This window comes from Scomber scombrus, chromosome 5 (assembly GCF_963691925.1).
Source record: "Scomber scombrus chromosome 5, fScoSco1.1, whole genome shotgun sequence".
Lineage (NCBI taxonomy): Eukaryota > Metazoa > Chordata > Actinopteri > Scombriformes > Scombridae > Scomber > Scomber scombrus.
In genome coordinates, this window is record NC_084974.1 from 22,258,113 (window position 1) to 22,402,291 (window position 144,179).

Here is a 144,179-nt window from a genome sequence, read left to right on the forward strand (position 1 = left end):
GCAGAAAAGTACTACTAGTAACACCAAACTGGTTTTCTCTCTTGCTAAGTATATAAAACCTACTGGAGTTATATATGCATCCACTGTCACACAAGCCATCTATTATATACATGTTGCCATTTATATGTGAAAAAGTAGAGCAAAGGCAATGACCTCTACAAGAGGAGTCACTTCTCAGCCTCCAGAGGTTCAACAGCCCAATCTCTCAGCAGCATAACAGGATGTAAAACATGCATGAGTAGCTTGTAGCATCATGGGGAGTGTTAGCTAAGCCAGCCTTGACATCTCTTATATAATGCTAATGGGGAATACAACGCTGGCATGTAACTGGCCTTTGCCTGTCTAGTGATGGCTCCACCACAGCTTTTTCAACAAAAGAAATTATTCCATTTCACCTCACCTGTAATTCTTTTATTATTCCCTTTTTCATATAAATAAAATGAATGATCTGTGTGCCTCAAATTGACTTAAATGCACTCCCGTGCTCACACCAGATGCACATAGTGCTCATTGCTCAGTCAGTCATTTCAAATGTAGGAAATCCATTACACATGCGTCATTGATTTTAAGCAGCATTTGCATTGTGTGGTGCCTTAGGTGTTGAATGTGCTGAAAAAATAACTGTTTTTTACTGACAAACAAAACTCCAACTAAAGCAGACACTAAGCACTTTGTTTTCTAGACTTCTTTGGGGGTTTCATTTATTGTATCTTTTATCATTTAAATAAAGGCAGGAGCAGATGAAAAATGACATTTCACACTATATAAGCTTTGATTTTCTGAGACCAGCACGCTAAAGATGGTTTGGTTCCGTTCCAGAGCTGGAGTTGATGATTATAACTTCTAAAACTTTTAAGAAAATAACAGCAGTTTATCGAATCAGGTCTAATTCAAGTCTGTCTTTAAAGCATTTGTGTTTGGGTGCATCAACTGTTGAATCAACACTGTGATCATAGTGTCAGTCTTTGGGCTGTACTGCATTCATTTAGAAGTCAAATGTGGCACAGCTGCAGTTCTCAACCTGTCTGGCTTGAATCCTCCATAATCAAAGCGACTGCCAGCACACTTTGCTATAGAATAAATTAATTTTATCCAACCAAGCTGCTTTTTTTGAAGAAAACAAAAGAAAAAAAAGAGCCTGTGGTTTATGTAGTAAAAAAGGACTTCTTATCACAAAGAGATGAGACACAGTTACAATTATGGATTGTAAATGTGTAACCTGTGGTGCTGCTGGATAGATAGGGGGTCTCTCTAACCATGGCCCTGTTTGAAACATCACATCAACCGATCAACTGCTGGAATCAACATGAAACAAGGCCAAGGTTTAAATTGTGGTAGCTAGATGATGTGTTATTATTTTACAGATAAGCCATCATTTATGCCTTTCATACCAACGAGATTTTCATTTCCTGATAGCAACCCCATAAGATTTATTTGCATTTTATCAACAGTATGCATTGATGAGCTGATATCAGTGTCCATGGCACTTACTGATTTTACTACGGTAGTAAAAAATTGTTTGTGCGTGTGACAGCAAGCATGCAAACTACTGAAGTGGCCTTGAGCAAGACACTGCATCAGCTCCTGGCTTGTTGTTCAACTGGAACAACACTCTGACCTCTGTTTGGAAACTGGAAAGAGAAAAGATAATTTCTCATTCAGGTCTCTGCAGCATTTCACACAATGAAACTTGAACAGCTTTCTTCTTCGATTACATGAATGAAATTCAAAATATATACTAAGGTCTGTAACTGAGCTCACTTAATGGATAAGAGGCTTTCAGATAAGTAAAGGTTTAAGTAAAAATGTGGAAATTGCCCCCAACTGCAACGATTAGTCTAAGAGCTAATCAGTGTCAGACATAATTACTCAATGTTGCAATGTCTGTGGCTTCGTGGCTTGATAAACTGTTTTTCTATCTTTCCCCACACCCATCACATTTTATTGTATCTGTTGCTTGGGAGGATATAAAAAACAGGGCTGTTCCCTACCATAGGGAGAGAACAGTCTCCGGGGAAAGTTGGCGACAGACGTGATTATCATCCATCTGTTCAATTAACTGTCAGCTTTCTCAGAAATGAATGAAAAGGGTGCAAAAATAAAGTACATTGATAAAGTCAGGAGACAAATTGAAACAGTGGCTTCATGCATTTGAAAGTGTGAAATATGAAAATGGACACATAAAATGCAAACTGGAAAAAAAGAAGGATTTAGCTCATTTCTGACAAGAGCCTCACAAAATATGCATAATATCGATATCTTGCCTCTCTGACAACTGATAAGGATAATGAGCTTTTCTTCTTCCTCCATTGGATTCAAGGAAATCACATTCTTTATGTTACAGATGTAAGTCTCATTATCTGACCTCAGTTTCTTCACTTCAGTTCCCTCAGTCTTTGCTCACTAAGCGCATCAGCCTGATTAAAGAACTTTTTCTAGGAGACTAAGCCTATTTTATGCGTGGGTCCCCTGTTATCACACCGCAAGCACAGGCCTGTGCTCTGGCGGCCAAACAGATAGTGTAGCCTACGCATCCCAAAGCTGGCTTTAACCCAGACAGAAGCTCATCACCTTCCTCGAGTCATCAGGTTCCCCCTTCATCGAACAGCACCACACAGACACACACACACACACACACACACACACACACACACACACACACACACACACACACATACACACACACACACAACACACACACACACACACACACACACACACACACACACACACACACACACACACACACACACACACACACACACACATATTCCCATCAAAGCATCCATGCAGTAAAGTGTAGCACTTTTGCAAAGCTACACCCAGGCAGAATCAAATCTTTGAGAATGTTTTGTTCACTCATGTTTCATTTCACACATTAAGATACTGGAAGGGTTTCGGAGGAATGTCGGAGCAAAAAATAAAATGTCTACTAAAAGAATCAGTTTTCAGGATTGTCTTCTCTTGTCTATTGTGAAATGAATATCTTTTTAAGCTGTTGATGAAACAAGAAATTATTATTTCATAGATCAAAGAGTTCATTGTAAAATAATCCATAGAGCTTTGAGAATGCAAACTGTTGTTACTGGCTGTAACTCACTTTGTCTTCGAAATGAATCAGTTTACTAGCTTGGAAAGCTTTTACTTTAGAGATCTCCCTGCTTGAAAAACATGCCATGGTTTGCACATTGAAGTGGAGCCTGACATTGCTGTTACATTAACAGGAGTTCTATATAGATTGCTTGTTAAATTATGAAAATTAAATAAATAACACTGATGTCTTTTAGTGTAAAACATCAAAGTAGGGTTAATATTTTTAGAATTCACTGTAGTTATCCAAAAAAAAGCCACAGTATATTATTAATCTTAAGCAACACATGCATTCTTTTACACTTGTACTGTGACTGGATAGGTCATTATGCAAATGTTGTTTTTCCTGTGTGAGGCTGACTTCCAAATACGACACTGTTATTGGGTGAAATGATGTTTGAGATTCTCCTTGATAGAGTCAGTGTGATGGCTTCTTCCTGCTTCCATGAGGAGAGTAAACATTGTCCAGTCGGCTTATCATCAAAAAGACCCTCAGACCATCAGCATCTGGCAGCCATTTGGGACTTTTCTATTTGACCATGTTTCCATGACAACTATACATTATACTACACATACAGTACACAGTATGTATGTATACATATATCAATCTATATATGTGTGTGTGAATATCTTTGTGGTCTTTGCTTGTAAAATCTCTCAGTTACATAAATACTACTGCATTGTAATGCATGTAATTATAATAATATTATACATATTGATCAAGGTAATTAGCTTGTCAGCAAATGTCAATGTTCCACAAAGATTAAATTGACTTTTGGGAGATCATCCAAATTAAATCAGCTGATTCAGAATTTAAAAAGCTATTTTAAAAGTCTCCTATGCATTAGGACAGTATTTACAGCTTAGCTCAGAGTATTTACAGCAAAAGGACCCAGTTTCTCTTTGCTAACTTGATACTAGCCCTTCAAAGTCCTATCTTTAACCAGTTGGAAACACAGCATGATGCTTAGCAAATTATTGAATCAATATTTGCTGTAACAATGGAAGGATGTCAGTATTGATCATACAGGCCCAAAATTTTTGTTTTGCCTCTGCCAGCTGCAGACTGTATGTAAGTTTTACCCTCTTTAATAATGTATTCTGTTGGTTTCTAAGTCACTTATATTTGCATTTGTTTACATTAAAATTTGCATATGCTCTGTTTAGCAAGATAATCAACACACAGATTGTATCTTTGCTGGTTAAGTGGACCTCCTGTAACTCCTGTATCTGAATGGTTAATGAGCAATAGTAAGATTTTTTAATCAGTCACCTTAGATAGCATAAACTAACATTTCAGTTTCAGGGATTTTTTCTGCTGTAGATGAGTGGGCTTTTAGGAAAAAGGAAAACAAACATGTCTCCTCTTCCTTGTTACTGAAGGTGAAGTTTCCTATCATCCAGTTTGCTCCAACAGGGACAACATAGGTGGGCAAGGTTTCATCAAAGGTGGGATGTCGTCATGTTGTGATGTAGTATTTAGGTCATTCTGTCCAGATATGCAGGCCATAACCTGTAGAGGCCCAATACATTCCCATCAACTGCCAGCATCCATTGTCACCAGTTTGTACATGTATGCTATGAGAGAGCAGCAGTGGAACATGCCTCAGTTTTCCTCACTACACTTGTCAAACACATACAAGGAGAGAGAGATAGAGAGTATGATTAGTCAGCGAAAACACAATCCAAATAAAATCGGAAATGAATTTGGTCACACAGGGGTGAAAATAGCACAAATTGGTAACAGTACACAAAATCTGTAAAAAAAAATCTGGTAAAACAATAAGGACAATCCATTCAAACACATGTGCACACACACACACACACACACACACACACACACACACACACACACACACACACACACACACACACACACACACACACACACACACAAGCAATGTGTGACCCCAGTGTATACAGATACTGTAAAACACCATTCTAAGCTTATGTAATTGATTCAAGTAAATCGTTTGCTGCAGCGTTGTTGCTGCAGCACAGTCAGTACATTTTAGATTGGTGTCAGCTTCAATTCTTAGGTATCAAAAGGTTGAGACTTCTTCAACTAAACCTTCATTCCCAGGCAAGGTTTCATCAGACTTTTTATGTTCAACATGTCCCTGGCTTTTGACCAGAAGATAGTTATCCTCACACCATCTTTCTCAAATTAGATTTTAGACTTGATATTTGATTCTTTAAAACGTACCAATGCTGTGCTATCTGTGTATTTAAGAAACTGGCTCACTGGCATTCATTTATGTGATTAGGAATATATAACAGGTGAATGCAGCATCCTTAATATAGGCAACAATACAGAATTATTATCCTAAGTAAAGTCTTGGTCATTAAAAACATAAGTAAAAAGATTCATCAGCAAAACTACCATCATACATGTTCTTCTTTGTGTCCAGTAATTGTGTGTGATCCCTTCCAGTCCTTTAGTAAAAATACAAAGTATACTTTTTTAAAATACCTATATGTTTTTACATTGGTTAATGTTTTCCTTGATTTTCCTCTGCAACGCTCTGCTCTCCTGTTTGCCTGCCCAGGTAAGTAATTTCCTCTGTTTAAGTAGTAACTTCAGCTCCAGGAGCACCCAGGGTTTATTATTATACTGTAGATAAACTTTCAGGTGATGCAGGTGATAGCTTAATCATTCGGTGGTCAGAACTACGCAAACTAGGTCGGGCTTCCAAGTAGTACAAGCACTTTTAATGTTTCCATAACAGAGATCCAAGCGTTATTTCAAGTATAACAGGTGACATACTAGCCTGGGAGCTGTTCCTCAAGTATAAAAGATTACAATCACTGTGTATGAAATGTGCTGCTTCAGGGGCCTCGGTCTCAGCCTGTGGTAGGAGTTCATAAATGGTATTAGCTGCTACCTGTGTGTCTGCTGAGGGGTAATGTAACCTACAAATAACTTAATCTGCTGAATCCCCTTGGTAAATAATATGGCCTGAGATCCACTTCCAACAGCTCAATGTCTTTAGTGTCGGTTTTATGGTGATGTGGCCAGTGTTACAACATCTCTCACTAACAAATATTCCATCACTCTGTTGGTCCTGCTCCAAGCCTTTTAGAGCCCTTAGGTGGGCTCCACATGATCACAGAACTCAAATTTCAACATATAAATACTTTTACTGCATAGATAAACATTTACAGCACGCTTCGAAAGGCTCTCAGTGATAATACCTTAGTTTTGTCAACTGCCCCTCAGCCCCCCATCATGTCCCAGAAGTGGCCCTTGAACTAAGATATTTTACTATCAGAGATACATGATGTTGCAAGTCAAAATCCATTTCTCTCTACTGTATTGTTTGGTAGATTTTGTTAGGATCAGCAAAATCCACATGCGGAAGAAAACAGGCTGTAATCAATTTTGCCTTCCTGTAGTCTTATCAGCTCTTGCAGATCCTCCTTTTTATTTATTTATTTATTTCAGCTATCTCCGTATTATCAAATGTTGCTACCTCGGCTGAAATAAAAAAACACTTTTTTTTTCTCCACAACAACTTTATGACAGGTTGTTACCAGGAGGTGAAAGCTGATAACCTCCTGGCATGCTCAGAGAGTATTATTCAAACTCATGCAGGCAGAAAAGCATCAGAGATAGGCTAGTTGACTGTTGGGGTTTCAAACAGGAACATGAGACCAACATGACAGGATCACGTTTTTTCTGATTGAGGGCCTGGATTTATTAATCTGTGACTGTTGACTGGGTTTTATTTTCTGTTAGACGACTTATATTCCTGCAGCATGCTTGATCTCTTTGAATCAGATTGCACCTTATCAGAAGTAACAGACTGCACAGAGCTATCTTGAGGTACTGCAGCAGGCTGAGCTCTCGATCCATGTGTAGTTCGATAGGCACATTAGCCACATGATTATTGCAGGCCAAGTGACACTACCGCTACTTTGAGGTAACCCCCTGTTGTCGGGCTTGCTAAATATCTAATTGAAAACCAGATGTTTCTCTCACATAAGCATTAAAGGGGATTGATCTCAGGCTGATTCCATTCCCCCGCTGTGATAATACCAAAATAAACAAGATGCACTAAAGTACTCCAGACACAAACAGCTTCCCATCTCTATATCAAACAGAATGTTATTTTCACAACCTTTTACAAAAAGAAAAAATGTGACACCTGAATCTGTTATATCATAGTTTATCTGAGGCTTTGCCGCAGATGAAAAATGATAATTTTTCTGATGTTTGAGCCATAATAAAATATATGATGATACTGGCTGTTGCCCAAAGCTAGAATTTATTCAGACAGAGTCATTTTGTCTTGTCTGCACCTCCAGAACGGTCCCTGTGATGAGCCCTGTGTCACTGCCCACCCATTTGCTGATAGCCCCACTGGTCACTCACCAACTCTCTCATTTTCTCTCTGCAGGCCTTTGAAGCCCAAGACTGAAATTAAAGATCACCAGATAGAATCCTTTCCTTGCAGCGTTTGGGTCTTCTTTTTCTATCTTGCTCAGCAGTTTAAGTCCACAGACTTTGCTACACACAGAAACATGTATTTTTGTGCAGTACAGAAAATTGTACTTTATTGTATTTTTAATCAAAACAATGCATAGAAATGCTTAATCTATGAATCTGTGAGGATCACTTTGTGACAATAACATTTTAATATGTATTCCCCAGTTAAACTTGGGTTTTGCCTTTTAACATGTAGCTAAATAGACTTAAGTTCATTAAAGTGATGCTAAACTGATCCCAAATGATGCCATTGCAATCATAGCCTTGCAATTTTAATTTTAGTGCATATAATAATGAATTATACATTAAATATATTGGTTAAGCTTTACAGAATATCTAAAAAGTGTATGGTGATGTATGTATTTCATGTTTTGTCCAGTATGAGTTCTTTTTCTTATGTTTTTTGGGGTTTAATATTTTTGGTCAGTTAAGAAAAAAGTTACTTTTTAATACTGTTGCAAAAACAAGTTATTGTATTGACCATGCGACAATTGCATGCAGATAATAATCCTGCTCAAATTACAGAATAATATATATCTCCTGCCTGCAGTGCATTTCCTGAAAGCTTAACATAAAAGCCATTGATTGAATTTGGATGCACATCTGATGGCTTTTATAATTGTTAATATTGATGGCAGTGCAGATTATTACGTTGGAATTTGCAAGAACAGAAGCAGTGAAATTACTTTCTGTCTGTTGCCATGCTGTTAAAAGCATTAAAGTGTATTTATGGAGTGCAGACATTGTCTGTCTTTCTTATTATGTGTATGAATCAGCAGACAGTCTCTCTAAAAAGTCAAATCATGTCTTTCCCTTACTGATTGATTAAAGTACACATACCATCCCCTACTTCGATTATCTTATTGTTGTAAAATGACTGATTACTGATGAGATCATGAAGTCATAGGAAATGCATGACACGCATCCTTTTTAAGTGGACATGGAGGGATGTAACTTGATGACAGCAAAGCACATTGAAATTTTAAATGGGACTGTACACAAAACCAATAATGATCCAGGTATAAGTGAGCAAAAAAGTATATGATTCATTGTCTTGTAAATGATATGTACAAAACATAAAGTATACTGTATGTGTTACTAAAGTAGAATATGGAACAATACACATTTATTTGCACAGTTAATAACTTAAAGTACATACATTTTTGTGAAGCAAGAATCTAGACTACATTAAAAGCTCCAGCTGTTGAGTACAAAGGAAATCTGCGTGACATCTTTAGGCGTCCTGCTCCAAAAGGCACAAAGCCGAGAACTCTTTTGTCCAATCTGCCACTGGACTTTCTAATACACTTTCTTTTTTTTATGAAGTTATATTTTTGGGAGAGAGGGGTATGGCATGCAACAAAGGTCACCAGCCAGAGTCAAACAGTGATGTTGTAGTTATGTGGCGTGTGCTGTAACCATTCAGCTATCGGTACGCTCTTAACACACTTTCTATCACGTTCTTAATCAGAATCAAAATCTGTTTTGTTAGCCAAGTATGCAGCATACAAAGATTGTGTCGCACAAATGCAACATAGAAAAATAAAAATAGAACAAGAGTGAGGGCAAAATACCATGGCTGTCATCCGTGGCGTTATCTTGATCGATGGATAACACACAAGCTCTAGTTGCCATGCACCAACTTCAGTTTGCACACGGTATTCTTACTACTCTCATAAGCTGATACTTTGTACTTTTGTGTAATATTTATTGTTCTTTCTTCTGCAGATATGCTAACTTTGGTTTTTCTATCATTTTCATGTATAAGCAGATACGTTCTTTCTTGCTGTCTGCATGTTATGGTATCACAAAGACTGTTGATATGTTTTGGTGTTTCATAAGTCACTGGTTATTGTGCATGTTATTTTTATGACTGGCAGGGTGCATCAGTTTTTCTTTTGGAATAATAAAGTTAATTCATCTAAAGTTCAAATGAGTCAGCACTGTGGCACAGGCAATGATCCCTACTAAATTTTGGATCCTGATACTAGAACTTTATTTTCATTCACTGCTCCTATTTTTAACCATCAGCTTATTTAAGAGGGTTTTTTTTCAGTGCAAAACCAAGAGTGGCCTTTTGTGTCACTCCTTCCTGATAAATTTAAGCTAATAAGCTTCTGGTAAATAAATCATGAAATATAAATAGAAGTTAATAGGCACCAACAGAAAGCATGTGTGTCTGTGCAAACACTTTTAATGATGTATTCCTTTGAAATAAAGAAATGAAATCACCCGCCTCAGGCAATAGTCTGGAATAGCCTGAGCATGATGCAGTCAGCATTTCAAAATGTCCAATCTAGGTTTTTGTATATTTACTTTGCATTCATTTACATAGTCAAAGGAAAACAACATTTTCTATAAATCCATTTCTCTGTCATCACCCAATTTTTGTTTGATTGTTGGTTTATCTGTAAGTCTGTTTGCATGTTTGTTTATGTGATTACTTGCAGTCAAAAGCACAGACACAATCTGTCATAAATATATCAGTAAACAAACTCTTTTATTTAAATAACTGATATTTGTTGTTGTTTGCAAGCTGCATCTTTGAGGCACACTGTTCTACAAACATGTACTCAACAAGAGGTTGGATTTAATGATCATGTTGTAGGTGACACAGCAGATGATAATTACATAAATAAATAATTTGGTTAACTTATTGCTGAATCCTCAAACAACCCAACTGGGAGATTTAAACTCTAATAGGAACATGGTGGCAGAGCAGCTGTGTCACCTTTGGATGTCCTTCTTGGAGTCTGACAGAGGGAGATATTCTTTTTTTCCCCATTTATTGCTTTAACTGATGTAGTCTATATGTTGACATACATTTCTTTTCGACCTTGTACACATTTGCATCAACTCTTTGCTCCCTGCAATCTAGAGTCTAGAGGTGTGGTTTCTGGGCGTAGCTGATTTTAAATTAGATTTAAGTATTCCTGGTGTGTCTTAAAGGTAAAGTATCAGATTTATTTTCTACTAGGGGTCTTCCAGCACTATGCATTGTTGTTTTTCAACGTGGTAAATATTAGTTTTATAGTAACAGGCAGGATGTCAACTACATTAGGATTTGTATCAGAATGGACAGGCCTGTAGTGTTTTCTGCACATTGTGAGGCATATGTGCTAAACCTTGAATACTGGCATAAAAGCGGGATTCAGTACATCCTCTATTCAGCAATCAATTCAGCAAAGTGGATATTCTTCAAAATTCAAAACACTGAAAAGCCTTTGGCATGAAAAGGTTGTCATAACGAACCAGGAGATATCAGAATGAACCAGGAGATAACAGACTGAATACTCGATAATTAGCAAATGATGCAGTTTCTTTTTACAATATGAATTGACTCGATTGAAAGCAAATCAACCTCAGCTGGCACACATGGACATCAGTGACAGTAACCTGCTTTCCACAGCTTTAAAAGGAACTCATGCCAAACCTTGTCTATTTTTAGCAGTGATGAGTTAAATAAATGTGGCTTATTGCCATCAGGAAGGTACTGTGATTATGAAACCATGAGTGGTTTAGGAACTGCTGATAGCACGCTCAGAATGATAATTTATTTTTCGTGTGGGGAGAGTCTGGTTGCCTCTCTACGAGAGCAGAGACATCTATATTTGAACAAGGCAGCCAGTCAAAGTGGGGACAGCCTAGCTGGGCTATAGGAGGTTGAAGTGGCTTGAAAAGGAGCCCATTGATAGTTAAAACCATGTAACTTAGCTAGGGCTGCCATGCATGCGATCCATCTCATTATCGTCAGAGCAGAGATGTTATCCTGCTGCCACTGCAAAAGCGCCTCCGTGCTGAGATGTAGCTGTTGGATCCACAGTTTGCAAAGATAATGCAATCGCAACACTTCGGCACAGTTTCCACTAGAGCTGAGAGACACCGAAATCAAGGGTGAAAAGGATAAGGATAGCTCTGACTTTGGAAAAATACAAATAATAGGAAATTTTGGGGTTGCATTTGTTCCTGAGAAGTTGACAGGGCTGAGAACATCAGTTACTTTTCCATTTAGGTCAGTATGAATAAGGTTTTAGATACTTGAGATGAAAAAATATCACCTTAAATACTCATACATCAAAAACACTTTATTTTGTCTATGTGATAGTTTATCATGATATGTTCAAATTGAGCCAATAACAAACCTATTTTCTGTCAACTCAGCTTTCTGACACACAGGCTCTTTATTTGCTAATGCTCACTCATTAGTGGCATCAAACCATCAGACAGAGGTCAATTGTATCTCCACCATTGCAGTACACTGTGTTGTTATTTACTCACTCACCACCTACCTGTTTACTCGTCTACTGTAGCAGGGAAATAACAAGATCTGACTTTGGATAATTCTGCCCTTCGGGGAACGTTTAGGAAAATGCCACAGTTTCCAACTTAAAGGGAAAATCAACCTGTAATAAAGTAGCCAAAGTCTTTCTCACACATTTGCACACAATGGCTACACACATTATATACAAGCATGCATAAATATATCATCTTTCCTTGTCTTGTAACTGAAACACATCAGGACTCATGAATAAAAGACTGAAAACCTGCTCAGTACACACAATTTGTAATGCTGTAGGCTACAGTACGTCATCTGTATTTCTTTGGTTAGCCATCATTTTTTGAATTTGAGCTTGGTTTTGAAAAACACACACACAACACACACACACACACACACACACACACACACACACACACACACACACACACACACACACACACACACACACACACACACACACACACACACATATATATATATAACAAAACAAAAGCCCTGAACTAAGGAAGCATATTGCATTTGGCCTGACAAGGAAAAATCACCAGGTTTTTCTCGCAGTAATAAGGTCTTTTGTTATGATTAGGAGATGTTTTCTTTTTATTACAAAATCTGCTTCCATTCTTATGAAAAAAACAGATCTAGTAATATCACTTTTTTCCCCTTCATTATTATGCACCTATTGTATTTGGATCCTTAAACTCCTGTCTCAACCTAGAAAACATGTTGTATCAGTACACACTTTCTTTATTTTTGTGTTTACAGCTTTCTCATTGAAGATGCATCTTTACATAAATGTACTAAATATCAATTATGACATGCTTAAAGCACTTACTATAGCAAAAACCAAAATGAAATAATAAATTTAGCTAATTTCCTGCAACATTATTTATACCATATAGGACTTCTCAAAAGATGCCATTAAATGTGCAAGCATCATTAAACATAATGCAAAGAATACACTGTAAATTTAAATCATGTTGCATAGCATTTGCATATTGTCCTATTGAAGTGCAGAACATAGGCAGAGGTCAGGAGCCAAATGAAATATTAAAATACCTCACCATTGTCCAGTGATAGAGACCTCAAAAACCTTCTTAGTTAATTTTTTATCATTGGCCGCAGAGGTATTTTCCCATCAATTTGTCCAACACTGGATGACCAGAGGTGAGAGGACTGCAAATGATTTCTCATATAATGTTCTGGGCTCAGAACCTACTGAGAGTTAACCTCTCCAAGACTCTCTCTTCCTACAGTGAATATGGAGCACATGCCGGCATTGCCAGAGAGAGACTATTTCTTTCCTTCTGATTGAGATTTGAAGAAAGAGATAATGCAGTGTCAATAAAACACTGCCAAATGTTTATAAGATTTTTCCAGGCAACCTGAAGGAGAGCATCTGCCTCATGCAGTGTGGTGCTGGCATATCTATGTGTTATTGGCAAACAAAGATGTTATAGTATGTCCAGAATCTATTACTTTAAGGTCATACACTGTGATGCATTTAACAGTTTTAACACTTCTTTTGTATTTCTGGCTTTATGCCGCTCAGTTGGTTCCAACCACTTAGTCTTGTAATAGTACTCATGTCTCAGAATGATCTATAATCATCTGTGCCCCTGTCTATCAGCTGTTGAGAGGTTGTTCAACACTTTGTCATCAGAATATTTAATCATCAGTCAATCATTCAGCGATTCAGATTGATTCACATCTCTATCTGGAGAATGTTGACCTGAAGACATTTCCAGCATACTCTGTTTGCTTAATTACTATCCACTGTACAGTCATTAAGTTAAAATAGTCACCAGTGTGTTGGCTATAATATAATGTCACTGTATTAAATGCTGAGGGGAATCAGTGAACAGCAGCCTGGAAGGAGTGCTTGTTGTTTCCAGGATCATGTTTGGTTAGCATAGAGTATAATGTAATGTAATGTTGTCCACGCTAAATATGTTAAACATTTATTTGTGCAGAAAAACAACTGGAGGCTCTCTCTATTGGACATATATTTTGCTGTCAAATGTTTTTCAGGCCAGAGAACCTACAGTTTTGGATCAAAAGAATTGTCTCCTCTCCAGGGAGAAAGACTTGGGTTGAGCCCAATGCAGATTTCATGCTATTCTGGACTGCTGGAAACCTGGATTCTGTTTTGCTCATCATCACTTTGCCAAAGTTCTGCCATAATTCTTGTGCTTGCAATTGCAAGTTCATGACAGCTTATATTAGGTCACCAAAATGACAGATGTTCAAAATCTATATTTGCATCGCTGGCCGAGGTGATGACAGAATTTGGGACTGAGAGAAGATTTGAATCACCCTATGTCACAGTTATTGATACAAGACATAATTTAAGTGAGTGATGCATTGTGTTAGTTCAGGCTGAGCCCTGAAGTCACACTGTTTCTATTATGCTTCACATCATTGGCTTATTCACAGCGGTATTGCAACAAACATCAAATCATATTCATGCAGGAGGACAATATAACCTGACAATTATCACTGTTATTCTGCTGATTATGCTCATGCCAACACTGACACAGCTCCTCCCACCACACCTCCTGCTTGTGTGGTAGTTATGTTCATGTATGGTATTAGGAGGGATTATCTTACTGCTCAGGTTCTTTTATGATTGGTAGATAGACGGATAGATAAATCATTTCCTGGGTCTACTGTATAATTTAGCCATGGTATCACCCCTTTTTATTATGCATCTTCAAATATTCAGTATGCAGCTCACTTCCTAAATCTTTACATTGGCTCGGGCCTCGCCTTGAGCTCTGGCACAAACAGTTCAGAATGGGTGCATCAAATTTCATCAGCTCACCTGTAGATCAATCACAACATTGGTCGCTCGATGAAGGGGGCATCAAAGTTAATGCACCAAAGCCAAGGGGCAAACCCCAAGTTCTTCAGCCATTACCTGTTATGGGAAGTTTGGCTGAGCATGCAAGCTTCTTGTCAGGATGCCGAGACTCAATAGCTACACACACTCAAGCTGGCCAGTACATCCGCTGCTGACCAGTGAGCACCTGCCACTGGAGCAGTTACTTGTTAAGTAGTTTGCTCAAGGGCAAATTGAGAGTAGTCGTCCTTGAAGGAAATGATTTTATGGTACCTTCCCCCTGTCCAAATTTTCCAAATCTATCAGATTTAGACTACTACCCATCTCAAAATACCTTAAGGCTGCTGCTGCTGCTCTGACCTTTCAAGGTTTATGAAGTAAAGTGATTATCTTCCAAATAGTAAAATGTAGTGTAACATTGACATAGTTAATTCATCCTGTATATTTTATTCATAGTTCTGGAAATACTCTTGCTATCTTGCGTGATACCCATGAATTTCCAGTTGCCATGTGTGCCTTGTCAATAGACAGTAATACATTTCTGCTGCACACTACATAGCGCTCAGCTGACATGATTCCATTTCGCTAAAACCATTACTTTGGGATAAGCGTGCAGAATTTCAAGTAGCAGCACTTTCATTTTTTCTTAACAGCTTTGTATTTGACAAAACAAAATGTCAAGTCTTGAGTTTATCTGTATGCTCCAAGAACAGAAGTACTCATCTGGGTTCATTGCATTTAATAGAGTGTAGGTATGTTTATTACCTGCTGCTTAGAATGGATGGTGTATGTTGCAAGTGGGTTTTCCACTTTATATAATATGATTTATGTTGCTGTGCCCCAAACACTACACTACCCCTAATAACCAATTGGCCCAGTGCTCTTTTGTCATGCCAAGTCATTTCTCTTGCTGTTCAGCAGATAATTCTCTGGTGTTTCTCAGGACAAGGAACAGGAGTTTGGCTCCAAACTAAAAACAACACAAAATTCTGATTTGAATAAAAGCAGTATAAAAAGCATGTTGGTCCTTTTGTAATTATCCGAAGAACTACTGTCCACAAGAGGGAAGTGTTATATCACATTCATCTTCCCATTCATTCACAGCCCTCAACCTGGTTGGTTGCTGGAGAGGATGAACTGCCTGAAGAGTGAGGAGGAAGGAAGGAAGGAAGGAAAGAGGGAAGTGTGTGTGTGCGAGTGTTGGGTGTGTGTGTGTGTTTGTGAGTCAACAACTGCCTGAGGTAAAACAGACCCCCTTGCAAACACAGACATAGCTGTCAAGTTAATTTGTTTTTCCTTTTCAACTAAGATATATAATTTTTAAGAAAACTGTTACTCTGAAGTCATTTTTCAATTAATTACAAAACACTACCTCAGTGAGAGAGTATGTAGAGATGACATTTTGGATCAAACCTCCACCGTAATTACATTATTGCTTGTATTGTATTTCATACTGTATTGTGTCCATTCCAAATTGTGGGGGAGGTGAAATGTGAAATATGACCTTTTTAAGTTATGACAGTATTTTTTATAGATAGATTAGCTGCTGCTGGACCAATGACTATAGTTGGGGGTCCAAGAAGCTTTTTCAGCATGAGGTGCTTTTTACCATTTGTTTAAGTCATCAGTGATGTTTGTGTTGTGGTTATGAATCTCACTTCTGAAAAGTTTCCATGTCTCCGTGGGCCTTTGCAGGGGGGTTTCAACATATCCACAGTATTTCACCACAGTTTTCCACTTCAGCATGACTGAGCTTTTATTGTCCTCTTCCCACATCCCCACCCAGTACCTTCGAATCGACACTATCCTCCTAAAATATTTTTTTCCTTTGCGCACTATGTATCGCCTTCTGCTCCAAACGTGTCATATTTAAAGACCCTTCACTTACAAGAAAAGTTTGAGAGTCCCTACCGGGGGGCTATCAGGCTGCTGTAGTTCTTTTTTTTCTTCCCTGGCGATGCATTTTCTTTTTGCAGGACAATCCAGGCTCCTCCCTTGCTCAACGTCACCCGATCCCGATCTCTCCCAAAGCGTAGCGATAGTCAGCAGCATACTGTGGCGGCTGAACAGCGGGGCGGTGCGCAAAGCGGGTTAGAGCTACACTGTATTTCATCAAAAAAAAAAAAATCGGAGGGGAACAGGGGGGAGCATCCCACCATTTCCAGAGTTCGAACAACTTCACCGGCCTGGTGTGCTGATCCCTCCGGCTGGCCCTAGCTGCAGAGAAGGAGAACGGGGAGCTTAAGGAACTAAAACACGGACGGTGCCTGCAGATTATCTCTTAACTTAGGTGCTGTGCAAAAAAAGGCGACGTTTCCCCGGAGGAAGTCTCCAAGTGTTGGAAACTTCCCAGCGCAACATCGATCGAGGACCTCCCGCCCACAGTACCTCTGATCCACACTACTGGAAGAGGGGAGAGAGAGAGTTCTGCACCCGCTGCAGTGGATGGAGCAACAAAGGCTATGGTTCAACTAGAAGAGCTCCTTTGATTCAAAAACACAACTCTCCTTTCTCTCCTTGCCTGCTGTTTTCCTAAAAAGACTCCATCATCTTAACGGCAAACCTGCAGCCTCTTGGATCTCATTTTTTGGGAACTCGGCCAGGTTCTACTTAGTGCAAGAGGGAATCACCACAGACGTGAAATTGATGCTTTGGTACGCAGAGGCGCACGACCGATCCTCTAGTTTTGCCAAAGTCTCCTACTGCTCAGTGAGGGAGGTAGACTAGTTCAGGACGAAGTGGGATTTGCAGAAGTTGCATGCTTGGTCTTTGTCATTTCGAGTGAGTCCTATCCATCCACTCTCCAGAGAAGATCCGGATAGTTGAGGCCATGGCGATGTGTGTGGGGATATGGATACTCCTGTTAGCGCTGCATATTCAAGGTAAGACGCAGAAATAGACTTCAGCAGGGAGACAGCTATATGCCTTATTTTATCGTCACCTCCCTGATCCAATGTGTGTGTGTGCTGCGTGGTGTTTTGGAATGACACAGACTTGATTAATGTATGAATGGGTGGATCGATTTGATTGCCTGGTTTGTGCTTGTGCAATAAGATGTGCAAATGAGTGTGATACAAATTGGTAAATGTTTCAAGTGTTAGAATCCAGCCCCTGACAAAACGGCTGCAGAATACTTATTTGACTGCAAAATATGAATTTACCCAGGCAGCAGGCAGATGGCGATGTGTGCGAACCCTGTAGGCCAGCACTGTCCAAGTTTTCCAATATCTCATTTAATGGCAACTCGGAGCCACAGAGTGCTCTTGAATAATAATTGAAACCTGTGGCCTGTTATCCTCAGCTCTCCTGTCTGGTAGTAGAGTATGGTAAATAATTTAAATTGAATGACTCATGATGTCCAAATCTTTTATTATACACTGTGAATTAAATTGACATGTCTTTGCTGCTTTAATATTTAATAATAAAGAGTGACTCAGGGTATACAGTGACATTTGTCTGTTAAAGAATTGGCTGCAGTCACACTTAGAAAAAAAAAATATAGTGAGAAATTCTTCTGAATATATAATAGATTTTTGTTTTTGTGTGTGTGTGTTTTGGGCGGAGAATGAGGTGTAGAGGGATGCACTGGTGGTTGATAAATGGAGTGATAATTTGACATTGATCATGCTGACATTAAAGCTTCCCAAAGTGAGCCTAATTATTTAAGCACATACTTAATAAGTGTATTTGACTTGTATTGGGAGGAGGATCATTATTCTGGTTATATTGACAAGCTTGTAATTGCAATACAAAACAAGCCAACAAACAAAGCACCATGTATCTACACTCCTCTGTGTGTGTGTGTGTGTGTGTGTGTGTGTGTGTGTGTGTGTGTGTGTGTGTGTGTGTGTGTGTGTTTGTGGTCCATTATGCACAGGGGTTTTAAGGCTTAACTGTTACTGGTGTGTTTACATCTAAGACTGGTAAAGTTGGTCGGGTGGCCCTGTTTTAACAAAGGAATGGAGGAGGGTCAAGTGTGGTCAAGAAATGTCATATCATGTTTCAAATGGCATCGATGTCCTCATTTTCTCTGACATGTTTATTTGATGTAATGTTAACAGTCATTGTCCCAGTTTTGTTTTTAAAGTGATATTCATTAGTGTGTCTAATAGGTCTAAACAAGTATTTTCTTGTCAAATTTGGCACATCCAGTCTGTTTTTTTTCTCACCTCCTTCAAGCTCCAGAACAACTAAGATGTTGACCTTGTTCACAGCGAGGCTCCTTATGGCATCATGTGTTTAAGACTGATTGAATACTTTGATCAAAAGCCCTGTCTGATTTACATTGAGATGATCCCTTTGCTTGTGGAGAAGATCAGGATTAACTGGTTCCCTTGGGATTCACGTAGGAAATCTTTTGAAGCTGTTCAATCAAGGGAGCAAAAAATGTCTCAACACTTGCACTAACATCTTATTTAAGTAAAACAGGAGGTTTTTTCTAAGCCTAATTAGACACCATACCAGTACACTCTGTTGTTACTGCTTTTTTTATTATTGTGAAGAAGTTTATTTAAAACCAAAGTGACTGCATAATTCATTCTTTCAGACATCTTTATGGAAGGAAAAGCTTTGAATTTTTTTTAAATTTCAGCTGTTGTTTGGATCCATTTCTTTTGACATGCAAAAACAAGAATTTGGTTCTTCACCCTGAGGTTAAAGGGCGATGCCATAAATGCCCGCTGTCTTTGATGGCCTAATTGATATACAACATGTTCCAGACTCTACCCTCATTACCCAGGCACAAACAAGTGGGAATGGCTCTAACAAATGCAAGTAGCAGCAAATCCTGTTGCAGTTATTCATCAGGGAAAGCCATTTGTGCTTGTCATGGTAATAAACATTTGTTAAAAACACAAGAGTGCCAAAATTATAAACGGAAAATATTCTGAGTGGCTCAAATAATTATCAAATAAAAGGAACACAGAGAATAATGGATATGTGAATAATAACAGCAGCTCTGTTCCTGCTTTCTTAAATTGAGGCTTGGTCTCTTCAGTATTCCAGACTGATATTTAATTGAGTGTGAATTCAGTTAGCAACCAGGTGGTTGTTTATAGCTTGGCTCCATCCTCTGGTCCTGGTGCTGTACAAGCCCATATAGATATCACTCTCTGTGGTGGGATAAGGAGATTTTCCAGCTCTAATACTTCATCTTAGTTGGATTAAACATTTGGGAAAAGAAAACAGAACGGTGGACGGGAATCAACTTTGAATGTACCATTATTATTCAGGGTAGGAATATGTGAAGCTGTGAATTAAAGTCTTTGTTATAGCTTGGCAGCATGCAAGCTAAAACTGTTTTGTTGGAAACCCATATTATTCAGTTGTGTCACAGTCGTATATATTCATTTATCTTAAATGTTTAGTAGTAAGCTTCTTCACTAATAAGACATGGGACGAAATGAAAATTTAATGTCACGATTATTCTGACCAAAATAATTGCGATTAATGAGGTTATCCTGATAATCATCAAAATAGGCTTTAAACTTTTAAATTGGCACTAAAACATATTTATTCGTTCATAAGACACTTCTTCTTTTGTGAATATCCTTTTTAATGAAAATACAAACAAGGACAGATTGACTCACTTTCGCCAAAACCCAGCAGGTAATAACAATGAGAGAGAAAATACAATCCATTAATAAAAATAGTCTATCTGTCAGCCAGATATCTGAGCATTCACATACTGAGCCTTCAGCCATGGTGATGAATGACTGGAAAGATGTTCAGTGACAATTTAAAATAAATCAGGAAATCTATAGGATTGTACGTTAGTGAGCTAGACAACTTTTCAAGTCACTCGTGAGTATATGTATGATTATCCCGATAATGAAAAATTCAGTGTTTTTATCCTGATAAAAAGATCAAATCTTTTATCCTGCTATTCTTACTACTGCTATCACAAAACAGATGTGTGGCCCTAACCATTAACACCCACTTTATTTGCCCAGTGTTTCCCCTAAGTGAGGAGGTTCCTTCCTAGACACTGGCACTAAAATGAAAATAGTCAGTCTACTTGAAACAAACCTGGTCAGGTTAGGGTATTGTCGCTAACTTTGGGGCAAACCCCTTTCACTGTTTCAGCAGTTGGGGAAACAACTGGTCTTGAGAAGCTGCAGCATTTATTAACTGACACACTGCCGGACTGACAACTTACTGCTAACATTTTCCTCTGATCTGCTGGCATTCACGTCACTTTACTGCCACTCACTCGCTCACAACCTCGCTCAACCACACACTCGATATGCCGACACATTACACACTGCCCTATTCATTAAAGAAGCTATGCTACTCTTGTAATAGTAACTTTCATGTAGACTTCGTTTGAATAATGAGGAGTGGGAGGAGGAGTGAAAATCATTAGTAGCCCATTGACTTTCATGATTGTGTGCCACTGCAGAAAGAATATGGAGGGAAACACTGATTTGCCAGTTGATTCTCACGCAACGTCTCCTGAGCGATATGAACCGTGGGTGATGTTTCCTGTTTTGTTTTGATTGACAGCTTTATTGTCTAAACTCTTTAGGGTTAATTGCACAGCTAACTGCCAAATCGCCATGCATAGGCTTGTCACTGACGCCTGAAACACAGTGGTTCATTTTGACTCATGACAAATGGTCACATGCTGAGCTGCTGCAGTGCGTATTTGTTTTTTTCAGACTCATTTGATGCACGTTGAAGTCTGTCTCTGTGTATGAAATTTCACATACTTCAGTTGGATGGGTGGATTGATTGATGGAGAGCGGGGTCAGAGCACAGTTGTAGGCATGTTCAGACAGAGTGTTAAAATGGATGTTTGATGTTGAGCACTTAAACAGGCAGGAAAATGTTTCCTCAAATGGATCGTAGCCCCTTTCGGAACATTGTAATTAGCATTTTGCCTTTGCTATTTTTTTTTCTCCTTTTAAAGAAGACTATAATTGCTTGTTTGAGGCATTATGCATTTCATTGGGATGACAGCTGTGATATGGTGAAACTGAGAGGGTCACTACGGGATTGTTGGGTCTTGATGGTTTGAGTGTGAATGCAAATTGGTCTGATCCTCATTCCTTTGGGGAGTCTCCTTTTGGTCCCTGCTGAGGTGATGGATGGGAGAGAGAGCTCAGTCCTGCGAGACTAGCTTGAGGGGAGCTGACAGGAGATTAAGCTTTACTTTTGCCATAGGAACTAATGGAGGCACTTGGCCACTGAACTTCATCTCTTTGAGCATTTAGCTCATTGTGGTTCCGCTGTCAGTCTTTAGCAAATCCATCTCAAAACACTGCGTGAAATGTCTCTGTAAAGTGTGGATTTTTTTTTGTGTCTGCTATGGTTCTGGATATGGAGTGGCTCTTCATTAATTTCAGAAACTACTCTCAAACAAGTGATTTTTTTTCCTACTCTTTGGCAACATATTTGAAATAGCTAAGTTTTATTCCATACACCACCACCGTTGATCCAAGAAGCCCACTTTCAGCTTTCTTTGTAATTTCACAATGCACATTTGCAGGCCCTGTGGTCTCTGCATAAAGGCTGCATATCATAAAATAGTTGAATAAAACATGACGATAAGCACTGAACCTAAATAATGGAAAGGTTATGACAAAATAGAGTGTCCTCTGTGTGCGGAAGACTGCACAAATAGTATTCAAGAGTGAAGAAATGTTGAATTATATTCACCTCTCAATGCTTAGAATCTGTAGTTTTGTATGCATGATTTTAGTCATGATAAGAAATAAATGAATGTCTCAAGGCCTCAAGTCAGGAGCTTACATCTTCCCTGCATTACTCTGTGAGGAATCTATTTTAGGGCATGGGGAAGTTTATCCAAATATCACAAGTAATGTTTGTCCCAGACACCGGCTTTCTAAGGTTACAAGATAGCTTGTTTTGTCAGAACATGCAGTTCAGTATCATATGCAGGCAGTGTTTTCACTCTGGTGCTGCTATAAGGTTGTTATTTTGGTGTATAGTGGCAGCAAGGAGTCCTCTCTGCTCCTTTGCCTTCTTCACACCAGACAGTCACCATGTTGGATCAGGATGGAAAACACGTTTATCAGCAAGCTGCAGCTGCAATTTTATGCTTTAAATCCTTGAAATTCGTGTCTGTTTCAACTCGAATCGCAGAATCAGCAAAGTAAGGAAAAAGGAAATCAATGAAAGGGATCAAATCTCGCCCTGAGCTTTTCTGATTTGGCATTAATCTGTCGAGTCTTTTTCTTTCTATTTAGCAGATCCTTGTCAAGGGATTAAATGGTAAAATTCCTGTTCTGCTCTTGAGAATGAGTATGGCACTGACTGACTACACTTGTTCCATGTTTTCTTTGCCATTTGTCAGATAGCTGTTCCAGCATCCGAGGGAAGGCTTATTATGGTTCCTGAGTTGATGTAAATCTTCACTGAAGAAAGTAAATAATCTCACATGTTGGACGGATTTTGACAGTCTGTTTTTATGTGGCACTGTCTTGGCTTGCCAACACCTTGTTGAGTTTTTTTGCGTTATTTCTCCCTTTGCGCTCAGTTACTATAGTTACTGCCTGTAAAGTCACTTCAGTGAAAAGGAAATTGCATTAATTTTTTTCACTGAATGTGCATCTATTTCCATGTTATTTCTAAGCGGCTGTGTTAAGGGAATACTTTTAATGCATAATTTTAATGTTTTTTTTTATGCAGTCATCAAGTGTTTGTTCAGTTTAAAGAAAGAAACCATATAGGAATACCATTCTTTGCTAATAGTATCTGGGTGTACAACTTGGGCATTTAGTCACGGGCTGATCTGGGACTGAGAGAGTGGATAATTCCTCCTCTTCCCACTAAGGCTGTATGCCTTTAAAAATGAAGCAGATCTGATCAGTGCCGCTCCCACCCCCCTGTGTGACTGCCTGAACAAGTCAATTTACGACAGACAGCTGGGCTGATGTGCCTCCATTAAAGAGCAAAGAAATTCTGATAACAGGACAGAGAACAACCTGCTGAGTCTGAGGGCTTAAGGGGGAAATGATATCATAAGTGATACCAGTGCAAAAACCATCAAGCAGCATGACCGAAAACAAAACAACAAAACAGTGCAATTTCTGTCATATGACTGCTGATGTGATCATCTTTGAGGTTTTCTTATGTTGTCTGTGAGCTCATTGTTGGCCGAAACATTCCTGTATTTCACTCTTGGCTTTACTTTGTGAACTAGTTTAAGTGGACTATGATTCATTTTGGAACTTGGTGGACTAGTTAATGCTGTTGCCATGTTTTCTGCAGTTTGACTCAGTTGAAATTTGTGCTGACTTGTGCAATCTACTGATAGGAGCCCAGTCTGCAGCTCGGCCTGTTACTGGCCTGGGTCAGACCGATATATCAGTCGGCTGAGGTATATTGGGCCAGTATGGGCCTTAAATTAAATATTTTATAGAGATTTTTCACTGAAAACTTTCATTCATTTTACAATTATGTCTTATGGAGTTTTGAAAAAATAGCATTGGGTATTTGAAAGAGCTACTTATAGTCTTGGTTTTATTAGACTTTCAGTTTTTTGTGTAACTGCTGCATTTATGGCTTTTCCATCATGTTAAGAGCACTTCCTCATGTAAACACACATGACACATGACATTTGTGACCTAAACAGGTCAACTTCTAAGAAACTGCATATTTGCAAAAAGTGACCATATCTGTCAGTCATATCTGTCCTATCCGTCACCCACTGCATATGACATCCACTGATAAACACCCTCCAGGGGTGAAGCTGAAATGTAATATTAGCCCGCAGAACACATTTCATGAAAGTATTGGAACATTTTTTACATTTTGCAGCAGTTTGAATTTCTCGTTCGGAGATCTTTGGAATCAAAGCACCATCAAAATTTCCATCATTGTGACACAGTGCTGGGGCTTTCACTAGGCTCAGGGATGATCTCCTGCCAGAACTTTACATTTTTTTCTTGTACTTTCCGCAAACTTCGGCATCCCCCCACCTCCCCCATCCCACACACATGCACACACACCCCCCTCTATGTCTCTTCTCCCTTTTCCTCTCTCCTGTCTGTTCACTCTGCCTTTGAGGATGGTGCGCACTGAGAGTCGGCTTGGTTAGCATTTGATACAAAAGGGGGTTTGTTTCATGAAATGTTTCCCTTTTTAATGAGTGATGGTGTTCGCTCATTTAATATTCCGCACTGATATCTCTCCGGGAGCTGACTGCTTCAAAGCAACAGTGTGGTTGTAAATGGGAGTGGGTGAATAGGGGGCGGCAGCAACGGTGGCGGTGATGGTAAGATGGAGGGATGGGGAGGAGGGAGGGGGATGGGGAGGAGGGAGGGGTGGTGCTGCTTAGAAAACACAAACACAGGTTTATTTATTCTCCCTGACATATAGCTAAGCTCCCAGTGTGCTGAAGCTCGGTGCAAAGCTCCTTAGTGCCCTCGTCCTGTGCAAACAGACTAGCAAAATATGACTGATAACAGGTCAGCTCTGTGTCTGTCACATTTCTCTCAGTGTGCGTCTCTCATTTATGTTTGCACCACTCCCTGCTGTGATCGACTTTGAAGATAATTGCTCAATTCAGAAGGATTTTCAATTGCTTATGTGTGAACATTTCCGAGAATATTTCAGCTATTATTTCTTTACTCCACCTAACATGATGGCTTCCCGGTGCTTGTCATTATAGTGAGATTGGGGTCAACCTACATGAGTGGTAGAAGTTCTTCACTGAGCCCATTTTTAGAGCACGTGGTTCAGCTTGATTATGATAGAAATGAGGATAAACACAGAGGTGGCCTGCAGTTTGGCATTGATCATTCCATTTTGTTAGTAGGGTCTATGCCAAAGCAACTAATGTAGTCTGCTATTGATTCTCCAGTTTCAAGCCTCGCTGAATTTCACTCCAATGTTGCATTTTTTCAGAAGGTCAGGTGCTGAATGACCCCTACCTCCTTCTAGTATGGCCTCTCTTTTTTAACTGGTATTGTGTTGTATCTGGCTATCAGAAGATTTTGTATTTAAATGTGTGTGAAGCGTGTGTGAAGCGTGTGTTTGTAGTGAGTAATCTAACTACTAGTCCCACCTCCGAGAGGAGAAAGGGGCTTTGTTTATCCCTTTATCTCAAGCTGCAACATACAGAAGCCCCTTTCACACATGCACTGCAACACTGAAATTTTGGGGGCATCACCTGGAGGAGCTGTATGTGTGAACGACCAAACATTAAATGGCATTAACCTGCCAGCTCCCGAGTACAAAGTCTGTGAAATGTCCAGTTTAGCCAATACAGCAGTGAATTTTCCACAGAATTCACAGCAAGGCATCTGTCGTAAAGACAACACAATCTGGCAGTCAGGGAGACAGAACGAGCAATTTATTAAACAACTGCTGAACCAGCAGAACATAAACTTAAATAAGACGTCTCTGGCCTCCAGCAGTCAATTTCTCTCTCATCTACAGCTGCTATTTTACAGATGTGGCTGGCACTGGATTGTTTTGACTGGACCTGAACACTCAACAGTGAAGCTAGCACTAATGGGATTTCTTGCACTATATAAGTTGTTTTATTTCTGATGAAAATCTTAAAAATGCCAAATTACAACAGCAGCATGCTTTTTGCATAGCATCCCTCGCCAAAACCAAATGGTGAAATTCCAGTCGGTGAGACTGCATCTGACATGGACAGTTTCCTCCTGTGTGCTGCATGTGTGAAAGGGCAATTGTGAACAATGTCTAGAGTCTGCATCAGCACTGTACGCGTTTAAACTAGTAACTTTTATGCATAAAAGCAAAGCTTATAGCTGTACTGTTGCAACGCTATATTCATTCCTCTAAATGCAAAAGTACATTTGAAATACAGTACATAAGGGAAGAAAACAAGGGGAACATGCATTAAATTCAGTTCTTTTCATACCTGACATTTATTAGGACCAGCTTATATGAGTATGGGCCATGGGGACTCATACTCATAAATAGAAGATGTGCACATACGCACACCCTCTGCATTGTGGGTCTCCATCACAGAGAGTGCACATAGAGTTACTGCAGTATCCCTAAAGCATTATTTTTGGGACTGACTGGATGGGAGGCTGGGAAGCATGTGTATCTCCAGAGAGCTCCTGCACCTTTCTGTCCTATACATCTTTTGTATTTTGCAGGAGTTGTAAGTGATAAATCAGACATTCTTTTTAACATGAACAAATGCCATTTCTATTTAGCTGTGATGAAGTTATGTCTTAATGAGGATATTTTATAGTTGAACAAGAAGCTTTATTATATAAGATAATAGCAAATGCAAGATAATTACTCATTTTTGAACTGTAAACCTCACTGGCAATCAAAATATAAAAATAATCTATGAAAAAACTCACACCTACTCATAGTTAAGAACCATGATGGAAGTCCATCAAAGCCAATACAGTTTCAGTTTCTGCCATCTTCTACAGAAAATGAATGCCTTGATGAACATTGTTCTTAAACGTATCAGACAACAGTACCATATTTGTGACTGACACTGTGTTTTAGTTAATATTCCTGTAGTAGCAATTTGTCATATGTCAAAGCTTGTAGGCACTTAAAATCGGAAATTGGACTCACAATGGAAAAGACTGCCATGGTAACTAAAGTAAGGTTAAGTTTTGGTTTTGTTTAGAAGACACAAATCCCTTGGTTAAGGTTACCGTGCATTAAAAAATGCCTGCTATACCCCCCACCCAGCTCTCTTCTCGTCCTCGCATCTTCTTGCTTCTTCTAGCCGAATAACTTTGCCAGGGAGTTTCCACATGGGAGCTTCCAGTCTGGCAGCACACCACTTACTTGGCTACAGGTTTGCAAGTGGAATGAACCGGTCAGGAATCTGGAAAGGGGCTTTGATACTAGTGAAGGAATCACACAGGGCAGTTTTGTAGCATACAGCAATTCAAGTCAGTTGAGCCATGAAGATGCCAAATGTCACGTCGCGCCAGAGAAACAGAAGGTTGAGGGGTCATAGGTCCCCCCCCTTACCGCCCACTTGTCCAATATATGGGTTACAGCATTTATATGATGATGAAGTTATGCAGATATAAGTGGCTACAAGAACACCCACTCACTGACCCTGCACCCACATAGTTCATAGCCTCACAGATGAAGAGTTAGAGAGAATAGTACATTTCCCTGGCTTTATTGATGAGTTGAATTTCTTCACCCACTTTAAACATATGTTCTGTTCATATACAGTATGAGCACCATAAATATGTATTTTAGATGGATGCAGGGTCTGGCAATTGTTCCCGGTGCTGCATACTTTCTCTGTCAGCGTTATGAAACTGAAAATAGAAGCTAAAGAGGAACAAATGTTGGAATGAGAAACTTGATATAGAGGCTGTTTAATACCACAGCAAAACCCTTAAAATACCTTCCCTCTTACGGGCCTGCAGACTCATACCCTTCAGGTTGCCAAGTTTGAAATTGTTCTGCAGAAAGGGTTTACGGATTGTACCTTCCTTTCCTAAGTCATGGAAAGAAATTTGCAAGGGAAAGTAACAGCCTAAATATAAAGAGGAAAAGGGGAAATGGAGATTTACATGTAGACGCTGCGGGGGATGGGAGTTTACAGAGGGTCATGCTGTTCCTGATTGTGGCTATGTTCCAAGGGTGATTCTAGTTTGCCTTGGAATAGTGTTCTTGGCTGCAGCTTTATTTAGGCACATTGGGGCTGCTCGCTGGAAGAAAAGTGCAAATAAAAGTTCATTCAATTTTTTCCAGCTCATTAGGCCCTTTTTCCGTTTCAATGCGGGAAGCCAGCGGACCCCCCCAAAACCAACTCATATTCTTCATTAAAGTTATCTTCAAACAAATGTTCCATAATGGTGAGAATATAATGACATATAAAACAGTAAATTAAATGAAAAGCTCCACCATGTGCTAAAGATCATATTGTCTGCCAAATGAGTTTAATTAAATCCTCTCTTAATTTGAGTAATGACTGATTCAGAAGCTCAATCAGATCTGTTGTAACAAATGGGACCAAGTCAAGATGAAATGTTTCAATGGAGTGCACAATATGCAGTGAAAGTAGTCAGAGGATGAAACTGATTGGATTTGCCCGACATCGCCAAGGGTGTGTTTCATCCCTACTGTTTGTGAAATTTTTGTTAAAGCTGAGGGGGGGGCGGGGGGGTGCAATTCCTGCCAGAGTGAGCTGTGCTCCAGTGGAAGTAATCCAAATAACGGGGGTTGATTCTGTGTGTCGTTATACAGGATTTAAAGGGTTAATCCCATTGATTGGGTGGTGGGATTTGCCCGTGTAATTCTGGTGGAAGTTCTTCTGACCGCCCGCTGTCGGGTAGATTAGGTGTGTAAGATTCGGGGGCAGTTTGTTGTGCGCCGCACTTCCTCAGTCTCTTTTTTGCATACTCACACTGCTGACGCTTTGAGACTGGCCTGGGGTGGGTATTTGTTTTTGCTGGGAAGACCGAGGAAGGAGTGCACTGAGGCATGATCGTTGTGTGTGTGCGTGTGCGTAGCTGAGTACACAAATACATAGGTCCGTGCGCAGGCTCGAGGCAGAGGCAGCTTCACGTTGCCGGCCCTGCTCCCCCTGATCCTGACCCACTTTCTTTTCCCCGCTCGTCGCTCCCTCTTTAATTGCCGCGCGGCACACTGAGGCCATCTGCTCAACTGAGGCCCGTCGCCATGGAGATGCTGGGAGGCTTTTCGGATTTGCTGTGGACTGACCAACAGGGAAATAGAGGTCAGGGAATGGGGGTAGGGTGTTGGACAGTCATAGGAGCATGAGAACTGTGTCATGAGATACTCATCTGACAGTGCAATGCAACACCTGTACGATACATCTAAAACAGATGCAGTCAGAACCTCTCAGCACTTTTATACATATATTTGTGCTTTTCAGGATGTGTAATCTGTTCTTTTTTCAACAGGCCCATAGACATTCTCCTAAACCTGAGGGCCGCAGAACATGTTAATCCCTCAATTTAGGCTAAAACATGAAAATAATGAAATTTGGAATTAGGAGGATTTTATTTTACACCAGCTGTAAAATGGAATATCACTCTTCAAAAAGGTTTTTATCACCTGAGGTTTTTCTGGAACTTTTTCGCATACATTGTTATTCATTGTGAGTCCTGATTATTACAAATTACACATTTTGCTACATGCACATTTTTACACAAAGGGCTATTTGTCTGTGTTAAGATTGCTGCCTTGCCTCAGTCAGATGTGTACTTAGTGTCAGGCTCATCTGCCTGCTCCTATCATATTGAGCTGTGTTCTTTTATCCTCATGAGCGTCTTTGTATATTTTGCTGCTTCTGCTTATTTCCTTTCCAATGACATGCCTCAGTGAGGAACAGTTGCGCCGTGTTTCCAATTAACACTCAGGCGTATTTCAAGAGTTGTGGTCTGCACGGCTAGGTTGCCTCTTTCCTCCTCAGTCTGCCAGCTGCACTTGCGTCAAGGCTAGCCTGCACATTGTTTGAAAATTCAAATATTCCTTTCCAGTTCCACAGGATAATTTGACCAAATAGCTAAAATGTGCCATTTTATACCAGAATGTTTTACTTAAATTGCTTTAATGGAGTCCTGGTATTGACCTCTGGCACATGCACGGGCTGAGCTCTGGGAAACACTCTTTATATTTGCTGCTCTTTAAAAGGTCAATATTGGTAGCTGTCATTTCTGAAGTTCCATTTATAGGTCAATACCTCATTAGTAATCTGGGGGAGTTTTGATCAAATGCAGCTGCTGTCTTGTCTGTGTCTGAGCTGCAGCCATTCTCACTTTCAAGTTCAGAACAAAGCCTCAGGATGCTAATACACTGATGCAAAACCTGACATCTGTGATATAATTTAGATACAAAAATCAGGACCAAGTTTACTTAAGGGATGTAATTAACAATTTGTTTTATTATCAGTTAATGTCTTGACATTTTTTCCAAATTGTTTGATGCGTACAATTCCAGTAAGTAGTGAAAAAAGCTGATCATACTTTCTCAGAGCCCATGGTGACGTCTTCAAGGACAATATTTTTTGTCCATTCAAAAGGTTAAGATATTACATTTTTAATATAAAAAAGAGGCATTTGAGAGGCTGCAGCTAAAGAATGACTTAAATGATTAAACTATTATAAAAATGGTTATGAATTAATTTTTAGTTTATCAACTTTGATGAATAGACTTCATATTCCAAGACTATTTCTGCTATTAAGCTACATCTGGTTACCAATAGTGTTGCTGTAAACCACCACAGTTTTAGTTGACCTTTTTATATGAACAGTAATTTGTGTTTGTTTACAGTCAACATACCCTTGCAGATTTAACTATGGAGGCAGTTGTACCCCTTTTCCATGGAATTCTACTACAACCTGGCATCAGAATTACAGTATGTGTCTGCCAGATTGCTTAACAAGACTTAGACCTAGACCTCCTTCGAAGGCTGTCAGCACCCACTGACTTTGATGCTGTCACTATCTGCATAGATGCCTTAGACAGCTTATTTTGCTCCTCCATCACCCGCTAGTGACAGAGTAACACAGGAGGCTGTGACAGTGGAAAAGGTAGCTCTGTCAATTTAAACTCCAGTGAGTGCTTGATCTCTGAGCTGCCCAAATGTACAGTCAGAGCTGAAGTTAACAAGACAATGTACCCAGTGTCTGTAATTGGACCGGGCCCTTTTCAGCAGTGTGAAAAGATAGAAAGGCTGTCTGTCAGTCTGCTCTCCAGTCAAGGTCACGATGTCGAGCGCTGGATGTGTTGTATTTGCTACCATGCCCTTCGTCCTATCACAGCTTATCCAGCTGCTGCTGTGCAGAGGTGGGGTGAGAACCGCTGTGCTCTGTGGGAAGCATACTAGATTATGTGTTTGGAGAGATTAATCAAATTGTATGATGTTAAGCTATGAAAAAAAAAGACCAAGTAAAGTTTCATTCGGCCACTCTTGCCAACATATGCCCCCTTAGGCTGGGTTGAATGCTGGTTTGTATGTCCTTCCTGTCATTGCCAAAGGAACAGTGCATTTATAGCTTGACATGAACTGGTGCAGCAATGAGAAATAAACTATCTTTCCATAGGATTATGTCATGGTGGAGCACTGTGGATGGACCTAGTTAGCTGAAGTGATTTTCATAGTCCTTGTTGTGCCAAACTCCTGATTGCAGTTTGAATGGAGGCCACGATTAAGGAGGACTCTAATTACCCCCTCCTCAAGTGCACATGCTGACTCGACAGTGGTGCCTTTTGATTTGTTTAACAAGGGACGCCTGCCTCTTGTCTTCTCATTTGAACTGAGCTTCATCGCTACTTTTATCTTCCAACTCTGGATTCTCCTCTGCAACTGTGTCCATGGCTGTTTATGCTCAGGAGCCTACGCTAAAAATAATTTCAATCCTTTTTATATGGACAGCGGGGGGGAAGAAAGGTTGTTCGCAATTCAACAGAATGCAATCCACTCCCCCACTCAACAGAATATTTATTTATTTACCCTCCCAATGCCATTTTGGTCTGTAGAATCCCTCGAGAGGAAAATGCATTAAGCCACTCACTGTATTTACTTGTGTTGGATTGATGCTGATGTGTGAGGGCAGGCCAGAGGACGGAGGATGGGAAATTGATCATCGGTGAATGGGTGTCAGGGGAATCTTGACATCCACAACTGCTTTTCACGCTTTGAGCCTGGAGAATCCATCAAGCAGAAACTCAGTGCCATCTGAGAATACAAGTACTTACCACATAGATTAAGACATTGCTGTTTGTTCAGGCATGTACACTTCAGTGTTGTGTTTTATTTGATTGTACTGGATAATTGTCTCCCACTGAGTGTTTGTACCTGCATGGTTATTATCACATGGTTATTATAACTTATAACAAACATACACACATCGGGGTACGAACCCTGGTGCATTTGCTGATGTCTTTACTTGCACATCTGAATAGTGACAACATGCTCATGCAGTGTGAAAATCAGGCCATTCTCCAAGTTACACTTGCTCTAAAAATATGTATTTGTAAAATAATTGGATGGATCACAGAAATACAAGACCCTCTAAGAGTTTGTAGCATTAATTTTGAAACAAAAAGAAAAGCAAAAACAAAAAATCCCACTGAAAAAATCAGCAATATTTTCAACAGTCCTGTACACATTCTAATGATTTGGAGCAGTAGTAATAGCCACACAGCAAGCATAGAAGCTGCCATTTTCATGTTTTTAGCACTACATCAAATTATAAAGACGCTGCCATTTGACGTGCAATCATTGTCGGATGCTACTCTTTTGCCAAAGATAAATGCAGAAAATGAAAAGATTTCTTGATACCCTATGTTCCATGAAAGCCTGCAGGCATCTTCAATCACAATCACTGCAAGCTCAAAATAAATAATCATAACAATCACAGCATGAGCAACTGGTTAAGTACAGCTGGCTGTGAAGTTGGACAGAGTGGTGTAATATTCAAAGGAAAAGAGGCAATTAGAAAACTGAAGGTGAGTGGTATTATATAAAATTTAATGGAGGAAATAAAAACAGAAAAGTGATGGATTAACAGTTTTTGCACACATTCTCAAAGAGCAAGGTACAAAATATTCTGTCATTTATATGATAGCATAATAATACAAACCTATTGTGGAGAATCTCTCTATTGAGTATGGGAATGATAGTTATGCATTTGCAAGGTAATCCCTGGAGCAAAGGTCTGGTTTATTTAACATTTACACAAAGAGCGTCTTCAAACCTAAGCACAACTAAGAGTCTGTTTTCTGCAAATACAGTTTGAATAATGAATGCTATCCTTTTAAAATTCCCTGCGAGATAAACAAAAGCCAGGAATGAAAGGCTTATCCATGTGCCTTTGAGGTTTGCCTTCCCACACACCTTGAACAGAGTTCTCATCTGACTAATCTTTTTTGCTTTTTTTTATTTGAAAAGCTTACAGAAATTTTAGAATGGAACCAATAAAAACTACCATTAAAGGCTGTGTTATATTTTGAATTAAAGGCATTTCGTAGCAGGATCTCCCAGGCATGAATAAGCCCTTTGTGCTGCATGTGTAGACTCATTTGTTTGTCTTGATGTCGACAGGTTTTCATGCGGTAGATGTGAAAGTCAACTTCATGAGTAACGAGAGGATTACAGGCATTACCTTTTCATGATAATGCCGGTTTATTCGACACCACATAATTGTCGATTAAAGAGTCTAGAAGTTGCTCCCACACGTTTGATTCTTGAATATGCAGGCTGCGTTTGACTTTTCATAAGTCATTATTTTAAGTCAAATTTTGCTCTCAGCTGACTTCCTTGCTTAAACAAAGGTTTAATTAGAGGCTCCATGCTGAAAAATGAAATGCAGTATGCAGGCAGCAGAATAAATGTACATATTTTGATGCTCCTACATTCACACAGCTAGGTCTGAATCGTCATTATGTGCCTTACGTCTGTTGTTGTCTTAGTCAGGTCATGTAGCCACAGGCGGTTGAGACGACTTCCCGTACAAGTTTATTCAGAGGGTTAATTGAATTTAATTAATTAATATTCTCAACTTGTTATGTCTTTCAGATTATTCACCGCCATGACTTGAACCATAGATTTATGATTAATATTTATAGGAGACTTTCAGGCGCTGTCAGCCTCCGATGAATCAACAAGGCTTCAAAAATCAAGAGCTAGTTGATGTGCTATAAATCAAAGGGTTAGCAGGGAAAAAATCCCACCAAGATGAATAAAAAGGATCCAATTAGAAATGTGTAACCTTTCTGCAGGAAGACTTACTCTCTGATTTATTAGTACAAAGTTGTTTGCGCCTCTCTCTATATGTTTTGAGTTTTGGAGGAAATTAATATGTCCAAGAGACTGAATGAGCTCAGGTACCACAGCTGCAAATCATGCGTCACAATGGAGGATTTCTTTTCATGCAAAGTTACCTCACACACACACACACACACACACACCGGTAAGGTACTACTATACCATCCCATCCTCCAGAGCGTGCCTGCATGTGTTGAAGTATTTTTAGTAACACACACACACACAGGGCAGTCTGTTTCCAACGCAATGTGTCAAGACGGCATCATGTTAAGCATTCAGTCAGATGGTCTTATATACTCTGCCCAGAGCCCTGCAGAAGGGATGTGTTTGTACCCAGCACTGGAGGGGGGTCACGTGCTGACCTCATTGTGTGCACGAGTAAGTGCACTCTGCAGCATCAGTGCTCAGCCCCCCTCTGCATAATGAGAAAGCGACTTATCTCAGCGCTTATAGCTAATTGATTGATTTCCCTGGCACAAATATCCAAGACAGAAATTTTTTTTTTATCCTCGCAAATCGGTTCGAGAGGGAGAGGAAGCAGTGAAAAATGAAAATGGACCCCTTTTCTGAAAAACTGAAAGATTTAATATTTTTATCCCTAGAAAGGAACTGACACGCTTTATTACTCTTTGCCTCACCACCCCCACCCATCTTTCAGAGGGAGCTGTGAACTACAGTAGCTCTGCAAAGCTATGGAAAAGCACTTTGCAATGACACAACCACATTGCTCCTTCGTAAACACAGAGGTTAATGTCTTATTTACAAGCTGCAGCCCCCATGGTTGACATGTTGCCACAGATGTCTTGCTGTCTTTTTGAGACAGTCCAAAGGTGATCCAAGACAGATAGATCCATCTTCTGGTGTCCTCCTCATAGTGTCTTAGCTTTGCAGAAGTCCCATCTCCCCCCTCTTGGACCTTCAAAGATTGCAGCTGGCTCGCTCTCTTCACCGGTACATTAACTCGTGCTGCCTGTGCTGCTTCATTGGAGCAGATGCCGCTAGAAGAAAACAAAGCTAGCAGGCCAGGGGGTTAATCACACTCATCTAGAGGTCTGTTGAGCTGTTGCCAGGTGTGTCACACTCAAAGTACACTTGGCTTCCTTTTGTTGCTGCTCTTTGACATTTGCCTTTCACACCAAATGCAGTATGTGTTTGTGAGCACGTAAAAAAAAAAAAAAAAGCAGGATCTATTCAAGATCCTGAAGCATGATGGATTTGGTTACAGCCTTATATGTCAACTTTACTTGCAACGGAATGAGCAGCAAGTGAGTCATGCTAGGATGGTGGAAATGTCTTTGAAAATACATGTTTATTGATGGAAAGCAAAATAAAACAGTGGTCACGAAACCCTTCAAACGTTTCTTTGATATGGACAGATGCTCATCAAATGACCCATGGATTCTGCCACTGTAGCCGAACAAAGAATTATTCTGTTAGTACTTTGTGTCAAAAGTTTTGGCACTGATTACATTTTCTGTTACAACTTTGTGACATTTGATTTCACATACTGTACCAGCATTGTTCAATGTATCCCTCGTAGATTGTAACACAATACACCAAGGCCACCTACATACATATCTGTAAGCAGAAACTAGTCCCTCTCCTTCACTGAATTGTGACACTCACATTATAACTTTGATGGTATTGCTTATGACTGTATTTGAATGAGGCCAGAGCTGCACATCAGTATGCCAGTGAGATGTTCTATTATATTGGCTCTTGTCAGCATATGGACTTGGTCTGCATTTGTAACCAGCAGAGAAAATAACTTCTTTCTTCTTTTTTTTAAAGGAATCATAAACTACCAGTTCTGGCATACTTCTCATTTGAGAATGATATATATCTAGAAAAGAACATCATGGGTGTCTCTTGGCCTTGTATTGTCACAAAACACACATTGTGGAATTTTCAAAGCTTGTGTTGTGTCAGTTAGATTCTTGTTAAGTCTGTTAAAGGCGTATTGTTTCTCTCAGTTCCCAGTGATGTATTTGTGTGGAAAAAAATGGCACTTTCCTCCTAAAACCAGGCCATCCTCAAAAGAAAAAATGACAGCATAGGTCTAAAATTTAGCTTATGGTTACATTTGTGCCATTTAGCGGTCATAGTAATTATGACCCAGGGAAGTGACACAGTTCTGCTGACGTCAATATAAGGTGACAATTAGCCTTATTAGAAGGAGGGGGTGGGGTGGATGAGTAGATAAGGTGGCTATCACTTGGCAAAAAGTGGATTTAGCTGTGGGAGATTGCTGTTTCCATCCACGAGTTGGGACATGTTTTTTTTTTAAACCGTAATAATTGTTGTGGTGTTTACTGTTGCCATGATGACAAAGGTTGTGTAACTTTAAGGAAGTAGTACCTTTAACCCATACCACATTTCATGTTACCCCTAACCGTAACTCTGAGGGGTCGTTCTGGCATGCAGGTACAATGGACCTATGTGGTTGTTTAATTTTGAGGATGTGTTGCCTAAAACACAGCTGCCTACTTAGATATCTAATGGCTGTGTTTTGCACTGCAGCACTATGAGTCGAGTGTGGCGTGATGGCATTTGCTCTGTCTGCCCAAGGCCTGGTCTGTCATAGTGTATCAGGCCAGCCAGTAGCTATGACTCACACATGAACCCTCTATGTGCTAGAGCTCACAGAGAAGACACGGCAGTTTAACGTTCAGCACCCTGAAATATATATGTCAGTGTGAGGGAGAGAGAATGGCGTGGACAGTGCTAATGAGAAGGTGTTAGTGAATATTCTTACATCACAACAGCTGGGGCTGCAAAACTATTTTCAAAGTGGTAAACGTGCGTTTTTTCCCTCAGCATCTTTGGTGCTAAGCAGTCATTACTGTGATCATTTTGCACTGCGTTTGCTGGGGTTCCCTCTGCAAGCAAACAGCGCGTCCAGCTCTGTGGCATCTGCTTCCTTGGATTTTCTGTTGATTTAGTTGATCTGTTTAGGCATTGGCCTTTTCTTTTCTGCTAAGTCACAGTGCTGCTCATTTTACCTCTCTAGCACTTCTCTCTGTTTTCAACAAACTATTGTTTTCAGCTTTTGCAAACTTTAACTGCATCACCGTCTCCCCCAGATTTTTTATTTTTTTTCCCCCCAGGAGTGATGCAGTGTTTAGAACAACAAATGTTGTAAATATAAAAGCTTTGTGACCCAAGCTGGATTGCTTTTGTATTTTATGAATTAATGATAAAGAACAGAAAAAAACAAACACTTACATAAATGAAAATGTCATAATAATATAATAATTACTTGAACCTGGGCTCTTGAGACATTTCCTGATATCTGCAGTTTCCTGTTTTCATACTCATATTTGCCTTTTGCTTCCTTTTGTCTTTTGCCTTCCTCTGATAGCTTCATTTCGTGCACTGACGTATTTTCAAAATCATATCCATCAATAGGTGTCAGGCAGAGCCCCCCCCCCCCCACTTTACTGACAAAAACAGTGGCTGTTGTATAACATCATCTATCATCCTGGGGCCTTTGTTCAGCATCCTGTCTCATATGGGGGCTTGCAGCCAGTGCGAGGGTGGCATTCTATTTGACAGGCCAGTGCAGATGCTAAATGACAGTGACACAAAGAGGGGGCCCACCACGCAGGTCCTGACAGGGCTGTTTTCCATAGAGAAGAGGCTTGACTTGACTTAAAGGCCCAACCCAAAATCAGATTACAGCACCGCTCTTGACACCTCTTTGGCCTGGTTTTGATGTTTGTAATTTCCCTCGATAGGAAACACTTTTTTCCTGAACCGATGCGACTGCTGAATGTCAGATTGAAATGTACTTTGAAGTTCTCACTCGTTTCTTTGCCTTTGTGTTGCTTGCAAGTTATATTCGTGAAGTGTCTTTCTGTACACTTATGATTTAAAAAGCTTAAAAATGACATTTCAGCTTTGAAGGATTTAACTTTTTGGTTAGTTTTGAAGTTTGGTATAAAACCATTAACTTGACACGATTTCACTTGAATTTATCTAACATGTAACATCAACCGTGTGTCCTGTTGAAGTGTCCTGGAGCTACAAACTGAACCATTGTGTGTTATTGTAAGTCATCCTGGATTAGAGTTTGCCAAACGCCTCAAGTGTAAGTGTAATAATAATATTCTTTATTGCGTTTCAGTTTACCTTGCATCCATTCTCCTTGGTGCCCAGGAGAACTGCTGCTCTGAGTCCTTTTGTCAAAATGCTGAATATAAAATACATCCATATCTACAGTAATATCTTTTGCTGGGATATGGATACATAGACACATCTCCACACTGTAGTCAGATTACAGTCTTTCCATTTGCAAAGTTGTCTTTCTTGCTTAGGTGTGTCTAGGCTGGTTTTGAATTTACATCAATTCTGTTTGTGCTTGTGCAGTTACTGTTACAGCTGTAGGCTGTAATCTTACAGGATTAGTGTCTTGTAAAACCTGTATTGTCTCCAATTTCACTATACCATACATATGACACTGACTCCCATTTCAAAGTTTACTTTTTGTACATGAAAGGTATCTGTATTTTTGAAGATACACATTGTGATACATTTACTGTCACAATGTGTTGCAAATACAGCGTGTCCAGCGCCACAAAGAGAAAAATTATATTAATTGCCTCATTTCAAAGCTTTTTCTATGCAACTTTGATGTCCAGTCAGTCTCAATGTGTGGGCTCCATTAGAGAGAAGAAAAGCTTGCCATGATTTTGCCTGTAGTGAAATGAATGAAATATAAATGTAAGGTATTTATAGATCTGAGGAGGCTCTGTGAGGATGTGCCTCTTTGAACCCAACAGAGATGAGACTAGAGATAAAAGCAATGACATGTAGTGTTACTCACTCACAGGTGACTGATTATCCACCTGGAAACAACAAGCTGAAGTCACATTGTTTGTCAGCAAGATGGCTAAAAACTTCAGTTTGGTTAAATGTAAGAGGTTGGGCTAAGAACAACTAGTGTATGTGTGAATCCGGCAATGGACAAGATGGTACATTTAAACAATGTATGCTATTTTCTCAAGGATGCCTGCACTTGTTAGAATGAAAATATTGCCTTTGTGGAGGCGGGTGCTCTGTGACTCTTGACGAGATGAAGGTGCATTAGATTTGTTTCCTTTATTTACTGTAATCATGTTGTTAAGACATAAATCACAACTTCATCACAAGACCTTGTGTTTTCTAAATGTCGCTGGGACTTCCCAATCTCACTCTCACATCTCCTTTGTAATGATGTGCAACTGAAACTTACATTTTTTAAATTAAGGAACTCTTAACAGAACATATCTTGAAGAATCATGATTAAACTAAAACACTGTTTCTGTTCTGCTGTGCCCCTGAAACCATGTGGCCTTGATTGCAAATAAGCAAATTGTTCTCCTGGGTGACTGAGAATGGACCTTTATCTTTATGAAAAGGTTTACAATGATTAAAATGCAATACTCAGCGGTTAACTGCTAGAGTGTATTAGTGGCCACTTTTATGATGCACAGTGCCAAAAGCCATTTGTAAAGTGTGCTCATCAAGGCATTGATGGCTGATAAAACTGTTATTATGTACCGGGTTAAAGGGACATCGTAAGATCAGGTGGTCTGCATTCACAAGCAGGTTGTTTACCTCAGCATAGATCAAAGTACTTATTTTATTTACTTGGAATGGGTTTACGTATGTCTTGAAAGACAGACTCCCTTTTGTGTTGGTGGAGTATCTGACTACTATCAGATCTGTCTTTTTTATTTTTTCTCCTTTTTGAAACCCTGCTATCTGCCCTTTTTAATGGATACATTTCAGGGGCAGGTTAGGGTATAACACAGCTACATGTTGTTCAAGAGGGTGCTTCACTCTTGCCATTGGAAAAGATATGGATTTAGTGTTCAGCCTAGCAATTCACTATCTATGAAAAAAGTATCTCAGTATCTCCAGAGAAGGGCAGGAATTGTAATGAGACAATTGTAACTGTTAGTAGCCTAAATGCCTGACATTTGCTTCAGCATTAGCCACTTTGGTATAACTTTGTGGATAATGAACTGGAGAATTGAATGCTACAGGACCTTTCATGATGTGAACCAGCAGTAGAAATGTTAAGAGACCAAACTAAAGGCTGTACATTTCCTGCTCACAACAGGGAAGGTCGACTCATCAAAAGAGGTCTCAGCTTTCTCCTTAGGGTTAAAGTTAACAATTTTATTCACCTGGCCTTCTGTCTTTTATTTATAGTGATATCCTGGGGACACTTTGAGGTTCAGCTTTTTGTCAGTCTGTATCACCTGATCCATAAGCTGTAACAGCATCCCTCCCTCCACCTTGCCATTCTTTGCAGCAGAGCTGAAATTTCACACTGCTCTCTCTGAGAGCTCACTGCTGCGATCACTTTTTCATATGCCACTTTACACTTCATTTACATAAAAAAGGCACTGAGCAAGCAGTACATTTTATTTTAGGAACACAATTATATGTGATTACACAGACATCCTCAGATAAAATGCTAACAGGCTAGTTTTTATTTTATTTGTTTCAGGAAATGATGATTTTGTAAGTCCCTGTCATAGCGCTGTAATAGGCGACAGGTGAGAAGCGTCTGAAAAGCTTGCTGCTGAACGCAAGCTGTTTCCTGTGACAGCTTCATCTGTGAAACCATATTCTCAAAGGGCTCAAAGCCTGCCCAGGGATCACTGAGACCGTTTAAGATTACATGTCTGCTGGCCGGGAGCAGTGGATAGGTGAAAATAATTGGCTTCGTCGCCAGCTGCCCCTCTACCTCCCCTCCCTTTTACTCCTGGTGGTGATGACAAACAGGGTGACACAGCGAGGTAAGGGGAGCCCAACTCCCAAACACCCACCTGAGCTGCTCGTCTAATCTGCGCTGATGCCGTTACCCGGCTCCTGTGGCATATAATCAAGAGAGGGAACCCTTGTGCCCCCCGCTGATTGGGTGTAAAAGAGGTTGCAGACCTAGTTTCATGTAATTAGTGGAGGAATGCCAGACGCTAATGGAACACAGAAGTGTTGGCAACGCATTATGATGGGATTGTTGGGGCCATGGGAAGTAAAAAAAAAAAAAGAGGACTTTTGCCCAGAGGGAAAGTAGCTCAGTACAGTGTAGGAAACAATAAACTGTAATGGACGTGAGGGAAATTACCCGCACACAGCATGCTTTTGGGTACACGGCTTATTAAGGCGGCATATTGTCGGAAAGTGAGATTGCTCAGTGTAACATGATAAATATTATTGAAGTAATGCAGATGGTTAGGCGCAGGGGAGTAATCTGGAGGGAAACAATAGTGAATGGGTATTCCTGTAGTAATTAAGCTCTAATTTGTGTTGACGGCAGATACAGCGTTGATTCTTTCACGAGACTCAAATCTGATTGGTGACAGAAGAGGGGAGGAGACCTTTTGTTTCACAGAATGTGGCTCGGGGGGGGGGGGGGGGGGGGGGGGGGGGGGATTCATTATGGATGCTTTAAATGTCATTGTTTGAACATGCTGATAGTGATGCTTAAGATAGGTTATGCTGTGCTTCAGATGTTAGAGGAGTCCTAACTAGAAAAGGCAGTTTTCAGGAAAGTGTAAAATTAGTGCAGAAATACTCATGTGTAAGTAATTTGCCCTGTTTATATGTACTTTGACATTAACAAGGCATCCTGTTGAGTCTGTTTGGCAATAATTGTGCTATATGCTAGAGTTAACTTTGAAAATAAGTAATTTAAAGGGATAAAAAAACAAGGGCTCCAATTATCGATTATTTTCATTAGCAGTTGACCTGTAAGCAATTTTTTTGATAAGTAGATTTATTGTTTAGTCTATAAAATGTTACAAAGTGGTGGTAAATAGCCATACATGAGTCTAAATGTCTAAAAATGCTTATTTTTTAATCCAAAACCCAAATATGTTTAATTTACAATGATGTAAAACAGAAAAAAAACTGAAAATGTCTCAATTTGAGAAGCTATATAGAGCAAATGTTAGACATTTTTGCTTGGTAAATAGTTTAAATTATCAATCAATTATCATAATTATACAGAATAGATTTCTGGCAAATAATTAGTTGTTTTAGCAGCAATAAAAAAATACCTCTACACAGACTGGTGTGTTTCAGATGAGAACTTGTGTTTTATGCATTTCTGCTTGACTGTGCTACTCATGTGCAAGGTTGATACATGCTTAAATCTCCAATGTTTTATTCATGTGAGGTCTATCAACAAGGAGACATGGAATTTGCAAGAGCTGCAGATATCAGGATGCACCATGGGACAGAAGTGGAGCAGTGCTAGTTCAGCAGTAGTTGGCTTGCAGAAGACGTCTTTTAGTTGGCTTGGTGGCATCCCTGTTAGTGAACCAATTAGAAGGCAAAAACCATCACGGATAACATGAAAGCAACACGGATAAATTGGAAGATTTCTGTAACAGTAGCTGATGCTCTGAATCGGTGGGGATTGTAATGTCACCACCTCCCTGTGAATTTACAGCAACAGGAAGATCTGAACAATTTTTCTAGCAGTCTCTCGGGTATTCATCCACTTTTTTCCCCCCTTTGTTTGCCCTTCCCCCTCAGGAACACTGTGCTGCCAAAGTGTCACTGGAGGTTTTAAATAAATAATCACAATATGCACTTATCAGTTGACAGCGCTGCTTTCCCTGTCCTGTTTCTCTTGCCCCTCCTCCAAACACACACACACACACATACACACACACACACACACACACACACACACACACACACACACACACCCATCTCTTGGAAGTTCAGGTTTGAGCTCCGACAGGAAGGACAAGTTCCTGCTTGCACCTACATCGTCAAACCAACTGTCTCTTAGCTGCTGTTGAAACAATTACTCATAATACCAGGGGCTCAGACTACTGAATAGGCCTGTTGTTTTCGCTGTTGCCATGTGAATATTCTACACGTGAATCATCCTTGATATTCCTGAACCTGTACATTTACACCAACCTTGGCACTCGTTCAGTGTTCGCTCTATATTGAAAGGACAAGGTATTGATATTGAAAGGACAAGGTAGGAATCAAGAATGCTGTCACCTTGTGGAGGCCCTTAAAATAAAGCCATTTGTTTGGAATGAAAAGGACCAAACAGATGGACGAGTTAGGGGAAGGTGCTTCCCCCACAGTAAGGCTCTATTATCGCCTGCGCTGTGTTCATCCAGAGGCACAACGTCCTTGGTACAGATGTTGGGATTTTATATGTGGTTAGAGCATTTTCATAGCCTTTCAGACACACTGCTCCTTATGGATAATGGCAGGGGATGGGTGCTGAGTGGCTGTCAAACCTTGAGGCTTGTTTGCTCAAAGCGGAGGCTCAGGCGTGTTTGGCTGGCAGCGGTGCTCGTGGGGTTTCAAGCGTCTCATATTGGCCATGTCGTGGTTAGTGAAATGTGTAGAAATTATATGTGACTTTGGCCAGAGAGTAAGCTGTGGCAGAAGTGGCCACACCCGGTTCGCCCACATGTCTGCGCCAAACCGAAAAAGAAAAAAGGAAAAAAAAGAAGTAGCAACGGATGACATCAGCTGTAGGTCGAGCTGTTAAACCGGTCTATGGGTGACAGTCCTAATCTAGAAAAAGCCGTTAAACTCACCCTGGTTTGGACTGGTGTGTGTGTACTACGTGTACGTTTGTCAAAGAGGGAGTGTTTGTAAAGTGTGCATTTCCATTAGGGATTTGTTTGAGTTTGGGAGAAGTGTATTGAGTATGTTATTTAGACACTGTGAAAGCCAGGGATTAGTATAGTCGAGTTTGCACAAGTGGACCCTGCCATTGCTAAATAGGGTCACAAATGTGCTGTCTTATTGTGAGGTAGTGATATGTCTGTGTTTCTCATTCGCCACCATGCATGAACTGCTCTAAATGGAAAGCTTAAACATCACCCCAGGTGGATAATATTTGAGAGAACAAAAAAAAAGCATATTATGGAAACTGGAGAAGAAAAATGACATTATTGCCATTATTATTTCAAGCTTGCCCTCTTTTTTAAATAATTTGATTAAACTGCGGGTTACTTATGAGAATATTTCAACGGCTATATTTCAATATGTAGATGTGACCTGCTTCACAGTGCATATATACAGTGAGATGCTACTAGAAGACAGTTATATGTACTCTAGACATCTTTAAACCAAATTAATCCCAGTATCAACCTAGAAGTCAAGGCATCTTTTGACCTGCCAATCACCAAACTTGTGCTTAGTGTATTCTTTTCATCATGTTACAGGATTTCTGGGTCACCTCTTGCTCCGATTTGAACCTGCCAAGTTAGAAAGTTTTGTTGCTCCACTTTAATTATACAAGAAACATTGCCCCTTTTTACCTGATTTAAGTAGTACAATTATTATTTTACATGTCTTACATGTGACATCAATGACAACGCATGGATTTTTTTTAGGCTCGCAGCCCTGCCACTGTCAGGCTGACTGCTGTGAACAAACATGTCTTAATATAGGAGGAAGAGGATCAGGGATGAATGGCTGTATTTTAATAGGACAGTGTTATTTTGAAGTAGCGCCAAAGGCAGCATGGACACATTTTTTATAAATGTTTACATGAAACAATAATTGGGACAACATGGAGAGAAAGCACTAAACAATCTTCTGAATGTCTTCACTTTTTCATGACAGAATTAAAAATGCTTTTTATTTTTATTTTTTTAAACCTGGTGTAATGTTACTGTTATTATATCTGTATTTCGCTTACTAATCTTGCCTCGAACCTGAAAGACATTGATGCGTCTCCTTCACTGATGTATGAGATGAAACTTTCACAGAACTGGAATGTGCCTCTTACAATTTTGTGTTTAATGGCAATTTCACTATGAAAACCGTGTGACTTTTGAAAGCGGGATTGGTTCTGACACCATTACCTTACCATTCTGAAATATCCCAATTTCACAGTACAGACCATGAAACAGCCTTATCACACCAACCAGCCCTCTCTGTCTGCTGCTGTTAGGCTTCTTCTGCTCTTGCCTTCTCATTCATAGTTCAAGTATTATTTTACTTCAAATTCATTGGCCATAATAGAAACTATTTACATTTACTATATCATATTTTCTATATAGCACTATAGTCTCATTGTCTACCAAGAAGACCTCAGTGTATTGCTTTATTGACCTGCACTAAACCAAAGGCTGTCTTGTCTCTGAGATATTGAACAAGCAGAGAGAAGGGAAAAAATGGACGTGCTCCCTTGTTGTTTTTGCGCTGAGTGCTGCTTGTTCACACGTTTTATTGGACAAAATTATTAAGCAGCCTGCCTCCAATTTAATAAACTTGTTTTATGTCTGCGAATATTGTAATCCTGTAGGCTGTTTACTCATTCTTTTTACATTATGGAGCGCTATTTCTTCTCGATGGCACATCTGCTAACTGCATCTGTGAAGCGGGTGCCAGGGCTGGAAACCAGGTGTGCCATAGAACATGACCCAAGTATTACACAGAGACTTGTCATTTGTCAGGCAGAACTTTCATCCTGCCTTACATCCATTCATTGCAACCTGAAGATGCTGTGCCAGTTTAACATGTTGGCCTTGTTTTTGAAAAAAAAAAAAAAAACCCAACCAAACATTTGTTTTGTAGACACTAAAACCAGCCTTTCAACAAAGAGCTGTCTTTGTTGGAGTTTGATAAAGACAGCCTCGTCATAAATGTTGACAACACCTTGTCAAAATGTCCGTTTAACCTTCTATCATTTTGTTTGTTTTGATCTTTTTTTTTGCAAGTCTGCACCTTACACCAGGTGTTTCTGCCTCGTTTTTTTTCACATTTGAAAACATCACACACAATCACATGATGCTTTTACATGTAGCATGAGAAGGAGACTAGAAATGAAGCACTAATCCTTCTCTTTGATCATAGAGATCATTTTGAAATGGCAGATTTGACTCTGAAAAAGAGTCTACACAAGCCACACTGTATTAGTAAAAATTGCTGGAAATGAATCCCAAGTGGAAATTAGAGACCTGCTCTACCTCTGCACTGAGGATGAAATAACAAGACAGCTTAGCGACACGTTCCAGTAAACTCGTCTCGTATATTATACAGAACATGCCGACGTTGTCTTGCGTGCCAGATGCTTAATATCATGCATGCTTTGCATCTCTATCTGTTGCCATCCTGTCACGTTTGAACAGATTCAGCATGAAACGTTTCAGTAATGGAGACCTTCTGTATGTGTGAAAACCAAAAGCCATTACTTTCACATAGTAGATAGCAGATGGACACAGCTACATACTTTATATATTGCAGTGCAGAAGTGTGTCTTCACCATATATCTCTGTCAAGAACAGTGGAAATATTGTGATTGTATTTTTTTTTTCTTCGTTTTTTCCGAACATACTTTGGACCACACATGCACGACTGTGAATGCAGGCTTTGTTTACAATCAACAACACTCCCAGCCCCGACATGTTGGTTTGTGAGAGCATTTCAGCACGATTCTCCGTGGGGACATTCCAGCACATGTTTACCCAACATAGAAGTAAATTCGATATACAAGTACAGGACTGGAATAATCATTGATTCTTATTTCTTTGTGCTTAATGTGGTGATGATTTTTTTTCCTCCGCTCATTAATATTCAATATTTGCATAGAGATGAATGAAATGTAGGTATAAATTAGAATATAATGTGGCACATTCCAGAATAATTGCACACACATTACAATATAAATACATATTTTGCTTGATGGCCCTTGACTGTCCTTTAATTAGCTTAATTAAATCATTCAACTGTGTTCTCATCATGGTCTATAAATAAGCCATAGTTTTATTCAGCTGTTCCTCAAGGATATTTTCTGCTGCTTTGGTTCCATAATGCAGTTCTAAGCTGTGCACTGATGCTCATATGAAAATTTGATGCACTACACGCTTGGTTCTCCCCCATCACTGCGCAGGGGCAAAACAAGGCTTTCTCTTTCACATTCCCATTTGATCTGGCACCCCAGCTGTTTCTCTGCTCTCCGTCCTTTCCATCAACCTCCTGGTTCTTCTCTCTCTCTCTATTTCCCCTTTTCACTCTCCTCATGTATAAAAAATCAGACATCACATGCTTACTGTATATTGTACATTGGTGAGGTACTTCCAAATTTCAAAAGGAGCCACTGAGAGGCTTCATGAAAAATTAACCCTTGACTGACCGCTTAGGTGTCAGGAATTGTAGAAGCACTACAACATGGTTTTCTGGGTGCTTTTAAGGAACTACCAGAGGAAAACTGCTGCACTGTCCTAAAATGCACTTTGTTTTCTCAGTGTTTGTTACTATTTCCCCCACTAGTCATTTATTTTAGTAGCAAAACTGAAGTGAAAATAGAATGAATTTAATAAAAATCCTTTCATTAATCTGAAACACAATCCTAAATTCCCCGGTAGACTGTCAGAAATGTCATTTTGAAAAGTCTTTGAACCAGTTCCTATAATAATCCCTCACATTATTAGTTTGCTAAACACCTATTCCTCCATCAGGAACCTTATTGTTTATGGTGTGGGCGTTGCACATTCACTAGGCAGAGAGCACTATCTCACTAAACACATAAAAGGAGACAATGGAGACGCAGCAAATAGAAGTGGTGTCTGATAAAAATGAATCTCTTAGGAATGAAAGTGCTCATCTCTGTCTTTTCCTTTCTCATCCCACTGTTTGTCTATTTTTGTGTTTCTCCCAGCCTTTTATATAAAACTCCTACGCCTTCTTTCACTGTGCCGTCCCTGTACTGTAGAGTAGTAGTAAGTTACTTTTACCCTTGGATATGACAAAGGCATAAACAAAGATCTTCTTCTCAGTCAATTATTATATAAAAAAACTTGAGTTTTCTTTTGCTGCTACAGATGGCCTCTTCTTTGTCTGTTTTATATGTCACTGTATTCACTGGTTTTCCTGTCACTGGCCCCTTAGAGGATCTGCTACATGACTCTGTGAAGCACACAGAGCTGGCCATAGTCAGTGTAAACATGTCAGAGCCAAATCTCAAGGTGATCGACCCAGCAAGGTTGGTCAAGGACAGTGATGTCTTAAAGAGAGGACTCAGACATATCAGCATGAAAAATGCTGAACTGCTATTTTATACATGCTTTCACCGTGTTGAACTTATTGAATATTTAGACAAGATGAAATTTAAATGTATCTCTACCGTTATTTTTATTCATTAGCTGCTCAAGGTGGAACCAGGCTATTTCAGGTTCACTTTAATCCTGTCTGTAGGTGTTTGAATCTAAATGACTGCTTCAGTGAATCACAAATTACATACAGAAATATTCAACTAATTACTGAATTAAATGCAGTTAATCTACACCATCTCCTAGTGCTGTATTTCTGTAAGCAGAGCAGCCTCTATTTTTTGAAGAGTTTGGATTAATGTGGTGTTGCTTCAGATACCGGCTTTTTCAAGGGCATCTTTGTTAGATCTTCAAAGACAAATTGCAACAATTCTCCAAGAAAGATCAGAAATAATAATCAGTTCTCAGTGCATGGCATACTGCTATGATAAGAAGGAAATATAGGAAGGAGTTGAAGTGTCAGCCAAGTGCTCGACAGCAACTTGTCTGATTACTTTAAACACCAGCACGGCTAAAATAGAAATGTCAGCTTAGTCTGCGTCAGATTGTTGCCTCAGGTGCAAGTGGATGCCTAACGCTGCAGCTTTATATAATTCATGGCACAGTTTTAGATTTGTTATTACTTTTAGTGACATCTATTGAGCTACTGAGCTCATTGCTGCACTGCACATCCCAGAGTTCACTTGTTAAACCTGCACAGGTTCTCATACTTGAAAACTCTTCAGACTTGGCTTACCAGCTCAGGATTCCCAGCATTTAGAGGCAGACCAGGGCCCACTTGATTAAAATGCCATAATTATTTTGGCATTGCCATCATCATCAGAGCATTTAATAAAGGAAAGCTTTCATATTTTTAGTCTAGTCTGAAAAAATGTTGTTGTGTTCATTTATTCCTCCATTTGGGTTCTCTTAGAGATTCATATCACATAGTCTGCAGGAATACATTCCTTTTCAACCTTTTCTTCAACCTGTTCACATATGTTTTAACTGGAATTCATTTTAATGCAGTTTCACTTTCTTTGGCAACTTCTCAGTTCTTCGTGTGTGATGTGTGTGCCCACAGGTGAAGGTGAAATGCACAAAAAACAGTCAGAGCTTGTTTTGTTTGAATTTGAGTTGTGATTCGCTAGTCCAATCAGTGCAATGCATCACAAAATAAAACCAAATAGGACATGGTATTATTTTCCAGCCTGTGTAATAGTTTTCAAATAAATCATTTCAAGTAAAAGTCAGTTACAGTTAATTGTCTGTCTTGCACCTTGCTGTGCACTTGACATTCAAATCAAAACTGTACAAAATGCATCACTCCTACTTGAGGATTTCCCCACAGGGTGCTGCTAGTCAATCATCTGTCTCATACCAGACAGTCAAAAAGATTGATTTCTTTATTTGAACATTTCACTGATTGTTACTTTAACGTAAAACCTTTTTACCATTACTGGAATCGTAGCTCCTCTTTTGTTCACAGATAGCAACCGTTCAACTATTATCCAATCCAATTATACTGCCATCCACCCTACGGCTAATCAAACTTTTAATTCTCTAATGGTGCCTCATTCTGTAATTGGTTTATGTAGTCAAACCGATAAACAGGGCACATCTACACTAGCTATCCCCTGACAGCCACACATGCAGAGTCTGCTAAATTAGCTCTTTACAAATAACACAAAAAAAACTTGAGAAAACTTTAAGGAAATCCAATACTTGTTAAGTGGATGTGAAGCGCCAGTAGAGACCTGTCATGGAGTATTTGGAGAGGGGTTAAGAGTAACTCTGACAGATGAATTACTAAGCTGGGAGAACGATGGCGGAGTAAAATGGTAGATTGCAAAAAAAATTGCTTCGCTTGGTGATTTTCTTACTGTCTGTCTAATTTTAACAACCTACAATCACAGAGAAATGTGTAATTTTCTTTGTTTTGAAGTGAATAAGTGTTTTTCATCTCTCACTTTCTCAACATGAAAGCCTGTCTCTTGTAATAACTTGGATTAACTGGAGTTGTATATGAAACTTGAACGTGTGAGTCCAAACAACTTTCCTCTTACAAAGTCTCCGTGGACACTGACTGCTTAAACATTGGAAATGCATGCTGTTTTGAGTCCCAGTGGTGGGCTTTTAACACTTTACCTGTTGTGTAAAATTGCAGTAGAATTGCAGTGGGTGTAAACAAGGTCTTGGATGAAACCAGTAGGTGTGTTATGCCTTTAAAAAGTGAAAAGCAAAAGCATTGAAGGGAGTAGTTTGCATGAATTTTAAATTAAAGAAAATGCGTGATAGAACTATGCTCTCTGTGTCTTAACATGACCAGTAACTCATCTTGTGGGAATTCATCATACCATTTTAAGAGGATTCTTTATGGAATAAGCATGCAGAAGTTTTGGCAGCCGTTTTCACTTTGGAATGTTTTAGGCATCCTGCTAAACGTACAACTCTAACGGCTCTCTAACTGATTCGTTTTGTAGTAGCCTCTCCATGACCCGACTGCTATTGATTGGTAATTCGGGAAATGTGAAGGAGATCACAGTGACATGAATGTGTATATCTGACTTGCAGAGAGAACAGCACAAACTGACAACCTTGAAGAACCAGTGTAGGATTAGTGACATTTAGCAGTGAGGTTGCACACTGCAATCAACTGAACATCCCTCCCTCTCCCCCCTCTCCTTCCAAGCCTGTAGAAGAACCTACAGTGACCGTGAAATTTGTGAAAAATGTGAACCCCCTCTAGAGCCAGTATTTGATTTGTCTATTCTGGGCTACTGTAGAAACATGGTGGAGCAACATGGCAAGCTCTGTGGAAGAGCACCGGCTCCCTATGTAGATATAAAGAGCTCATTCTAAGGTAACAAAAACACAACAATTGTTATTTTCAGGTGATTTCACACTAATTAAAACATACTTATGAAGATTATATTGCATGTCTGCCAAGTTCGTTCCGCTACATGCCACTAAATTCTACACACTGCACCTTTAACAGAACACAGGGCCCTTTGTAACACTCTTCAGTTGTGAAGGGAGAATTATCACAAAGCTACTAGCAGAAAGCTCTACAGTGGGCTTTGAGACCCGTAAATTATGGTTATAGGCTCTCTAACTGAGTAAAGAATGGCATATACAAGTGATCTGAATAGTAATTCAAAAGAAATACAATCTCTTCATACACACACTTACTCAGATCCCTTTGTTTAGATTGACTTGTGAGGAAACTTCCCTGGAGTTTGAATGCTCCAGTGTCTGCGATCACAGGACTGACTCATTTTAAGTTGTGCAAGGTAAATCATGTCTGGGCAGGTTTGTGACGTTGTTTATGTTCTTCCTCTCATATTGAAACATAAGCAGCTGGTTGTACGGCCTGCAACTCTTACATCCTGACAGTGGGGATCTTTCAGGTGTTCACTGGAGTGTGTCACGGGTGCAGCCGAGCCAGCTGATATGAAGGTTGAGAGCCATCAGCAGAGTTCAACAATGTTTCACACTCTTGCTCCGACTGGCTTTGCAGGGGGGGAAAAAGCAGCACAAACAACCTTGGAGTTGTGTCCCGTCACAGTTCATCAGCCAAGCAAAGTCAAGCTGGCTGAGCTGTGGAAAAGAGGGGAGCGTCACCTTAGCCTGTCCAGGCCTGCTCACCCTGCAGGGGACTGGCAGCACATTAACAAAGCGCAGCCACCTCAGCCTCCTGCAATGTAGAGCAGGAACAGCCAGGGTCTGTCCTTCACCCACCTAATCAGCCAAGGAGTAGGACACAGACCTGGCTGCCCTGCATCCTGCTAACAAACCGTCGATAAGCATCCCCATGCAAAATATCATGCCAGATATGGCCGTTTCTGCTTGGCTAGTCTCACGGATAGAGGGCGGGCACGGCCTTGTCATGTGGCATTCTCCTAACTAGGTCACAGCACAGAGTTTCATTTTAGTGCAATCGAGCGAGATCTGCTCGTAGCTAAGAAATTGGTACATAAATATTTAACAGTTTTTTTTTTATTCTGTTTTTTTTCTCTCCGTACAACAGCAGGATTAAAGAAGGGACAAGATATTTGTATTCATAAAGTAAATTACATTTTAAAACTATAGCAAAATTATGGTGAGCATGATAATTGCTAAACAACTAACAGTTTGGGGAATAGGAATACAATATATTGTTAATTGCTGCATACCATCGATGTTCCCACTTCCCAGGAAGCTAATGCCTTTGATCATTGCTGAAATAAAAATATGCAGTTAAATCTAAATGGAGCTAATGCCAGTTTGTTGGTTAATCCACTTTCATTAGGTACAATAAGCCCACAAATTAATAAACTACTCCTGCTCTGAAGTACTCTACGGTGGCTAAAGTGAAGCTTCACAGTTTATTGATTTCACATTTATTTGGATTATGTATTAGTTGTTTTTTTGTTTATTTTTTTACATTTTTGCCATTCATTGCTCAAAAATACAATGTTGACATTAGTTAAAATGCTCGGGTCAATAGCTCCTGTTTAAAAAAACATTAATGAATGAAGATTTAAACCAATCAGATACAACATTTGCTTCTGCAATCATGCACTTTCACATCCATCGATACTAAATGGTGTCATCCTCGGCTACCGCATTAGCATGATAAATTCAAGCAGCACCACAGGAGAGGCTTCTGGTTAGTAAAACGCATTAAAGCCTAATAAAACACTGAATAAAATATCTCTTATTGTCTCTGCCCTGCACCAACCCTTTGTCTCTATAGCATCTGCAGCTCAATGGACACCAACACATCTATTATGTATGAAGGGTCGGCTGTGTCACTGTAGAGCACATGAGCATGAACAGCAGCCATGCTGGAAAAGATAAAGGACGTTTTAAGAGACCAGTCTCTGTTGAAATCATTCAGCTCACCACTGGCCTTGATCACTCAGTGATTTATTGGATTTACTTTGAGACAGTAACTGTGTGATGGTCTAGCATGAATCTTGCATGTGGACTGTAGGCTGAGTTTCTTTGTTTTTTCCTTACAATCCTTTATGTAACATCTAGAGATATAAAGAAATACTCCTCTTATATAGTACCACAGTCAAAATGTTAAAACGGTTACATTAACATTTGCAGTTATGTCAAATATAGTGTTGACTGGATGCTAGCTTTTAGTCTTCCTTTGTAGTTCGACCATGTTGTTGTTGTGCATGCAGGTGCAGTCTCAAATAGCCACATGTAATTTTTGCTGCACTTAAATTAATTACCTCACAGATATGCATGACAGAATAATGCACAACACAATCTAAGTACTTTAAACAACATTAAACACAAGACCGTGCCCAAAAGGAATACCACTGTCACAACTCACTGCCCTTTATTTCACTCTGGCCTGCTTTAGTCCATATATCGAGCCTCATTTTAGCATCCATTCACAACGCCCATGTGTTTTGCTGCAATATGAATCTTTCCAACTTTGAATGCACAAATCCCGTTTCGTCAGTTGTCAGGACACCGGCACTCGGCTCATTTCTGCTCAGACATTTTCCACCAGCTCTCGCAAGACCAGGATTGCAAGTGAGTGAGTGTGGGAGCACAGGGGACAGTTGCAATCTGTGAAGGGCACCGAGATGATGAGAAATTTTCACCCAATCTTCTATCATTTCTAGGTAACAGATACGTGCACTATCTAATGCACTGCTGCTGAAAACACTGTCATTTATAATCCTGGTGGCAGTAAGTGTTCCCTAGGTGGCTACAAAAATACCCAGGCTGCAGGGCAAAGGCTTGATCCTTAACTAACGAGAAGCAATTTAAATGCCATTGCTCTAATTGTTGAGAGTAGTCAATAATTAAATTGAAAACTACTATTTAGAATATAGTTAAGTTGTGCATTATTCAAAATTGCAGAACATGAAATCACAGTTTTTGAGGACAGAACTTTGCTTTTAGGAATAGGTTTCATTTGGCAAAAAATCAGTCAAATTTAAATCATTAAATATATGAATAGAAAAGGAGTAAACAAGTCTGCAAATCTGATGAGGCGTTCAAAGCCAACTTTTGGGAGTCAGTAGCTTTCTATACTTGGTGTTGCACATTTCAGTTGGCCTCAAAAAACAGTGAGATTCAATAGTCAGCCCAAAGAAAACACAAGTAATGTTGTTTTTAAAGGTTTTTTTCCCCATACACTAACACAAATTCAATAGATCTTAGAAATGTAGCCTCAGGACAATGAACTATATTTCACCCCCCCTGTCCTTCTGACCAAACTTGACAACCAACTCCTGATAAATAAAAGGAAAAACGTATACATGAAAAAGGGCCAAAGTGCAGCTGTGAATAGAGATGTGACTTAGCGCTCCACCAACACCTTCACCCTTTCCTCCAGCAAACACAGTTTCACATCTACTTGAAAACACTACTGGAGACATGTGAGCTCACTTCTTTCACCTTACTGTTATGCTACAACGTCATCAAATATCTAAATGTGGAAACAGAATGACAAGGCGCTTGTGTGGTTCTCCAAATCAGCCGTGTATTGTCATTGTTTATTTGGTGTAATGAGTTAATTACCAGTTCATTAATAAACTCAAACAGCAAGGTTCCTTTATAGTCTGTATTTGTAGTTAGTCATTTAAGCATTAACACTTAATCTATTTTCATCAAAATAATCAACAGTTCCTTGATCTTTTTCATTCTTCAGTGAAACAAAAATAATGAAATTAAAACATACAATTGTGAGATTAATTTTGTGGGGAATGTGAAAATGAGCAGGTCTGACACTTTGATAATGCTTGTGTGCACTAAAGCACTAACTTCACCTTCTTCTCCTAAGTCAGTAAATCGTCTGCTTTATTTTCTCACGGCAAGATAACAAACCATATTCATGTGATAAAAACAGAGGCACAATGTGCATCTGTGCTCAACCACTGAATCATATCAAGAAAGACCAGCTAGGTGACTGTGTGGGGGAGGGATCCAGAAAGCTGTGAAAATGGAAGTACTCTGCCGATGAAAGTAGTGATGAGAGGTGTGTGGGACACGGTTCAAGATATCTTTTGGTGAAAGTCATCCATCCCTTGAAGTCTGATCCCAAGGCTAAAGCTATGGTATTAGGTTTCATTTTATAGATTATTGTGAGATACAATGTCAAAAGAAGAACATTTTCTCTTCTGTGAAGTTATGAGTGGAAAGCCTACCATGGGGAATGAAATCGGCTAGGTATCCATAGCAGCAGGTATCTTAATTCACTATCATCCAAACTCAAGCTGAAGTAAATTGAAATGTCCATTTCTGGATTATGACTCCAGGGAGCATGACCAGCTGTTGCAGGTTGTGAATACCCTCTCTTAAACAGAAAACTGGTTTCAGCAAAAGAGAAAGCAAGTGGCAGAGACACTGCAAACTCTGTGATTCAGGTAACTTATTTGGAGAGGCTTCGAGTGAACTTCAAAGATCTCTTTAATGATCTATAATCCTTTGGCAAATCTTCAGTGGGCAGTTCAAAGTTTTTTTTTTTTTTTTTACCAGGATGTGGAAATCTATGATGAAATTAAGTCTGAAGCTGGAAAAAAAAAACATTGCAATGTGTGCTTGTCGTACTAGATTATACTCTAAACCTTCTTTTAGCAAAAGTAAAGGTTAGCTGATTATCTTGGCTGTACAAAAATATGATGATCTCCTGCTGAGAAACTCTTTCTTATGTGAAATTAAAAAAACCTCTTTCCCTTTATATATGAAAGTAAGAAAAGCAGAGGGAAATAAAAAGAGGAAAAGCCAGGTGAAAGGTTCTTTGCAAGCCAAAGCAGTGCTGTCAACTGTCAAAAAAAAAAAAAAAGAGTCCACATTGAGTCTTAATGGAGCCATTGATCCTGCGCCAATGGAGGACACACCCAGTAGGGGACTGGCTCACAGCGAGGAGACAGGTGTTCGCTCGATATCTGTCCCACTTCTATGACCTTAAAGCTTTTAATCAGCTCTGCCAGAGAGCTTGTCAATCCTGTCAAACAATGAGCAGCCCACAGTATAGACACAGTAAGGGAGGATAAGAGCTCCAAATAATACTCCTGCAGCCTTGAGGAAAAAGCGTGTATATGCAGTGTACAGCTATTTCATCTGGGCTCCCACTGGACATGCCCCTGTGTTTTTGAGCCAGCTACCGAGGTAGTCTAAACCCTGTCAGCAGATTTCAAAGGCTATTAATGTCAAAGCGTAGGCGTTCACGTGAGTGATTTCATCTGGGATAAAGTTTGTTTGTGGCTACAAAACGCTTAGGGTTGTCTTCTATATCATCACTTAAGAGACAGATGCAGGCTTCCAGTGAGACAGATCTCTCGCCCCTTCACAAGCCTAGAATTCAAATCAGACTTTTTTTTCTTTTTTTTTATTCTTTCAAAAAGCAGTATGTTTTCGTCATTGGTTACTCTCATGAGTGAGTGACAGGGATTTCAATACAGACTAATTGAGTTGTTAAATCTGCCTTTGACTGCCTGCTTCACTTCCCCTGCTTCTGATCAATAGTAATACATTATCAGGATTTGTCAGCTATACTTTTTTGTCTTTGTTTCATCAAAGCCTTACGAGCCAGAACCCCTTCCATTCTTGCAGGCTCATTTCACTGTGCATCCCTCTGCATTTCACATCCGAATCAGCGCACTGTGAAGTTCAACTACAGAATGTCTTTTAACACGAAGGGTAATTACGGTGCTGGTTTTATTGCAGTTAATAGTGCAGGCTGTCAGAGGAGCAGTCAAAAGCAGTCACACAGTTACAATTTGGCCACACTGAAATTGCATTGAATTGTGCAATTATCTCCATTCAATGGCAGCTCTCTTCACCATTGTTCATTTTTATCTAGATGTTACTAAGTATTAGGCCAAAGTTTTAAACTTAGATGTTGATATATGTAGTAAGTGATTGTTGATCCCGCTACTTTTAATCTGGGTTCAGCTTCTATTCAACACTTGTGGGTAAAATGTGTTCAGGCGCAAATGCACTTAGAAAAAAAAACCCACTGCAAGTTAATTTCCTGCCTTTTTTATGCCCCCAGACCATAGCCCACCCACTGCAATGTTTTCACATGAAACTCAGAAACCCAGAGTCGTCTCATGATTTTTGATTCCTATGATTGATTACAGCTATCATTCTTTCTCTTTCCACTCACATTTTAGAAGTGCTTGGCCTGTTTTTCTTGCGTTGCACATCTTTGAGAATGTAGCAAATGGTTTTGTGTCCTGGGTCTCCGTGTCAATACACATTGTTAGACATCTAACGACCAGTGGAGACTGGAGTAACTCATACCACCCGATTGAGCTTTCAGGCTGTTCCTTTTCCCTTGCTGTGGCTTTGTGGTTCCCTACTTATGTGTCTGTGCCAGTTGCTTTTCGCTTGAAAGACCAGTTGCTGTGCAGACATTTAAGTGTTGTTATTTCATGTGTTCTTTTAAAGCTTTCCATCATAAACAGTGTCACAATAGGAGAAATGAAAGGTACAGAGGCCCCAAAAATAAGTATCCAGAAAATAGCTTTATCTGATATTATTATCAAGTCTTTAAAGTATCTCAATTTCCCAGTGTTGTTTATTCTATCCTTGGGTATACAACAGTCATTAATGATAGATGGAAATGAACATATAAGCCATGATCAGAGATATTTCATATACTGGATTATATCTCACGCAGCCTTCATGTACTGAAAGACGATGTATGGAAACACACTGAGCTTTGAAAAAACACTATATGGTGAAGCTCAGAGGCCAGTGGGAAAGACAATACTCGATCACAGCTGGAAAGCACATGCAGCAGAATATGAACATGGTCCTGAGATGTGGTGAGCATTCCAACGGTTATATGTATGTGGAACATGGAGCCTTACTCGCCTTGGAAAGATAGGCTGTGGTCGTGGTTAAGGAAATGGTTCAGCCTTGGTCTTGGAGTTCTGCTGAGAACCACTGGATTTCATAGAGGTTTCTGATCAAAACACACATGAAAAAGCGGAATTTGGCAAAGACTAGGATCCAGCATTTATGCTGAAACTCTGTGTGTTCCCATGTCATATCTGCTATATATTAGCATGAATCTTGTCTTTTTTTGTACATGGTATACTCGCTGTTGATGCTTCTGTGAGTTCTATGTCGGTCTTTTTAAGAAGCCAGTCCAGAGTCAAGTAGGGATGTCCCGATCCAGCTTTTTGCACTTCCGATCCGATACCGATATTGTAGCTTTTAGCATAGGCCGATACCGATACCGGCCGATCCAAGCATGTATTAAAGATTAAAGATATTTACTTATTTTGTTGTTATACTCATGTTGAAAAGGGTTTTACTCTTAAGAACAACTAGCCAACTTAATTAGGTTAGTTTGAATAATCCACAATGGTTGGTAATGAGAAGCTGACCTGTTTATTCTTAACAGGGTTAAATAAACACAAAATAGACAAAATAATAAATAGTCAATTAACCACACAAACTGAATTGGCATCAGTGCTCTGCTCTTGAACAACAAGAGTGTAAACCAAGGCTTAAAAAGCCATCAGTGCAAACAATATTGTAAACTGTATTAAAAAAGCAAAACACACAAAAAAGCTGAGTAGAAAATAAATAGTGGGATGCTGGACAGGTCGCTAGGTGTGCTGAAAAACGCGGACCGGATTTGGGGGGGAAAGCTGAAAAAAACTGGAATGGATTACCTACAGCGGTGCGCCGGACCGGAGTTTTGAAAACAAACTGGATCGGGAGTCCGGATCGGGATTTTCCCGTGCAGGCCGATCCGATATTGATATGCATTTTTTGCTAATATCGGCGGCCGATCCGATCCAAATATCGGATTGGGACATCCCTAGAGTCAAGGTTACAGAGAGTTTAGGGCAAAATTATCCTCAACATTAAGCCTGAAACCTTCTAGAGAGCATGCAGAGGATTTTTCATTTAAACTGCAGCAAGGAATGCTTATTAAAATGTACATGTATTACCGATGTAAAAAAAGATTTAAATAACAAGATAAGATAACATGTTCAGGGATAAAATTAGTGTAGCACATCTAACTTTATCAGCTTAAGTAACTCTGCACATTCATTCCTCTGGTGGAAAAACAGGATACTAATCCATGCCTAAATGATAGTGACTGCAGGGCAAAATTCATAATCGTGTTTATTTGTACTTAATTCCTCGTACACGTGCAAAGAGATGACTGGTTTGTTACAGTATTAGGCCGATGCTACTGATGAGGAGATTGTATTGCTTTCAGTTTGCATGCAATAGTGTTGGTTTAGACCTTCAAATGTGATATGAGGGCTGGTAATCAGCTAAAATTCGCTATTGTGACAAAACTCAGCAAATGAACAGCATTTTTCAGAGTCTCATGGTGATCATGACTCAGACACATACTAAGCGTGATTGTTGATTGATAGCAGACTGGGGGCTTCAGCCGACTGCCCACTCCAGCTGGAGTGTGAATTCCCTCTCCTATATGTAAATGGGTCTGCTGTGTAAATGGCCTGTGCCAGCGATGCTGGAGAAAAATAGCTCAATGCAATACACCAACAAGCAGAGCTGTGTGCACATTGCCCCTGCTGTCCTGTTTATGTCCCAATGACAATTAGAGATGCACTTTGATGACAGCCAGTTTTTCTATTTTTTCCACACATCTTTAAAAATGTATGATATGCACAACATTCATTTCTTTCAAGAAATCTATGGAGGCTGCTCCCATATAACACAGAAGGGAAATGTCTGAAAAAAAAATCACAAGTGACTGTAATCAAATATTGATTGTACGTTCTCTTTTCTTGGTTTAATAAGCCACTGGTCATGCAACAGTGCTTCTCAGTACGCTTATAGTGGACCTATTTACCCCCCAATGGCTTCATCCCTCCTGCAAGCCTGTAAGAGCTGGCCTTGTCAACAAAGGCAGAAAAAAAACTCCTCTAGTAAAGGTTGACGCAGGTCAGATGCCAAAAACAATATTCTGTGCTCTCACAGAGTATTTCTAAAGGTCACCTTGCATGTGGTGTATGGATTTACACCCATCAAGACGTTCAGAGAGGCAGACTGTCTCCACATCGCATGTTCATTTCCTTCCTTACCGACCGATAATTGATCAACCGGTTTGAGCTGAATAGTTGTTTGATTTTGAAATCGTCATGTTTTGTAATGTATCCAACACAAGTGCTTGGCATAATCACATGGAAGTATTCAGTGGTTGTGCAAGACTTATCTTTACTTGTGGACAATGAAACAGATGGTGTGAGAGGAGGATTTGTCATGCATGGTTGTCCAGAGCCAGACTCTTTCTCAGCACTTTTTGGCAGGACTTTATATGCGTTTCATGGTGTATTTGCTGGGTACTTAACAGAGGTATAGGGTACTGCTGTGGTGCTGGTTTAGACTGAGACCCCCTCCCGATTCTATACGTCCCACTTTAAAACCATTCTTTTAATCCTGTACACTATATTGTTCTGTGCATATTCAGTGATGATTTAAAATGTTATTAATGTGCAAATTATTAAAAAACACACATTAATACTGATGCATGCAAGAAAAGTGAGCAGCCTTCACAACCAGTAGTGATTAAGGCGGCAAAGCATTAGTAATTTCATCACCAATTTATCTGTTGTCTAATTTTCAGACGTCTTCCAATATATAAAATAGAAAAGCAACACATTTTCATATCTGGAAGATGGACCAGCATATGTTTGGCATTTTTACTTGATAAGTGACTTAAATAAATCAATCAATAATGAATAATTAAAAAATAAACTGAGTAGCCGTCAACCAATGATAATATAGATTTACCTGTATATCTACGTACGTTAACTAACATGTTGTGTGCCTTTTTAGGTGTCATATTAGGTATACTTTCACTACCTCTAGATGTTAAATTAATGTAATCAGGATACAGTTTATTTGTAACCTTTCCTGCCAGGACTCCATCCTGACCTAAAGCCATGAGGAAAAGCTTGCTTCTGCAGCAGTTGTGTTATTGTACCATTATGTAGACTGTGTCAAAAGTAATGTGGACATAGCCTCTGTGTCACCCTCTGCTAATACTGAGATTTCCACAGGAGGTGTGTTGCCTGCAGCATCGTCTCCCCTCCACTTTAATATCCTGAGTGCTGTAATCTGCTCACCACGTCTGACCCACTGTGTGTCACTCTTGCTGCTTACCCTCCCCCTAAACTCCCCAAAATCCTCTACATCACATTTATGTAACCCCATCCCACCCTTAACTCTTAATGTGCTCCCAGCCTATACCTGCAGCTGCCGAGGCTCGGCCTTACTGAGACTATAATGCATCACCTTGCAGCCTGCCTGTGGCCCACTTTTTATTTATTGATCAGCTCTTTCCTATTAAGGCGTAGAGGCCAACAGCTGCCCTCTTTTGAAAGCCTCTGGAAACTTTTGCATTATTGAATAATAACCAGCGTGCATTATCTTGTGTGCTGAGCCCATTCTGTGGATGAGATGCTTTGTTAACTAATTGTCTGGTCTGTGTAAGTGCTCCCCAGCGTCTTGACGTGAGATCTGTCTGATGAAAAGTTTTATTATCTAGCTCTTATTGCTGTTACAGCACATTTTGTTTATGATACCACACTTTAAGACACAGTATCTGGATGTGTTCTCTGGTTTTCCCTGAGTTTCTGTCATACAACCACAACTGTAGCGTTTACAGTTGATGATTTACCAGGTTACAGGGGACTCTCTCTCCCTTTCACAGGAACCTGTCCTTTTGTTTACTGACAGTTGCTCGCTATCTGGTATCAGTAGATGATGTCATCAAACCATTTGGTCAGGTAACGTCAGCGCTGTTTATTTTGTGCCGTAGGACCGAAACCGTGGTGGCCTTGTTTAGTTAAGCTGCAGGGGGAGGGAGGAGGGTCAGAGCTCTCTGAGACTGTGTTTACACTTGATACGTGCCATAGTCTCGCTCTCTCTTTTTCTCTCTGTCCTTCTCACTTTTTCTCTCTCTCTCTCTCTCTCTCTCTCTCTCTCTCTCTCTCTCTCTCTCTCTCTCTCTCTCTCTCTCTCTCTCTCTCTCTCTCTCTCTCTCTCTCTCTCTCTCTCTCTCCCTCTCTAGGGCAAATGACTTATTTTTGGCCCAGCTTTTTTGTCATTGCTGCGGTCAAAGACAACTAAAATCCCAGATTACTTCTAACATATTTCCTATTTGACTAGAATATAAAAGCATTAATTACAGGAAATCCAGAGGCGTAGCTACTCACTGTATATTTAAATTCAAAGAGGTTAGTAAGAGGCTAACAAATAGAGCGTGATATGCTCCACTGTGTCATCTTCTATGTTTGGTTCTTTGAAATCCTCTGATAGCAAAATGGAGTTGTGGTGTTTTCCAGTGTTTTCATTCAAGGATGAATCATTATCCCGATGAACTAAGATGAGAAGCTCCGTTGCAGGCGAACTGATGCATCCCCTTGACATTTGAAATGCCTTAAAGCCGCTCGAGGGGCGTGTATGTGTGTGTGTGTGTGTGTGGGCTTGTGCTCAGAACCTTGTGTTTCCTCACAAGCGATGCACGCAGCTACATTAGGTGAGAATCGTTGCGCGCGGCTGACTGGCCGATGCTACGCACTACCAACCTGAAAGCTGTAATTTTATAACCCCGGAGGAATACACACGACTACTGTTCCATGGTATGCGGCCATTACGCCTCTCCCTTCCCCAAACAAAGAGCCATTGGGAATAGTTAAAATAAAATGCACAGCCTCTTTCATGGAGCAGTCCCAGATTGGGAAGTTGCCTAACATAATAAATATTCCCGATAATCATTAACATTTACAGCGCAACAGATGTTACATTGTCCTCAACGAACAAGTGTGTTGTACAAAAGACTATTTCAAATTTGAACCAGATAGTGGAAAATTAGGAACAGGTCTACTAACCATCTGTTCCAGTGAGGTTTCGCTTGCCTAGGCAGTTGAATGTTTGCTTGGGGAGACAGAGGGTAAAGAGAGCTGCTTTGGCAGGTACGCCATTGTTTACCCAAGAGACCTGGCTGAAGCACCATCAAATAATGTCTGAGTGTAGATTAAAACACATTTTCTGACACATTCTGCTCCATCTCAAAAGGCTAAATGGCCACAGTGAGCAAAAAGCAACATTAAACCTAGAATATTGCCCCTCATGCATATGTAAATGCTCTATATGGTTGTATCAAAGCATCCAGAATAGTGAGATAGCTCCCAGTTATCCCTAAGAGACAGTAACACCACAAATCATTTTATAAAGCATTTGAAAAGCTCTTCTATCTGTTGATAACACAAGCAAAATACTTACAAAAACAGAATAAAAGATTCCACCAGGGGAATAAACAAGCATCTAATGGGCAATATGTGCATGTGTGTGTGTGTGTGAGAGAGAGGCACAGACAGAAGATTTGGACTCCCCCTAAACACCCCATGTGTGGCCATGAATAGGGGAGCACAGAGGCCTTTTCCATTGCCGTGGGAACTGGGACTACATTAAACAGTCATTATCCCGCGTGGCTCAAGCCATGTTTTATCTATCAGCATCCCACTTAAGTAACAATGGAATAACCAAAGCATATCAAGCATGAGGAGATGATGTGTCTTCATGTGTTAAGCTTTAAAGCTGCACTTAGAACGAAGTTTATACAAAAATATGCGTGATTTATCTGCCTGACTCACAAAGCGGAGCTGCAGCAGAGAAGACGGTTTCATCTCTACAAACTGAGACGTCATAGATTTGACCTAAATGCCTAAATTAAATGTGAAAAGTGAGCGCTCAGTCCAGTGAAAATGGAAACTCTTCACTCTCTCCGCCCCCCAAAAACCACAGAGAAGACGACATTTAAGTCCAAGAAGTGTGCAGTTTAATGACATCACATTACACATTTTCCTGGGTTTTGAAGTATTCAAACTTCAAACAGAGACGTCTCACTGCCATTTGGGACTGACAGTCTGCCAAGTTGCATGGTACAGCTTTAAATAGAAGACATTAATGAGTGTCTCTTGTAAAATATGCATTCAGTCCTATTTTATCGTTGCCTCTTTGCCTCAAATTGCAGCAGCTAGAGGTGAATTATTTGAACTTACTTGACTTTGGCACAAATTGATTTATTTTGGACCAGCATGGACCAAGTGATGGTAAACGAGCCAATAATTGTCTTTTGAAATGTTGGTTGTTGGCCAGTTCAGCTGAAAAAAGAATAGTGTTACATATCCGACATGAGCTGCCAATTAGCAGTTGTTCTATTCAAAAGGAGCTTCCTAGACTATAGGGAATGGAGCCCTGGTTTTCTGTTTAAGGTTTTATGATATTGTACTGGAGATGTTATTGTTTTCTGTATAGAGTAAGGTCTGGTTTTACATCTTCCTGAAGAATATTTGGAGCAAACTGATGTATGAATGTGGTATATTTGATTTTTGACTCTTTTCTGCAGCAGAGACAAAAAGCAAATATAAAATGTTAATGCCATATTTTTCATTCAGTTTTGATTTATTTCAGAATGGAATCAAGCTTGTTTTTCATATTCTTGTTTGTTTTCCCATCTGGTTAATACAATTTCATTGATTTAAACACATTCGCCCCTCTTCTTTCTTTTATAATCACAACTCTTTGCAGTAAAGGTTGCCCTGCATCTTTCTGGATATTGTCCATCCATGCACCCTAGGAAGGCCATTTGACTGAAGGCTGTTATTCAGTGTAGCATGCCCCGCACATTGTCCAATGCTCTATATGCAAACAACACAAAGCACATGCTTTTCCTTGCTGCCTGACAGGCCAGATCTTATTACAGTCAAATGTTCTCTGCACAGCTCTGTGCTGAGGCCCTGGGAGTCTCTTGCTATCAGTGCTGGGCCAGACGGTGCAGCAGCTGTTTTAATAGTGCCCCTTATGGCCCCCTTGATCCAAGTCAGCTCACTCACCTATGTGAATCAAACCACTCTTTTTTTATATTATGCCAGCTTGGGCATACTTTCCGCTTTGTTTGTTTGTCTTGTTGCTTTTCCTTCCAGAAATAAGGCTCCTTTCTCCACTGGCAACTCTCAAGGCAGTGTCTGTCCCCAGGTGTATTAGAGCATGACTGTCCCCCCAGTCACCCCTTTGTCAGTGTGAGAACAAAGCAGCAGAAGTTACAACGGCAGCCAACCTCAAACCTGCAGCACACCTACAAATCTCCCAGAAGCTCCACCTTCCTCTTTGTCTCCCTATCCCCCTCGCCAGCTCTGCATTTCCCCTACTTTGCCTATCTTTTTTTTTCTTCTTCTGTTTCTGCATCACTGGCTCCCATAACCCTCCCAAAATCTACCTCCTTAATGCCTCTTGCGTGTATGTGGCTCTGCTATTCTATGGCTTTGCCGCTCTGTGGTGTAGTCTGTAATTACAGCTCAACTGTGTGCTCAGCCAAGGACTCCTCCAGTCCTTGAGTGAAAGGGGTCCCTGTGGGCGCCCCTGGTCCTTCACGGAGGGGATTTGGGCTCTGTAGCTGTATAATTATGCCTATTCCTCTGGCTTCCATTTGCGTGAGCTGCTGTTTATTTGGTTCAATCTGAGTGGGGAGTGGGATCTGACTCAAAGGAGGAAGGGCAGAGCGAGGAGGGGCTGCAGCTTTTCACACAAGCAGCCCCTGACAGTATTGTTTTAGTATTCAAGTGGGTGAGGTCTGGCCAGGTACATATTTGTGAGTTTTTACAGCCCCACTGCACAAACATCTCCCCCTACTTCGCCCCAACTAAAGATTAAACTTTAACCAGTGTTGTCACACAGTAAATTGTGTTTGCTATTCAAAAAATATCATACTATATCTGCTGCAACTGGTAATCTAAGTAGTGATAAAAACAGAGTAAAGCATTGCCCTGAGCTGTGCAAGGACACAGATGTTTCTCAAAGTGCAGATGACAAGGTTGCCAGTCCTCCCTGTCACACTGTATTAGTAAATCAATCTGTCATCTTCAAATCCCCCAAGTTTAAATCTCTATAGAAAGGGTCTTGCTGATGTGGTCAGTAGGAAATGAAAGATGATGTGCACTCAGTAGCTTCAAAAGGTTGTCACTTTGTTTGTTTTTTCTGATTTCATGTAGGCAGCAAAGGATGTACTTGAGAGAAAGCATATAACATAGATAGAAATTGCCTTTCTCTCATAATGCACTGCTTTCCAGCATAAGCCATTCAATCTGAGAGTTGCATGAAAGCTGTGAAGGATGCGGGAAAAATACATTGTTCATCTTAATCTTCTTGCTAGAGTCTGCACCAACTGTTTTCTCTGCATGTATTGTGCCCCAGTGTCCTTCAGCTGACTACCTACAGTTTTTTATAAGAAAAATCTTCCTAACTGCTGCTGCTGCTGCTAGTTAGACAATCTGACAGCCTACATGCACAGAAGCCCCCCCCCCCCCCATCAGATTCCTGTATAGTTGGAAGATAGACTACATCAGATATTGTATTCAGTGGGTGTGTACATTAATGGATATTTCTCACACATTCTTATACATTTTAAAGACCCCTGTGCAAACTTTATCTCTGAACACAGCGATTATCCATCATTGTAATGCAGTAACTCAGCGTTAAAGAGCTGCTCTGCTTGTGATGCCTGTGTGTAGACCCCAGTCCTCCACTTGAGACCACAACATACTTTCTCTGTTTATGACCTGATTCACTGGTGGCTTTATGAGTTCATGTGATTAACACAGGAATTTCAGTCTTTCTTCCTGTGGGTCCTCGTCTATCCATAGGAGATAATTATAGCTGCGGATGGTTGTAAATACAGGCCCAGCCGCCAGTTGTCGGACCAGGAAATGGGACATCATCAGACTTCACCTGGAAAGGAACATAAATCAGAGCCTGAGATAACAAAGATGTGTGTGTGTGTGTATGTGTGTGTGAGTGTGTGATGTGTAACAAAGATTGAAGACAACAGGATGCACAGTCCCTGGAGCAGTTTAATGACACCTGTGTTCAGACTGCAATCATTCCTGACTCAGATCAGATCAGGTGTAGATGAAAGTTGCAGTTGTTTAGCTGTATTTAAGATTCACATTGAATGACAGATTGATGAAAGATTATTGTCAATATCAGTTAATCTGCTGAGTTCAAGGTGAGAGCAAGCAATTGCTTATTTTGTCTGACCAAGAATCCTAAAGATATGCACTTGACAATAACATAAAACAGCCTAAAATGATCACAGTTTCACCACCAGATAAAAGCAGGCAGTATGTAAGGAACATCTAATTCAAGAACATTAACTACAATGTGAGCATAGACATGGGCATGAGAAAGAAAGGAGTTTGACACTTTTGTTTTACTACCAAACTCCTCACAGGTTTAAGTAGTAGGGAAGAGGAACATAATTGCTGTGTTTTTTTATATAGCTAATGTGTGTGTTCTCATTGTTTTGAGTGCTTACACAGGACTCCACATTGTTTCTTTTGATAGTAGCTCTGGGCATCACTGAAGTATTTGTGAGTAAAAAGTAATTAAAATTACAATGGGCTAGCCAGTGTGGAGCTGGGTAGGTGGAGGGAGCACAGCAGACGATGACTTGGCTCCAACTCACTGCCCTTGTACTCATTCATTAGTGATGCATTGGTTCTTGCTCAGCCCTCCCATCTCATCAGAAACAGTACCCTCGTGGACAAAGACAGGGTTGTATAGATGTGCCCATTATGTTAATATCAACTCCCCAAGCTTTTACACACAACCACTGTGAAAAGTACCAACTTTTTACATTGATGTATAGGGAATTGACCCTGCTACTGCTGTATGGGAGAATGTGTGGCTAAATCCTGCCAGTGTTGTGCGTGCATGTACTACCTAGGAGGTTGAATTGACTCCTTGACTTTCAGTGCATGTACTCGCTATTGACTGGAGTGCTTTGCTTGGCCTTGGACACTTGTTAATCGTAATTAAATGTTGTTTTTTTTCTCTCTTTGTGTGTCTTCTACTTCTAGCTGGCAACGGTCAGATGGTCCAGATGGACCCCAGTAAGTCCGGCTTTGTGGGTTCACAAGTGGAGCTGCGCTGCATTTTCAGCAACAGTAACCCACCTGTCAAGATCTCTCAAGTCACCTGGCAGAAGCTCCTCAACGGCACCAAACAGAACGTGGCCATAGCCAACCCTGCCCTCGGTGTGTCCGTTCTGCCGCCTTTCAAGGAGCGGGTCAGCTTCAAGCAAGCAGCAGTTCGTCACCGTACGCCCTCACTGGAGGACACCACCATCATGTTCTCCAACTTGCAGTTGTCTGATGAAGCTGCCTACATCTGCGAGTACACCACGTTTCCTGCAGGCAACCGTGAGAACATGGTCAACCTCACGGTATTTGGTAAGAACTTGTAGAAAATGTGGTAAACTTTGGAGACTATCAGTGATTTTTAAGGCTTTTGAATATGCAGTGTTTGTAATTTTACACAACTGACAAAATATTTTGCTTTAGCGAAAACATTGAAAAACTATGCAGATCAAAATCGGAGTCATCAATTCATTTTTCAGATTGTGTAATTGTGCAGTGGTTCAAGTTTTTAACCTAAAAAAAATGGAAAAATCAGATTCTACAACTGCAACTAAGAAGTGATTTCCTAGAACATGTTACTGCTGGCCTGATCTTATGTCAAATCTAGTTTCTATCTGACTGAAACAAACATTTTCCTTTAAAATCAGATAACTGCCGGCCAAACAGGGTCAAACTGATGTCTTCCTTTTTAGTGAGAGGCAAAAAGAAACAGTTTTACAGCTTTGCTCATCAACATTACATTACCACAGGCTTTGTTGTAAAATAAGCTGAATTCCTTTAGAGCACCTCGAACCAGATGGCCTGTTTCTATTTGCTAAAGCTGCTGGTTGGTTGTTTACAGTTATATCTCCCAGTCTGCAATTGTGAAAAGCTCCGTACTGCAGCAGCCACAAGGCTCCCACTCCATTGTGGAACTTGTAGTTGATTATACATGTTCAGTGTTGAAGTGAAAATCATTTTAACTGACTTGTGATGTGATGAGTGGGATGATGTGTCGTTTAACACCAATCCCAGATTGGCCCATATGGCTTTTATAAAATAGGAAACTACCGCAGAGAGCAGTCAATAAAAATGGCAGGTGAGACGGAAATCAATAAGGCCACTTCAGAGTGTGTAATTTGGCTTGAATAATCTCATCTTGGGAAAAAAAAGGAGTATCTGAGATGTAGTTAATCTTGAAGAGAGACAGCTTTGAAAAGGCTGTTCTCTGACTCTGATTAGAGATCTAATTAGAAATTAAGTGTTGGTATGTTTTCTATTAAGTCCCAGTAAAAGAAAACGTACTTGGCTTAAGTAGTCCCTGTTGCCAGAGCTTCTTGTCAGCTCTGAGTTCCCATTTTGTGTCACTGAGCCTCTGAGGTCTTTTTAGGCTTCTGTGGCTCAGTGAACATCAGGAACCTGAGTGCAGATAACCAACCAGCAGCCTTCAAAGATCTCTTTCAGTTGTGCGTTCGCTCAAGCTCAAGCCTGCCTTTTGATGTACTAAGAGTAGATTGCTAATTGGCAACTCACAAAGGATTCAAATTGGATGACTGTGCATTTGGGTAGGCAAGTGGGTTCTACATCTGTGAGAGATTTGACAACTGCTTTGGCTTTGAGAAGGGAAAGAAGCAAAACTTTGCCTGATTTGAGTTACAACACAGTTTTCATCTCAGCCCCTGAGTTTAATTTAATTCAAATAGCTGTTTTCATCAAATCTAAGGCTGAGTGTAGGTGAAGTAGACAAAATTAGGCTCTAAAATTAGATGCAAAGTGAAAGAAAAAAAACTTAAGATCTCTGTTTAATAAGCTTCAATTACATTTTAGTGATTTAGTTGCTTTGTGTTTTCTTTTCTACAGCTCGCCCTATGACACGTATGACCTTGACAACACCCACCATTGTGGCCAGGGCTCAGAAACGCAAGATGACTGTTGCCACTTGTGTATCAGCCAATGGGAAGCCCCCAAGCGTGATCAAATGGGACACCAGGTTGAAGGGTGAAGCCACTTACCAGGAGACTCGCAACCAAAATGGGACGGTGACGGTACGGAGCAACTACGTGGTCATACCGAGCCGGGAGACCCACAAACAGAAGCTCACATGTATTGTGACCTACCGAAATGAAAAGATCACAGACAGCGTGGTGCTCAATGTGCAATGTAAGAATCCAATCTCTCAAAACTCCTATATGAGCGAGTGTTTGGTTTTTACAAGTTTTTTTTCAGTTTATGATAAAATACATTTAATTTTTGCCTTTATTTTATGTTCCCATGTACCAAATCATGTTTCCCCTGTAAGACGACACCAATCACTGTATAGTTTATAGTAAACAAGGTCTTCCTGCAAACAGCTCAACCCAGTATGTAATGTGAAAACACAAGTGAGCTGCTGATTATGCACCAGACCACCTTTAAGTATTAGGTCTTTTTAAAATCTGGTTTTCACCCAGTTGCCCCGCCCAATCCCAGTTTTAGTTTTTTTTATTTATTTATTCAGAAAAAAGGAAAACTGAAACTGAATCATGACCTCTACTTACAGTATGCATGGGTTCACTGCTTTTTGTTAGAATTCATCATGATTTACACCCTTTTATAAGTGCAAAAAAAACATTTTCAGCAGTGTAGTAAAAAGACTTGATCAACACCACGTCCAGTTGTGGTCCCTATACTAGACTTATTATTAATCTGAAACTATTTGCATCAATGGGGTTTTGAAAACAGAGTTGTTTGAAATTTGACATATTTGATCACATATGCTTTGAGATAATTAAAAATATTATAATTGGGATGATTTAACTGACAAAAAGAATAGAGAACCACTTAATTACTAATGGATGAAATTGAAGCATTACTGTTTTACAAGTATGTTACAATCAAATATTTGTACGCTTTACCAGAGCTGAAATAATTAAACAGTTTCTTGTTGTGGAGGGAAGCACTGACATCAGCATGCCTGTCTTGCAGATGAACCCGAGGTGAAGATCGAGGGCTTTGATGGGAACTGGTACCTGAACCGTCAGAATGTTCAGCTGACCTGCAGGGCTGATGCTAACCCCCCTGTCACGATCTACCAGTGGAAACTGTGAGTCTGACTAAACCCTAACAAAACCCCTTAAGGCTGAGAAGACGAGACAAGAGCATGGCTATGTGTTGTTTCTCTCATGTTAGATTTCTGGCTGGGGGGAAAGAAAAGTGGGTTTTTTTGTGGAGAGCTTGCTAAAGCACAGGGAGGCAATTTCATACAATGTGCTAGTCGAATGGAGTCTGCTCTTTTCCACCATTCGTTTTCTTTATCCTCTCCAGAAATGTGTCTCTGTGTATTTGTTATCATGTGTTTGGTTGCGTGTGTCCATGTGTGTATCTGTCCGCAGCCAGTCTGGCATCTACTGGAACCATCAGCCTTTTTATTTTTTGTGCACATTTATGACTGTATGCTAAGGGGATCTCTCATGGTTACAGTGACTCACAATTGTTGGAAAAAACCTAATTTGTAACATGTTTTATACCACCATTGATTACTGACTCCTTACTCCTCTTAACTGGCTGGTAGGGGCCACAAGAATTTCTGGCAATCGGCTAGTCTTTAACCAAATCCTTTGCATTTCATATGCCACAAAAAACTGACTCTATAGAAATGTTTGGTTTCATCTTGAACCGGAGCATCTGCAGCATAATTTTATACCCGATATGTTATGATCCACTAAAGTTAGGGCCATGTTCTTGTTAGCTAACTGCCATCTTGACTGTAAGGGAGCCGAGAGGGACCTCTTTGTTTGGGAGGTGAGAGGGAGGCATTTTATGCAGTGTGTTATAATAAAATATTCTGAGTAGATAATGTTTAAATGTGTGTTGTTACCTTATTAAATTTATATGGTTAGGCGAACCCAGGAGGACACCATGTTACAATACCATTACACTATTCTATGCATCTTAAAATAAAACCTAGAATGTACATGAATCCCAGACATACCTAGCGTAGATCTGCACTCTTCTAGTTTGTTTATGAAACCTTTAATGAAGATAAGACTTGGACCTGAGGCAGAGCACAATAGGTCTATTAAAGCAGCTACACACACCCATATCTTCCTGATGGTCACAGATACTGGGAGATAAATGCAAACAGAGCGGGGTTTGCTCTCCTTTTGGGTTTGTGCTTTGAAGTCTGGGGACCAGCATGCAGGTAGAGGGGTAAGAAAGCGTCATTGTTAGTGCTTTTGTGTTCTCTGGAGGGCACAGCATGCAGCTGTTTGTCCCTGACACACAGGGGAGTGAGGCTGAAGCTGGAGTAGCAGCCGTGGATTAGGTCGGCATACCGGAGGGCTGACATCAGTGTATTTGACATCACTGCAAATAGCAAGAAGAGATACAAACATGTTTTCAAGCCTCTGGGAATCGTCAAATAACCCCGGGTTTGATCTGCTTTGAATAATGGCATGAAAGTTGGTCATGCGGAAATGCTGTTTTACAGTAAAATATAAGCTCTGTTAAATGGGAAGGGGTACAACTACAAGGCAGAATTGTTTGCTATAATTTGCATTGATTGAACTCTTTATTGGTGCCAAATGCAAAAAAAAAAAAAAAGTTGCTTTATCTCTTTGAACATAAGGAGACTTTTCTGAGTCACAGTCAAAGTTTTGAATGAAAGTATTATACAGCGAAATTGAGATATAAATGTACCAATTGACTGTAATTGCTCAGTGAAGGCTAGGTTAAGAAATTTGTCACTGTACTTGAGTGGGTGTGGATTAATAGACCATTGTATCTACTCTACAGGCCCCTGTTGGATTTTAATGAGGCACAGGAAGTTTTTTCCCCCTTTTTTTCTTATGGTAAATGGACTGTACTTATATAGCGCTTTTCTAGTCGTTATGACCACTCAAAGTGCTTTTACACTACATGTCTCATTCACCCATTCATTCACCACACACATTCATACACTGATGGCAGGGGCCCACCTGCACATCAGGAGGAAACTAACCATTCATACACATTCATACACCGCCACGGGAGCAATTTGGGGTTAAGTATCTTGCCCAAGGACACATCAACATGTGGACTGGAGGAGCCAGGAATCGAACCGCCAATCTTCCAATTGGTGGACGACCACTCTTCCTCCTGAGCCACAGCCACTTAATGCATAGATTTAGCTTTCAGGGCAGAAACACTGATATACACATAGCAGCAGCAGAAGAAGACAAGATAGAGAAGATTTGGCCTGGTTGCTTCTTTTTTTTTATCGGAGCAAAGGAAGATTCTAGAGAGATAATGGAAGATAGGGAGAGAAGAAGAGGATGGTGAAGAGATGTGATATAGAAAGACGAGGGCACTGTGCTGACAGATAGGAGGGGACGGCCATTGCTGCACTGAAAATGAGATGCCAAATCTGTTGTGAAGGTTCCCCAGGGCTCCACTGTGGAGGTCAGCACAAGGCTGTGACGGAACGATCCAGAACAGGCTGGCAAGATTACGTCACACTTGACCACAAACACACACACACACAGACACACAGACACACATTACACAGATGTTTAGCCAAATCCAATAATGCCTTTGATACAGATCCATGTTATTTCCAAACACATTCAGTTGTATTGATCTTATTCAATGAGGTCATAGGTCGATGGGTTTCTTTAAAATGAATGTGACCCGTTACAGCAACTAAAATTATAAAAAATAATCTGTATTTGCATCGTCTGCATTAATTTTTTCTCCCTTCTTCTGTTTGTTTTCTCTCAATTGAATGGAGTGTGCAGAAAGCCTTGGCATACAGTCCTTGAAGAAGGCATCTTTGATTTTTTTTTTCTTTTCTCAGAGCAGAATGCCGGCGCTTTTTCTCAAAATGGGTTAATGGGGAACTGCTCTGAAATAGCGAACAAGAGTCGACTAAAAAAAAAGGACACACCCCATTTTAACTGTATTGTTTGATATTAAGAAAATGTTTGTTTGTAGGGCACTCTTATGTTGTTTTGGGCGCACACTGAAGTGTCCAATGCAAATGAGAATAGTAGGTGGGGGAGTGCAGGGCTGAAGAATTATTTATTATAAAAAATAACATAATTGTTTGAAATTGGCTTTAGCAGATTAACAGCGCACACATACCCTCCCTCCATGATGCATTTTCAGTTTCCCAGAAATGCTATAAATAAAAAAAAGAAATCAGTATTATTGTTATTACCTCAATCTATCCTCTAATTACACAGCTAGCTTACTTATTGCTATGGTGAAAATGTGATTCTATTTTTTAGGTCTATTAATCTCTACCCTAAGAGAACTGCTGGCAGTTCCTTAATCACCAGTAACAGTGAATGAAAGTCATAGATTACTTAAAGGCCCATTGTGTAGAATTTAATGGCATCTTAGCAGGGAAGCTGCAGATTGTAACCAACTGAATACCCGCTCCCAGTCCCCTTCCAAACATGTAGGAGAACCTATGTTGGCTATGAAATTCATGAAAAGTGTGAAAGGTCCTCTCTCTGGAGCCAGTGTTTAGTTTGAGTAGCCCGGAGCGGTCAAACTAAACACTGGCTCTAGAGAGAGGACCTTAGCAACATGGCAGGCTCCGTGGAAGACGGCCCTCTCCCTCTGTAGAAATAAAGGGCTCATTCTAAGGTAATGAAAGCACAACTATTCTTATTTTCAGGTAATTATACACACCTATTACATTGCATATCTGCTGAGGCTGTTCTGTTGGATGCCACTAAACTCTACACACTTCATCATTAATGCCCCTTTAAATGCTATTTAAGTTTATTTCTACAGCAGCATCACTGCAGTTTGTAGCACAGCCAGTCTAGCCATGCTATGGAAATTACGAAGGCTGATAGGTTTTTATATTTAACATAAGTACTCCCTAATGTTGTCTGCAACTATTCCAAGAGAATGAAACCACACAATAAACATTAAACTTGAATGTTAAAATGTTTTAAAGGCCAGCAACACTGATGAATGTTTAATTAAAGACACTGCACTTAAAGTCCAGTAAGCAGCCTCAATTTCTTCCTTGAATGATTATTAGAATCTCTGTTAATGAGTTGCCTGTTGTTGCCTTGTCTTATTTATAGACCTGATCATGCACGTAAAACTATCCTTAAAATGAAATATAACATATTGAGTTTATGAACACACACCGAATATTTTTCTACATTCACGTTTAAAACCGCCTCCTCACCATCATGCAGTTTGTAGCAAATTCTGGATGATGAGTTGATGTAGAGGCTTGAAGCCCCCCCACCCCTCAACTCAACTCAAACCTCCCACATCTATCGCACACATCTCATACATATTTGCACATGAGCAGACCAGCCAGTCATCAAAGAATCTGCATCAATCTCAAGCTGTTTGTTAGCCTTTCATAATACTGCCCTTCAGGCTCCACACACACACACACACACACACACACACACACACACACACACACACACACACACCCACACAACCATGCATACATTCTGATGTCTCCCACAAATGCAGACATCGTAAGTGGCCGCAGAATCTGTGGTGAATCGCAGTTTGCCAGCCTTTTATTTCTGCAGCAAATCAATTGGGCTTTGCAGAACTCAGCATTTGATATAGGCTCACAAGGTAACTGATTATTGAATCATAGCATACAGTATTGAGAGATGTTTGCACCTAACTCCACTGTGAATGTGTCACCATGCTGCAAAATGAAAAACAACATAACCCGAGCTCTTCCCATTACTTTTAAATTGTTAGTATGAAAATTAAAAAAACATAGTGTGCTTTTTATACTGATTCAACCTGAAAACCTGCAACGTTAAATACATTTTAACCACATGTGGATCAGCTGTTAATAACTGATAGATTAATTAACAAATAACTCATCACTATGTTGTTCCCCCCTGCCATTGAAGAGCCTTGTTGAAAGCCTGTTTAGCGTAGCTCAAGTGTTTGATGTGTGACCATTGTTAGTGTGAGACCTAATTTTGTTGCCTCTCTGTAATGTCATTTTGTTTTTCTCTGCTCTAATAAATGGAGCATTAAGTTGTTTTTAATGATCTCACACACCAGCGGATCTCAAATTGTCTTTCCAACAGAGAGTAAGCCCAGGAGTGCAAGAAGGAGGTCTTTGCAGCATCCTTATTCTTTACAGAATCCAGAAACTGCCACCAACACCCAGCAACCCACCACTGTCACAGCGGGCTTTTTATTTATTTAGTTTTTTTTCTCACAGTTGTCTTCTTATTTGTAAGCTAGATCCATTCAGCAGCTGATGAAGCTGATCGAGAGGAAGGCAGCAGGAAATGCTCATTTTCATGAAATTTGATACCTTATTCAGCCTTTAGGCACCATAAAAGGGGTCCAGATAATAGAATGGAGGATTGGTATGCTCATGATCCATGACCTCAAAGTGTGCTGACCTGATCAAAGGACATGAGCGAGCCTGAATGTAGTAGAGATAGTGAACCATGAAGACAAACACCTCAGGCAGGAAAAACAGGTTCCAGTTCTCATTGACAGCCCAGCATTTGGTAGATTCTGCATTTATCACTTGATCAGCTGCCTCTTTTGACAGCTCTCCTGAGTTTTGAGTTCAGCCATGTGAGCTGTGCTGTAGTTGAGGAAGGAAGCACCTCCTATATCAACCACCCCACCCCCTCACCTACCACTGTCTGCTTTGTATTCCATATGCCAAAAAAGCCTGTGTCCTTAGGCCTCAGTTATGTCTTACCTGTTTGGACCTGCTGGGATTCCCTGTCCTCATAATTTAGTTTGGACTTGATGGATGATGGCTGAAATATAGCGCTGTCAAATGTTCCTGGTATTTATCTTACCCCACACACACACACAGATGCAGGTTTGTTTGACACTAGAGACTGTATTTTTCATGTGCTTTGAATTGCTTTGCAGCTCCTGGGAACGGGATTTTTACTGTGGTGTGGTGTAATTCTGCCTTTTTATGGTGTCTGTATTATTGCCTCTTTTCCTCACAGTTTGAATGGCTCCCTGCCCAGTAATGTGGAAATCAAGAACAACACCCTGTTCTTCAAGGGGCCGGTGACCTACGACCTGGCCGGCACGTACGTCTGTGACGCAACCAACGGCATTGGGACTCGCACTGGCATCGTGGACGTCAACATCACAGGTAATTTCGATAAAGGCGGTCTCTGAAATCTCTGTTCTTCCGTCTCTTCAGTAACTCTGGCATGGCTTGCGTCAATACAGTAGCCCTCTAAAAAATTGGTCAGCAACCATCAGACCCCCATCGGCTCATTTCATTACAAATATCTATGTGCACGCACAGACCAAGTGATTGTAGCAGGTCAACGATTTGTTTTCAATCTGTCTCCTACCTGCCCAGGCTGTGTGGCTCCCTGCTGCACCATGTGGCAGGTTAGAGGGAAAACAACAAAAAAAAGTCTTTGTGTTTGTGTATCAGAGCTTCACACACACACACACACACACACACACACACACACACACGCACTCACTGTGAGAACACAACAGCTACCCCCTCCCACCGTTCCCTGTTATGCATCCAGTCGCATGTGTGGGAGCGGTATAAAGTAGGTCTATTATCAGCACCTAAAATAACATCAAGGGAAATGGGGGTTTGAGGTGATGGTACTGTATTGATCATAGTTTGCTTGCATCACACTCACATTTCTCTGAACAGCCTGTGCTTCTCTTGCAGTTGAGCACTGTGCTTGTTCTTTTGTCTCTTCTTCTTCTTCTTCTTCTTCTTCTTCTTCTTCTTCTTCTTCTTCTTCTTCTTCTTCTTCTTCTTCTTCTTCTTCTTCTTCTTCTTCTTCTTCTTCTTCTTCTTCTTCTTCTTCTTCTTCTTCTTCTTCTTCTTCTTCTTCTTCTTCTTCTTCTTCTTCTTCTTCTTCTTCTTCTTCTTCTTCTTCTTCTTCCTCTTCTTCTCCATGTGTCTTCTGGGGAAAACAAAATGCTGAACAAAACTGATTCAATTCCCTCGCTTTCCAGATAATTGTCGGAACACACGCACTGTGGTTCCTCTGGGTTCTTATCCATAGGGGACGATATTTTGCAATCAAAGCCTTTGCTACAATATTTACCAGATCTGTATTTGCTATACGTACTACAAACGTGGAGACCCTTCTCTATTGGTACCATCTGTGTGTGCGGTATGGGAGACTGTCACAGTTTTGCTCTGGTCAGACTGGAAAGGCGTTTCCTCTACTCTTTGTGCTGCTTGGTTTCTGGGAAGCGGGGGTGTTCTAACTTGCATTGCTTTGCATGTTGACTCATGTTGTGTCTCTGGGAACGCGGGGCTTAGTGTGAAGTGAACAGCTGTGCCTGACAGTATCATTGCATACTTTTTTTTTCTGTTTCCTGCTATTCAGTGTGCTATTATGTACTGGTGTACAGCTATTATGTACAGCTTTTTATTGAGTTTTACTCCTCAGCATGAAGTACCGTATTCCCTTTTTAAAGACAAAACAAAGGCACTAAAGTCATTTTCTATTTCTGCTTTTTCATTGATTGCCTAAATTAACAAACCACACTGCTATTGTCCCTGTAGTCATTTTGTTTATTCTCATCATTTGTTCGTATAATTTTATTGAGTGACTGAGGTGAACAATGTGAGGGTAAATAATTTGAGCACTTTCAGATTAAATTTATCTGCATGCGGAATTTGAATCCAGGCATTTTTCTGTGTGTGTGTTGTGTTTTTTTTAAACATTTAAAGCCATGTAATGCTTTTCAGAAGCAGTTTGAAGGAAATGTAATAATTGATTTTGAAGCAGTGAAAACATTCTTCGCTCTCAGCTGTAGGTCTCTTTTACCTCCTATTTCTCTGCATGTTCACGGTAATTAATAGAAGTTATTACTTATAATTCAGGGACATATAATTATGTATTAAAGCAAAGTGTTTTCAGCATTTTCTACTTGACTATTTGATTGTCACTTTTTCTTTGGCTGTCAGAACTTCATTATTGATATTTGGATATTTGGCGTTGTAAGTACCAACATGCCAAAACATATTCTTTATTACGTGCCACAAAGCACTTGGCAGTCTGTTTGTATCCTCTGTAGTAAAAGGCTGGCTGGATTCTAGCTGCAAGTGTTGTTCTATAGTGTTAGATGGCAAGAGTCCTGCATTTCTGTTTAAGGTACATTCCCAAAGGGTACAATACAAGCCCTAAAAGCATGTTGCCAGTTCCCATAGTAGCACTGACAAGAACAACCCAGTTCCCCTCATAATGCACAGTTCATAGGCTCAGCTCCAACATGGAGGCCAGTCAAATTGTACAACAGCTCACAAACAGCTAGTTGACTGTCAAACATGTGTATGCTTTAGCGCTTTAGGATGCAGAGATGAGTGCAGCAGCGTGAACAAACATCGACCAAACTACCCTGCCCTTGTGTCTCATGCAGGTGCAACATGGACACTTTACACCGGGATCATACAATGCTTGTGCTCATGTGCTCTTTGCTGATGTTGTGAAATGCTAGCCGATTCCTGTCTTAACGTGGGCTTGTCAGCATAATGTCTTGCACTATCGCAGAATGCCATTAAGCTTCACAGATATGCGTAAAAGAAATCTTCCTATTTAGAATCTATTTTATGTGAATGTGGAGCAGCTTGTAGATTTAGTACCTGTTATAATGACATGAATAAGAGACTGTTAGAGGTGAACTTGAGGGAGGGCTCCACATTTCCTTCTAATTCTTTGAAGTGCTCTGTGCAACCTTGACATTGGCTGTGCATAATGACCCGGTGGCGGAGGTAAAGAAGTATGCTGATGCTTCATTAACTTCAAAGAGCATCTTTGTGCCTTCCAAAAGCCTCAGACAGGCCTGACTGAGACATGGCAGTTGAGAGGGCCCACTGCTGGCTGCTGTTCAAGGCTGCAGCATTGGGTCTCAAAATGTTAGCTATGTGTTCTCTGCAGAAAAGGAAGGTGACCAAGTTGATAGCTGCAGTGCATTTGTTGAATTGCTCACAGACCTGGCAATTTCTAGACCAGCACTGAACATAAAATAATTGTTTCTTTTCCTTGTAAAAGGGCACATTTTTAATGGTCTTTGGATTTAGATGCACTTGGGAGAGTGTTGTATTTCCAGAGTCAATAATTCAGGCATTATAGCTGGCCTTTTTAGTCTGCAGTAAACTGTATCAGAGCAATGACAAATATGTCACTTAAACAATCTGTCACTTCATACCACCATTGTACATAGTTCTGTTGCTTTTAAGACCTGAATTTATCCAAATGCACTACTGCTATCTGCATTATGCATGAATTTGGCTGTAACGCTGTTGTTTTCATTTTGAAGTAGATCTTTAGATTGACACAGCAATATACACCTGCCAGGGAGACAACCTTGCATTCAGTGTCAGGAAGATAAAATGTCCGTGACAACTTGTTTGTATCACAGAAAAGCTATTTTCTCACACTGGGAAACAACACTGATGGAGCACTTAGGTAGGCACATTTTAATCAAGCTCCTCAGTTTTCATGGACAGATTTGTGGAAGCTGCATAACTGTCACCTCGGCAGATAGCAGGGCCACAGAGCACCTTGTTTCAATTAGTTTGGGGAAAGTGTTTGCTGAGGAGATGGCATCGACTATGGTAAGTCACATGGGCTAAGATGGCTTTCTCCAAGGACATGTGTTCTGCAGATATGGTGTTGCTTGTCAGAATCTAATGAACCACTCCTGTTTTAATCAATCCTCCCTCGCAGAAAAAGAGGTGAAAGAGGAAGTCTGTAAGAAAAAGCAGAGAAGGGAGAGGAAGGGGGAGGAGAGGATCTATAGTAAGAGAGATGAACTTCATGTAATGGCCCTCTTCTAAGCAAATACATCTCTCATTCACATTCAGTTCAGAAATCTCCTGAGGGAAAGTTGACAAGTTGTCAGATCTGATTAATCGCCTAATTACTAACGGGCATCAGAGGCCATGTTAAAAAATAGACAATTAAACAGCTTCAGAGACTCACAATGAAAGTTATTTTTTGACGATTCATTCTCTGCAGCTTTTAACCATCTAATAGGGATGCCAGTCAAACAGTGACTCCTGTGAAATGTTGCAGCTGAAAAAGCCACAGAAAAGGGGGCTGAATAATGTGGTTAAACCTCAAAGATCTTCCCCAACTTAAGAAGACAAAATCAGTCTTTCATTAAGATAATCAGCTTTTCCGCCATCACACTCTGTTTTTGTGCTCGAAACAAATCAATGCTGCCATCTTAAATTTCTTCCCAGCACATAATAAGACGTGATGAATGGCTGTTTTGTCGGGATAGCCTTAAAATTATGTCATTATCACCCCTGAGAAAGGAGATGTGCGGTTGTTTTCTTGGCAGCACACAATACTGTGACATGTGGGAACATTTCTCCCAGTGAAGCAGCACATTCACAACAGAACTCAATTGTTGACCCACTTGAATAATCTTTTAAACTTGATTAGATATTTTTTAACCTTGACTCCTCCACACAACAGCTCTAATCTGTGGGAGAATGGAGCCCGACTGAATGAAATACAATGCATAATTCCTGCCACATTAGCAGGATCAGCTGTGAAGGATGATATCAGATCAGCTCAGGGTCAGCCTGTATGTGAACCTTTCGGCGATTCCACTTACGGCCTTTCATCCACCTTTGTCGGAGCCGTGGTACCAGGCTACTTTGAGAGAGAGAGCAGAGGTGCAGTCAGCTTTGCTACAGGGCTTTACCACTTGGGTTAAACTGGATAGAGTCTCTTCAATTTAGCAAAAAAACATGACGATGGATCTCTATCCTCCATGTCCTACAGCACAATGATGGGCGAAGACAGGGAGGCACAGAAGTGGATGAGAAAGGCTGACACTCTTTTAAAAAAAGTGCCTGCATTTCCTTTATTGTATTTTTCCTTACCAATCTCACTTTAATTTAATTGGCTTCACATAACCAATGCACGCAAATGAGACCATTGCCAAGAACATTAGCTATGTCTATATAATGATTCCAAATGCTTGCCACCGGGTTGGCAGGAAAGCAGCAGCAGGTTGGCACTAGCAGAGGGAGCTTTCTCAGCATAAATTTAAATTACTGAGCAGAAGATGTTAGTCTGAGCTGACATTACACATTATAATTGTCCTAACAAGTATTACAACTTGTATTTAAAAGATCAGTGTGTAAGATTTAGTGGCATCTAGCTCTAGTTAGTTCCAAATAGGGGAACGATTTCAGTAGTATGGAAGTGGTTTGGTTACTAAAGATCATCAGATTTACAACAAACCACAGTAATATGTAACAACAAATGGGGGAAATACAACAAACCTATTTCACCACCTCAAGCAGAGCCAAAAATCCTGCAAGGAGTGTTTTGTCTTATCGTCAAGATTATCATGATCACTATGAATTACCTTGAATTATCGTAATATTATTTCAGGGCCATATTGACTGCTCCTAGTAGAAGGAAATTGCAGGTATTTCTGCAAGAAAGTCATACAAACACAAGGAGAACATGCACACTCCACACAGTAAGGACGTGGGACAGCTGGGGTTCAAACCCTGGATCTTATTGTTGTGAGGTAACAGTGCTAACCACTGAGCTACTATGCCGCTCAGCTAATTATAAACTGTGCAGGTGTTGATGGTGTGGTGCATTTTTATCGGCTGAGAAACAGGCATTTCTTCCTCACTGTTGGGTCTGTCGGTTTTCTCAATGTAATAGCATTCTGATCGCACAGTAACACTTGTTAGACTGCACTCTAAGAAATGAAATGTTATATTTACTTTATTTAGTTATGTCGACCGGACCTGCAATAATAAGTCAAATAAATGAGACAAAACAAACAGATAATTGATCATTACTTAATACTGTCAAGCAAATCTTACCAAACTGTTATTATTAAATGCTACATCATTCAGTTATGTGGAATTACCTTAACACACTAATGTTGAATTGACTTAGACATTTATTTGATTGTATTAAACAGGTTGCATCAACCTTATACTGTTACTTACACTATCATGTTAATGCAATGAAACCTTCTTGTTTTGATGGTCAAAACTGCAATTATTTAATATTTTCTACGTAATGCAAACAGCATCCAAGTTTCATTTCTTAGAGTGTACAGAGAGAATATCCTTGAATAAAACAAGTATCACACCATATATTATCTAACAGTAGAGTGGCTCCAAGCAGCCATTTGTCTCTTTCTTTTCTGTGACAGAGAAAAGAGACATTATGATGTCAGCTTTGCAAAGGCTCCCCAAGCAATGTGAAATTTGTTTGTCTTCGCTTGTCATGGTGGAGTCTGTCTCAATCTGTGCGCTATATAGCACATTGCTTTGTCGCCTTCTCACATCACTGCTTGCATTATTCATAGATCCAAAGGCCACATGTGTATATCTTGTATATCATTGCACCCTCACTTCAAATATACACACGCTGTCAGGCAGGTTGAGAAGCATATTCAGTGTCTTGGTCCCTTGCACCTCCCTGCTTCCTCATTTTCACCTTTGAACTTCCTGATCAGGCATCTGCAAACCTAGAAGGATTTGGGTTTGCAGGCTGACATTTTAGCCCCCAGGTTCTCACTACAGGAGGGTCTGCTTGCTGCTCAGATCCTGCCAAGATCACACCTCATTATCCAAATGAGACATTAGCATGAGCCACTCCTGCGTTCGCACACCATAGGCCGCCCCATAAAGCCTCTTCTGTGTTGTGCTGTGCCAGGGAAAGCACTCAGGGGGAAGACATTGTGGCTGCAGCTCTCTTTGCATAAAATGGAGGAGGGGGGATGCTCAGAGTGTAAAGGGGTCTTTTTTATTTGGAAAAGAAGAGATAGCCCGGCTGGAGGAGTGAAATGGAAATGTCACCAGGGGAGAGCATGTAAGAGCAGAGCAGCTGAGATCGTAGTGATTTATCTTAACATTTGTTTCTGCATGGTTTGCTGTTTCTGCTCTCCAGAGGATGCAGAGGAGAGGGATGTGGCAGACAGATGGAGCAGGGGGATTGGCTGAGTCCTTTCGGCCCAGCCTGGCTCCTCCATCCTCCTCCTCCTCCTCTTCCACACTGTCCACCCATGTGGTGTGGGATCTGTCACGCCTCCCTGAGAGCCTGATGAAGTAGGTCAGACGCTGTCCCAGGGTCTGACCACTGGCTCCAGAGCTGCTGCTGATGCTGTGTGGTGATTCACTCATTACACACACAGCTTTAAAATAACAACGAAGAGACAAAAAAGGGAAATAAAAACAACAGAGGAGATGCTGAGGGTAGTATGATGTGCTAAACAAACAGGGCCCCGACCTCTCCTGGATTAATGCGTACTAACATGCAGATTTGTTTGCTGCATGTCTGCTGACCCAATAACTCATCCTTACAGCACTTCCACTTAGCACTGCAGACACATGCAGGCTAGTAGGGAAATGTAGAGATGCATTAATAATGGTACCTTATGAGCAAACATGGCTTTTAAAATGGCATTGGTGTTTAGATGATGGTGTAAATATTGATTGCTCATTAAGGGTGCATTAAGAATGATTATTAACCCCCCCTCTCCCACCCCCCTTGCAAAAACTGACCCTAATATAGCTGTGAGGGAGCAAAACAGACTTTCTGATATGGAACACAAGTAAATATTCATGTTATCCCTGCTCTAATTTGTAATTCATGTTAATTATTGAGATACATAAATATATTCATATACACTATTGTGGCTCAGCGTTGGTCACCAGTAGACGCCCCAAAAAGGAAGAAAAAAAACCATACTGCTGCTGCTCTTGGGAGATGAAAACAAGAATCAGTCTCTGTTCCTCTGACAGGACCATCCTGCGAGTCACTGCATGTTCACAACATGGCACAGATGATGTCAGTTGTGTTTTGATGCAAGTATTTCACAGCGTTATCTCCTCCAGCACATCCCGTGCCTCTTATCTTTTGGCGTTTTATGGGGAATTGAATTTGAATTACTAGTCTGAAGGTTTTAATGGTGGCATTTACCTACGTATGAGGCAAGCTTATGCCTCTGTAGAATAAGTGATAGGAAAAGAAAAAAAATGTTGACAAACAGAACAAAATGGTAGATATTGGAAGGTGTGTATGCGGTAGTGTAGAAAAGAGCTTTGCCTTGCCACTGACTCGCCCAGGCAGCATGTTAAATTCCTGTCAGTGATGAGCTTTTATTCGTTGTGGCAGCATTACATTTCCATGACTTCACAACCACTGGCAAATTCAGACATGGGAGTAATGAGGATCATTGGAATCACTGAATTAATGCTGATTGTCCCCATCCCCATTCACTCATTATACCATTCTTTATTCGCAGTTGTCACACCCCAACCTCTCAAAGGCACTCGCTCCATCTTCTTTTTTCCTTGTTGCCACTCCTCGGCTTCTCAAAGTGGCCCTCTATTTTCTTTTCATCTCCTGTTGTCTGCTGCTTGTTCCTCATTTAGTCATATTAAAATACCACTCCCTGTACCACTCTTTGAAATCCTCTCTCATTTTCCCAGCCTCTGTCATAACACCTTGTCCAAATGATTGCGCTAAGACTCAGGAATGTTTTTACCTGTCTCTCTCTTTCTTTTTTTCATGTGCAGACATGACTCGAGCACACCCAGAAACAGTACCTTCAGGACAGAGTTGTGAAACAGTTTCTCTTACTTTAAAGCCCCTTTTGCTTCAGACATTCCTCTCCCTCAGTATCTTTGAACATTTCCTGCAGCTTGTTGTGTACTATCCTATAGCGTACACTGAAATATAAAATCCTGCTCCGTATGTATGTCACAAACCTGGCATGGAAGGGATCATTTACACAACAAGATGTCGGTCTTTTTTTTTGAGTGTGCCGCATTTGTTCGCCATTTGTTTTTCTTTCAAACTCACGTCTGTTTTTACACAAATGACTCAGGGGGAGAACACTCATTGAGTTGTGAAGGAAACAAATTTTCTTCACTAAAACGTGTAGAGGCAGTAAATCTTCCACCTGATCAAGTCAGATGTGAATGTTCAAAATAATATGATTAATGCAATACAAAATGGCATGGTTGCAGCATTTAAATAGCAGCGGTATGTCATGTTATTCATTACCTGTATAAATCTAGCATGCCTCTGGATTGAATTATAGCCTTTCATAGCACATCTTGGCACCTATTAATCTCAATAGTACATTTTAGTCGTTTAAACTCAAGGTTACCTCACTATCTACATATTTCCAGAGTGGTGTTAATAGACACTGCCTTTTGTTGCCTGGAACAGTATCAGCGCCGTTGTTGTGCTGCTTTGAGGTCTTTTTTATCTATCTGTTGGCAGGTGTTGCCGGTAGCGATGGCGTGCTGGTGGAACGCCTCCTTCCTCCTACGTGCTGTCAAACCCCCCGTTGTACCCCAACCATTTCAAATGTATTTTATTATTAGTGTTTTCGTAATGTGATTAGTTTGTACCATGGCAACTCTAATTTCACATACTCACATTCACTGAGTACATGGACTAGACAAAGGCAAAGCCGTCGAGCTGTCTAAATTGTGGAATCTTTTGCTTTTTTGTTATCTTCGTGGATGCACAAGGCCAGTGAGTTGAATTGGAGGTGGTGTTGTGATGTAACCTTGCGAAGGGATAAGTACAGAGCAGAAGTGTCGTGCATAACAGGGTGAAAACAGACAATTCTATTTGCCAACACACCTTTTTGAGTTGCAAAATGAAAGCATTGTGCTCCTCCACAGCACTGAAGTTATCTGATGAGCTTTTCCAAGTTGTTTTGAGCCACTGATTGTAAAGTTCCCCATGACACAAGGTGAGCCACTTGAACACTTCAACATTCCTCCCTTACATTAAAATAGCTTGAAAACTCTATTTCATGTTTTCAGCACAGGAACTTCAAGGCTTCCTTGAAGGTGTGTGCAGTGCAAAAAACCCACAAAAATACCACCGTGTTTACAACTGCTTTTATCTTTGGACTATAACCCATTCTTCAATCATTAGTGTTTACATTCACATTCTTCAAAAATGGGTGTCAAGAGGTAGTGTCACTTGATCCTTTATAAAAATGGAGGTGATGGAGAACACCTTTGAAAGCTCTCTGTAGTTTTAATGGTCTTTCCTCATGTTTTTCACCTCTCTACATGGTAAATATTGAGTCTCAGCAGCCTCAGAAATGCGAGGCAAAAATCCACCTAATTAAGATTGTATTGAAGGGGATTGATGAGAGCAAAGACATATCCTAGCTGAGGAAGGCAGTGAAGGGTAGAGGAGAGGATTACAGGAGAAGGTTCAATCCTCTAGATTTTCACTGCTCTTTGGACTTGGTGGGAGGATGTGTTCCCGAGCAGGGGTGACCTGGCCTGGCTCTGCTCTTTCATTCATGTGTGTAATGAAGGCCTGTGTCTGAATAATCCCATTAGGTGGTCAGATTAAAACCTGAGCTGATATTTGAGACTGTGCCCGGCACTGCTTTAGAAATTGGAGAGCTTTACTGTCAGCCCTGAGAGAACGGGTGCAGAGGAAGAGCAGCCGAGGAGAGTGACTGTGTTTGGGAGGTCTCTCCTTTGGACTGATAGAGTGCCATTGTAATTAAAGAAGAGAGGAAGGCTCCAGTGTCTTCTTCACCTCCAACCCCATCCTTTATGTACCAGAGTTGTGCTCAGGGATGTATAATTTCCACTAAGCGAGTATAATGGCTTTGATTCAACAAATCAGTTGATTAAATAATTTAAAAAATCAGTTGCTTTCATAGCTTACGAGGAAATTTGTTTGTTGCAGTGATGTTCTGATTTGACTCTATCTGACTTACTGAGTAGCAGTACGGATAATTTCATATCTCGAAGGAATTTTTGGGATTGCTGAACATAAACCTTAATTTTGGCACAGTTATGACCAGTTACTTTATAAATGAGCTTTCAATTTGAATTATTACTCAATAAAAAAAACCTTCCTGTTGAAGTCAGTACTAACAGTTGGTTATATACCAGCAGGTGTCTAGCCTTTCTAATGTCCCTATGATGTTAATTCCATAGATTATCTGTGCATATATAAACTGTAATACTACATGTGAAAATGTGTCAGAGTTAAGATGTGGCATGATGACGTTGATGTAAATTTATTTTAAAGTACAAAACAGAGCATCATCATATATACTTCTATATTTAAGGTTTTTGAAAACTAATTAGCTTCCCAGCTGTGCCTGTAGTTACTAGATCAAGATATTTTCTTTCCTGGCGAACAATGTTTAAATCCATGTTAACTAGATTATGACATGACATGAATAGGATCATATAAATCACTACGACAGTAGACAGAAACGTTATCAGAGCCAGTAAATATTTTTCTATATCTTGTCTGACTTGTCTTGCATTGTTGCGTACTGTACATGAGTCTGTGGTTTGCTCTGCATGAACAGGAAGCCTCGCCTTTCTTCTCTCTCTCTCTCTCTCTCTCTCTCTCTCTCTCTCTCTCTCTCTCTCTCTCTCTCTTTTTTTTTGCTCAAACCTTTCCCACACCATTTGTTTAGGAGACACTGTAATTCTTTGTTTTTTTTTTCTCTTCCACCTTCTGTTGAGGATTCAGCGTTTACCATTGGAGTTAAATGTGCTTATGCTCTGCAGGTTTAGACAAGCACTACCTGTGCACTCGAGGCTTTGATCACATTTCAGATAAAAGTTTCTGCTGTCTCTTTGCTCGAAGGAGCTTTGCTCGTTTTTCAGTTTTAAGTGAAGGTGTGTATGTAAGGGACATGGTTTTCAACACTTAGAATTGCTGTGAGCTACAACTGTGCTTCACTCATAAGCATTGTTTATCTTCCTTGTGAGAAGGCTAAATGCTCCTTAAAATGGTGGAATGAGTGTGATGGCTCAAGTCTGTTCCAGATCAGGTGTAGTCATGACAGTTGTGAATTTAAAACGACATTTTTTTTTTTTTTTTGTATTTACAAGGCAAAATTCCAGCCTTCACACACTGCACTATGGAGGCTGGCATCTTAGTTATTGTTTGTCTCTAACAGGCCATTAGTCATTGCCACTCTGTACTAGATTAGAGCACATATTTGAGTCATTTGATAATTTCCTCTATTTTCTCCACTGTCTTCTGAATCTGAATGATGTATATTTTTTCTCTGGGAAGCATATGTTATTTTTTGCTGTCTGCACTGCTGCCTGAACAGAAAAGCTTCATGTTTATCAGCTCTGTTGATGCATCATGGCTGTGTATGCTTGGCTGCTGATAATCATCTCTGGCAGTGCTCTTTCATTTCATTACTGCTTTCATTACTGCCGATGAAGATGGTTATATGTCTTGTACTGTTTTATGCTGGACATTGCTGCGGTATATCATTCAACTTTGACTCGTGTGAAATCTACAGTTAAATGTATTAACTGAAAGCCCACATGGCATAATTCTTCCACAGTTTGCTCATTACATTGTTTAATTATATATGAATATAAATGGAGAAGAAATTATGGTTAATGCATGCTGACAAAGCTTCATTCACTGTAATCTTTTTGCTCATTTATTCTTTGATGGTGTTGTGTGTGGTGGACTGGCTATTTATTTATTTCTCTCCATGTCTGAAACTGCATGTGACTGTCAATGACTGAGCCTTGCCACGTTGGTCAAGACTACTTTGGGGTTGGGGGGTTTTGTCGTGGGGCCGGGGGTCCTTCCTTTTCCCTTTGCTTTTCCGTCCTTGTCTCCCTTACTTCATCTTTCCTAAAAAAAATTAAAAAAATCTGCACCTGCACAAACGCACCTCCTCCCACCAGAGCACTGACACACTCCCTTCCATCTGTCTTTTCCTACCCAGAATTCCCTAACAACCCGCCACCTGGGGGCCATGAGATCCCGCAGGAGCAGCACAATGCAGGTGCCGCCATCGGGGGCGCTGTGGGGGGAGTCGCCCTGTTGGGCGTGGCGGCCATACTGCTCTTCATATTCCTGCGCCGCCGCCAGCGCACCTTCAAGGGAGACTACAGCACCAAGAAACACGTGTTTGGAAACGGTTACAGCAAAGCCGCGCATCCTCCCATCCCCAAGAACCTGCAGTATCCGGAAGACTCGGATGATGAGAAGAAGCCTGCCCAGATCGGCGGCCCCGGAGGCTTTGAGGCGAGCGAGCGCGATTTTGATGCCGAAGCAGAGGACCTGAAGAGGCCCTATTTCACTGTGGACGAAGGAGAAAGCCGAGATTATGATGAGCGGACTCTGGATTTCCAGTATGACCCTGAACCTGAGATAGCCGATGATATGATCTCTCAAACCGACGGCTCTGTCATTTCTAAGAAAGAGTGGTATGTGTAGTGGCATTCAACAACCAAACCAAACAACCCCTTGTCCCCCACCTGCATTCCACCACACCCTTCACCTCCATCACCTACCCCACCCTCCCATTTGTCAAACTGCACCTTTCAAGTCCCCTTCCTCTTTTGGTCAACCTAGTACCCCCTTCCCCCTGACTCCCCCCACATCAGACCCCATCCAACTAATCTCTATTAGAAGATCAAGAGTCTATTTAAAGTGCTAGCAACATCAACTTCTCAACATGACGGCATTAGTATCAATTCCATCAGTCGAATGAGCAAAGAATACAAACTAAGGTATGTAATTGGACTCGTTGTCACTGACGTACGAGGCCAGGGAGGTGATTGGTTGATTAATACTGGTGTATTATTATTTTTGTGTCATGTTTTTTTTATGTTATAAATGTATTAAATGTGTAAAAAGAGACTGCAGGTTGAGGTTTTGCTGAGCACATTTGTGAAAGTCCTACACTGGATGTACGATTTGTTTTTTGTTTTGTTTTTCCAGTACCATTGCTGTTATGTTATTTTTATAATGTCTTTTTGTATGGTTTTTAAGTGACCTGAGAATTGAGAGTTAAGTGTCTGACATAATTACAGGTGGCGTTCTTAGTGTTTGTAATTTTGTGGTCAAATGTTTCAGAGAAAGAAAAAAAAAAAAAATCATACAGCACCTCTATCATTTTTCCTGTTTCTCTCTGGGTTTAGCATTCATGAAATTACATTTTTTTTGTTTTTTTACAGCATTAAACGCAGATATGTTATTGCTGTTTTCCAAAGACATGCTTAGTATTTCTTGACCCCTGTGTTTATATGCTTGATATATTTCTTTACTGAGAGGGAGTCAGTCTACTGAGCCGTATGGATATGGCAGTAACAGATAAAAATCATATGGTCTTTTTAATTTCCTTTCCTAAATTAAAAAATAAATAAAAATAGGGCCCACGTCAATGAATCAGAGTAGCAAGGGAGAGAAGGGCTACAACTGTACCTTACACAATAACACACTTTTCAGTCACGTCCAAAAGGGGTTTGATGAGTCTCACAGAAAACTTCAATAATTGCTCTGAAATGTCATGTTTGTCACTTGACTTGAACAGGTTTTACCTGTGTAAACGAGCTCAAGAAGTTACCACTGCAATGAAATGTCTTTTTTGTGTGTGTGTGTGTGCTGAGTGGTCATAATTATGTTTTATTCTAACCCTTTTTTTATCAAATGGATGTCAGAGAAAAGTGTCTGGGGAATTTCCCAATAATGACTAATGGGTCTCTTCTTATAATTGTGTGACTATGTACTGGAGAATACACTAAAGTCTCCCCGCTTATACACCAACAGCATTTGCTATGAGGAGTCGTCCATGGACACAAAGGATACGGATAAGAGGAAAATGTCACCCGATGCATATAGTTACATCTACAGAGAAAATATTTTAACATGTAAAGGGAATTGAAAATATGATGGTGGCCATCCTGGAGTACAATAAGTCACCTGCTGCTTTCATGATGTTTTTTTTTCCATCTTTTTTTCTGAAATGAATTTAAGTAGCTGTTAGGGGATTTTAAAGGAATGAATGGTTTTCTGTCTCTTAATATTGGCATCTGAATATGCCAATGGCTATACAATGATCCTGTCTAAAGGCATTATATATATGGCTTTTTAAATCTGTTAACAAGTGCCAGTGGTTGCTAGAATAGCAAATCAAAGTGAATTTGCTTCAAACAAAAAAAGTTCAATATGAAACATGGGATAAGACAAGCAAATAATTTAATACATGGATATAAGTGAGATATCTGACTGGCTCTGAACAATATAAATACTGTATTAAGCCTTACTTTATGCATGTTTTTGTGTGGGAGTGCGTATGTTGCTATTTTTTCTGTATCAATTCCAGTGTGTCTTTCCTCATTTGCAGCTCAAAAGACAGCACTTTTTCAGTGTTGTCAGTATTGACAAAGATATGAGTTTATGGGCACTCAGTACCCAGAGACAATATTACAGTTAACACACAAGAGTGTATGAATATATATATATATATATAAATAAAGATGAAAAAATAGCATCTCTGTTGGCTGGAGATGTGAATGTCTTACAGTCCATGCTTGTCTACTGTATGTTTTTAGATGAGCATGTTAATCATGAGCCTCAAACTATATTGTACTTTAAACACAAATTAACATTGCAAAGTGGGGAAATCATGTTAAAAGTCTGCTGATATCAGCTTACTTTAGTTACATTTTCTCACGGATTATTTCTGCTTTTGCTAAGTGTCTCCACTACAGTTGGAGAGCGATACCTGAGGTTTGCATCAAAAAGTTTCAGAGGGGGGAAACTAATTGACAGCAGTGGGGTTGCTACTTTCCAAGTGCAAAAGTAAATTGCAATTTTATAGCCTTTGGTTTATTGTTCAGCTGCTCAGATAAACTGCTTCGCTGTAACATTTCACTTCCACAAGACAAATGTATGAATAGCATGTTTTTATCTTTTTCTTGCATTCAGTGCCTATCAAAGTCAGGAGATATAAGGTAGTCTGAACAGTTGCTGCTCCATCATTTAAAGGTGCAGTGTGTAGGATTTAGTGGCAACTAGCAGTGAGGTGTACGAGAACCTAGGGTGGCCTCAAGACTCTCGAAAAACACGAAAGGCCCTCTCTAGAGCCAGTGTTTGGTTTGTCCATTCTGAGCTACTTTCGAAACATGGCGGTACAACATGTCGGGCTCCATGGAAGAGGACCCGCTCCCTACGTAGATATAAAGGGCTCACTCTAAGGTAATGAAGCCAAAATGATTCAAATTTTCAGGTGATTATACAATACTTAAAATGTACTAAGGAATATTATGAATATTATATTCAATTATTTTAAGACTGTTCCGCTAGATGCAACTTAATTCTACACACTGCACCTTTAAATTATTCATGCCATTTAATAGCATCATGAATAACATAATATTGAAATATAACATGAAGTGCAAACTTCTCTAGATCAAATGATGATTCTTTAATTTGCATTGAATTTCTGTTAGTCCATCTGAGCTCAAGCACGATATTAACTGCAGCTGTACTTGATCTTAATCTCAACTGATCTATTAAAAGCTGCATTCATTACCATTTTAAAGTTAAATGATTTCTAAATGGTGATACAGCACTTTTTCCACTCAAAACTGGATAGTTTAAGTTCTAAAGAGATCTAACTTTTGCAACATAGTCACACATCGCTGACTTTTCTAAGCACAACAATCGAAACTAATCCAGTGGGGGAAAAAATGTAACTTGTAAATTTGAATTAAAAAAAAATGCAACTTTGGCTCAAAGCAAAGATCAACTTGACCCCTTTTTTAAAGCACAAGTTTAGGGTTTCATTTCACTTTTTTTTACTGCATACATTATGAAACCACTGCCACACTTGCTTCTCAGTCATGTTGGAGAAAGAAAGACCTTTCAGATTTGAGTCGACATTCTGTATACTGGTAGACGTAAACATTGTCTTCATGTTGTCGGGGTGTTATGAGTTTCTATTTTGTAATACTGACTGTAACTTCATTCCATCCTAATCTACTTTTTGTATTCAGTATGTTCAACATTCCACTGTAAATAATGTATATAAGGTTGAGATTATAGTTGGGATTTATTTAGGGACAACTGTGTAGGGACCCTGGTCATGTAAAATATACCCTATTTAGACTGCAAACAGAGAGACCTGGTGATGAATAGATGAAGTTGATGCATAGCTTATTTCCAAAGTCCCACCTAAAAATGCTCCTCCAGTACATTTGTAATATTGCCACTAGCGGCTTCACTGTCATACAAAGGGGTGATGCATACAGTTTGTTGATTTAATGTTATTGAAATAAAATCAAAAGAGAGAAATTGTCTGTATGCAGCCATGTGAATGTATATTTCTGAGGGTGTTACAAATATGAAAAAAATCTCTTGTTCAATTGTGATGACCCAGTGAAGTAACTTGTATTTGTTTTAAGCATTAAATGAGTTCAATAGTCAACAGTGCCCTGTCCCAGTTCACTGATTGGATAGATGTGTGTATCTGATTGAATATGGTTTAGGTCTTCAACACATTTCTTATCGCTGTATTGATTTAGGTCATTGGAGCTCTTTCCCAATAGCTCTGATCAGAAATGTATCCCTGTCAGCTTACACAGGTGTTAATGTTGATTAATTTCTTCGGCTCCGTCACGTTCTGTGAGCCTTACATGTAAGATGTAAAAAAGATTTGTACTGCAAATAAACGTATGTAGTTTTGACAAAGACAGACAGTATTTAAATTTGCACCTCCTCATATTGCTTTGCTTCCATATCAAATTTATTTGTGGACAAATCTTAGGAGCACAGAGCATGTTCAAGCATCCAGCCTCTAAACAGAACAACAATTTTACATTGCCACGTCCAATATTCTGTTAGTTATTACCATTCCAGTTTTCAAAATGAAAAGTCTGAAGTGTTAATGCAGGATGATTCTCTCTGGATGCATCCAAGAGTCCCTCCACTGTTCACACTGAGTTGTTTTGCCCTGGCATGAAAAATTGAAAAAACACAAACCAAATATGACTAGGAATTGTCTTATATTCCGAACACAGTGTATTTTAGAGGTGCAGGATGTATTTTACCATCTTCACAGCATTTCTTTTCAAAAATCAGTAATTTAAAAAATAAAAATTCTTCTGAGCTGAATGGATCTTGTTATTGAATAAGGATGATCATTATATCACACCAACACAAGAAGATAAGGGGATGTATAGAAAATATAACAAAGGCTTTTAGTGGTTATAACTGTAGCTTTTTGTGGGTTTTCCTTTTAACTGGAGAGCGGAAACTGTTAAGCAGATGTTGATATTGAATTCAGTGGTTAATGAAGCTACAGCGATATGATGAGAGAGGCCCAGTGTAGAGCCAGACAGATCTGACTCAGACTGTGGGACTCAAGTACAGACATCTGCACTGTGCACATTAAGGGCAGCCCAGAGTTTGCAGCTGTTGCCATCCATTTGCTAAAGGAGCCCTCTGTAGCCCAAGGGACTTTGATGGCACATAGGCTTTTAAAATGCATGGCCATCTCGTTTTTTCTCCTCTTAAGAGATCTGCAAGTGGAAATCTACAACACTTAATTTATTAAACTACTCATAGGATGAAATAAGGCTGGAGTTTTAAAATATGTTCCTCATAGGGTATAATTTCAAGAGTGAGTTTGTTAAAGCACCTTATATATGATTTCAAATGACCAACACAGTGTAAAGCTGACAATACAAATTATAGCTACTGTTATTGACTACAGTTTTTACAAAAAAAAAGAAAAGAAAAATCAGACTGTGCCTGCTGTGATTTATTGTGGTTCAGTGTGTTTTTGGATTATAATTATCATATTTTATGGTGCTAATACGTTCAGACAAGCATTGTATTCAAAGCTGAATAAGTCTCTAATAATCTAAATGCAGCCCATGAGTTAATGAGTTTTCTTTACATTTTTCTTTGTGAATCACATCACCTTTCAAATTTGAGTTGAGACTTTTAAATTTGTTTTTTTACTTTTTAGAAAAAAACTACTGTGAGTTGTTGAGCCGTCGATGGGCTACAAATTGGAAAAAGATCTCAATCCTAATGACTTCAGAGAGGCTGACCTACAAACACTGAATACCACGACTCGTTAAATTAGAGTGATTAACTGGTTAATGAACATACTGTATATGCATGAGCAATTCATTGGGCTGGATAATGTGGGAGAGCATTAGTCATTGATCAGTGACTAGTGCAGCACTAGTTTCTGCTTTTGAGGCAAGTTTGCATACAGATCCACACACTGATATTAAAAGGAAAAACAAATCTGATTCAATCATATGATTAGGGTTTCCATTTAAGATATACTGTATAGTCAGTGGACGCTGTGTGAGTTACATCATGAAATGTTAAATCTGCCCACCAATCTAACCTGTATCACAGCCTGTAAAATACAGAAAAAAGTGCATTGTTTTGTCATCTTGGTATGTTCTTTCTTTTTTTCTTTTCTTTTTTGGATAAACAGATTGTTCATGGCTTATAGAAGTATGTTTTTTTCTTGTTTTCTACCTTTGTAAAATTTAAAGTCACATGGGGTTGACCATAATAAAAATGTGTTACTGTAAATGATGCTCTCCTTCTCATGTTCAAAATCCTCAGTTGTTAATAACACAGGTTATTGTCATACATTTCTTTGTTGTTGTTAAGTTGCAGGTAGTCACTCTTACAGCCATCAGCCTTGCATTGTATGAAATATGCATTTCATCAGTCAGGGCTATTTAACTACACTACCAGAAATGCATTTTAAAGGATTATGATGAAGGTTAATATACTATAGATGTGTTAAATGATATAAATATTGTTTTTTAGGAATAAGGTAAGAGACATTACACTCTGAGGTGTTATATGGAGAGCTGCTATGCTGTCAGCTCTCCGAGCCCATGCTTAGACAAGTTGTACTTTGAGTTCAAGTAATCAGTTAACATACATGCAGTGACAATGCCAACATGCCAACATGCTTCTGTGTTTTTTTGCAGGTATTCATAAACAAATAGACAAATTAGAATGTTGGCACTTAATAAAAAGCCAGAGGATCAACAAAGTTATTATAGCTCATCAGCGTGGAAATCCATTCAAAAGTTATTGAGATATTTCACAAAAAAATTAAAATGTCAACCTCATGGTGGTGGTATAGGTAAAATCAGGGCATCATCATAATCATGAGGGATTCATCCTCTGGACACCATAAATGTATGTAAATCATTTCATAGCAATGCATCCAATAATAGTTTAGATATTTCAGTCTGGAGCAAAGTGGTGGACCACCAGACCAACAAGGCCATCCGTAAAGTGAAACCGCTGGTATGCCTATACATGTAAAGTTTGTCATTTTCTGTATGACAACACCTCAGAGTGCATTATCACACTTCCACAAATGTTGCCGCAGGAGCCACTATATGCTGCCTAGGCTAAGCAGTAACCACATGAAAGATTTTTTTTTTCTTAAATATATCTTGATAGTTTATATACTGTATATCCAAAGAAGAAGAAGTAGTGACGGTGACTAAACAGCTATAATAAAAATATACAAAAATAATGAATGAAATAACTTTACTTTCATATATCTTGTCTGAAAATCTGACATCTAGTAGCCAAGTTTAAGACATAACTTTTAAGTAATCTACTGATTAGTTTTCAACCACTGCTGGATTACAGTTCCACATTCATGGCCTATTTGTCACTGTATGACACCTTTTTCTCAGGAGCTTGCAACTCTAAGCTTTGAACAAAAGGTGCTTCACTATTTTAGAGGCACACAGTAACATCATCTCAGATAAAAATCTAATGTCAGTTATTCCACACTACAGTAGTATTCGGTATTGGTCCGGAGTCTCAATGTTGCTCTGGGGCTCTGGGACGGCTGTGGGTTACAGAGGGTCATCCACCAATCAGAAGGTCGGTGGTTCAATCCCCGACCCCTCCTATCCGCGTGTTGAAATGTCCTAGGGTAAGATACTGAACCCCAAATTACTCCCGGTGGTTGTGCCAGCACCCTGCCTGGTAGCTTGCTGCTATCTCTGTGTGTGTGTGTGTGTGTGTGTGTGTGTGTGTGTGTGTGTGTGTGTGTGTGTGTGTGTGTGTGTGTGTGTGTGTGTGTGTGTGTGTGTGTGAATGGGTGAATGAGCATCAGAAACATTGTACAGTGAGCTTGGATAAAAGTGCTATATAAATGCAGCCATTTACCCTTTTTGCTCCAAACAAAACCATTATTCCATACTAATCATCAGGAAAGAGGCTGCCAATATTTTTCCCCTTAGCCTGTGGTATTTTTATTGGTCATTCGATCAAAGATGTCCAGAGATGCATCATTTCCAACTACATTTTCGCCTTACTGACTCTCACTATGTTGTGTATGTCTCATTGGATTCTGTCTCTCAGGCAACAAGTGGCGAGACTAAAGTTGACACGTTTCACTCGGAGTGTCATCCAAAACGCAAGGCACATAATTTGAGACATACTGTATTCTTGCCGTGACCAAACCAATGAAATGAACACAGAAAAATACACATTCATATTCCAGACAGTGCTCACATAGTTCTTTCCATCTCCTTAAAACCCCTCTCAACAATAGCTGTTTTTGCTCCATAATGCAGCAGCCAGCTGGATCTGTCTGTTGTTCTTGCTATGTTCTCGAGCTAAGTAGGTATTTGCCATTCAGTTAGGCCTTTTTTGAATGCGTATGTATGCACTTTTCATATACAAATCTACTGTTTGCACATATACTAGATTGTTATTTGTGAATGCTGTACACCTGAAACAGTGAACCTTTTGACTGCTCAGAAAAATCTATGAAATGATATACACAAAACATTTAGCATCCATATTTTGCAGGGAAATGTTTGCAAATGAATTCTTTTTGCACATTACAGGGCAGCACCATTGTCCTTGCTAAGCCCTCTGCTGGCCTGAGGATGGTGCAAATCACCATGTGACTCATGCTCATGAACTCTTTGTTTCCATTGCCATCAAAGCAGTTCCACGGGAGAGCATAATGCATGGGGACATTCATGGTGATCCAGTTCACTGTCTTAACTGGACAACCAGTGTGCTTGTTTAGCAACTAGGACACCATCTCAATCCTCCTCCCACACCAAAAGCAATGCTGCTGGGATTTAGTTTACCTCTATTGTCCCCAATGGGATGAAACATCCCTGGAAACTTAAATTAAGAGAGCAAGCAGCTTGAAACCACTTCAGACTTGAAACAAAAACTGAATCAAAGGCTGCTGAAAGAGAGATCCTCAGCGTTCAGATGATAATCCAGTGGGCATTACACTGTACCATAGATTACTCTCATGTGGCAAACATATCCACAAGTACCACTGATACCATTCTGGCGCATCTGAAACTAATTACTGACATCAAAACCAGACATTCTAGTACTACATCTCAACAAAACCACCAAACCTTAATGTTTATAAGGGGAGATATCTTTGACAAAAAGTCATGAATGTCTAAAGATTTCCATAAAAATACACCATGAATAGATTTTCTTTTTAAATAATATTGTTTCTATTGAATTTTGCCCTGAAATACAAGCTGACTTTTCATCATAAATTATTAAGAGCACATATACAGTACCTGCTGAGGCATAAAACTTCTGGCAAATCACCAGTTTCTTCTGACCAGCACTCATCCTCTGCTTTGCAGTTATTGAATAAAAACAAGGCTCTTAAATAGTCAAGCAACATATTCACAACACCTCTCTCCTGTGAATCTGTCAGAGCTGAGCAACTCTTTGTTTCTTTGATATTTAGAACAGAAACATGCAAAATCAGTCATAACGCACAAATCTGAAAGACTCTATTCATCATCTACAAACTAAAAGAGAGTTGTTTATGGAAAAGTAACAACCCAAACGTTTGTTTCCAGATAAAGCTTTTATGTTCTATATTGACTTGTTGTGACACAATGTTATTTATACCATTTGAATTCTTTATAGGACTTTCACATCATTTAAATTTGTCACAATCATACAGTGGAGTACTGACAAGTTTTCTTATTCCTTCTCTATTGTGCAGATTATTTTCCTACATTGTTTGCTCAGTTTTGCTTTTGTTTGAGAAAACATGTTTCGCATATAAGCTGATCGATTGGGCATGCAGTTTACACCCCACTGATAGACAGCACAAGTCAATTCTATTTCCAGAAAATGTGAAATTTTAATGAATTGGCAATTGTTTGGATTAACCCAGGATCAATCTGCTGAAATTATTATTGCCTATTATTTTGTAAATGAGACGGCTCATAAACAAACTGCTCGGATCCCATGAATAAATTTGTTGGCATCTTGAGGGATGCCTGCAGTAGCTGCTGGAGGCACCCGCACACACACACACACACACATATATACACACACACTCCATCCCTGCTTTCACGCCCTCCCATTTTCAGAGCCAGTCATGGCATGAGCAGCTCTGCTATCCAGCTGCGCATTAGCGTTCTCCAATTAAACTCAGCCATCCCAGAGCAGAACGAAAGGCCTAAACCCTCTGGTGAGAAAAGTGCTGACAACCCTCATCTACAAAGTCCTGCTGGGAATACTCTGTCGCTGTGACCATTTACCAAGCGTCCAAGAAGTTGTGTGTGTGAGTGACTCTGTATGTAGGGTTTAAGGGGGGGGGGGGCATATCCGTCATCCCTTTGTTGACCAATGATTTTTACTGCATAAAAACCCAGGTGACCTTTTCTGCACAAATACCCTTGAATTACAGTTTTAATGTGGATAACCCGCAAAGTTTTGATTTCAGTGAGAGAATATGTGCAGGAATTTGGGGTATGCATATTAGCGGTAAAAAGGCTGATGAAATTGTTCATTGAAGGCAAAGCTGTAATGACGAGTTTGGTGACATTTTCTTTGATTAGGTGCATCGTACAATTGTTGTCTTGTCACGGGCTGAAATTTTAAATCCCCTTGAATATTAATTCCTAAAAGGAGCTAGATGGTAGAGCAGATTGTGTATGACATTCTCCCTGAAATCCTCAATTACACAGAGACTGGGTGCAGTGACAAGAACAGAGAGCTAGAGCTCAAGGACATTAACCTTCTAAATTTACTATGCATGTTAATATATATTGGCACAATATGTGTCCAGTGGCCCTATTATAATAAAGCACAGATAGAGCTTTTTGGGGGGGGGGGGGATTTTTGACAATATTTCATTTAAATTTTTGGTGTGGTTTGGATTTTTGTTAAACCTGATGAAGGTCAAACAGACTGAAACACTGTAAAGTAATAAATATTCCGGGAGTAAGCAATAGTGTGCAGGAGTTTTCTCTTTTTTTTAAAACTAATGCATCCACATGTAAATATAAAATGCACACCCTTTCTTTTTTAGATTTAACTCTTCCAGAGAGTTTGCCAACAATAATTTACTTTACTGATGTATCAAATCAGCTGGTTAGTTTGTGAAATAATGTGTTTGTCTGTGGCCATAATTTGGGAATTTCTTGATTTTATTTTATTTTGTGCAAGACTAACACTATTACTCTATACTCTACTATATTATTGAAGTCATAAAGGTTAGAGATACAAGCTTGTAGCCAGAAGGTTGTCGGTTCAATTACCCTGACAGGATAAATCTGGGTGGGGAAAATTGAAAAAGCAGCACTTGCCCCTGCCTCATTACCACCACTGAGGTCCCCTTGAGCAAGGCCTTTAACCCAGAACTGCTCCAGTGGAGCTGCTCAGTGGCCTGCAGATCAGACTGCAAATTTACTGGAAAGCTTCCAGGTGTGAATGTGTAACTGTGTGAATGTGATCAGGGCATTCCTGCAAAAGAGAGGCTCCTCTTCCCTGAATAAAATAAAGGATAAAATCATAGTTAAAAACTAGTCTGCCTCACAGGATATAGACTCTTCTTCAACTATCTGTGTGATTTGGAAACACACAGATAGCAGGTTTCAATGCATATTTGTGGTAAAAGGCTCAAAGGGTTGCATGAAAACAATGTTACAATCCTTGTTGCTACATGAAACAACAACAATCTCTGAGCTAGCAACCTACATGCTGAAAATGGCAAGTTTAGATGAAGATTTGGATCGATGTTCCAATCTGTTCCACTTCACATGAGTTTCTGTGATATCGGTTTAATAACGTTCTGCAAAGCTACATACAGCTATTAAATGCTTTGTGGTTTTAACAAGTCCAGTGAGCTCCTCCAGGGCTCAAATATTGGCCGGCTTCACTTCTAGGGCAACATTGACCAGGTTACGTTTGTCTTTTTTCATCAGTAAAAGTCGTATCACATTATCAACATGCGTCTTTTACTGTTTTATGTGGTGTTTCCTTTTGCAGAGATTAACCATTTTTCTTCCAGGGCTTGCCTCCCTACATGCAAATGTTCCACTAAAACAAGTTCCCCCCCGACACTATTCTGCAAAGGCACCATGGCTGCATCCAGGGCTTAGGGCCGCCAAAGAAAATTGTCATTGGTTTAAAGAAATACAAAAATGCCATGGTGTTTTTTTCCCATGATAATGGCTTCAGCCGGAGATAGGTCTGGCTATGCAAGACTAGTTAAGGACAGACATATTCTGAGCCAATGGGCTGCAATGTGATTCTGATTGAAGAGATTGAAGAGAAGAAAAGCAGAACAACATGCTCTTCATCACCATTACAAGTGTTTTCAGTTGAATATGTGCAGACAATACTATACTTTATTCTTCAAAAGAAGGCCTCAGTCCAAGCGTCTGTAGTGTCTATTGACATTCAGCTAAGAAACACTGTCCTCGGGCTAAATCCAGATCTTTGCCAGTGTCCTTGGTGGTCATCATGCATGAATCCGCTGCTCTCAATGGGAGAGAAATGCAGGATGAGTCAAATATCACTCAGCATCATTATGTTAGTTTAAATTAAGATTTCACTGGCCCCCAGACGACAAGCTTGCCATATAATGAACCTTCACCTGTTAAGAATTACTGAACTTGCTGACTGCAGAGAGAGCTCCACGTCTGCATTCAGAATGATGTATCAAGCCAGTTACTACTGACTTCAAGGGTTTGACAAATGGGACAAATGGGGTAAATTACGATTCCAGTGTCTCCCACCCCCACACTCTCTTCCCTGACTATTGACTCTCACAGCTTTATCAGTGTACATTAGTGTCAGTGCCAGTCTACATTTAGGCTAACTGTGCCAGAGGAGGCAGCCCATCAGTACATACATGTCTGTCGTCATGCAGAGCCAATGACCCTTTGTCAGAAACAATCCTCCTCAGATGAACCACCAGGACGACGCTGCTCTGTCCAGTCATTACAGCAGCGAGACTCTGCTCAAATTAAAACAAATTATAATGGTTAGTATTTTTTTTAAAAGCTGCACCAGACAATTTTTTTATGTCCAAACACACCTGGTTTATCGGAACAAATGACAGAAAAGCATTGTATCCCTTAAATTGAGTTGGCACAGATTTGACCTAATTATCCAAATTAAATTGGATGTTGGGTGTTCACTCGGTAAAAATAATCACCAAAGACAGGGAGATATTAGTCAAAATTACTAAAGAGTCTTCTAAACAGCAGCGATAAAGAAAGCTGGACACATCAGTGTTAGGTCATTTGCCTCTCTCTCACTTTGAGCATCCTTCATTATAATGCATCACACAATGCTGTGTGAACTTCATTGACATCGGTAACATAACTTCCCATTTTGATGTTTGCAAAATTTAAATAGTTACCTAAGGCTGACAATGTCCCCCATTGCAGGGTAAACCCAAAAAATGTGGAATATCCCAATTAAAATGTGAATGTGATTAGATGTTAAAAGAGCAGCAGTTTAATTTTTTTTCCCCAGGTTGGAAATGAGACAGGGAGACAGAGAGTTGAGGCAGTGGAGAAAAAAAGCACCAGGATCTGATTATCTGCCAGGAGGGACACACGCAGGTAGCTGTACTAGCGGCTGACTATAACCACTCAATTATTTTTGGGCACCAGAGGTCATCAGAGAATATTTAATTGAGTCCAAAGTTCTACATCTTACACCAACTCATGTCTCATATATTCTGTAGCTGTGGACTTGTGGGGTTTGACCCCTAAAATGAATCTGCTAATCTGCTACAAACGCATATGCACAGCCAGAAATTGATTAGATTACAGCACTATTTGCAACTCCATCTCTGAAAAGCTGATCCATGCAAAAATGCAAACAAACGTACTGATCCTCACTACACAACCAGTTGGGACTAATTCCCCTGAAGTCCTGTGGCTGGTTGCCATGACAAGTCACAACCAATTAGTTGCCTAAGGGAAGATTGGCTTTCTCCAGGAGCAGGTTTCAATACCTATACCTGAGGTCAGTCACTGATCCCACATCAGCAGAGGTGATATTGTGCTGTTCTGTGAATGTGCCCTATTAAGTCTCCACTCAAGGAAGTAGGCAAAAGGGCTGGATCTATTTTAGATGTTGAAAAACAAAAAGAGGTTTTAAAAGTGGTACAGTTTTACATCATAATATAGAAAAAGTGATTGGTCTGCCTGATGACTGAGGTTCAAATACAGTTTTTTTTCCTTATCTGGTTTACTCAGAGCTTTCCTTTTACCTCCCTAAATAAAAAGTCTTCATATCTAAACAACAAAATGGGTTTCTTGTAAGTGTCTCTAATGCACATATGACTGTTAAAAACACAAGTCATAAAGGTTTTTATACCATCTCTATGTCTGGTGAGGTCTGGATAGGGTTAGCTTATGGTTAGTAGAGTTATCACAGTCACAGTATCACAGTTTAAAGAAACCGATGTTGACTTTTGATACAGTATGTTTCAGGAGTGTCACTCACTTCATTAAAATGTGTTGTCTTTGTTGTTTTCCCTGCAATGTCTCTGGCAGTCAGAGAAGCTTGTTTGTTTCTGCACACTTACCCAATTTGGTCTATTACTGATTTCTAAGGAGACACAAAATAGGACTTCACTTAGTACACAACAGCCAGAAAAGCCAACAGATGTTAGACATGAGAATGGGCTGTGTTACTGAAAGGCCATGACAACTTGTCAGAACGTGTCCAAAGGTCAGCGCTGTATATAAAATACACATTAGGTAGCAGACTAACAGGCTGGTGAGCAAGTGGCTTTCAGCCTATATACAAAACTGTCTTTCTTTTTGTCTGATTCACAGAGTCCATCACAACTTAACAGCTGTTAACAGAAAGAAGGTCACAATCAACAGTCATCTTGTTGAGCTGCTGATCGCTGTTCCCCCGAGCTTAGATGACTGAAAGAACAAGATCATATTGAACTGTCTTTTATCCCATCTGTGACCTCAGCACTTATGTTTATTTGATTTGTTTTGTTTTTCCATAAATTGGTCCAATGTCATGTTTGTAATGAATTGGCAGTCTATGGAAATATTGGATTTAGAAATGTTATCACTTTGGAGAGACTATAGAATCAGTGAGACTGCAGACACAAGCAGCTCCTGGATAACATTTTCTTTTTAAATTTTGGTTGGGAATGCTGTGAGACCAAATCACAGAGTAACTTACAGTGCTGTCACAGATGCGGCTAACTTTATGAACTTCTGCCACTGGCTTTTGAAAAATGCATGATGTTTTAACTTTGCAAGCATATTCTGCTGAACTTTATCATCCTTGTTGAAGTTTTGCTGCTTGTATCAGAAAACCTGCTTGGCTTAAGGAGGGAGTACTTTATAAAACAGGAATAATCAGCTTGCACTTACTGTAAGCAAATGTATGTTTTCTGGCTGATGCATGCCTTCAGATTTTAACATATTGTTGAGTTTTAATTTGCTAATCAAACTTGTAGATGTATTAATGTTTAATTTAATGCTCGCTAACACTGATGACATGTATATTTATATCTGCCTCTTCCTGAAGACGATGAAAGCATGCGAGCTGATCATCGCTAGAGCTTTTTTTTCTAAAGAGCGTTGTCATCTTTTTTTTTGCTGGGAATTTGGCAGAAGCCATGGCCTTCCGAGGCATTTCTGATTACTTTTACTACTTGTTGATCTCTATTCATTACTTGGAATGTGCATATTGTGATGTTTGCTTTGCATTAGCTACTCTCTGTGTATTCGGTCAACAAATCACTTTTATTGCTACTTCGCTTCACCATGACATGAACATTTTTAAACAATCAAGATGTTTACGGTTTGAATTTGTTGCCATGAAGTCAACTCATGAGTAGTTTATCTCTCAGCTTGTGCTAGATTTGTTTTCCACCAGTTTTATTGTCAACATCTGTGATATGATGTAGATGACACTTGGCAGCTTGTATAATTACAGTAGTGCATACAGTATTTTTTTTAAAAAGGATAATATTTCAAAAACTTTAATGCTTTCACTTGAACATCAGTCTTGGAGCCCTGTTGGCTACTGATCAAAGCAAAACAGAAGTTAGGAAGGACTCACATTACATGCACAGGTATCGACAAAAGGACTTCCTGCCATGAAGAATCTTGTCAAAGGGAAATGTGATACCCTGGTGTTGACTTAACAGGTTTCCTTTCCTCTGAATAACCTTGTGGGGTAAAAGCTTCTTGTTTGAAGAAGAAGGTATTCAGCAATGGCAAGTGGATGCATGGCTGATTGCTTCATGACTAACTTGGCATAGCATGACTCTTAACTAGAAAATACACAAGAAAACAAAGCTCAACTTTAAAGCTGCAATTAAACGACATCACCGCAAAGCTTAAAATGCATTGAGGGGATCCAGTTCTGCACACCACTGCCAAGAGTGTCCAATGTCATTTATGTGTTCTTTTGGGGGGGTTTTCTGGTTCTAACATTGAAAATTTTTTAGTCCTCAGAAGACAACATTTTATTGAGCTCATATACTCACTGCACAAATAATTTATTCAGTTATTCGCAAAATGGTTTCAGTGTATACAGTACCTATAGCCATGTGATATTTCCTCCATTTCAGTGACTGAGATGAAGGATGACTGATTCTTGTGAGTGGCCCTTGGGGCCTCAAACTGCAGAATTGTTGATGCCACTGAAAAAGAAAGAAAGAGATCAGCTGGCTGCAGTGAAAGGGAAGTATGCTGAAACTATAAGAGGCCCATATATTAATTGTATCTGTTTTTCATTTTAAAGAATCATATTCATCAAAAACACTTATAAGTAGTCTTTGTGACAGGTGCGTTGGTGTAGTAGCCATGAACTAAAAAGTATATATAGTAAGTATATGTTTATTCAACATTTTGGGTAAAGATCTTTTTCGGCTATACAATGTCATATGGAAATACACATCTTTATATGCAAAGGTCAGGGATCCCAGCAACCAATTATCACAAACATTTCATTGGTGGCTATAAACTGCACCTTGAGATTCAGAGTGAACTCCTACAACAGGCCATAGGTGGCACTTGACCTCAATCAGATACAAATCAATATGACACATCTTGTAAATATTTAGAAATATTCAGAGTAACATAAAAATCATATTTATCAGCTTATTAGCAATCTAAGTGAGTCAAACAAATTGAAAAACATGTAAAGAAACGTAGAAAAAAATATAAAAGAGTAAGATAGACTTAATAACATACATTTATGATATTACATCAAAGTCACAAGGATCGACTCATCCTCATTAGGTCAGGCAGGAGTTTAGGGAACATGTCTGAGAGTGGAGAGAATAAGAACAAATGGCAACATCAGGGAAAAGGCATTGTGAGCATTATAACATCACATTAAGTAATTCATCATTAAAACCCCTAGGGCTGAGAGTTTGTAATATGTGTATCCAGCAGGCTTCACATTGCTTAGAATCATATTCGAATGATGACCAGGGCAACTGTCCGCAGAGCGACGTCGTCAGAGGACATCACTCTGAACACAGTATTTTATCTGATGCTAGTGAGTGCCATTAGTGGAAGATATATGGACAGTTTCATTTTTTGGATCAAACAGGAGCAAACAAGATGGGAATGAAACTTAAATTTGTTTAGGATAACTGTCTCTCATATATGAAGGCTTATTGATAATTCACTAAATCTTCAAATATTAGAAGAATATTTTTGAGTCTCATTAATACAAAAAAGACGTAAGAAATAAAAGGATGTGCTGTAATATTATTGTCTTACACCATTTCATATATCCTCTTGCTCAGAGAGTTAAGTGAGCAGATCGATACCACTTTCAGTCTGTATAATAAATATGAAGCCGCAGCTTACTTTAGCATAAAAACATTAAATAAGGAGAACAGGCTGTCCAAATATAACCCAATCCTCCAGCACCTCTAATGGCCAAATGATGCTAGAAAGACAAGTTTGTACAGTGTGTTGCCCGTTCTCAACATAAGGCAAAAGTGTTTGTATCTGCTCTTCTTACAGATTACAGCTTCCAGCATTGAGAGAAAAACAGTTTAGTTCAAAAAACTTCATTCATCCCCAACGGCATGAAAAAACAAAAAAACACATGCTGCAGTATACAGTGCTGCATCAGCTGTATACGCTATTCACAGACAGCGATACATAAAACTATACCCTCCAGTGCAGCAGTAAACACAGCATTATGTTCGGTTTCAATTATTGCCAGTAAATGCATTTTTAGCACTTGGAAGCAATCTTTTATTACAATACATGAGCAAACCCTAACCCTAACCCATGATTTTCAATGTTTGTTAAATTTCTAAATCTGGCAAAATACTGCTGTGTTACTGTATATATTCTAGTGCTGAAAAACAAAGAAACGGTTTTCTTCTTGTATTTTTAAGGACATATTTTGACCACTGTAGTTGTCATACTGAAGGTGCTTGTGTGTGTGTGTGTGTGTGTGTGTGTGTGTGTGTGTGTGTGTGTGTGTGTGTGTGTGTGTGTGTGTGTGTGTGTGTGTGTCAGCTTTGAAGAACTGGCAAGCTCTAATAATAAGTTATTAAATTAAATGGCAGATGTCACCTCTCATTAACAATTTTCTGGCAAAGAGATTGTCATTATTGAGACAGTAAATTCAATTTTAAGGAATGATGTCCGATAGCCACAGGTTAGACATGTTTTGACTCGTCACCATCCCTCATCTGTTGTGACTGACGTGAATTCAAACATACTATTTTCAAATACTTAACAAGCTTTTAACTAGCTCAGAGGTCAAACTACTCATCCATATTGCAAAGGTGAGTTCAGGTAGCTTCACTGCCTGCCATCAAGCAACCCAGAAGTCAATTAACAAAAGCAAGTTGAATATATTAGGATTTCAAATGAGGTAAGACCAAGATTGATCAATTGGTTATTTTCTGCCATTTGTAACGTTAGACCTACAGGTAGATTTTGGCAATGGTACCCAACTCCTCTTTGTTTATGGCTAAATGACCACAGACTAATTCAGTCTTTAGTCCCTTCCTTGTTTCAAACAGGAGTGTATTAACTGTATTACGCCTGGGTGGCAGGCTTTAATTAAAATACAATCACGTCGCTTTATTCCGTTTATAAAATAATGACAACACAAACCACAGTGACAGCTCATGAACAAAGCTGAAGAGCAGGCTGAAAATACCCACAGGGCTCACAAAGAAAAAACTCCACAAGACAGACGAGAAAAACAACAACTGGATGATATAAAATAAATAAATTCAGAAAAAAGGGAAAAGCACATTCACATTTTTTTTAGATAAAATTTCAGAGGCAAACTAATGATCCTTTTTTTAAATTCCATTTTTGGAATAGATTATTCTAGTTTCTGATAATGAGATTAATTCTTGCCTTGGCATCTGCTCGAAAAAGTGACATCAGTTACAGGACTGGCTCTTGTGCCAGAGCTGTTAATGTGATCATTGGGAGTGAACAGATCATAAGAAATTGGCAAAATGGGTTGATTTCAAATTAGCAGATTTATTCAATATTAAAACCCAGTCAGCAAGTGTTTTTATACTGTGCAACAACATGTTACATGATTACGACAAAATGTGTGTCATTCAGTGTATTTGTTCTGATTTATTTGGTTGGCTGCTGATGCCAAAAAAACAACGTCCCAAAAACATGATGATATTACAGGACATTCATCAAAACAAACATTTGTCTGAAAATGAATACCTAACAATATGTGCAAAACCTCATTCTAAAAAGATGAGAATAAACAATAAATTCAGATGAATAAACCCTCAAATCAATGCAGTCTCAACAAAAAGGACACCTAGTGATCATTACATCCTGTTTGCAGTATTTGTTACAGTGCTTTTGTGTTACATTGTGTCATTTTCTACATTTGTTCCTGTTATTGTGTCCACCCTCTTTAATCATATGCTATTATTTATATGAATGACAAAGAGTTGTACCAAGGCAGATGGGCCTATTTGAGTGGTGACAGCGCTCTCAGTGTTTCTGAGCAACTTCATTACAGAGGAGCTTGATATGATTTTACGTACCTCATAATTAGGTGATTGCTCATGCATCAGGTGATGTCTTACACTTTGGTGGAGCCACGCTGCAGTGCATGTTGTAGCAGACCTCTCACGTCATCTATTTTCAGGCCAGAATGAATCAGTTTCTCCTCTCTTTTTTGTTCATTTTGACACCCGACAAAACTCATCGCCTCAAAGGGAATTGGAGTGGAGGGTCTTGTTTTGTTCTGGCAGTTCTTTCAGGAATGGCCATCAATCAGGTGATCCATTGTGTTAGAGAGGGACCTTTCTCTATTGAATTCATGGCTTGCTGCAAAAAGCAGATGCTACAATGGTATTGAAAGTTTTCAGGGTACATTATAATCTGACGTGAGAGCCACATTGAAAGCCACGGGGGCAGTGCTTCATAATGATTTCACTCCCAGTTTATATGTCAAGATGAGGTGTCCCCATTGGACAGTGCCTCTGCTTTGATAGAAATTGTATTATAGTGATATTCTCTAATGATTATTCTCCACAGATCATATTCTGGTGCAGCGATTCCCACAAAACAAAAAGCAAAACAGCCAGGATTATTTGGCTTTGTCCATTAATTGAAAACAAAGGTAAGATTGTAATGCAGCACTGCCATTTAAAGAAAGACTTGAACTCCTTTTATTATTGGCTGCTCTCATTAAAAAAACTTACAATAATATTTTATATTTATTATATTGCAGCTGTTTAATCTGCCAGACATTGAGGTTTTTAAATATTTTTGTTTCATGACAGACAAATGAAAAATGAGCAGTCTTTTTCCATGCAAACAACCAAATGTTGATAGATGTGGTAGAATGTCAGGAACAAGGCTGCAACAAGGGAAAGAAAATAGGGGACATGAGTTGTTTTGGATTTGTCCATTTTGCCTGATGCTTTGGCTGATCGATGAGAAGGGCTGCGGTGAGCTATCGTGAACACAGTTACTTCTTGTTTCAAAGAGCGCAGAGTAACTGTGAAGGGAGTTTGTATGTCTTAATTTGCTGGCATTGTCAATCAATGCTCGTGTTTTTCAGGCTGGAACTGTCCAGTTGAAGGATAAACAAGGTGCCGACTCTGTTTAGAGAGCCATGGATGGAGGGAAACCAGAAACAAAACAGAGATATTGGTGAAAGTCTAACTTCCTTCTGCAGATGAGGACTTTGAGAACAATGCATTTGTTTGCTTAGGTGATGAGAGAAAAAAAATAGAATATAATATTCTGATGAGCCTTTAAGTTGGTCTATTTAGGTCTAGGTTAGTTTTCTCTAAATAGCACATTGATGTCAGAGCTTGTTTCTCAGCATTTCTCAGCAGAGCTAATGGTGCCTGTTCAGACACTCACAGAATTATCTATCACCTAAAAATTGCAAATGCCAAAAGCAACAAAAACATTTTTTTTATTAGGTATTACTGTTATGTATTATTAAACAACACACAGTATGCACTTTGTAAACTACATTTATTTTACTCAGAGGTGTGTTTCTGTCCCAGTCCCATGCATAGTCCCAGCTTGAGAGTGAATCATTGTAATTTTAGCAGATTTCATAGTATTGTACAAGTAGTTACATGATGTCATGTGGTCCTTGGGATGCCAGTGGTGATCATGCTGGACTGAACAGAAAATGTCATAAACAGCTTTTCTGCTCTGTGAATGAATCATCTTTCCAACATGAAGATATTGATTCTGCACTCTGCTTTTTCTTTTCTTTTTTTTATCCAGGCGTGCGTATCTCTGTTTCAGGTTTTCTTTTTATTGAAATTCTATTTGAGCTCTGTGCCTCATGGTTTTCTCACTGCACCGTAATTATCCAGGGCCTCATAATGACGGCAGCGGTGTGTCTCCGGTGCAACCGTGCTTGTTAGGCTGACATTCAAATATGGTTCAGACTCAGGCTTTTTCAGACACTTCTGTGTGGCTTTCGATTGTTACTGAATGAAAGTTTAAATACGCCTTGGTGTTCCCACCTCCTGCCAGTGCGGGCCACTATGGCTCCCACACAGTGTCTGTTATGAGGTGTTCTGTGGAACAGTTTTGTCAGCTATGTGGTGTAGGAGTAGGTAATGACATGCTTACTACAGATGTCTCTAATGACTCATGACTGGCAAACACTGGAACCAAGCTGTGGTTATTAATTTCACTGGACAAGCCTTGATTTGAATATTTCTACCCCGACTGACTTGATGAGCTGAGTTTGAAAAATAATAAAGCACTGGTAGTTCCAAATGCACAGTGTTTGCTGCAATATGAATCATATAACATGAAAAATGAAGCAAACCCCTGTGTATTTGACTTTGCATTTAGACAGTATGTCTTGACAAAGCATTTTTTGCAAACAATTTTTTTGTGATTTTTTTCTCTTCAAGGACACTTCTGAAGTTCTGTCAGAAGCTGCCAGACACACAATCTTAATCAAACTGTGAAATAACTTGCATTTTTGACCCATGATTTGATTTAATTTTTCTCTTGAACTTTTGCACTTTGACCACAAATCTAAACAGAAAATTCTGCTTCAACATATTTACTATGAAATACTCAAAAACCTATGAATCTTGTTCATACATAGAAATTCAAAGTAGCAAGCTCTCTCTTGGGATGTTTGCAGTGAGGACTTGAGATTATTTTCTCCATTAATCATTTCATTGTTTGATCTGTAAAATGTCAGATGATTAAAATAAAACGCAAACCCAATTTGGTGATATCAAATTGCTTGTTTTGTTCAAGCAACACTCTGAGACCTAAAAAGACAAAGATTGTTGTCAAATAGGACAAAGAAAAGCGGCAAATATAGAATTTATAATTCATTTATAATTCATAATTTAGAAACTGGAAATAGACACTGGTTTGCATTTTTGCTTAAAAAAATATTTTAACAATTAATCAATTATCAAAGTATTCACTGATTATTGCCTTGTCGGCTGAATAATAAATTAATTAACCAATCATTTCTGCTCTACCTAATACATACTCAGCTCCAGTTAGGCAGATATTTTCTCACTTAGACACTTCACATAGTGAAGTACTGTAGTTCATTTCTGGAGTGATCTGTTTCCACAAATCATTTTCTTATTTAAGTGCCTGTGGCTCATTAAAATGATATTGTAGAGAATCAGTAAGCTGGTGACCATTGACAAACAGCTTCCTGCATCTTGTTTGAAATGCTTTTCAAAGTTGAGTGAAATAGAAAAAACTGTTATGTGCTTCTGCGTCACATACTGTAGGAATAAAAACAAGCATGGCTCGCAAATGGCCATTGCATTGAGCTGAAATGGTCTCAGCCTCCACATGTTGCACTGCTGCCTGGGCGCCTCTTGAATCTTTGAGCCGTGGTGGGTGGGTGGTGGGTCATCCTGTCATGTTTCCAGCAGTTGAGTCCATGGGGCGACAGTTTCGTAAAGTCTATCATCTTTCATTGGTACAGGGGCAACATATTCTTCAAAATCAAGTTGAAACTGCCAAGTTGTCATTGAAGAGTATAACTGAACCTTCAAAATGTCCCTTCATCGATCTGTGTGCTACGTCAGAGACGCTGTGTTCATGTTTTTTTTCTATAGCCAAGGATAAATTCTTGCACTAAAAAGAGGAAGACTGGTCATCACCATTGTAATGCCCTTCTCTCTTTGAGTCCAGAGTGAGATTAAGGGAAAGGTTCTCCTTTGAGACTTGCGAGATAAAGAGTTTGTCACTCCCGATGCCCTCGAGAGACTCGGCAGAAATGATTAGGTTCATGTGCCACTCAATTATCTGTTCCCTTAAAGCATTCTCGTTGAGGATGCAATTATACAGGATGGATGTGAATGAGACTGTTGGACACTGTGATGTAGGGCTGGCCACCGGTGGAGCTTTAAATCTCGTCAGCTTAATAGAGCACACATGTCTTGGCAAAGCTTTTATTTTCATTTAGTAGACAAGAGTCATATTTGAATGGAAACTTTTTCTTAAAAATAAATGGACACCATGCAGAGAGAATGATGTTCCCCTTTTCCATCTGCTTTATTAATATGCTTGTTGTTTTTCTAAACTTTTAGTGCCTTTCTGCCACTCTCTTCTAATTCAATGCCACTGACCAAAAACAAGTCCAACACTGTTGTTTTTCTGGTAAAACTGTCATGATAGTGTTACTATGGCGTTGCTCCCAGGCCTTTATGGCGAGGTTTAACTGTACACTGGCTCCCTCACCAGATCAGGTTTCTACTGTTCCCCCTCTGAGTCTCCCTCCGGCCCAGCTGCCTGGCAATGCATTCATGATTAAATGTGAGACACGAGCCATCCTGCCAAGAGAAAGCTGGAGGAGGGGTTGCTGGCTTAGAACGACCACAGTTTGGAATTTCTTTGCTGTTTGTCATACACACAGAGAAAAATGAAAGCAGATGTAGGAGCAGAGGGAGAGGAGAGAGGAAGGGTGAGAGGCAATCATCAAAGACAAGAGGTCTCTCAGGCAATAGATACTGTAGGAATTAATTTAAAGCAATATTTATAAAGCAATATAGGGTGTGTACAGAATGGCCAGCAAAGTGGGGTTTTAATTAAATAAATGTTTCTCGCAAGGCACAAACAATCCTATTGGCTCGGCTAAACCACGAAGGGGCAGAGCCAAAGAACCACATTTTTTTTCTGGCTGACATGATAAATTACATTAAACCACTAATAATATAATTATATAGGAAGAGGGGAACCGATATTTTTGTATTAATGAATGAAACGACTATTTAAAAGGATGGCTCACAGTGCTGAACTTTGCCTAAACATTTTTTTCTCATTTCGCAGCTCTCGACAGCTTTTTAGCATTTTTTTTTAGCTCGTTGTTGTTTAACAGCACATTTACTGTGTGGTTTCTTCTCACTGCTCTCATCAGCTTCATTTCCAGCAATAGCAAACAGCTGTTTTCAGTAAAATAGCTCAGATAAACCCACCATAGGCTACCTGCCCACCACCAAGCTGCGAACAGACAGTATTTGCAAGTAGCGGGTCGAAACATTTGAGTATCTATCAGTTACACAATGCAAGAGGGTAAACAAATATTAGCCTACAATATAAAATTCACATTTAAGTCCTGTAAATTGTCAAAAAACTGAGATCCATGTCATGTGGGAATCGGTCATAGTTGAGCAAATTTTGCAATGTCAGTCTTGAAAAATACCCACCTGTTCCTACCACATTTTAACAGTTGTGAATAATGACATATTCTCCATTCGTTTTATAGTTAGCGGTTGCAGTAACACAAAGAAATGCTGTGGTACTCTTCACAACAGCAAAGTCTTGCACATTTATGTTGCATCGATCCCTCAATACAACAGAACCGTACCCAACCTAGTGATTTTATTTCTTCTGTTCGCCGCGTCTGAAATTGCATACTAGACACTACATACTCAATATGTTGTAGCTACAAGTGTAACATACTTTTGTGTGAATAAACAGTAGTATGTATCTTTTTGGACGCACTGAGCTGTAATTATCATGTCCCTTCCTGAGAGCCTCCTTGCCAATTGGGCATGCGTAACCATGGTAACCTGTGCCTACCAGAAAGTCTTACCTAACTTTAAAAATATATTACACCTTGCAAAGTGAAACCTTACTTGAATTGAAACCCTACTGATGTTACACCAGCATTGGGTGCTGTTTGCCATTGTCTGTTATGTTATTGTTGTCGTCATCATTACTGCATTGCATTGTGGAATGCTTATGCCGGTGTAGTGTCCCGTGCTTGCATACTGTAATATTTCTCAGGAAATACTATGCACTATACATACTTTGGTTTAAATCTCCCATACTGTTTTAGTGAACTAAACAGCATGTTAGTATGGAGTTTCAGATGCAGCTATGGTCTTAGCTTTTTATTATAAACTGAAGCCTGACTTACTTCAACTTCGTCAGCTACTTTATTAGTCTTCTCCTCCTAATTTCACCTTTTTATCTGCCTTTAGACAAAATAAAATAGTGGAAGGGATCGCCACTATTTTTTCTTGTAGTTTTACCTGCACTTAATGTTCTGTTTGGCAATTTTCTAACATTTGAATACTTAGCAATAACTGTCAAAGCACAGGAGCCTGTACTCACTGAGAATGTCCGCCACCCAAACATGACAGAGAGACATGATAAAATCTTTTTACCCTGTGATTTTCATTTTCACATCAACGACTGAGCTGATTCGAGGGCTTTTGGTTTCCTCGATCTTGTAGCTTGTCTCAATCTTGTTCAGGATGAACAAAGTGCCACCCACAATCATGGAAATACACTGAACCTAGTTATTACTGAAGGTACTGATGGTGACATGTCATCCATTTCCGAAGTCTCTGTTTCTGATAATGTTTGTGTCTTTTTTAATTGCACCATTTCTTCATGAAATGACTGTTCAGAGACTTAAGTGTAAAATTAACAATGAAGTTACTGACATATATTCAAATTTGGTGTACCTGTCACTGTTCCTCCATGCACCAATGGCTTAATTGATTATCATGTTGATTATAATGATAATTCAAGATCATCATTAGATACAGTTGCTCTTGCACAAATCAAAAAAAGGCAATTAATTCACAAATCACCACAGAAAACTGTTAAAATTTGTCAGCTGAAAATAAATTGTTGAATGATGGAGGGAAATTAAACCACATGTTCACTTTGACATGTTTAAAGATCAAGTTATAAACTGATGGACGATAGAGAGACAAGCCCATTTCGAAAGATTATTTAAAAAAAAAAAAATAATCCCAAAACGCCTTTTCCCTACAACTGACAGTCTTATAAATCCATCACCTTCTGTCAGTATTCATAATTACTCACCATCTCTTGAATGCAAAGAATTTGCCTTATTTTTGAAAGAAAAGATAGTTTCTCTTAGAGCCAGCATTGTGAGTAGACACTCAAACTCCCTGGGATATCCCTGCCCATGGGCTTCCATCTATTATGTTTTTGATTTGATGTCAGAAGATGCCATCTGTGAAGTAATTAGCATTTGTTAGGATGAAGTCTTCCACTCATGCTCTAGACCCCATCCCGACCAAGCTGTTTAAATCCTGTTTCCATAGCCTCTCCCAAATAACAACAAAGTCTAATAAACTCCTTTCTTGTTTCAGGCATCTTCCCCACAGCTTTCAATACATCAGTGGTAAAACATATCCTCAAGAAAGAAATCCATATAACCCAGAGCTAAGCAATTACAGATATATTTCTGATCTACATTTTCCTTGGTCAACTTTTAGAGAAAATAGTTTTTAATCAACTACCTGTTCAACCAGAGCACAGAAACATTAGCCCTACTGAAAGATGTAAATGACCTGAGAAAAAACTGTGGATTCAAACAATGCAGCTGTTCTTCTTCTCTTAGACCTCAGCACAGCATTTGATGCAATCGACCACAAAATTTCAATTAACAGACTTGAGAAACGGGCGTGTCTCTCTGACTGTGTTTGAGCATGGTTTCAGTCTTATTCAACTGGTTGACAGTTTTTTGTCAGCCTGGGTGCTTATGTATCAGAAAGTATCTCTGATACATAAGCATAGTATCTCTGTATCATTCCCAGCCCAATTTTGTGCTCATTAATTCCCACTTTAAAACATTCATAACCGTCACTGTGTCAATTACCATGTCTATGCTGATGATACACAATTGTACATTTCTGTATCGTCAGATGACTCCAATTCACAGCTTGCTCTAATCGCCTGTCTCATTGACAATATTGTATGGATGGGTAAAAACTTTTTGAAATTAAATGAGGAAAAAAATTTCAATTCTTTAACCCCATCCTTTTTTCATCTCAGAATTATTGCCGAAGCCAGAACTTTTTTTAAACTCAGACAGATGCTGAAATGTTCATTCAAACTTTTATTACTAGCTGTTTAGACTATTTTCATTCCCTTTTTATTAGATTACCCTAAAAAGTCTATAAGGAAAAACACAGCTAACTCAATGCTATGGCTGGAGTCTTTACTAAAACTAAGAAAATGGATCACATACACCTGCTGCTGAAGGCGTAGTGCCTTCAGCAGCAAGTGTATGTGATCCTGGCTACCTGTATCTTTCAGAACTGATTTTAAATTACTTTTATTTTTTTGAGACTTTAAATAATCTTACTCCTCCCTAAGTCAGAGATTTTCTTTAATTTTGCAGTGTTCCAATCAGATGCCTTAGCTCCTCTGTAGCTTTTCTTTTTAATGTCCGTTGTCTATGCCATCAAAGAACTGGTGAGGCTTCCTTCTGTTTCAATGCCCTTAACCTTTGGATATTAGAATGACAAGCTATCTCAGTATTATTTTAAGGAAATTAAAAAACAATCATTTAAATCTGGCTTTTAATTTCAAGTAATGCTATTGCTTTAGCTTTAGTTTTTAAGATGTAATCTTTAATGATTTCTATATCATTTTTATCCCTGGTGTTTATTTTATTTTTTTGACTGATTTTTAACACTTTATTGTTTCATTGTCATGTTTTGCAAAATTGGATTTTGCATTGTGTATTTTGCTTTTACATTAATTTATTAATTTATTGTCTATGTTGTTTCAGTCCTACTATATGGTGCACTTTTGGGCTGCATGTTTGTATAACAGGTGCTATATAAATTGAGTTGATCTGAATAAGCAGAACTGTAATGGGCTTCTGTGAACAGCCCTGTCATGCAGTCTGGTGGATGGAGTTGAGGGTCATTCAGGAGAATTCGTCTCACCTGTTGTGACTGCCTGCTACTCTACTTATCATCAGTCAGCCAGTTGGCCTTTGCAGACCCTGCCTTTGTGTTGGCTGTATTCGGTTTCTTTGCTGCACAAATCATTACAAATGCATTTACTGAATTTTCAGGTTCTTTTTCTCTTTACTTTTCACTGAAATATAACATTAAAAATGTGTATTGCGAAACATTTAACACAAATGTAGGCCATGATTACAGGTTTTACCTTTGTCCTCTGCTCACAACATTGCCACAACATACTTTGTACCAATTAACAGAAATGTGTTGCAGCTGTGCTGAATCATTCGGCGCATGTGAACATTAAGAGACACAACATTTAACTTGCTTATCAGTATAAGCTCACATATAAATGGTAACAGGTTGGTCTCCTTTGTTTAAATGAAGCAGGGGAAATAGGAAATGTGTGTGAATGTGTGTGTGTGGGGCCAGGACTTGCAGCTTTGTAGCCGTGTGATGGGACAATGTGAGGTTCAATCACACTGTAGAATGTTTAGAGTAATATCAGCTGTTTATTTTCCACAATTCACACCTTTAACACAATTGAGGATTATTTTCGGCCTGTCACACTCACTGAGGCTATGGACTCAGCCAAGCTTGGATTGGTTATATTTTTAACTAAGGTGTCTAGCCAGCAAGAATAATAAGTTGTGATGTGGATAAAAATCAATGGCCTGATACAAATGAACTGTAGACAGGGTACAATAGTTAACAACTTGTTAATTTTATTTTCAGATTTGCTTCACTAAATGGTTGCATGTGTGAAATACCTTGTTTTTTCTATTCTTTGCTGCCTCTAGTGTGAAATTCTTTGTTATAGTTGTGTCTTCTACTAAGGATCCTAGTCTTTTTTTAACAGTTTTGAGAACATAATTACATTTGGAGCATGATTTTTGCTATTTTGCAAACTGAAACCATTCTGTGTCTTGTGTCACCTGCTCTCAAAACATGCACAATTGTTGTATAAATACATCAGAACAATGAAAGAAAAACTGTAATTAAAAAATGTTCTGGGTGCATTTGATATGACAGCTACAATCACATTTTGCACACTGCTATTATGAGCATTTCTGTGAATCTGTGTGAGCTGGAATACGGTCTTTAAAAAATCTATTTCTAAGCCTCAGTGGAAGAGAAAGACTGAGAGGATGATTGTAAGGGAGACAAAGAGGGAGAAAGACAGAACAAGCAGTGGTGTCTGATAGAGGTGTTTGATCCAGGTCATGCTGAGGTCTAATCATTGTAGCTGTGGATAGTCACTGTTGGTGGGTTGTTTTATAAAGGAGAGATGGTTGTGCAGGCCTCCTCTCTAGGACCTAATTCAATTGAAGAATAAATGAGTTCTGTTGGTAATTTAGAGATAACCTGTGCAGTGGCCGAGCTTAAAGGAAGATAAGAAACGACACAGAAATGAAGACAAGAAAACGAGACAATTTTTCACCCTGCCTTCGCTAAATTAAACTTTTCCCAGTCCTCCTCAAACTTTAATTAAAACACACACTTGCATGCACATTGTGTGCACAGGTTCACACAGTTGTGCTCACGTGGTCACACATACACCTGATAATCCGAGAAGAGCAATCAAGTTGTTTGAAAGAGATCAGTAGACAGTTAGCCTAACAGGAACATACTGTAGCTTCTCTATCTGTCTTTCTGTGTAAAGATTAATCAACGAGGTGCACCCTGAAAGTCAATGGTCCTTTGAATCATAAAACCTAGGGGTGTAGGTGGAATTTTTAAAGGGTCAGTTCAACCAAAGCACAAAAAAAACATTTTCTTATTTAACCATAGATGCATCTAGCTATGTACATACAGTAGTATTGGTTTACATTGTAGATAAGTGGAAGCTATGGGCAGATTCTCATTTGAATTTCTACCACCCAAATTCTTATGAAAATGATTCACAGTGATGTCAGTGAAGAAATCTGGTCATTGTTTCTGTTGTGTATGTGTTTTTTTTTTTTTAAATGTATTGTTTTTTCAGTCCTTTAAGAAGCAGAAACAAATTCCCATTCAGTTGCATGGATTTGGTTTAGCTACGTACATACCTGTAAAGGTCAGTGAAGAGGTAAGGATGGAGGGACTGAACAGGAAGTGGACAGAAACTATGTAAATTCACCTCAGGAGTTTATACAGATTGAGCCATCCATGTGAGTTGTACATGTTTTAACTTGAGCATTTTTCAACTGTAGCCTTTTGACTCCACCTCACACATGTTCAGACATTTCTGATCAGTTATCCAGAACAATGGGAAAGTACAAGATGAATAGTACAAACTATTATCAGTATCACTCATTCACACATCTAGGGGAAGTCAATGTTACAGCAGCTAGTCAGCTGCAAGTAAAACCTCACCTCCATGAGACTTGCACTTACCAAGTATATATGATACTCAGGCCTGTTAAACCTGGTGAAAAGGCTCTGCTGCTAAATCACACTTGAGCAAAACAGTATTCCCTCAAGTCTAATCGGACAATTATAGAATAATTACGATTACAAGAATACATTAAAAACTTCTCAAGTTCAGTAAACCAAATATTTCTTCTAGAGCATCTGTTTTTGAAACAAGTTCCCCACCAGGGTCCCTGCTTCCAATTCTCCTTGAAATTACACTGTTGCAGCTCCACTGAAACTGAACAAAGAAACACATTTGGTTGTAAATGGCGTTCTGAACCTCCACATGGTAACACTTTGTGATGGGACCATTTAGCGACTTGTCTCCCAAGCAGTTCCCCTGATTCCCACATGATTACCAGTCAAAGTAGCACTCTGCAGTTGTTTTTATCATCTCACTTCACAGTGAAGTGTGATAGTTGATGGCAACACTCTGATCTGTAATTAATGCAGTCTTGAGGCATAACAAGTTGCAAGACACATATATGGCCCAGGCTTTACAAATCAAAAGACAAAGAAAGTCCCTTCACTGTGTGTCCACTCTCTGAGGTGTTTGAAGGCATATAATTCAATATTTCATGCTTTTTCAGATAAGACTAACATTTTTTCAGCTGTCACACCCTCTGACAATGTTGTGATTTGAAACAAGGCGTTTCAAATCCATCTAATCCAGACGGTCACAATACGTACAGCATCATGGAAACGTGTTGATTCAAGTGGCACTTTTTTCAGTCTGCACAAGCAGTAAGAACATGACAGCCATGATATCTGCTCTGTGAAGCTCGACTTTGACGCTGCAAAGTCAGTATGATAATATTCACAGAGGGAAAATGCTGACAAGCTGATGATTTGCAGGTCAAATCTTTACCATGTTTAGCCCGTTAGCATGCTAAGATTTACTGGGACTGACGGGGATGTCATTAGTTTTGCGAGCATTCGTGGTGATAAATAAAAGGTCAGGGGATAATCAGAAAATGGTATGTGTACTAAATCCTATGGCAATCCATCCAAAAGTTATTTAGGCATTTCAGTCAAAAAAACATATGGGTGATGCAAGAGGATAAGTTAAGGGATCACCAGAGTTAGAAGGAAGTAGAATTCATCCTCTGTTTGCAGTTTTTTCTTATAACAATCCACATGGTATTTGTTGAGGTATTTCAGTTTGAACCAGAGTTTTTTACAGACCAAGATTACCATCACTAAGAATGCTGCTATTATGGCTAGAAATATTAATTGTACTTGAAATTAATTGAAATATGATGCTTTGATGTGAGGAATCATCATGTCTGAATCTTCATTCAGTCTTGATGAATTTAAATGAACTGTCTCACCACTGTTAAGGTAGGGTTAAGGTTAGATATGTTTGCTTTGTATTCAAGGAGATACTGTGTGTATGTGTTCCCTGGGCTCTTGGGAATAATAAAGTATGTTTTTACTGGTTCATTTTTACATCTTTTCTTTTTTTTCCCTCTCTCTCTTTATTTTGCCATGAACTGAGTCATTTCCAAAAGTAACAAACTGAGCCCAAAGAAGCAAATGTGTAAATATTTGAAACTCTGGTAGCATTTCACTGTCATGCACAGTGGGAAAGATTATTGTTTTAAACCCTGTGTGCACGTTTGTGTAAATTTTTTTTGAATTTGCTGCATTTGTTTCAAAAAGATGACAAATCTATCTTCTAAAATGGTCTTAAATTTCTCCTCAGCCAGAGGTAATTGCAACAATGATGAAGAAAAAAAAGTCATTTTTCTTTGACTGCACTGATTTTCTTTCCAAAGACTTGCACAACTTTAATTTCTTTGGACGCTGTTTTTTTTCCTTCTTTTCTTCTGCCCGTGCTCTTTCCCCTCACAGATTTCCCACTAGAGATAATTTCAGTGACCGCAGCAGAGTCTTGAGATTCCCTGGCAGTATTTAGCGGTGGAAGTAAGTAGCTTCAGCAGCTCAATGAAATGCCTTTGAAACTCTGGTGTCTGTGTGCTTGGAGTGGAGCTGCACTCGGCTGGGGTGAGGGGGTGATGGTATGCGTACAGAATTGTAATAGTCACCCCTGTTACGTGGTCGGAAGCGGATCTGAGTTCAGGCAGCTTTGGTGTTAGAGAGGAGAGATTGTTCTCTTGTCTGTCGTGAAGAGGACATACCTCCTCCTTTTAACTTTAAACCCTGAGCCAGACATCAGAGGGCAGGTCTGGTTTATATTAGCACACAGCCCCTTAAAAAATCAGTGTGTCCAGGAAAGATATGCATGAATACTGATATCATAGTTCATACATCAGAGTGAAAGACACTCATCTTTGTGGACTCATCTTTGTTTGAATACCTTCTCCATTTCAATATGAATACAAGAAGACTTAAATCCTCTGTTGAGATTGCTCAATGTATTTTTTGTTTTGTTTTTTGTGGCTGACCTTCATAGCCAAAAATCCCTCAAATAGCTCTCCACCTCATTGACTATAATAGCCATAAAATTGCGGTTTGTGGTGATGGGTCATATTTGTCCCAATGGTCATTCTTTGCTGTGGCTGAGTATTCAAACCTGTCAAATACACGTGTGTTCCTTTTTCACAGAACAGATTGTAGCCTCTTGTGAAGTTTTGGCTTTTCAGACAACAGATTGGCAACACAAATGTATTTTCTTAGCGGTGGAGGTTGGGATTGTTTACATCCAGTGAATCCCCTGTGTGAAATATAAGGGGTTTATTTCAACGTGGGAAAACTCAGTATGCATCCATACTGTGTTATTCTATTTAGCTTCCTCCTCTGTGTCAGCAAGGGACCCAGGATGAAAGCATTTCATATATCCATCGATTGCTTTCTTGCACCATGAGGGCCGCATCATGTTTCCACTGAAGTGTTTGCCTGAAAACTCAAGCATTGTGGAAACAGCCAAGTGTGTGGAGTCCTTTATAGCAACCTGGCTTTCCAATGAACTGCACATTAGTGCTAGTCTGTGGAATCTGCATTCCAGTCAAGCAGCAAGAGGCTGTATCTACCAGTGTAATTGTTCTGGCTCACTTACAGCCGTTATAGTCACTGCATGTTGATTGTTTTTCCATGTACAGGTCGGGATGAATATAGGAGGTCTCAAAGCTTCTTTAAAAACACTCCAGCTCAGAAGTCACATTTCTCTTGAATCATAGTTTGAACAGTACATACAATGTCAGCATGAAAAAGCGTCCCCTAAAGACAGAAACAGGAAACTCCAACTTGTGATGTCATCTAACAGCCTCATGATTCATCAACAGTGAATAGCTGGCTGATTTTGTTGGCAGATAGCATATTTAAATTTTTTCTCCATGAAGCTCACAGACTTTAATTCTGTGTTGTGCTACTTCTAATCCAGGAAATGTTTCTTTTATTCCCAGAAGCCCTCTCATTCATTTATTTTTAGTTTGTCACCAGGCAAACATAGACCAGACATATGTTCTGTTACTCATTAAAAACCTTACATTGGGTTACTTGAATAATGTATTTATTGTGAGATTCTCTGACTCAGTGTTTCCAAATTCAGCCCAATAAAAACAAACTGTGATATATTTTGCTCTAAGCATGAATCCAAACAATACAACTGCAGGTGACTCAGTAAAACCACCTATCAATGTCACTATAGCCTCAGCAAATGAAAAAAAAAAAAAGCTTCTATTAGATATTTTATCGTTTATGTGTTGATCCAATTCTAATAGACAGAAATGTTCATTTTATATGTAAGTTAGGATTTTGTCTTCTGAAAGCTCTTTAGACTTGAGACTGCACTATTCTTGAATCTGCATTGAAATAAGCTTCTGAACAGATAACAGATAATGTAAAATTCTAAAAATACAACTGGGGTGAAGCAAGGGTTCTTCTAGTACAACAGCATTAATATGTTAGATTACAGTCGGCAGATGAATCATTTTAGGAAATATGCTGCATTTCATTTCTGGTGCTGCTTCCTGAGTTTTTGTGAATCCTATTTTTGTTACTAAATTGGGGATGAGACATCCATTTGGCTTTAGCAAGACATAATTTCAGACAAAAACAAATGGTTCACAGTCAGTGTTCTGGAAGATTTTTCTTTCTTAAGCGGACAAGTCTTACCATGTTTGAGGACATGTTTGTTTACTTCTGTCTCTGCTCTGATGTGATGAGGAAAGACATGATGGTTATCTCTAAGATGGCCATCTCTTGAGTACTTTTTCAAGGACCTTTCTCTGTTTTGCTTTGTTTTCCCAAAAAGCAGGAAGAAGTCATGACCTTAGGACATGTTTTGTAGGTGGTTTGCAGGTTGTGTTGCAGAGGTCAATCCATTAGTTATGGATTTCCTTTAGGGACATTTTACTTCAGAATTCATTTGTTTTTTTGTATGTGAACAATCAAAACATCCAGGTGATCTCTAATTAGAACCTGGATAGTGATTTTGAGTGATGAACTTAATGACTTTATGCGTCTCTGACTTTATGTGTCCGTGACGATGACAATAACGCTGTCAACAATTAATTTACCGGCGTTATAAAAGAGCATCAGAGTGATGTCACCTGTATGACAAATTATCCTTAATCACCATATATTACTGGAATAATCATTTTTAAGAGATTCCAATTAATTGCATGATATCCAGATGGAATATATTGAACATCATAGCTCAGCTCCTGCAAAATTGTCTTTTTTTTTTAACAATTTCATACATTCAGTTATTTTTTTATCATGTCAGGAGGCAACCACATGGCCACAGTTGCCATTTGACTATCATACATTTTATTCAATTAACCTTTCTGACACATGAAACTGAAAATGTCATACCTTCAGAGATAGATTGAGCTGTATATTTGGAGCCTCACAGAACAGTCACTGCCAAGCCTGAAAATGTTCTGGAGTGAGGGGATTCAAGATGGCGGATATGGGTGTCACTGCCCGATTTCCGTAGCTGCCTGATTTGCTGTACGGCCCGTCTGCGCATGCGCGAAAGGGCCGTCTTGTATGGTAACTCCACTTGATCAAACAGTTTGTGTGGTCCCCACTCATGGGGGAGGGGGCCTGAAAAGGTTGAATTTGAGCCTTTGGGTGATTTTCCCCTGGCCTGGGCTAGGAAACAGGGAAAGGAGCCATGTGCTGTGTTTATTTCCACAACAAAGTCAAGGCCCAACATATGTCTCTTCACACCTTTAATGAGGGCAGTCTTTCTCACTGTAGGTGTCAGTTCTGTTTTGCACTATTAATTGTGTTAATTGGTGGGTAAATTCAAAAAGCTCTAAGAATGCTTAGTGTGAAATGATAACCTATTTAAAAGTTAACAGAGCAGCTGACGACAGATACCTTGAGACATAAATTCACTGGATGGAAGATACAAAATCAAAATGTCAGGCAGGAGAGATGTGCACTAAATGAATATTGAGGAGTGAATTCATATTCCCGCCCTGAAATGCAGCGGCCTGCCAGAGTGTATAAAGAAATCAATGATAATTTTCCAGAGAGAACACAAACAGTCCAGGAATATAAATAAATTGTATTTCATATCTAATACTCAATCCCACAGAGGTTATTTGAATATATTAGTGTGTACAGTGCTTGAGATGACACACTTGCTTAGCAACAGGGGCAGTAAAAGGGGGCGGCCTTCGGGATGGGATCTGCAGGCTCACCAACCCGAGTGCTAAATTGAAAACCTCCTCTCGAACATATCCAGACTGACTAGGTCCAGTTTTAACCAGGCAAAGGAAATTACAGCCACGACCTCACGGCACTTGCCAGAGAGAGACACTGAGAAGTAATTTTGCTTACACGGAGAAGAAGGTTGGAGAGGGAGGACAAGGTGGAGACGAGGGTACAGATTTGTATAAGCGCTGCGGTTCCTCCAGTTTAGAGCTGGGAGCAGCCATTAAATTAACATTCAACACATAGAGGAGTTCAGCTGGGGTATGAAAGGGCTTGAGAGAGAGAGAGAAACTGAGAGCCCTATCGCCAACACCGCATGGCCAACTCTTTTTGTAGAGCCCAAGCTAGTTTTCAGATTAGTGATGATGCACAGCAGGAGAAACTGCAGCCGAGTTACTGTACACTTCAAAACTCTGTTATAAGACTGTCTAATAGACAGCTGTTTTTCTTTCTTTTTTTTTTTCTTTATATAATACTGTTATATGTCTATATTTTTTTCTAATTAAAGCAGTGGAGTGAATGGGCCAGTGGGCAGAATGGATGGAAAGTTATGTAGCTTTTAAAATGAGCTATTTCATTTTGACAGCAGCTACCGGCTTCCTGAAGTTAATAAATGAGCGCAATTCACTTCCTGGAGCGATGTTGCGGTTTATTCCCCCATTAGGAGGCAGTGGTCCACCCATTCCAATCATTCTTTAATTAGAACTGTTGTTATTTAGGCTGTCACAGGAGGTAATACCTCATGACAGCATCAGCATCAGCTTGGCAACCCGCAATCTCATATTCATTGACAGGGGCTTTGGTGTTGCTTATCGTTTTTTCATCTATCCCACCAGACTCAGCGGTGCACCAGGCACTTCCAGCTGATGTGTGCATGGTATCATGGTGTTCTTGAGCTTGCCATGTTGATGTTGAGTGTCGTCTGTTTAAGCATGGACACATGTTAAGGGTTGTTTGTTTTTTAATCATTGAAGCCTCATGATTACTTCTCCAGATTCCCTTAATGTACCACTGAGTCAAAAAATGTTTACACAGGGATGGAAGAGGCTATAAAGTGAAGCCAAATGGCTCAGCAGGCATTTATTCAGCCATGCGGTGTCATCCATCTATTAGTCTAGACTTGGTCCTTAACTGCAAGTATCTTTCTAAAAAAATGACACAAAATAATATGAAACAAATCTAAATAAAATAAGAATCCTGATCAAACAAAACAAAACAACATTACTATTATTATAAACTGGACTCAGGTGTTCTTCATCGTGGCCCAGCAGATCCAAGACACTTAGGATCATAATGGGCTTGGTTTCATCTTAATAAACATGTCCCATGTGTTTACAATTTGTTGTAATGAAGTGCTGCCCTCTGTAGAGTGATGTAGAACAGCAATCACACACCATCATAGTCCCCCTTCCCCAATCTCCTCCTGCCCCTGCCTCTGTTTTGACACACTGGGTCTGGAAGGGTGGTAGAGAACAGACCATCACTGTGAATCTAGGTGTAATAGGATGCAGACCTCTCCAGAGGGTAAACTACTGTGGAAAAGAGGATGACATCAGGAACCCCCAGTTCCCAGAGGAGACAGCTCTGGAAACATTGAACTTTAACGAGATTACCAACTCTGGGAGGGGTGGCAGAAGGAGACAAAACAGCTTGTGCCGCTTGGAGTTGGCAGCATGAAATACAGATTTATGAACTCCATTAAAGCGCATTTCTTTCTCTTTATTGGGGTCTGCAGCATTTACCCAATGTGGAAAAAAGGTACAAAACAAATCTCCTACAGATAAATTACTAACAGCCTGCGCCTTTACTTGCACATAAGGTAGCTGTACAACTCATGAATAGAGAGATAAAGGCAACTACACACCTTGACTGCTTCACTCTGCTGGTCGACTGGCGACTGCGGCAGAGAAGCAGTCACTGTAGTCTTTGGAACAGGTGGCTGTCTCGGACTGGCATTGGTGGTGTGGAGCTGGCGTGGGTTAGTAGCCAGACTCTCAATCTGTCCACTTAAAAACTCCCCAGTACTGCTGGAAAGTATTTTGGCCCCTGTGGAGGAGATAGCAATTACAATTTCTGATGGGAGAGAGGAAGAGCGCCAAGAGCCACATCCATTCTTGGAATACGATCAGACTTATGACTGGGACATTTTTACAAAGCACCACTACACAAATGTCCTCTTATTACCATCAGTGTGATGCCTTATAGTTCCAGGCTTTCTATACACTTCCTTTTAACTATCATTTGTTATCCAATTGCCAGGGGTGGCTGTACATTTAAAGACATCATTAAGCTGTGAATTGTCTTTCCTATTCCAGTGTTTGATGAACCTCAACAGGCCTTAGCAGGGCCATCTGAATCTGAAAAAATTTAAATTTAAATCCTGCATTGCTGCATTGTATGACAGATTGGATTTGGAGTGGGTAAACCCTGCTCCAGCTGGAGACTACTCACCCTTTGGCCTCCCACCTGAACTCTTCCTGCTCTGGTATGTGTGACTAACATGTTCTATGGCAGACTAGTAACACTAGAGCCCACATGTTTTGGGTATTGAGTACAGCTGGTGCTTGAGATTAGGCTGTTTTCACATTTTTGGACGGTCCAGATGCTGAATTGCTGTGTCACGCTGCATGTAGTTCACATTCAAAAAGGAGCCACAAGCAGTAGTAGGAAAGTAATCAATTTTCAGGCCACAGCTTCAGCTGATCAGTTGCTTTTGCTCCATAAAAATGTTGCCATATCTTCTCAAAGCGATATCCGACCTCTGTTGGGAGCATGCATAAAAATCTGTAGGCTGTGCCTGAGGAATGAATAAGTAATAATCACATGCAAAGCACTTTCACTGTGTCCCCCAAATCCCATGAGACCTCTGACTGGCTGAATGTCTGAACTCTGCAGCAAACAGAACAATCTGCTGGGTAGAAGTTGCACTCAGCCAATGATGCCTTCTTGATGTATAGCCTGGGAAATTTGATTCTCCGTAGGCTACCAGCTGACATAAATGTAATGCCACAAAGCCTATCAAAGCTGACTGAGGACTATGTGCAGGTTTGTCACTGTACTCCGTGTTGTGCATGCACTGTGCAGCAGAGAAAAACAACAATAGCACATACATCTGGTGCAGCTCAATGGACACTCAGGAGTAGATCTGACAAGAATGAAGGTTGCCGCCTCCTCAGAGGGAGCTGCAGCCACAAAAAGCCAAGGTCAAGTCAGTCTGTCAGCTCAAATGTGCCACAGTGGTGGACTGACAGCACGGAGAGAGCCGCTGCATGGATGGGTGCTTTACACTTATTGAAAATCAATAGCAATATTTCAGTGGCAGCTACAAAACATATTTGAACAGCCTTTACTCAATAGAGTTTGCTCTGATTTTATGCAGGTTTTCCACCGGTGAATGATCAGAGCAGGTGTAGGGGTTATTTGATTTTATAATTTACTGGTATTCCTTAACATTCTTCTGTTTCTTGATTTTGTTGACACCTTTGTGAGAAGAGGTCATGTTTTGCTGTAAATGTTGGTCATACAAACTGTAATAATGTGAACTTTCTGTGGCTTCTTAGCTTGGTTTGACTTCTTATCAGTGCTGGAAGACTTTCAGTTAACAGACTCTTTACTTGAAACATCCTCAATTTTGCTTCTGTACTGAACTTTGTAACCTGTTTTTGCTCATTGTTTCGGTATTACGACCTGGACATTTACTATAACAGTACGAAGGAGTCAGAGATTCTCAGACTTGGACGTCTCCAGCAAGACACTCGGATGAACTACACTGTCGCCCGTAAAGTTGGAATAATATATTTTTTACTTCTTCTCATGAAATGATTGTGACAATGTGATTTATTCTTGATAGATAAATCAAAATTGTATAGATCAATCTCATTGCACCTGGTCAAAGGTGATTACTGAAAATAAAAAGAGGAATGTGTCTGAAAACAAAATTATTTCAACTTTATGGGCGACCGTGTACTGTATGTACACTGTAGTAACTTCCCAACACTGAATAGCACATGGACAAAGTTAGCAACTGACATAATGAATAACGTCAAACATTTAGCAGCTAATAACACATTTTCCCAGGAGATCATGGTGTCAAAACAAAGGAAAGGAGAAAAGGAGAGTGAATACTGGATTCATCATGTGGCCAGAAACACAGCTTCAGTGGGATGATAATGGTGTCCTGTACCTGTGTGCTGGATGTAAAAGTAGACAATTGTTTGCTAAGCAGATGGTGGTCTTTGTGAAGTACAAGTATCCCAAAGATATACTTATATTCAAAACAAGCTGCAATCGCTGTTTCATAAACACAAAACGCATAATTTTCTGTGAAACAATGAATATTTCCTTGAAAAAGAAAAGTGTACCCTCTCCTAACAATTCATGATCTAATTATAATGTCTGTAAAATTAGTATTTGTATCACAGCAGGTCATTTCACTTCAATATAAGAGTGTAGTTTTATTACTTTGTGCAATTTATGTTGGCAACCATGCTATGCAGTGAGTTTAGAGACAGATTTTCCTCTTCGTGCTAACAGCACAGTGTTCATTTTTATTCTGTGTTTTATGACTACACTGAAGGTAACGATTGTGTTGGTGTTGATACTCACACTGTTTTAGTGGGTGTGAAAGCAGGAAGCAAAGAACTAGAGAACTGCTGCATACAGTTACTCAGTCTACATGCCTATAACTGTTGGCAATCCACTGTTTGTTCTACAACAAGGACAAAGTTGTCTTCATGAAATGCCTGTTGTGTGCAGCGCAGAGGAATTTACAGATGATTATTTTCACTGGACTATGTCAAAGGCATCAGAGAATACTAACACAAAAAGAAATGTGCTAAAAATTACAACCAGAGTGGAGGCTGAGCACCATTAAAAGTTATACATAATAATTGGCAGTGACTCATTTACATACACACACTCGCCATCGTCTTAATAGTCTTCAGCTCTTGTGGTATTTGGGAATTCCTGTCCTTGAGTGGTTTTGGTAGAAACTCGGGTTCACTCCACTAAAGAACCTGCTTTATATTTTATTATTTTCTTTTTTTATGTCATCAATAACTCATGTGTAGCAGGTTGATAATGTTAGTAACATACAGTTCTTATTTGATCAAATAGACTTTTGGAGTCGTAACACCATGCTTGTCCTTGAAAATACATTTCCTGCAGTAACTGAAACATCAGCAGCAGTTATTTGGTACAGTTATACTATCTTACTTCTAACTAATTGAATTTGAAGGTGCTCTGTTGGCTGCACATACTGTAGTACGGCTTTGCTTCAGCAAAGAGTAGCTCTAGCTCTTGTTATAAAATGATCCCAGCTCAGCATTATTGTACACAACTTGGGAGTAACGGTGCATGCTCGCTGACTTCTTTTAATTGTTTTGTTACTCCAGCCACAACATCCACCGTTATCCACATCTGCAACTGTAATATTTTGCAAATTAATTTATAAATGTGAGGCTCGGGACGATTGAAAGGCTGTAATGTAGAACTCTTGTACAGAAAATGAACAGTTTAATTTTTGATGATTCTCCAGCGATGAGAAGCAGACAAAGTGCTCAGACTGTGCGCCAGATGGCTCACCCTACCTTTAAGTGTTACGAGGTGACAGTCAAAATCCTGTGCGCCGTGTGCCTAAGGCACCACAACAGGGAAATTGCATTCTGATCCAGTCCACTCCTCTCTGTGTTACTGTTATACAACAGACTATTGTGTCTGGCATTTGCATTAGGGCCATGAAATTCAGCCCACTGGCTTTCACCATCTAGCGTGATGAGACAACAGTAGGAGTTTTAGCTTATCTGTTGCCATGCTACAGCAAGATCACATTTACGCCTAGTCTTCAAAGCTACTCCACATCCGTTTTATTGAAATGCATCACAAGAAAGAAGTGTGTGTGGCTACTAGAAAACCTATTTACTTTGCCTGCCAGCAGCAGATTTGACATGATGCGACTTTTAAGTACCAGCAGCAACCATAGCGTGACACGACAAACTGATGGACACAGTATGTAATCGCTGACTTTGAGGCAGCAGGTGTTTGGTACAAGGTGGGGTAACGTGCCTGCTATTGTGTGGCCTTATGTGAAATAGTCCTCTGTGTATCCATCATTATGGGCAGTGAATCAGGGAAGCAGGCAGGGGCTGTTGAGAAGAGGTCCCCTGAGAATGAGTCCTTGTCCTGTCACTATCAGGAGGGACGGCCAGATAATAATAGAGACATCATGAGGGCAGCAGATAGGCTTTCCTTTTCAAAGTGGGGATGGTGAGAATTTGCAGTGTCTCATCACAACAGGCTCACAGCCATTGATTGGTCCCTGGTCTTAAAAAGGACAGCTTTAACTGCTCTTGTAGAAGAAAACCGATGTCAGTGTTGTGGCATCAAAAAAAAGAAGAAAAAAAGATTTATTATACCGCAGAAAAGAGATGACTGTCCTATTTTAGTAATACCTGACATCAGTTGGAAAACAATGGAAGAGGTTGACAGGGGACCTGCAGTAATTTGTCTTTTATCTGCTTGACAACAGAAGAATTACATTTTGATGTATTCTGATCTCATACAGGATGAATCATTGTTAACATCAGATGTAAAAGCATAAAATCAGCAGGCCCTTATGCAAAGCAATGGGGGTGGTTTCAAAGCATGTATTGAGATAAAACAATTATATGCTGGCATCAGAAAGTCTTTATTTTCCAATATTTCTTCCATCTTCTCAAGTTCCCACTGGCACTAATCACAGATTGCTTTCGACAGTCCCTTCGAAAACTCTCGAAGACACTTCCAGAGATTATCTCTCAAAAGACACTTATAAAAATTAAGTGTAAGAGGTGATTGTAACCCGGCACAGCTCTTAAAAAATAGGTTACATCCATGTCCTGAATTTTAGCTTTCCACTATAATCCCTATGCCTTTTTTAAAGATAATAACCTTGGCTTTATCAACAGTGGGGGGACTGGAGGTTTGATCAGAGCCGTAACATCAACAATCTGCCATGTTTACTGGGTTAGACCTTCATGTCTCCTTCACAAGTCAGTTGTGCTGACAGCTGTAGACTAACTTTTCTATGTTTTGCTCTAAACAGAATTAGGCAAATTGTTTTACTTTAGAAAACCGAACACATTCTCTCTCTAAAATATGGGCAGTATATTTTGTATTTATTACCGCCTGCTGGAAGGACTTTAAAATATAATAGCTTTGTCGTGTGCTCAAGAGTGCATTTAGGTTCACTGTCAAATCCGAGCCAATTTATGCTCCTTTTGAACAGTTGATGGAGTACACATTAGAAATGCAGCAGCAGCTGCGGATTGACCACAACAGCGTGTTATTCATGCAGCGCCAGGGCAAACAGGACAATGGTCTCATCTTGAAATATGTCTCTGAAAATAGTATTTGGATGTGTTTTATGACAGAAAGCCTCAAGCCTGGTAAATGCTGTGTCAAATGGCTTGTAAAGATTTTTCTTTTACAATAGTCTATTGTTTCCTTTTTTTCTTTTTGGATGCATTGCTGTTCTCATTTTGAAATATTTTTAACCAGCTGCTGAAGCGTGTCCAGAATTTTAGTGATTTATTGCAAACAGTTTTGCCTGCCGTGGATGTGGAACCCTGATGTTGCTTTAAGAACACATTAGTGAAGTTTCTTTGTCTTAACTGCTGTTGTAAGTTCAACCCAGCAGCATCACTTATTCAAAGATTACCTATCTGACACTGTTACTTCTCTTCTTGTCTGCAGAGAAGCCACTGCCGCAGGGTCCCCCGGGTGGTGTTATCGGGATCCTTGGAGGTGTTGTAGCCATTGGACTCATCGTCGGTGTGGCTGTTACCGTTTTCATGGTCCATCGGCGGCAGCAGAAGACCCGCACTGAGACAGATAATGACCTGTGAGTACCAAGCCTCTGCCAGAGAATATTGCAGGGGGCTGGACAGGTGGTAAGATTAGGTGTGCAGTCTTGTCAGCCTGTGAGAGCGAAACACTTTGAAAAGGACAGAACACTTTTGGGGTAGAGTAAATGTGTTTGGAGATACAAGAACACACTGCTAACATGTCACTGCCTCCTTCTCATTCATTCTGAGAGCCAATAATCTGCTTTCCTATAGGTCACCTTTTGAAAAATAATCTAATGGCACCCAGACTAAAAAAAAACAAGTTTATCTTCATTCACTATAGAAGATGGAATCAATGATTATCACTAAAGCAGCAGCTATTAAGAGGTTACTTGATTGTAATGTGGGCTGCAGTTGGCTCATTTCCAATTAAAACGCTATTGTCTTAATCAGGACTGATTGCAGGCACATGTGCTGCAGACTCTTCTTGGGAAAGTTTCACGTCTATTGGATGGTTACAATATCATCAAGAAGTGAAGGGAGATTTTCTGGGAGATTCTTTTGTATGCCGCAGGTTCAGCGGTCAGGGCTGTTTCTAGATGTTATCCGGTGGAATAGCTGTGGAAATACATTTTAAGCAAAACCAGTGGATCAGTTTAATGATTCGATTGGGAAACATGCAAACCCAAAAACCCTCTGTAGCTCAGCAAGGAAATATAACGAAAATAGGATTGAAATATTGATCTATTTCTTTCATATTTAATGCTGATGTTTGTAAGTCGTGTAAAATGAAAAACGTGACTTCCCTTGTCACTGCAATTAAGCCAAGCAGATTGTTAAAGACAGATTCAGGAACCCTCTATCTCTCCTACTTGTATTTACTCCTGCCACCCCTCCTCCAGCCAACCAGGTAATTTTGTTCTGCCTGCAAACCAGGGGCCATTACAATTTTGAACATTGCCAGCTGCTGCCCATACACAGAGGGGAAAACAAAAGTTACAGAGGATGCAGCTGAGAGAAAACAAGCGGTAGAGCTAAAAGGATCTAAAATATCTTCTCGTGCGATTCCGAAAGTGAAAAAAGTCACTCCCATCTGTTTAGAAATAATAGTAAGAAACATCTCAACATGAAGGAAACAAGCATTCAAGTTACATCCTGCTAATTGTCTTTGTCTGAAACACCTGGACTTGACAGATAGCTCAATGGTTGCCAGGGTTTCCATGATGCTCCTGGCTATACTGGATATACAACATGCAAACCACATCCCCATGGGAATGATGCTGCTGTGTGCAGGGGTTGGCTATCTTCCTCCCTGGGAATATTACCAAAACAACTGAGGTTGGGGGTGTGCAGAATCTGGCTGATGGTACACATGAGCCTTTAATCAACTCACATGATGAGATTACAATGTTTATTTTAGAGGTCCCCCTCCAGACTCTTGTAATCGATTAGATATTCAAAGCAGCAATGCTAACATCAAGCATTGTCGAGACGCTCTGCCAGATTTTTGGCCTCTGCCGCTGTGCATGCTGTGCGTCTCAGCACTCTGCGGTGGCAGATCTACCGCTCAGCCCGCCGAGACCCTGAAACCACCAAAGACAGCTTCTACCTCTCAGGAATGCTTTTCAAGACAAATGAAGCAAACAAACTCTTACCTCTCGCATTGCTTTCTGTCTCTTTCTGCCTCCCTGCTAATCTATCTTTCTCTCTCTTTCTGATGCCAAAGTAACTGCTCTCTGTTTCCCACTCCCCTCCCTCAGCATTGCTGTTGCTGCTGTTGCTGATAGTTGTGTGACACAGGCTCCAGAGAAGCCAGAGTCCCCCACAAGGAAAGTAGAGGCACCTGACCCCAGTCTTTCCCCTGCTGAACCCTGTCCTACTGGATCCTCTATTCTGTTGCCTGCATGTAATGGTGGCCTCCAAGTGACATATTTGAGCACACCTTTGTGAGCGCTGAGAACAGCAAACATTCATCGCTAATTTACTAGAGATTTACACTGGACTTGTTGTCTAAAGAATTTTTAAGAAAAATCTATTTCTCTTTTGATATTGTTCAATAAATTAGATGTTTGAAGTGAAATTAAAACATCTCTGCAAGACAAAAAAACAACAACATCCAGCTCTATCAAATAATGGCGCTGCAGTTTGATAAACAACTATGAATGAAAATTAAGCTTGATGGAAACAGTGCCAAGATAAATCAGACTTAATTAAAAAAAAGTCTTAAGATAAAATATCCAGCTCCACTTGGAATTTATCAGATTCTGGGAGCTCGGACAGAACCCAACACTGCTAATCATTTCTCTGATTTTCACTAGATTGAACATACATTACATATCAAATTGTTAATCAGAGGGAAATCTGTGAGCTTATAGAGGATTTGGTTTTTGTAATCATCACATAAGCTCAAACTCAATGATAATGTCGATCTCTCTCCTCTTCCTCTTGCTCTTTCCCCTCCTTCTGTGTGCATGATTGTCGTCAAAAGTGCATGACAAGAGTTATATTCGTGTCAGTATCTGTGTATTTGTTGTCATTGTTTGCTACTTGTAGCTCAGCATGTAATGCTTAATGTAGTGAAATGTGATTGAAAGCTTCAACTGTCCAGATCAATACTTCTGTCCATATTCCTGTGGCTTGTCATCAAACATGTTCAGTGTCTTATGAAGAAACTGTTTACTTTTTTTTTGTTGAAATGTTTAATCATGTGAATGCAGATAAGTTGCAAGTGAATGTTTGGGCTTTATTTTAATGTTAAAAAAAAACAACAACACTGCGAGAGATTCATAGTTTTATATGAGTGTCTGATGTCAGGGTAAGAGGAAGCATTTAGCCAGACTGTTTAATTCTGCATGTTGATGAGCTGTTAATCAAGCCTGGGCATTTGATAACATGCCTGACTGCACCTCCAGTCACGCCTCTGTTTGCCCTCTCAAAGCAGCACATGATGTGACTCAAAATTGGTCAGTCCTAATAAATCACTGGCCCTTTAGAGGCTGCACTGGCACAATAGTCAAGTGATTATCAAAATAGATGGGTTCATCGTACTCTTCTTTTTGCCCGAACGTGATGTATGACCTCCAAAACGCCGAAAAGCACTGCCAATCGTGGCGCCGTTCCCTTGCTAAATGAATTCATTCGCTACTGTTCCTGACGTGCAGCTAGTGTTGACACAGTTGCAAATACTCGCTGGTATAAATCACTTTGATGCCAACTTCCTGTCCATATTTACCACAGTATCTGAGAAGAATCACATGCAGAATGTTAAAAAAAAAAGAAATGTTAAATTATGAGCTGGGTGTCAATGTCACCATAAAACATTTTCACAGTCTTTCTCAAGTGTGGGTAAAAATTCTTCCACCTTAAAGGCTGGAAATGGGTTTTGCTGGACTGAAATGTAGCACCATTGTGATGTTGGAGGACACTTGAAATTACTGATAGATTCTACAGTGAAGTCTAAGTGAAAAAGGGGATATTGCTGTTACAAAAATGGATGTCTGCTTTTGCAGCACAATTTAAAGGACACCACTTGCAGAACTTCTTCCTAGAGACAAGATTTGGTTTTGTGAACCCTTTGTTTTATAAACTGGTCACCATTGCTGTGCAGAGACCTTTAAAATGTGATACATGGTAAATTATTGTTGGACACCCCCTAGCTTTAAGCTGTAACCAAAGTAGGTTTGTCTTCACTGTCTTTCAACATGGACTATATTATTGTACTCAGTGTGAATTTGAATCATTCACTGTTGTTGTTTATGAGTAAAATGGTGCTTGGTTTCTCTGTACAGAATGTTATAAATACAATGCAACTGTCCATAACAATCACCTTTATTTCCATGTCTTTTTGTATAGCAGTGTATGTAATCCAGTATCAATGCCTGAGGTGTTGAAAAAGGTTTGGAAACTGGCCGTGTGTGTATAAATGTAAAGTCAAGTATGTTGTGAAAAAGCGAAACCTTTCTCAACAGAAATAGTTTTTGATAAACTTGTCAAAGAACAAACACAAGTCATTTTGTTTCATTCTTGTTTTTGCTCTTTCTTCTCTTGTGAGAAAAGAAAATGGGGGAAAAAAAGGGGGGGGGGGGGGGGGATGGCTGCGCTTTGCAGAGTAATTGTTGTCCATCTATTGAAAAGATTGGAGCTAGACAAAGCATGAAAGTAATTGCCTCCTAAAGATCAAATCACATTTATCCCATCTTGCAATTAAAAGTATCATTAGCATTTAAATTGCCAAATAAGATTGTGATCAACAGAAATCAATGAGAGCACCGAGGATCAGCTCAAACACTTCACATTGTTTTCCACAAGGATGGCTGTGGTCATACGGTGGCTCCGTAATCCAAACGCTTCTGGGGATGCGAACTTTCACTTTTCATGCTGCGGACAGGAAGAGTGTTTTCTAACTGTCACACTGAAGCATGTCTTAATTCTGATAATCTGCAGCTCAACAACTGGTTGTGTGATGCACAAATTTCCAAATAGAAGAGTCACTTTTTTTTTGGTGAGTGCATTGTATTGTCATTTTTTGCTGTAAATCTTCCCTCGCAGATTACTCTTCTCAGTTTAAGGATTAGTTATGTTTTCTCCTTGCTATCCCCTTTAAATCTCCCCTTAAGCTGCCCTGAGCCTTTTGTAGCCAACAGAGCGAAGAGAAGTGAGGTCTTCAAGGTGGATGTCTGAGCAGGAAACAGTGCAAACTTGTATGTAGTTTATGGTTCCCTGCCCAGTGCTTTCTGCTCCCCACAGGCTTGTGGTGCTTGTCAGCTTTCATTAGTGTCCGTGTCTCACAAAGCCAACGCCCACATGCTGCCTGCATCACATTCAGCTCTGAGGAAGTCTGTGTATGATAACACGGCTGAGATGCGAACATGAGGTGGTCAAGCTGAGCATTTCGCCGTATGCATAGAGCAAACATTAAGCACAAACCACAGAATGAGTTAGATTGTAATGTGTTGGGGAAGAAAATGGGGAATATCATACACAAATCAGAAAATGTTGAATATTTTAGTTGCCTTATGATAAAGTATACATCATAAAATAATTGCAGTAATAAATATTAAAAGTGATGCACTCGTATTTTAAATGCACAGCATCTCATTATTTGGGTTGATTCTGTCTTACACATTGCATCCTTTTTATCCCAAATGGCAATTTCATCCTGTCAAAAGGTTACAGCTCCACAGTTGGTCGCTCAGTAATGTTTAAAGAAAAAAGGCTGCATATATTATTTGAAAACATTGACAAGAACAAAAAAAGAATATGTATATTTAGGATGAAAGTCTAATCTTTTCTTGCTCAAAAGAAAGCTTTGAATGGGAAAGAAATAATGGTGCTCAATGCTGTACAGAATTATTATGAAGAAAAGAGCCTTCACCTGCATTCATATTCCCTGAATGACTCCAACAGCTGCCACCGTGAGGTTTTTTCTGCACCCTTAGTCAAACAATAAAAACTATTGAATTTCAATTTTTTTTTTTTTTTTTACAATATTCTCAGTTTGCACGTCTCAAACAAGACGTTGCAAAACAAGTGTATTCAAAAATGTTCACATGTACTGAATGTGCTTAATTTTTGAGTGTGCTGTCATCGCTCTTTTTTTTTTTTTTTTTTTTATGCCCATAATGTAACACAGGAAAACAAAAGAAAAATTATGGACATTGTTCAGACTGCTAAAGAAATATCCAAGAATACAAAATAAATAAACAAAATAAATCTTGTTTATTGCAACTCTGATCTTTTGGCAATCCATACATCATTCATAATAATTCTCTCTTTGTTAATTGCAAGGATCTGACAGCACGGCCACATCACTTGTCAGATGGGGGGGGGGCAATTATTAGGTAATCAGACAGGTTTTAAACAAACTTTCAGGTTAGCCGGTGAATGGTAAAGTTTTTTGTTTTTCATTCACCATATTTGATATTGTTGTGCTTATACAGTTTTCATGGATTAATACCAATATTTTGGATGTGTTAACTTTTGACTTCACCATCTTATAACAACATGTCTGATTGTCTGATGTTTCTTGGCTCATTTGACTTAGTGATTTCATTGCGTTCGCAGACCTCAGCTATTATTGTTGAGTTCAAAGTTCAAGTTCAAAGCCAAAAAGTCAGACCAATGTTGGAAAAAAACATTTAATATATGGTTTAAGAAGATTGAAAAGATGTCTGCATGTGTGCTGAATTTGTTTGACTTTATGCTATTGATAAATAAAGCATTACATCTTTGGAAAAACATTGACCTTTCACTTTTTAAGTTGGAAGAAGCTTTTCAGTATTGCAGTTTGACAGAAGTTGATGCAAATCTTGTATCACTTCCTGTAGTATTAGTTTGGAATTGGGGCTTATAGGTTGAGTGACTGAGCACACACATACTGTATGTTTGTCTTCGTACATGCATGCCTGAACAAACAGCTGCACTGTATGTTTGTGCACTCTGCACACACCCTGCTTCATCACAACACTGATGCTACTTACCGCTGTATTTTACATCTATTGTGTCAACCAGTAGTGACAGTCTATACACTGACTGTCTCCTGAGGCTGCTGCTTGTGCGTAATGTGATTACAAATGTAGCTGAATTCAATCAAGAAGGGGAGGTATGACAGGAAGAAAGTGCTTGCTTGTGGGGTAGTAGTCATAAGATGAGGGAGTTTCTTCATGTTTGGTCAGATTTAATAAACCCACTCTGTATATGGAGCCCCAGTACACAACCTATTTGAGCAAACTCCTTCACATAATATGCAATGAAATGCAATCATCAGGATCAAATCAGGATCTGAATGCAAATTGTGCATCATACATAAACATCTTAGCATTTCATCCTGCTTGAATAAATCCATCCCAACATGAAGATGTGTAACTGATTTGTGCAAAAACACAGTAAATATTGCATCAAATGCTGGCTGATACTCACATTTCTTTTAGATAAATGACAATTTGGTCAGCGCATGAGGTGCTCCGCAGCGTTTTGTTTCAACAAATTGATGAACTGTGTATGCACAGTGCAGACAGGCTGAAAATTACATTTTGTCACATACATTTCTTGAAAGCAAATGATATTGTCAGCTGCCACAGCTTGTTTGAAAAGTTCTCACTTGTATCAGAATCCAGTCATTCATAAGCAACGGATTACAATACTTTATAATGAGCACACTGCCGTACCTGCGGAAAACGCATTTTCCACAAGACTCATAATTATCTGAGAGAAAAATGAATGCTTTCTCTCTGAAGGCTCTTCGAAGGAAGAGGTTATTGTAGACGAGGGAGTGTGCTGTATGCTGCCTCTCTGTGCATTTGCTGTGGCTTTGTGCTGCAGGCAGGCTGAAGAGGCTGCCACATGAATCTGGCAGTGGCACGGCAGCCCTGTCTGGAGACAAGGTGATACGGACTGGAAATAATGAGCGTGAAAGAAAGAGTTAAGGGGTGCACTCATGCACAAATTTTCTGCACATTAAAACGCCGGTTTGGCCTTGCGGAAAGGTCATGTTATTCAATAAGGACGTGAACCACTGCGAATGGGAGGCGGGAGGAGCTGAAGATAATGCATGTAGGTACACAGCTGAGTGTCTGTGCTCCACTTCATTATCTTTGATCACCCCTGATATCATGTCAGAAAACGTCAGATGACATCTGACTGCCAGCATGTTTGAGGGAAGGGGTTTTCTTTGTAACAATTTCATAGCAACAACCCTTCTGCTTCCTTGTCTGAAATAATTATCCGGATGCACTTCAAACAATTTCAACATCAAGCTTTCAATTACTCCTGTGTTTTCTGTTCACAATTTCATTTTGCTTTTGGTTATCATTGCAATGATTGTGTGCCAGCGTGGCCTTTATCTCCAGTGAAAATTTCATTGTTGATTTGAAGAAAATAGTTGTTCACTGATCTGTTAATGGCGGCATGTAAATGAGCACAGGTGTTGGGGTTGTTGAGGCTTTGTTCTTCCCCAGGTGTGTCAACAGAGGGGCGGGGTGAGCACCTGGGGATTAGGGGATGTTAGTACCAGGGATTCAGGGAAAGGTGGAGAGCAGAAGCTTCCTGCTGAGCTCTCTGAGTCACAGCTCAGGACTACATGTCAAACAAACAGTTGCTGCACAGTGGGCAGGGTGTTTGTCCGTGTGGCACTCTGGATGAGGCACAATCCACCCTGAGGACTTGACTCACACATGCCCTTCTTCCTGCCCCCTATACCCCCTCCATCCCCATCTCCTCACCTCAGTGTCCAATTACAGCCCACTCTCATTAGCACAGTGTCTCTCCAGCGAGAGCCTTTGAAAGGGCAGGGGGAATGGCTGCCGCCGCAACAAAGCCACCAACACGAGATCTATCAAAATCCAAGGAAAGAGTGAAAAAGGCAAGTGCAGGCAGGCCTTCTCATTATAGAGTGCTGTAGAAGGTGAGGGACTTAAAGAGCGGCCATCCCTTACTGTGCTGAGTGTCATGTTATCTTTTCACTCTCTTAACAGGACTGACCTCCCACCCGCCCACAAACCTGCCCCTCCCCCGCCCAAAAAGAAGAACAGTGACATGAAGGGACACTTGACATCTGATGACATCCAGGTAAAGATCCTTCTCCTGCTGCTCCTCCTAGTCTCTTGTTATTATCCTTTCTGACTGATCTGGCACACATTATAAAAACTCTCCACATTTCAAGTAATTTCTATTTTTTTTAAATGTGCAAAAAACTTTAAAAATGACATCATAAGACCCACACAAACAATGAGGCAGAACTTTAATTATATTTTCTTAAAAAGTGATTAATCCACATCTGTTGGACTTCATGTTTGTCTTTTGAAGGTTATTTATGGCATTGGTGGAATAGCAATACAAGTAAATGTCAGGCTATTTTTTCCACATTTGTATAGTATTTCCCATCATGCACAGCACTCAAAGTGTTTCTCATCTTCTTCTCTGTACCGGTGCTTGGTGCAGATTTCCTCCAACAATCCAGCTGGTTCCAGTGCAATTAGCTGAGAGTGCTTGAATATCTTGATATAGAAATGTCTTGTTCTCCAAGAGAAGCCAGTAAACTGTAGTGTAATTACCAGTCTGACGCTAATTAATTTCCCTATTAATAAGTAAAGTAATGGTATGTGGGTCATTTTTTACACATAAATACTGACCTTGTACTCTAGCATAAATATTTAAAGGTATATTATTTGTGCTAGAGAGCAGTGTTTATTTCTGGTATGCATATTTTATGCAG

The 144,179-nt window shown here is 39.7% G+C and overlaps 1 protein-coding gene across 1 annotated transcript; it reads left to right on the forward strand.

Annotated features, from left to right (window-relative positions):
* The first annotated feature begins 16,774 nt into the window (after positions 1 to 16,774).
* nectin1b (nectin cell adhesion molecule 1b) lies at positions 16,775 to 94,825 on the forward strand. The gene is made up of 6 exons (XM_062419659.1): positions 16,775 to 17,579; positions 68,334 to 68,705; positions 70,233 to 70,532; positions 71,337 to 71,454; positions 77,324 to 77,475; positions 90,081 to 94,825. Exons 1-6 carry the CDS (start codon positions 17,528 to 17,530, stop codon positions 90,572 to 90,574), a joined length of 1,488 nt encoding a protein of 495 aa, XP_062275643.1. The 5' UTR covers positions 16,775 to 17,527; the 3' UTR covers positions 90,575 to 94,825.
* The last annotated feature ends 49,354 nt before the right edge of the window (positions 94,826 to 144,179 follow it).

What these genes read in the sequence shown, in the direction of transcription:
- nectin1b (XM_062419659.1), top strand. Translation starts at nt 17,528, where the DNA reads ATGGCGATGTGTGTGGGGATATGGATACTCCTGTTAGCGCTGCATATT. An exon ending in GGTCAACCTCACGGTATTTG is followed by an intron (nt 68,706 to 70,232) that starts GTAAGAACTTGT and finishes TCTTTTCTACAG; the next exon opens with CTCGCCCTATGACACGTATG. An exon ending in CGTGGACGTCAACATCACAG is followed by an intron (nt 77,476 to 90,080) that starts GTAATTTCGATA and finishes TTTCCTACCCAG; the next exon opens with AATTCCCTAACAACCCGCCA.